The sequence below is a fragment of the Thamnophis sirtalis genome, unplaced genomic scaffold (genome assembly GCF_051295495.1).
Source record: "Thamnophis sirtalis isolate CommonGarterSnake01/CBP01778 unplaced genomic scaffold, rThaSir2_p1.2 scaffold_11, whole genome shotgun sequence".
NCBI classification, from domain to species: domain Eukaryota; kingdom Metazoa; phylum Chordata; class Lepidosauria; order Squamata; family Natricidae; genus Thamnophis; species Thamnophis sirtalis.
This window is the reverse complement of record NW_028261391.1, coordinates 22495975-22617870: the sequence shown is the minus strand read 5'-3', so window position 1 is coordinate 22617870 and position 121896 is coordinate 22495975. Positions and strand designations below refer to the sequence as shown.

At 38.4% G+C, this 121896-nt stretch overlaps 4 protein-coding genes across 8 annotated transcripts in view; 2 read left to right on the top strand and 2 right to left on the bottom strand.

Annotated features, from left to right (window-relative positions):
* Positions 1-1120: 1120 nt before the first annotated feature.
* Positions 1121-43683, top strand: GFM1 (G elongation factor mitochondrial 1). The gene is made up of 18 exons (XM_014062488.2): positions 1121-1239; positions 5146-5298; positions 7027-7159; positions 7695-7899; positions 9031-9147; positions 9856-10006; positions 17240-17394; positions 19347-19431; positions 19612-19749; positions 21346-21447; positions 24255-24311; positions 25356-25490; positions 26056-26138; positions 37974-38136; positions 38905-39049; positions 40485-40645; positions 42240-42293; positions 43312-43683. The coding sequence occupies exons 1-18, from the start codon at positions 1192-1194 to the stop codon at positions 43441-43443; spliced, it is 2217 nt and encodes a 738-aa protein (XP_013917963.2). The 5' UTR covers positions 1121-1191; the 3' UTR covers positions 43444-43683.
* Positions 26176-36038, bottom strand: LOC106545827 (latexin). The gene is made up of 6 exons (XM_014062489.2): positions 35553-36038; positions 34107-34169; positions 32754-32931; positions 30898-31034; positions 29775-29837; positions 26176-26394 (listed from the first exon to the last, which is right to left on the bottom strand). The coding sequence occupies exons 1-6, from the start codon at positions 35832-35834 to the stop codon at positions 26311-26313; spliced, it is 807 nt and encodes a 268-aa protein (XP_013917964.2). The 5' UTR covers positions 35835-36038; the 3' UTR covers positions 26176-26310.
* Positions 43684-47037: 3354 nt separating the features above from the next.
* LOC106545831 (ovocalyxin-32) lies at positions 47038-64124 on the bottom strand. Its single transcript, XM_014062500.2, has 6 exons — positions 63846-64124; positions 55302-55364; positions 51912-52050; positions 49359-49480; positions 47956-48015; positions 47038-47599 (listed from the first exon to the last, which is right to left on the bottom strand). The coding sequence occupies exons 1-6, from the start codon at positions 64062-64064 to the stop codon at positions 47447-47449; spliced, it is 756 nt and encodes a 251-aa protein (XP_013917975.2). The 5' UTR covers positions 64065-64124; the 3' UTR covers positions 47038-47446.
* Positions 64125-98537: 34413 nt separating this feature from the next.
* MFSD1 (major facilitator superfamily domain containing 1) overlaps positions 98538-121896 on the top strand; it is a 26364-nt gene continuing 3005 nt past the window's right edge. Inside the window, exons 1-17 of one of the 5 annotated variants that reach the window (XM_087725316.1) lie at positions 98538-98736; positions 99685-99737; positions 100562-100674; positions 101889-101931; positions 102094-102161; positions 102391-102499; positions 103746-103848; positions 104601-104699; positions 105646-105757; positions 106621-106677; positions 107019-107175; positions 109591-109688; positions 111594-111706; positions 112638-112685; positions 113649-113709; positions 118916-119027; positions 120718-121896. The exon at positions 120718-121896 is cut by the window's right edge and continues 3005 nt beyond it. In XM_087725316.1, coding sequence (XP_087581442.1) covers positions 98577-98736; positions 99685-99737; positions 100562-100674; positions 101889-101931; positions 102094-102161; positions 102391-102499; positions 103746-103848; positions 104601-104699; positions 105646-105757; positions 106621-106677; positions 107019-107175; positions 109591-109688; positions 111594-111706; positions 112638-112685; positions 113649-113709; positions 118916-119027; positions 120718-120777 — 1566 coding nt within the window. In that variant the 5' untranslated portion in view covers positions 98538-98576 and the 3' untranslated portion in view covers positions 120778-121896. Of the gene's footprint in view, positions 98737-99684; positions 99738-100561; positions 100675-101888; positions 101932-102093; positions 102162-102390; positions 102500-103745; positions 103849-104600; positions 104700-105645; positions 105758-106620; positions 106678-107018; positions 107176-109590; positions 109689-111593; positions 111707-112637; positions 112686-113648; positions 113741-118015; positions 118762-118915; positions 119028-120717 lie in introns of those variants that run through there. The other 4 variants (XR_015697996.1, XM_087725319.1, XM_087725317.1 and 1 more) reach the window with 4 other exon arrangements.

Here is a 121896-nt window from a genome sequence, read left to right as displayed (position 1 = left end):
AATAGAATAGAATAGAATTCCTTATTGGCCAAGTGTGATTGGACACACAAGGAGTTTGTCTTTGGTGCATATGCTCTCAGTGTACATAAAAAGACAAGATACATTCATCAAGAATCATAAGGTACAACATTTAATGATAGTCATAGGGTACAAATAAGCAATCAGGAAACCACCAATATCAGTATAAATCGTAAGAATACAAGCAATAGCAATAGCAATAGCAATAGCAGTAGACTTATATACTGCTTCATAGGCCTTTCAGGCCTCTCTAAGCGGTTTACAGAGAGTCAGCATATTGCCCCCAACAATCTGGGTCCTCATTTTACCCACCTCGGAAGGATGGAAGGCTGAGTCAACCCTGAGCCGGTGAGATTTGAACCGCTGACCTGCTGATCTAGCAGTAGCCTGCAGTGCTGCATTTAACCACTGTGCCACCTTGGCGCAACAAAGTTACAATCCTGCAGTCATAAGTGGAATGAGATGAGTGATAGGAACGATGAGAAGACTAATAATAATAGTAATGCAGCCTTAGTGAATAGTTTAACAGTGGTGAGAGAATTATTTGTTTAGCAGAGTGATGGCGTTCGGGAAAAACTGTTCTTGTGTCTAGTTGTCTTAGTGTACAGTACCCTATAGCATCGTTTTGAGGGTAGGAGTTGAAACAATTTATGTCCAGGATGTGAGGGGTGTGTAAATATTTTCACAGCCCTCTTTTTGACTTGTGTAGTGTACAGGTCCTCAATGGAAGGCAGGTTGGTAGTAACTGTTTTTTTCTGCAGTTCTGATTATCCTCTGAAGTCTCTGTCTGTCTTGTTGGGTTGCAGAACCAAATCAGAGAGTTATAGAGGTGCAGATGATAATTCCTCTGTAAAAGTGTATTAGCAGCTCCTTGGGCAGTTTAAGCTCAAACCTGTCTGAAATGGCATAGTTTCTCCTGCTTGAGCAGGGGGCTAGACTAGAAGATCTCTAAGGTCCCTTCCAGCTCGGCTCTGATCCTGATCAGCTCTTCGAAACGTTTTTTTCCTCTCAGGTGTTTGGGGGCGCTCTAGAAGCTGGCTCCCGGGACTGGGAGGTGACTCTATGATCCGCACCATATGCTCCGGAAGCATTTACCCGGCTCAGACCGGAAATGGAGTTGTAAGAGTAGTGCCCGGCGTGACTTCTAGAAGCAGAGGTAGCGGCGCTTTCACGATGTTGAGGTGTCGGCGACTCTTAGGTTTGGCGTTGCCTCGGCAACAGGTAGGAGTGGGGGGGGGGTGTCAGTCAGAGCAGCCTGAGCAGCTGCAGGTTGAGTGGGAAAAAGTGCCTACATTTGTGCGCCTGGTTTGGCGGCGGTGGGGTGGGGGTGGGGGGGGAGAATGTTTAAAAGGCTCCGCGGGGAAACTTGATTTGTCATTAAATGCAGAATCTCTTTGCTACGAGAAAGCTATTCCATAGATTAAAAACCCGGCAGCTGAATACTCAGTAATGCTCAGCCTGCTGTAGGCCTCTTAGAATCAGAATCAGAATCGAATCAGAATCAGAATCGAGCTGGAAGGGACCTTGGAGGTCTTCTAGTCCAGCCCCCTGGTCAAGCAGGATAAACTAAACCACTTGAGATGGGTTATTGGAGACAAAGTGAATCAGATTGGATTGATATTGAATCTTTTTCACCTGGGGGGAGGATTAAAATGTGTAACTGATCTGCTTTCAAAGCGTTATGCGAGTTGAGTTGAAAGATCTTAGCTTCTAACCTTAAAGAAGGCTAAGCTAATTTGTTTCTTTCTGAAAAGAGAGTTATAGATTCTGAATGGTAATGGTAATGTTATGTTTAATTTCAAATCCTAAAGTCCAGCCAACAGTTGTGCAAATTCAGAATGCTGAAAACTCATGATGAACTTTGGAAAGATAACTGAGCAAATTGTAGCTAAACTCTTATCATTTTAGGAATCTTCAAGAAAAAAATATTATGAAGGCAAACAAAGAGTAAGCACAAATATTCAGAAACATATTCTTGCATAGATTTTGTAACTCTTCTGGCATTTAATCTGGCATTTATTTGTGGCAAATGAAGTAAATAGCATGAGAATATTTATGAAACATGCCATTAATTCCTACAAGACTAAATATACTACAGTACAGAAAATATAATTGATTGCTGAAGCCTAAAATTGCAGGTAATGTTGGTGATCATTTCTTACAGTTGTCATTCAAAATTATATATTTACTACATTTGATAAGTTATTCCAATCAAGGAGTCACAGCTGATAGAGCAGTTAAAATACAATAAAATCCTGTTCCTACAAAAACAGATCATAGTATTAAAAGTCTTCCATCTCATCCCTAAATGTTTCTTGGAAGAGCCATGTTTTAACAGTTCTTTGAAAGCATAACTAAGGAAGAGGCAGTTTGAGTATCTGAAGGTAAGCTATTCCAGATATATTATTTAAAAGTATTCAAACATGTCAGGTACATTGTTATATAATAGATAATACATACTGCCTAATTGAGTGATTAAAACAAGAAAAAACAGGAATGGAACAATGTATAACTCTAGAAGGCCTAGCTACACAATATTAAAAGGTCATGGTTCCCCCCAGTTCTGGAGCAAGAATTGTTCCAAACTAACCAATAAGTTTGCAACTTAGTTTGAATAAATACTTTTAACCATTTCCATTTCACCTTCTAAAATTGATCTTATCTGAAGTCTTAAATTATGCTATTCACCTTTTTTCAGTGCAACTTTGAACTTGCAACTTCAATTTTACTTTACAGTTATTTGCTAACCTTTGTTGGCTTTTGTTTATTGTTGCAACATACAGTTCTTGCCACACAGTGTTTGATTTGTAAGGAATGGTTGTTACAGTATTGCCTGAAATGGTTGAAATGACACATTCAGATTTTTAAAATCAATTTAAATCTCACATGTGCCTGAAAATACTTTTTGCTATCCAAAATTAACTTGGAAGCATATTCGTAATGAAGAGTTTTAAATTTTGAATTTCTCTTTTACCACTAGCAATGTTTCTTAACAAATGTTGCTCAGCAGGATATATTTTTTGTTCTATATGGTGGCTATTAATCTTTTTTTACTCAGTGTACATAATCCATTATTGGATGAATCTGATAAGTAGGTCACAATTCCATGAAAGCTTTCATTATGGCAAACCTTTTAATGTTATTTGTTTTCTAATCTTTTATTATTTGTTAAATATATATACAAATATGAATTCTTTATCTTCCCCCATTAAAAGTGAACTGAACGTACTTCAGTGCAGATGGGACTGGCATATTTTAACCCCTACATAAGAATGCAAGAACATCTTCATTGCTTAATGCTTTTTTGTTGTTAACACAGATGATATTTTGCTATCATTCTCACACTTTTAATGTCTCCCTGTTTGGACAGCTGATGCAAGGTATAGCTTATAGAGAGGATTTGAGCTTTGTATTGTCAAAATCTAGGAAATTTTCTTCTCTAAAAAAAACCCCTTTTAAATCCATCTTGGATTTGAATATGTATATATTTGCCTATTACATCTCCTTTTGATCAGAGGAAGGAGACTGTTTTCTTCCAATGATATTCCCTGCATATAATTTGAAAGGAGGTTAGAAATGTTCCCTTCTTAGGCTTATGTTAACTATTATCCCAGTATACAGTATATTATACAGTAAAGAATCAGGTTATATGCAATATCATGTAAGATTCTCTCTTCTTTTTATGGTACAGCTTTGAAGCAGGGCTCAGATAAAAAAAGGTAGCAAGCTACTGTACAGCTTCTTAAATATTTAATTATAAAATGGATATGGCTGCATAGTTCCTAATGTTCCCTGTTTCCCTGAAAATAGGACCACCCCGGATAATAAGCCCAATTGGGCTTTTGAGCGCATGCGCTAAAATAAACCCTCCCCTGAAAATAAGCCCTCCTTGAAAATATTGCAACAGAGCAGCAGCCATGAGGTGACCACGCTCGTAGCTTCCTGAACCTCAAAAATAATATCTCCCCCAAAAATAAGACCAAACACTTATTTTTGGGGTCAAAAGAAAATAAGATCCTGTCTTATTTTCAGGGAAAGATGGTAATATCTGTAATAAGTCATGATTAATTTGTCCCATTGATTTCAGTGGGTCCAAGTTCTAATTCAGTATGTTAGTTGAATAAGCCTGTCAACTTGAGGTCAAACACTAACAATCATTTTTTCATGATTCATTTTCAAGACCTTCAGACCTTTCAGTGGTGTATCCATTGCTACTGTAGCTGAGACCAACCAGTAAATTACCAAATGCTTTTTAAAATAACTTTTACACTTAAGCTAAATTCTCAAGTTGTAGATTACAGGCCCTCCAGGATGTTGTGAACAAATTTGAAGGTAGTCATAAATCTTTTGGGACTTGGACGTGCAAAGCGGGGATCATTGCCAGAAATTATTCCTGCTTTGCTTGTGTTCAGATAGGACTCTTTCGTTACATGAATAATCTAATAGATTGTGTAGACAAAATTTAGTTGCTATCAAAACATGCTCCTTTTAGGCTGAACAAGCCAACAGGATTTTCCACAGTTGTCACTACAAAGAGCAAATATTGATCCAGAAGAGTTGTGCGGAAAATATGAGAGTAACAGCCTTCAAAAATATAAATTTTAGTAATAACACAAAATTCAGCAATTTCATCCTTCCCACTAAAATGCAGATTTTAAATTTATTTTCTTTTTCAGTGAAAAAATCTTATAAAATGTTTATGAAATTTATAAAATTTACTTGATGATTACCGGTATAAGTATTAAAAATAAATCCTGGCTGTATTGCTAACAGGCCAAGTATCTTGCTCCTATGTATGTTTAATCTGGATGTTTTTAACATTTTAAAATATTTTTAGTATTTTTAATTATAATGAATTTTTTGAATTGTAAGCCATTCAGAGTCATTGACTATAATGGACAGCTATAGAAATTGATTGATTGAATGAATGAATGAATGAATGAATGATAGTATATTAATTTCTTGCCCAACCCTAACTCCAATTAAACTATTAGTTTTATTCATTGTAACAGTGGGAGCTGTCATACCAGAACCACTGAATAGGTTATTACATTAAAAATGTATGTGAATCCTATTTTGCATTTAATATATATTACATTATTGCTCAAGCTCATGCTTTTTCCCCAGCTCATGCTATACAGCTGCAGATGGTGTTCTTCAGGAATTTTTCCCAATGAAAGAATTCGGAACATAGGCATTTCTGCGCATATTGATTCGGGAAAGACTACATTAACGGAACGTATTCTATTTTACACAGGAAAGATAGCAGAAATGCATGAGGTATTTATGAATACATTGGTACCAATGGGGAGGATTGGCATTCTGTAATTTCATTTTTTCTGTTTAATTGTCAACTTCCAGGAACACTGTGTAAAATGTAAGATGACATGCATGCAGGGGGCATGAAACAAACAGAACATATAGGTGGCAATAGTTGATCCTATATTATTAAAAATATAACAAAGGTGGATAATAAATAATATCTGAAACTCTGGGACTCTATTAATCGAGTCAGGGCTATAGACTTAAATGGAGAAGATTATGAACAAGAATGAATCTTTCCAAGCATGGTTGCCTATCGGAATCATTATAGGGATATCATATGAGGCTATCCAAGAAGTCAGAACCCCACAGCAATATCCACGGGTCTCTGTCCCCTTGGCTATAACCAGTATTTATGGCTCCATCTTCTGAAATTCCTGGGTGAAAATAACACCTATGTGTGCAAATCATTGTTTATGAAGTTTGATGCTTATTATGTGGATCTCTAGAGTGCTGGAGAAAATTTTCTTTGTACAAATGAATCAGAAGTAGAATTTGAGAGAAGAGAAGCTGCATGGGATATTTTTAAATCTGGTAGAAACCAAACATTGCATTCATGATCTCTTTCAAGTGTCAAATATGAAGACAGAGTTAATATGATATTGGGCTGCTTTGCTGCTTCAGTGGGTAACTATCATCCCATTTGGGTACCAGTTAAAACTGAAGTGTAGATGATAACATTTATAGGAAAATGGATGAAAAAAGTACAAATTCTATTTTGTTTTTCAAAAGGCCCAGATCATAATTGCATAGATGTGTAGCAGCACTTCAACACATTTTGTATTTTATGTTAGAAAATTTTCAGTTGCTATTGAATTGAAGCAGTGCAACATGGGGAACATACAATATTGGGATAGGCTGCTCACTGAATGTAGAAGATGATTTGCAGATTACATTTTGGAGGCTGCTTATGAAATAAATGAAACAGGCATCAAATTTTGATCCTGTTATTCACATAGATTCATTCCATATGTCTGTGGAACCCACATAAAGCTTTGAATTCAGTGACAGGCAAAAATTCTAAAAATCCAAAGAATTTTACACTATAATAGAAAATTGTTACTATCTGAAAATACGAGAATGGGGTGCATTTAATTGTCTCTGGGTATTCTTTTTTCATTTAAATTGAAGTTTATACCCAACTTCAAGAATGAGCTGAAAAGATTGACTTTGCAGGGGAAAAAATGTTTTGAGGGCATCTGAACTTCAGGCAAGACTATCCAGGCTGTCTAGAAATAGTAACACTAATGACCTGTTTACTTGCAAGACCAATTCAGTGTATGTGGCTTGAATTATACATTATCCATTTCCTATTAATAATCTGGCCATTATGAATAAATGTATGAAAGTTTCAAGCTTAATTGGCTTAGTCCCCATTTAGACATATAGGTATTTTGGGGATGTATATCAAAGCTGATATTATCATTGTACCACAGTTTTTTGTTAGCTTAAAATCAGACGTGAATTCTTCATTAATTTGTGTCATTTTAAATAATCATTTAAAAACAATTCTCTTTTATTATTTTTTTAAAAACCTCCCTCTCTCCCTTTCTCTTGTGTTTAGTATTAGATTTTGATCTGAAAAATCAAAGTAGGGCTAAAGTAAGTGACTTTCAACAGCTTTATTCTAAATAAAAGGATAGCTGTGCATATGCAGATATATTGATTTGCTTTCTTTCCTATTAGGTAAAGGGGAAAGATGGGATCGGTGCGGTGATGGATTCCATGGAATTGGAACGACAGAGAGGGATCACTATTCAGTCTGCTGCTACATACACATTGTGGAAAGACATAAATATTAACATAATTGATACCCCAGGTAGCGTTGTCATTTCATACCATATTTACCCACGTTTCATTTCTATTTGCTGTAAAAAAAAAGCCTATTGGATAACGTGCAAATCTAGTTTGTGATTTTTTTTACAACTGATTCGCAAATAGGATTGGCAGTATGAAACTTCACACTATACTTGCTTTTTAAGCAGAATACTTCTAAATATATAAAGTGGAAATTGGATTAGCCATGTTCATATTCATTTCAGTTTTGTATTGCCTGGCTCATCAGTCACAGAAAGCCTGATTGTGATAGACTTGCATGGTCATCATGTCATTCAGCAACCTCTCCCACTCTGATGTCCTCTAAACTGCCGGCTGAGAATGTAAGAGTTGTGGTCTAGACCAGTGGTCTCCAACCTTGGCAACTTTAAGACTTGTGGACTTCAACTCCCAGAGTTCCTCAGCCAGCAAAGCTTAGCATTTCTGAAAACCATTAAAAAAAACGTGGCGTGAATTCAGTAACAGCAGTGAATCTTAAGGTGGTTTGAATTTTGTATATACAATTATTTCACTTATAGGGCATGTTGATTTCACAATTGAAGTGGAAAGATCACTCAGAGTTCTTGATGGGGCCATTCTCGTGCTGTGTGCTGTTGGAGGAGTTCAGTGCCAGACAATGACGGTCAACAAACAAATGAAGCGATACAATGTTCCGTTCTTGACCTTTATCAATAAATTGGATCGCATGGGTGCCAATCCAAACAGAGCCATACAACAATTAAGGTAGGAACTTCTCAATTTAAATGCATCCCACCTATCTGTCACCTAACTTGTGAGCTGCCTTCTCAAAATGTTAGTAGATAAAATAGAAATCCCTGCCAATTCGTATCAAGGCTATTGTAAGTTGATACAGAAATGATTTCCTCATTATTGTATATAAATAATTTCACTATAAAATATGAAAAAGACCCTTAAAGCCAGCTGCTTAATTTCACTCTAAATCTTGTAATTAGATAATCATTCTGAATTAATGATCACCAAATGCAGTCATTTGTTCCTTTTATGAAGTCAGCTGGACAAAATTGTGTCTCTGAGACTAGAACTTCCCTATGAATATAAATATACAGTTTCTCTAGTTCTGCCAAGACTGTGTGAAATAAGATTGCTGATGATCGCCTGATATAAATACCATAAAATCATAAGGAAAACATTCTAAATTTATCAGCCATGATTTGACCTGTGATGGTTGCATTGTTTGAAACTTGTTGAGAATTGGGCAGTGTACAAATTTAATAGTAATAGTAGTATTTGCTCATCTGACTCTTACAATTCCACTAACAGGCGATTATGTTTTTCTGAATAATATAGGGAAACATTTAGAATGTTTTATCTGTCAAGAATTTTGCAGATATTTACACTGAAGTATGTAAATTGAAGAATGTAAATATATCTTGTTTCAGTTTTAAAATAAAAGTCTTATCATTTGTGCATGTCTCTTCCTAGATTTGTGCATGTCTCTTCCTCAACACTGGAAGTCTTTAAGATGTTGGATAGCCATTTGTCTGAAACAGTATAGGGTTTCCTGCCTAGGCAGGGGGTTGGACTAGAAGACTTCCAAGGTCCCTTCCAACTCTGCTATTACATTGTATTGTATATATCTCAGATTCTTAATTCATGTCAAATAAACAGAATTGTACCAAAGAGATTGCTCAGCTGCAGTCAAAACCTAGAGAACAAGTCATGATGGAGAGCTCAGATATTATCTCTAGTGCTTTCATTTTCAACTTTATTATTTTTACAGAAATCCACAATCATTCTTCCAGGCTAAATGGGCTCATAAGGGGAGAAATAGACTTTGTGACTATTTATCATTGTGGTCTGTATAGAAATTGTATATATTTTTAATTTTTACAGAACCAAGCTGAAGCAGAATGCTGCTTTTATTCAGATTCCCATGGGACTGGAAGGGCAACTCAGAGGAGTTATTGATTTAATTGAAGAAAAGGCCATATACTTCGATGGTGACTTTGGGTAAAGTGCTAAAATTTCCTAATGTAAGGGACATGTTTCATGTCCTTCAGGTAGAGTTTTACTTCTAGAAGTAAACTTCAGTAATTAAAGATCTCAACAATGCAGTAAACCTTGTTTAGCAAAAACAAATAATTCCAGATTCTTCATTCTTAAAAGACGGATATGGACCTAGTCATGGCTCATTATATAGCTTGATGCCTTTTAATCTAAGCCTTAATCCATTTATCTTTGGAAAAGTGAGAAATTGGACGAGAAAGTAGATTATCCCATGTTCTAGATGTTTTAATAATAGATTGGTGCATTGCGTCCACATTGGCTTCACGGTCTGTGATGTCTTACTGATAAAATACTGGATTTGGGTACTCAATAATGATTTCTTTTTACTGGCTAACAAAAAAGCTGCAGGGAATCAGAAGAGCAGAGCAGCTGGAGCATGCAGAAATTAGTTTGTAGATCTAAAGCTTCCTGTTCATTTCCTTTAGATAAAATCACCAAAGGTTGTATAGCTGTAGATTTGAATAGTTGGAAATTTATAAAATCATATTCATAGGGCTGGGGTTTCTTAAACTGGAAAAATTAAATGAAAGTGAAAATTAAAACTTATCGGTATGTGTGCTGCTATCTTTTCAAGCCAGCTGTCCAAAATACCAGATTGTATAGTTGAAGCTGAATATTGATGACCTTTTTTATTTTTTTCTGTTTCTGCAGCCAGATTGTTAAATACGATGATATCCCTCCTGAGTTCAGAGCAGAGTCCTCAGATCGCCGGCAGGAACTGATTGAATGTGTCGCAAACAGTGATGAAAAACTTGGAGAGCTTTTTCTTGAAGAGAAAATCCCAACAGTGTCTGATTTGAAAGTAAGAGAATTTAATCGTTCTTTTCTTTTTCAAAAACTTAGTAAAGGCCTTTGGAGTAAGTATTTCTACTATTAGCGTAGAGCAGCCTTATGCATAGACAGAAGGAAAACAAAATAGATACTTTCATAGGAATCATCGAAGAAGAAGGGTAAAAATTATTTCATACTCTACAATTTACTTAAATTTAATGCTTTCCAAAACACTGATAACATAGAGCGATTTGAGTATTTGTAGTATTTGTTATTTTCTTAGCCTCAATAATATTTGAATCAACACATAGGCACTCAAATAAAGTAGTGACATAAAGTTTTGGGGAAATGATAGATACTCTGACAGTGAACTTTTCCTGGGTCTCTGCTGCTGGATATTTCAGCCATTTAGAAAAAGGTTCCTTTTTTAAAACAAAGGTAAACAAAAAACTTAAACAGTGGCAGTTTTCTTAACCTTGAAACAGAAGACTAGAGGTAGTAGTAATCCATATAACAATACCTAACCATTTAAAAAATCATTGAGTTTCTAAGCACTCTTCACCAGGCAGAAGCAAATTGTTATGAAGCAAAATTGACAGGAGGAGGAGAAGGAAGGAAAATGTGGGTATGTTTGAGTTATGTCTGGACTAAGTTATATTTTTACATAGAGTGGAGAGCCAGAATACTTACTATCTACAGGGACGGTGTTGAATTACACCTGGGACTTTGAAATTGGATGCATTCAGGGCCAGGCATAACATCCTTCAATTCCCTGCTATTATTTGGCAAGTATAACTCGGCACTCTTGCTCTTAGGATTACAGAGAGATCAATCAAAATTTAACATGTCCTCCTTTATTGTAACTTTGAGAATTATCTTCAAAGGACATCAAAATCTTTTATTAAGTATCGGAGAGAAAGGACTATTATACACCCATCTTTTACTGTCTGACTTAAACCACCTACACAATAACCAAAGCAGTTAAAATAAGGGAACAACTAATACTTAATATAGTGGGACAATCTTTCTTTGAATTGTTGGATTTTATTTGGTTTTGTGTATTGCTGATCTCTGATTGTAAATAAAGAATCAGATTGGATTGGATTGGATGGAGATCATGGATTACCTGCAGCCAGGCCCAGATTCAATCCAAGTATCTTCAAAATGTCAAGGCTGACAAGGACTTCAGCTTTGCTCCTCGGATTTCTTATGACAGTACTAGACCACCTACACCAAATGCATATTTTGAATAGAGAACTATAAGATTTGTATACCAATGCTCAGGCTTGAGAAATTCATTTGCTTTGGAGTAGAGCCTAGAGTGTTCACAAAAACATAAGCGTTTTAAAAATATTCTTTTAAATTTCTAAAAGTCAGTGGTGGGTTGTTGTTGTTGTTGTTGTTTTGTGGCAGCCTGTCCTAAAAATATGTGAAATTGTATAGTACTCAGAGCAACAGCTGCCGGTATTATTGTGGTGGAATCCAGGCATGTCTTTTGATTACCAATTAAAATTTCAGTCAGATACCCCTCTTTCCAGTTGTATAAGGTAAAGGTTCCCCTCGCACATATATGCTAGTCATTCCCAACTCTAGGGGGTGGTGCTCATCTCCATTTCAAATCGGAAGAGCCAGCGCTACCCGAAGGCGTCTCATGGCTGGCATGACTAAATGCCAAAGGCGCACAGAACGCTGTTACCTTTCCACCAAAGGTGGTCCCTATTTTTCTACTTGAAAAGCACTTACATGCTTTTGAACTGTTAGGTTGACAGAAGCTGGGACAAGTAACTGGAGCTCATTCTGTTACGCGGTACTAGGGATTCGAACCACCGAACTGCTGGCCTTTCTGATTGACAAGCTCAGCGTCCTAGCCACTGAGTCACCTTTCCAGTTCCCACCATTCTAAATTTCCACTCATAGACAAAAATATTAATGCAATATGATGCTAATAAGTTGTTGCATAAATGTTGGTCATGCCCAGTGATATTCCATATAGATGCTGCAGTTTATTTCTGTGCTCTGTTGGCATGCTGTACCTGCCACTCGCAGTTTAATCTGCTTCATTTATTTATATTGAGTAAATAATTATCTGACTTAGTTTCAGCTATAAATTAAGGTTGCTGAGTTAGAACGTGAATTGCTCAAGCAGCAAGAGGAAACATGACTGGATTGATGTTTGAAAGTTAAATTTTCCAAGTTTAACACTTTTCTTGCAGGTTAATTGTAAGGGGATATATATATATGAGAAGTTTTAAAATTCTGGAAAATTTTAGCAGAAAGTTATGACTACTGACTTTTAATACTGCAATAAATAACAGAACAGAATAACAGAGTTGGAAGGGACCTTGGAGGTTTTCTAGTCCAATCCTCTGTTCAGGCAGGAAGCCCTGTACCTTTTCAGGCAAATGGTTATCCAATCTCTTCTTAAAAACTTTCAGTTGCATTTGCAGCTTCTGGAGGCAAATTTTTCCACTGATTGTTTTGACTGTCAGAAAATTTCTTCTTAGTTCTAAGTTCTAAGTTTCCATCCATTGCTTCTTATCCTGCTCCCAGGTGCTTTGGAGAATAGCTTGACTCCCTCTTCTTTGTCGCAATCCCTGAGATATTGGAACACTGCTATCATGTCACCCCTAGTCCTTCTTTTCATTAAACTAGACATACCCAGTTCCTACAACCGTTCTTCATATGTTTTAGCCTCCAGTCCCCTAATCCTCTGTGTTGCTCTTCTCTGCACTCTTTCTAGAGTCCCAACATTTTTTTACATTGTAGTGACCAAAACTGGATGCAGTATTCCAAGAGTAGTTTTATCAAAGCATTATAAAATGGTATTAACACTTCACAAGATACTGTAGGAGGTTGGTGCAGCTAGCATTCATTTTTTACTACTTCGAATGTAGAAGTATTGTATTTTATTACTTTTAAGAGCTGAACTAAATTGCAACATTAGAAAGTATATGTGTCTGCAATATCTTTCTCATGACCCTTTCCTGCTATCCACGGAAGCATTAATCTTTTGCAACCAGTCATTAATAGCTGCCAATGACTGGAGGGTAAGAAAGCTGCCTAAAGGAAACCAGCTGTTTAGTGTGATAGACAAGGTTGTGACAGAACTTAGAGGTCATCATTTCCAGTCTTGCTTTCCTGTCTAATGAGTAGAGATGTGATATTGGGAGTTAACTATTGATAGTTGTTTCCCAGAAAATGCATACTGTTCTGCTGAAAGACTATTTTATTGCAGGTTTTAATTGCTTCCTCTAATGTATAAATTGAGTAGTGTAAATGGAAACTGTGTCACCACAGCTGAACTCACTCAGTTTAGCACTGATTTGGCTTGAAGACTTGATGAGCCTGGAAAATACAGGCTCTGGTATTTGGAAGTCATCTCCTGTTATCCTTCTTAGAATTTGATGACTTATAGTCTGGGAAACTGTTGCATGCTATTGGTTATTCAGTTTGCTGCTAGATCCTGTGTCTTATGTGACAATTAAAAGGTTAAGATCCATGTTAAGTGTTCTTACATAATCATTTGGTCCCAAGGTTGTATTATACTCCAGGATTTCGGTTGGAGAATTAATTTGGAATCTCCACCTCAGTTGAGATTTACTAAACTTTGAGTACTTCTATATTTGAATACTTTGAAAATCCAGCCGAAATATGTACAGGTTGTTCTTAAATATTTTATTGTTAAAGTAACTACCTAAATTCAGTAACATCTTCAATGGACTGAAGTCTTTCATCTTAATTTGGAAACTGTCCACATGTTCACCCCACTCACTAAATTACTTATGCCTTTTCATCTATGCAAAACTAAAACTAGGATGAATGATCTTTAGCCTATTTCAATTTTAAACATATTTTGGTTTTTCACATAATGCACAACTAGCTTATAGAATTTGTAATCACAAAGACAGAAATTGATGTTTTGCTTAGATTACATTAAAAAGAGTTTAAATGATTTTATGGAGGCTAGATGCCTGTGGATTTAGAAGGAAAATGGGTTCACTCAAATATCAGTTTTGCTACAAACTCAGGCCATTTTGTAAATTCACAGGATTATATAAATTTGTGAATTACATCATTTCAGTTCTAAGCATGGGATCAGTAAATGCCTGTCAATTTTCACATTGCAAAGAACATTGAACTGCCAGTTAAGAATGAAATAATTAAATAGGAAAACACCAAGGAGCTGCAAGACTGGGGGAAAAATTGAAATTGTCTAGTATTGGTATAAAATAAGTGGTTCTACTATTCTTCAGCATGTAGGCATTTTTCAGAAGGAAAGTAAGTAAAAAGGATACCATTTTCTGCTTCCTACTTTCCAGCATTGCCATTGCAGATTTTGTGGTGGTAACCCTAAACTTGAAACTTGACATTATGTAATTAAAACTTCTTATCTAGTCTTATTTTCAGCTCTGACTAGTAATTGCTCTCCTTTATTTAAATGCAGCCTTTTCATCACCTGATCCTTGCTACTTTTAGCACAGCTATGGCCTGAATAGTACCATATGTCTCATCTTCCTTTCCAGATGAAACCTTTAGCAGGATTGTTCCTCTTGGCAGCTAGAGATAACAAACATTTTGCTATGGCTTCATGCTGTTTGTGTCTACTCGTGTTACCTGGGTGCTGTAATAAGACTTCCACATTCACACGTCTTACAATGCTTGCAATAAAATCAAAGCAAAATTGTTTGTGCTGTATTTATAAATAGCATCATAGAATGGTAGGCTATGGGAAGGTAACTTAAGATTGTTTTTCAGAACAGGAGCATTTCTTATTTTATGCAGATATTTCTTTCAGGTCAGTTTATTAAAATAAAAGTGTACATTATTATAGCCTGAGTTTTGAAGTATTATAGTCATCTATGTTTTCCTGCTTAGTGGATGATAAATACTTGGGTCTTCCCCAACACAGCATATACCACATCTAGCTGATTTTACATTGTTTAATAGATTTGAGAAAGACCAAAGATTGGGCTTCTTTGAGCTAATTTGTTCACAGTGATTAATATTTACACTGTGGCAGCCAGCTAGGTGATCTAGATTACTTTTTGGGTGAAACTTGCTGGAAGTTTATTTTTAGCAAGCCCCACAGGAGGTGGCAGCACTAAAACAATTTTGGCTGATCTAAAAAAGCTGAGCAGGAATTTTCAGGGCTATAGACCAAATTTGGAAAATAATAAGATATGAGATCATATGAAGAAGTAGTAGAAACAATTCTGCATTACTGCGTGGAAAGTAACATGGCCACTTAGTCATCAAGACTCAAGCTCTCCTTGTTTATTAAATGTCAAATGATTAAATTGCTGGCTTTGTGTTCATATTATATAATTTGTTCCTGTAATGAAACTCTGGCTATTGTGCCACACCCTGAGAAGGAAGGTAACAAAAATAATTTGTCCAAGTATAAGGGTAAGGATGGGAAGTTGAAACTGATGGAACAGATTTTTCTAGTTTGGAGAACTGTCTCTGTCGTAGATATTCTACGCAAGGGGCAAAAAGAGGTTTGAAATTTAAGAATTTATCCTGGACAGTTAGGTCTCCTGGTAAGAGGAAAACAACTGATATCTGATATATCTGTTATCCGAACAAGAGACAAGTGAAAAATCAAGACTCCTATTTGAAAGAGAGGCCTACAATGTTTATGCAGCAGAGAGATGCAAGAATCTTAACATTGATTTCACCATAAATCGGTCTTCAATTTGATATACTGGAGTCGTTGGAAATTTTTTGTAGTAACTTCTTAGCCTTTCAACAAAATGAAATATCTACCAAAAACTCTTAATTTCTTGTGTTCCTGTTTAATTGGTTCCCACCAAGCTGTCAGGAGAAGCTTGACAAGGCTTTATATTTTGAGGCCTTTAAAATGCTCACTTTCAGAATCTTCCTTCTCCAACTCCAGATATGAATCATTGGCTCCCATGATTGATAAACAGTATCAAATCATAGGACTGAACAAGCCTAGATTCAGTGGGTACGATTTTGAGTTTCTGATTTGACTCTTGCTTCATTTCAGCCTCCTTTATATCATAGGCCATTAAGAAAGGATATCTTGCTCTAAACCCCACATCCCCTCAGTTGCTACGTTCATGGCTCCAGCAATGTTCTGAGCTGAAGCTGAGCTCATTCTTCAACTTTTATTATTCTCTCAGTCCTCTGTTCAACTTATTGAAGCCTAGAACTCCTGTACAGAACTTCTTTTTGTTTACTATGTTTTTTTAATCCTTCACCCCATCTTTAATCAGATTTTCCTATTACAGGTAGTCCTCGATTTATGACCGCAATTGAGCCCAAAATTTATGTTGTTAAGTGAACCATTTCTTCAAGGGAGTTTTGCCCCACATTTTATGACCTTTCTTGTCACAGTTGTTAAGCGAATCACCACAGCCGATAAGTTAGTAAAACGGTTAAAGTGAATCAGGCATCCCCATTGACTTTGCTTGTCAAAATATTGCAAAAAGGGATCACGTGATCTTGGGACACAGCAACGGTCATAAGTATAAATCAAGTGCCAAACATTTAAATTTTGATCACAGGATCAGGGGGATGCTACAAAGGTCATAAGTGTGAAAAACGGTCAAAAGTCATTTTTTTCCAGTGCCGTTGTAACTTTGAACGGTCACTAAATGAACTGTTTTAAGTCGAGGACTACCTGTACTATCCAAAGGCAATTCCATCAAGAAGAAGAAAAGGATAGTAAGTGTATTCTGAATAGACCAGTGGTGGGTTGCAGGCGGTACTCCCCGGTTCGGGTGTACCGGAGCCAGTCCGGAGCACCGGGTACCATTCTGGTACAGTGCTCCGGAGGGCCCACCCGCCTGCCCGTGCTCCTTAACGGTGTTTAAAGGCTTTTGCGCTTCCGCGCAGGCACATGGCGCGTACAGCACCTGCGCGACGCTCCACGGAGCAGCTGGAGAGTTGTGGAGCATTGCAGAGGTGCTAAGACACATGTGCGTGGTGCGTGCGTCCATGAGGACGCTGCCGGCCCTGTTCCAACCATACCAGTTGGAATGGGATTTGCAACCCACCACTGGAATAGATGTAGCTACATCTTGAGAAATGGGGGGGTGGGGCGAGGGGAAACACCTCAGGAAAGTTTTTTTTTTTTAATGAACATATGCCCAATTTAAAAGATAAATAACTTATTGCCAACCATAGCAACATCTGTGCTATATTTTTCATATGCCAAGATTCAGATTTTTGATTTGGTAGGACAAGTGGATGCAAACAATTGTTAATAACGAAGTATAAATGTTGTGATACTTCCTAGCTTGCAGTAAGAAGAGCAACACTCAGTAAGACCTTCACACCTGTGCTGCTTGGAAGTGCTCTGAAGAATAAAGGGGTACAACCACTATTGGATGCTGTTCTGGCCTATCTTCCAAATCCATCAGAAGTGCAGAATTATGCATTATTGAACCAGGAGTAAGTACTAAGAATGAATGGATATATATTACTTGATATGGTTCCCCTTCAGATGGGATTGCATGGTTGGGAATCTGGGAATTTGTAATTCTAGGTCATCTGGGAGAGCACCAGATTATGGAAAGCTTATCTAATTTTTACAGACCTTTTCCTAAACAAAAAAAACATCATCGGCAATGGCTATATACCACTGCACTTCGGAGATGATAGTTAGAAACTACATAACACAGTTTGCTTTCATCCAGGATTAGGCTATTAATATTGCTTAAACTAAAATATATCACGCCGTTATCATTGATATTCATACATATAAAACTATTTTCCTACTCAAATTTTGGGAAAAGCTGCACTAAATTTCAAGTCGGTGTTACGACATTTGATGAATAAGGAAATTAACCATTTTCCTGATAATGAAGAAATGCACAGATGTTTGGAGCTAGTAATGTTTTATAAAACACTGTCTATTTTCTTAGGTTCTGAGAAATCCATGGCATAGAATCGTTTATTCCAATTCTTTATTTCACAAAATCATTTTCCTTGGCATAGAGACATGGTCATTTTTTTGATATCCCAGGCATCTTTATAGAACATCCTACCCTGAGAAATGCCTACAAATTGAAAGGAGGGCATGATCTTGACTCCACCAGCTGCTCAAAGACTAAGAAAAAAGGTTAAGAGTCTGAAGTTCCACTCAGTACTGTAGTATCTATAGTTCTCCCTCTTTCTATTGAACATAAAACACGAGAGATATCCTTAGATCTGTAGTTTGCAAAATTTCTTGCCTATAGATACAGGATATGACTTGGATTGTTTAACAGGTAATAAGGAGAGGCTAAATTTGTCACCATGTTTTTTTTTGTTTTTTTTTAAATGAGATCCACTACTATTGTGGCAGATCCAGATTTAAAGCATGATGTTGAGTGAAACTTCAAAGTGGCCCCAGAATGTGTGGGAAGATAAATGCAACACCACTCTGACTCATTAAAGCAACACATTGTGACTTCTACTGAAGCCATACCAATGGTGGATTACGACTGGTACACCCCAGTACAGGCATACCGGTGCCTGCTGGGAGCACCAGGAACCTTTCTGGTACGGTGCTCTGGAGGGCCAACTCGCCCGCCATGCTCCTTACCAGTATTTGAAGTTTTCGGGGCTTCCACGCAGGCACATGGTGCTTGTGCGACGCTCTGCGGAGCAGCTGTAGCGTTGCGGAGGTGTTGCAGGTGGTAAAGTACGCATGTGCGCGCTTGCTACACACATGTACATGCTTGCTGCACACGTTCATGTGGTGGGCGCCCGGCCCCGTTGCACTGTACTGGTTGCAAAGGGATCCGGAACCCATCACTGAGCCATACCCTCCTGGAAACAGATGCCACTACTTTAAGGAGTGACAGGCAGGTGCTGTATTTCCTGTATGATTTGAAGCAGCCCTTCTGAATCAAATCAAAAGCATTGCACAACCTAGTCATATCATCTGCTGTTGTAATGTTAGCTAGTATAGATGAAGCATTTTATAATCGTTCATCATTGGCCAAGAGAGTAGATTACATTAAACCTCCTGCGTTGCTTTTCTTTCTATGAATTACTACATAAAGCGCTTGTAGATGTGCATAAAATGAAGACATTGTTTTGAGAAGAACACTGGCTTTATAGTTTTTCACAGTTCTTTCAAATGCAGAATCTGTCAGACACCAGAATAATTGGGGTCTGTTGACAGTGCTTTTTCCATACCATCTCCAGTTCTCTTAATCTACTATTGTCCAACTCCACAGAACCTGATAGTCCAAGCTACATACTGCTCAAATGCTAATTCTTTATCTTACACAGGTCTTCATAGCTTGTGATAATGTGCATTAAGTTGCTATGTATGTTAAAACTTCGCAACAATAACAGATTGATAAATACTTTTAAAATATTGGCATTTAAACCGAATTTTATTTTGCTTGAAGGGATAATCCAGAAAAATCCAAGGTTTTGCTAGGTTATTCCAGAGATGATTCCCTGCCATTTTTGGGCCTGGCATTTAAACTTGAGGTAAGTTTATATTTTAATTTAATAAAATAAAATATGCAATTATCAGAAAGGTATCTCCTCTATGAAAATCAGTGTGGCTGTTACACTTAGTAGATGTTGAAGGATACATTACATTGTTTTGAACGAAAGTCTTACAATTTTTTTCTGCCTTCTGAGCTTTTTGGTTTTTGCTACTTCCAGGCTGGGCGTTTTGGGCAGCTGACATATGTTCGCGTTTATCAAGGGATGCTAAAGAAAGGTAGTTATATCTATAACACCAGGACTCAGAAGAAAACACGGGTACAAAGATTTGCCCGCATGCATGCAGACAAGCTGGAGGTGAGTGAGGTGCCATTTCCAATTTATGCAGCCCTTTTTTTCAGCAAGTGAACTCTCCTCTTTAATAAGCAGAAGTAACTCAGGATGCTGTTGCATTGAGTCTGTATCAAAGCAAGGATATTGAAGAGATGAGTCCCTTACCTGCACAGTGGTGTCTCAACTTACATTTAATATGTGGAATATTCTGTTCTCAGTTTCTCCTCTGGTCACTTCTGTCATAGAGTAATGAACAGCAAGTGCCCTGAAGGATGAGAACAACTTGGCTTTCCCTTGGTTGTCTCCTCCACCTTTGTTTTGGTTCTGATCAAAAGGAAGAACACCTCTTTCTAAGCTGTTTCCCAGTGTAAATAATATTTTACATATATAGTGTAGGCAAAAGAGATTCCAAAATGTGAAAACACAAAGGAAGCTGTATATTATGTACATTGTGTGGGGTGTAAAATTCTTTTGCTCTAATTTGCATAGTTGCCTTTTTATGCCTCAGATGTTCTCCATGGAGAGGAATGATTCAGATACACTTTCTCAGCTGAATAGAGGAGGAGGAAGAGGAAATGATTCCTCAGAGAGTTGGCAAGAGTTTATTTATTTAACATAGCTTCCTACTGCTCTAGAAAATCAGTTGATGCTTCATCGGTGATTGTCCTCTTTTTTTCAAGGGGAGTTCCTCACTCTCCAAGAGAGTCTGTTCCACTGTCCAGTCTCCAAAATATGGAGAAGTTGCCTATCTAAGAGTGTGATCCCTTGAAGAATTATCATCTGGCTTGTTCTGTTGTGTCCTATGCTTTCCCCAACCCTGATCTGTGCCAATGCACTCGCCCCATTCTCTTCTTTGTGACTCCCATTCTCTTTGCACATCAAATAAACGGAACATTTTTCAAGAAATAGCATACATCTGTTAGAATGCAAGACCATTTTCATATAAATTGTTGGGCATTTACAAGGAAAAAAAAGAAAAGAGAAATAAGATGTATGTGGATAAAGGAGTGTCAACGTAAATTTAAAAAGAATCTTATACTTTTAGAAGTACAAATATAACCCCTAATATGTTACAGAGTTGGAGTCTCTCTTAACTTAGTTTATCTTGAAGACTTTGTATCATGAATTCGGGATGGTAATTAACCTTTCCTTGAAATTGTTTTCCTTGTGTAAACAATTATTTTTTCACTTTGTTGGGAACTGCTTGCCATTTTTTTCAATCTTCTCAGATTTTCTGCTGATAAACAGATCATTTATGATTGGCTGAAGATACATGGCAGCCAGTTTGTGATCAGGCCACCATCTCCCCATGTCAAATGCTTTCTAAGATGGCCCATAACAGGATTTCAAAATGCATAATGTACCCACTAGCCAAAATCATGCAGATTCTCCGATATAGCAGTACACTGTTTCATTGTTCTTGAGAAACAATACACTTACCTATGTAAATGAATTTGAAATTCTGAAATTTTATTTCATTTTGAATTATGTAAGTGTATATATATTCACTAAAATTAGTGCATATATATAATCTGTTTATTAATGTTATACTTTGCCAGCACCATTTCATGCCACATGCCGACTATTATAGGTATCTAAAACATTGTTTTATTTTACTAGGATGTGGACGAGGTTTATGCAGGGGATATCTGTGCAGTTTTTGGCATTGATTGTGCTAGTGGAGATACATTCACAGAGAAAGAAAATATTGACTTTTCTATGGTAAGTTGTTAGCCGGAGTATTGCAGAATTTGTTTGTTTTAAGTCTTAAAAATATGATCCCAATTTTCCTCTATCTATAAATGTAAATTTTTCAAGAGAGATTTTGAACATTTCAAATTGTGTGTGTGGTGGATGTGTGTCTTTCCTTCCTTAGTCCAAAACATACACACATTTGTGTATGTGCATTTATCTATCAATATATTAGCCTGCTATATACAAGTTTTTAAAAACACAAGGCATAAATATATTAAGCTTATAGAAAAAGTAGTTCTGCATTCTGGTCAAGTAGGAATAAGAAGAAACAAATCATGCAGTGACTCTTTCTTGTGCCTTTGTCTTAAAACAGTCATAATAGTGTATAGATATTAAAGTATTTAATTAGGACTAAAGAGACCTACATTCAAATTCACTTTCACTCAAGGAAACTCACTGGATGTCTAACCACTCATAGAGTTGTTGTTAGAGAAGGAGGAAGTTCCTTATTGCAGGAGTCTCCAACCCCCAGTTTGTGGACCGGCACTGGGCCATGGCATGCCAGAAACCAGGCCGCAAAAACAAGCAAAGCTCTGCCCACAGGATGCAGGCAGCACCCGAAACAATGCCCCTTCCGGTCCACGGAAAAAACCTCTTACCATGGAATCAGTCCCTGGTGCCCACAAGGTTGAGGACTACTGCCTTAGTGAGTTCCAGGAGAAAAAGTAGGATATAACTCAATAAGGTAAATATATAGATAAATGTAAACCTTGCTTATATATAGGGTAATATGACTTTCTCTAAAAGGAAAGTGTTTGGATAGGCTGCTTCAGAAAACACTCCCAAGATTTGGAAAGAGGCTTGAGAGTTTTCTCTGAGCTCCTTGTGACAGTGGGAGTGAGTAATTATTCTGCTTATTCTATTATTCTTAGCCTTGTTTTTAGCTTTCGCTATGCAATGAAGGAAGTTGGGAAGTAAAATCCTGGAGTATGCTCCCAGTGTCTCATTTCTCCCTCTTCCCAAGCCTTAACTTAATTCCAGTAAATAAACATCACTGACACAGGTTAATCCATATCTGATAACAATTGAATGCTCTTAAACTTTCCCCTGTTACCAGCATGTTGAGTTAATCCCAACTGTCGCAATAGTGTAAAAATGAACATTTCCAATGAGTTGAGTTTAATTCCCAGTGATTTTGTGACTACATTATGTCCCTGTAACTTTCATAGCAACAAGAGTGGTTTGCTATTATCTTCTTCCGCTAATTTTGTTTAACGTTCAGGTATCCACTGTAGCCTTGGGATTTTTTTTATTAACAATCTGATGTCCAAATATGGCCATGTCCTATCTTGCTCAGCTTCTCTTGACATACTGTGACAGCCAAATTGGCCAGATGATGCCATCCCACTGAGCCTAAGAAACAAAATTATATACACTATATTGCCAAAAGTATTCGCTCACAACTGATTCTGATTATTTGGATGGGTGAGCAAATACTTTTGGCAATATAGTGTAAATGTTTCTCTCAGGTCTAATATTTCTATCATATGTCTCAAAATGTGGTGCATGAAGTTCTTATATTTCAGCTTTCATTTGAAGAGGTTGTCTTGCCTATTAAACATTGTGTTCAATTAATTGCAATAGAATAATATGAAAGGTGTGGCATGCTGCAGATATACTTTTATACGGTGAAAAAATTGAAGTCTTGTCAACTTTTAGATATGTGATTTATTTTATACATTTTAATTAAGGCAGGCTTGTATGAAAAATATTCAGTGACAAACAGCTTTTTCATTGACAAACTAACCAATAAGTTGCACAGCTGTAATTACAACAAAGGTGGAGGCAAAAGGATGAATATCGTTTTCTAGCTGCAAGCATTGTTCTATATTTAGTTCTTGAATATATATATATATATATATAACAGTAATTTCATCATTAACTCATATATGCTACAGATTTGCAACAAAACGGATAGTTAGTCACGAATGTCCCAGATTCTGCAAATTTCCATGCCCTATTTATTTCTCCAACGACTGCCACAGACTTGTTTTAAGATACAACTTTTGTCCTTGTTAATGAACAGTCCTGAAATAAATTGTTGGCTACTTTTAAATTTAGTTGGTTGTTGGTGAATACAAGTTCCAAGCAAGCCTCAAATGTTAGTAGCAGCCAGTGGATAGGCATATTGAAGACAGAGAGAAGACAGTAGGTGTGTTCAGACACATTCATGGCCAACTGTAAACTGGTAGCCTAAAATCATCCAGTCTATTCATGCATGTCATAATTGACAGCTTTCGGTGTCTATTACATTAGATTTTCCCATTTTCCCCTCCCCGAAGTCTTCAGATTTAATCCTGTAATGCAAGTGGGGTAGAACCTCAAAGCACATCACCAAAATAGTTGAATTTCAGCAGCATGATTTCATGTTTTAAGGAGTTATATAATATTTGGAGCTGGAGCAGTTTGTATCTTAGAAACCTTGCACCTTAACTTTCCCAAAGCATGGATAAAAATAATTAGCCCTATTGTTTCTGATAACTATATAGAATCATCAAGCCCAACTCTTCAAACATTACATAATCCTGTAATAATAAGGATCTTAACACTGGGCGTTTTGAATTATAGGAAATGCAGGAAGACAATACAGTGATATTCTAAAGCTGTAGCCTACTAGTATAATATAATGGGTATGAAATATATTCAAGAAAATGCATGTTTATCTTATAAAGGCTTTTAATTTGTTTTTAATATTTGGAAAGACTTGTCTAATAGCAGTGATGACTTCTAGAAAATTTATATTAAGAAATTGTTTCTATGGATTCTCTTTATAGGAACCTATTCATGTACCTGATCCTGTTGTTTCTGTAACAATGAAACCAGTCAACAAGGTAGGGATCGGAAGTAAAAAACAAAACAAAATTAGTGGAATAAATTATGTGTGATCTGATTGGGGCTTTTTGATAGTAGTAAGCAAGAGTATGGTGGCACTTATGTATTAAAATGTACCGTATTTTTCAGAGTATGAGACACACCTTAGTTTTGGGGAGGAAAATGGGGGGCGGGAGGGAATTCTGCCTACCAGGTATTCATCATCCTTAGTCTGGTCAGCTTCAGCACATAAATTCGCTGATTTTGAGCGCGCGCACACTTTTTATTGCCTGGTTGGGGATAAAAAAAACAGCTTCTAAAGCACAGCTGAACGTCGGAGGGAGCAGCAATGAGAAAAGCAAGCAAAGCACACTTCACTCGTTACAGCTTCATTAGGGCTGAAAAACAACTTCAAAAATGTTACATTCACGCACTCAAATTTTCAGCCTCTTTTGTTGGTGGGGTGGGCTACATCTTATACTCATCTTATACTCTGAAAAATACAGTAATTGAAACATCAGCCCGGAAGCTCTTTTTCTGCTATAGATTGTCCTTGCTTAACAATGGTAACTGCAAGTGAAATTTCTATCACCAAGCAGTGAAGTCATAAAGCACAACATTATGTGATCACATTGCTTAGCAACATCAATCTGGGCAGTCCCTATTGCTGTCATTATGGGAGGAACAGAGTTCCTTAAGTGAGGACCTCACGTGACTAGGAGAAACAATGGGGAAGCCAGCAGGAAGCTGCAAATCCTGGTCACAAGTCCCAGAGGTACTTTTCTCAGGAGGCAACTGGACCTAAATTTGGAACAGCATTCCCTGCAAGGTTTGTTTGGCCCTCACCCTGATGACTTTCAGAAAAGCATGATCGGTTTTAATATTTTCTCAGCAGGGCAATTTGTGAAACACCTGTGTGTTTCCTGCTTGACTTTTGTTGCACTACTGTTAGTGAATTTGGTTGTGGGACTTTTTAAACTATGTTTTTAAACTACTATATAGCACTTTGAGTCGCTTTGATAAGGTAACCATATACATTGAATAAATATTCTCTCTCCTTTTAGAACGATGACAGGTTTGCAAAAGGCATTAATCGTTTTGTAAGAGAAGATCCCACTTTCCGAGTCTATTTTGACACGGAGAGCAAAGAGACAATTGTTTCAGGAATGGGAGAACTACACCTGGAAATCTATGCTCAGGTGAGTATTAAGTTTACACTGGGAATGGTGCTATTGTCACTTGACAAAAACATTTAATTTGGCCCGTTGGAACCTAGTACAGTTACAGGTTCTATATCACCATACCAACTAAATCATTCAGCTAGCAGTTTCTTCTATTACAATATCTGGCCTGCTCAAGGTTGACTCAGCCTTCCATACTTTCGAGGTCGGTAAAATGAGGACCCAGATTGCTGGGTGCTATATGCTGACTCTGTAAACCACTTAGGGAGGGCTGCAAAGTGCTGTGAAATGGTATATAAGTCTAAATGCTATTGCTTTTCATTTTTGAAGCATTTGGAGCGATGCATTTTTATTAAAGAAAAAACGTACACATTAGGAGGCAATGCTGCATCTGTTACATATGATATTCTATTTAGAGAGAAATCGTATCTTTTGCCTCCCCAATTTTGGCTTGCATTTGTTTCAATGATAGCATTGTTGGGATTCTAATGCTTTAATGGCATTAAATTAGGCTGTTTAGTCAAGATGTATGTATTTGGTAGTACGTTTAAATCAACAAAAACTTTGTGTCCTTTGTGCTTAGAGAATGGAAAGAGAATACGGTTGTCCTTGTGTGACTGGAAAGCCTAAAGTAGCATTCAGAGAGAGCATTGAGGCCACTGTACCGTAAGTATTCAGTTCTAATAAGTAAGAGCTGCCAAACCAGAGTCAAGGATATTTATTTAAGTTCTTGGAGGATATTCAGAATTGGAAGGGTATCTAAAACCTCCAAGCAGTATTTTTATCAGCTGTTATGTAGTTGCTTTCACCTCATCAATTGAACAAGATTTAATTAATATCACTTTGACTGGCGACTATTCTGTGTTACTTTCACTCCATGCTGTGGATGCCATAGAACTTGCATGTGCCAAGGAATAGTTTCCTGCAAATAAAAAAGACAAAATGTTTGAAATATTCAAGTTTTAGGGAAATCTGGGAAGTATATTTTATTTCTGAGTATTGCATCAAGACAAGGTTTTGCCCCTTTTTTGGTACTTTATGCCACATTCATTTCTTTCTTCTTTTCCTATCTCTTTTTCCTATTAATAAAGGTAATTGAGCTATTGACCAGGCAATTCAGAATGTGGATCACAGAAAAAAAAACCTCCTAAAACATTGTCTGATGTACTTTGATTTGAAAGCTAGATTTTCAGATCTGTAATGCAAATGTGCCTTAGGCTTTTGAATTGTGAAACAAAAAGTTTGCAAGGCTGTTGTAGTTGCTTCCAGGGTGGAAATAGAGAGGAACCTCACAGCCCTAGTAAGTTGAATTTCGCAGATCATGAAATTGGAATGAGAATGTGCACCTGTGTTTGTGTGTGTATCTCCAACCTTGCCCTTTGTACTTCGGCTACTTCAGTTCTCCCACTGCCTTTTCTGAATGATATGCGGTACCACCGCTGAGTCTCCCCATAGCTCAGGTTTGCATGAAAGTGGATTCCCTGGCTAGCACTTTCTTGTAGTGCTGTGGTGTTTTTAGAAAAAGCGTAGAAGGTAGACTTTGCTGTACCCTTGCAATTAACTTACATCTTACAAAAGGACTCCGCCTGCATATGGCAGTAAAACGGAGTGAGCGGCTAAAGCTTTCGAGAGCAAAGCCACATTTCAAAATTTCCTTGACAGACTTGAACATTGAGCTAAATCCAGCAGGATGATTGATTATTCTGGCTTATGTGCCAGTCCAATGTGTTCAACAGCAGTACTCATTCTATGGTTCAGTTTTTCAGAAAAATGCTAGGGCCAAATGGCAATACTCAGATCAAATTTATAAGCATATCCAGCTGGCGGGATTGTAACTAACACAACCCAGCCACAACCTGTTGCTACATCTTGAGCAGTCAGTCAAGTACATGTAGTCCTCAACTTACAACAGTTTGTTTAGTGACCGACCAAAGTTACAACAGCAGTGAAAAAATTGACTTATTACCATTCTTCACACTTACAACTGTTGTAGCATCCCCATGGTCATGTGATCAAAATTCAGATACTTGGCAATTGACTCATATTTATGACTGTTGCAGTGTCCCAAAGTCAGGGGGTGAACTCACTTTAAAATATTTCACTTAGCAACAGAAATGTTGGGCTCAATTGTGGTGGTTAAGTCAACCACATCTTAAAGGCCCTTCAAAATAATCAGGTATTGTAATCTACTAGAATTCTAATAGGGCAGAGACCATACGTTTCCGTTCATTGTACCAGGGAGATGGCCTGACACTGGGAATATTCAACAGTGAATTTCTGTTTCTAGATAGGGGAGGGAAACCCTCAAATGGGCAGATATATAGAATTTCTGGTTTCTGAGATTCAATTCAAGAAAATAAACAATATTCATCTTTGGTTAAATTTTGGTCCTCAACCCAGTTGTAATCCTCTTTGGTCCTCAGGTCAGTCCTAAATCTTAGGATAGTATTGTGTGACCCCCCTTTTCTTAAAAATATGTATATGTAGCCCTTGATTTACAACAGATCATATAATGACCATTTGAAGTTACAACGAACTTTGTTTTGCAATGCACTGAAAAAAAAGTGACTTATGACCATTTTTTAAAATGTATGACTATTGCAGCATCCCCATGGTCATGTCACCAAGATTTGGATGCTTGGCAACTGGTTCACATTTATGACAGTTGCAGTGTCCCCAGATCATGCAAATACCCTTTGCAATTTTCTGAGAAGCAAAATCAATGGGGAAGCCAGGCGCACTTAACCGGATTATTAACTTAATGTTGATTTACTTAACAACTGTGGCAAGAAAAGTCGTAAAATGGACCAAAACTCGCTTAACAAATGTTTCACTTAGCATGATAAAATTTTGGCTTAATTATGGTCATAATACTACTTGTATTGGATATCCAAAGTTGCTAACTAGATTTTTTAAAAAGGAGCATCTAGATCAAAGGAAATGATAATTCCCTTTCCGCTGCCTTTACTAAGAACTACTGTATGCTTAGAAATCGGCAATGGCCACCTGTAAAGTCTTCTTCATTTCTTTCAATACTAAATGCTGTTGTAAAAGAACAACCGTAAATGATAGTTTGAACAATGATACCCTTACAGGCATTTAAGATTCCCTATCAAGAAGTCTTTGATCAGCGTAACATGAATTTTGAAACTGATGTTAATATTTTCAGTTTGTCTGTTCTCTAGGCTTGGGCATCTTATTCAATCCCTGCTGTTCTTCCCAATAATTACTGTGAGTTCTCTTTCAAATTTAGATTTGCTACCATAGAACTCACGGTTCTGGTCTTTTAGGGTTTCATTTTGATAAGACAGATGGTTTAGAAGCCAAAATATTCCATGCTTTTTTTGCCATCCCATTGAATTATAAGCATTAAACCTTATTCCCATTCTGGAAACAAAAGTTGGGATCTGCTCACGACTAAATAAGAGTGTTATCTTGTTCTTCGGGCTATCTTGTTCTTATGTTTTGCTGGACGTGAATCAGATCAGGCTGCACTTATAGAGTGCAGGCTACAGGTAGTTCTTGACTTACGTCCATTCAGAATTACAACAGCACTGAAAACATGACTAATGAGCGATCCTCACACTTACTACCATTGCAGCATTCTCCACAATCACATGATCAAAATTTGGGTGCTTGGCAACTGGTGTGTGTTTTTAATGTTGCAGTATCCCAGGGTCCTATGGTCACTATTTGGGACCTTCCCAATCGACTTCCAACAAGCAAAGTCAATGGGGGAAGCTGGATTTGCTTAACAACTGGGTGAGTCTCTTAATAACAGCAGTGATTCACTCAGCAACCACGGCAACCAGGTCTTAAAACTGGCATGACTTACTTAACAACCACCTTGCTTAACAGCAGAAATTCTGCTTCCAGTTGTAGTTGTAGGAATCGTGGTAGTGCAGTGGTTAAATCCAGTATTGCAGACTAATTCACGCTTCGCTGCCAGGAGTTTGAGTTCGATTCTGACCTGCTCAAGGTTTCCATCCTTTCCATCCTTTCAAGGTCGGTAAAATGAGGACCCAGATTGCTGGGTGCTATATGCTGACTCTGTAAACCACTTAGGGAGGGCTGCAAAGTGCTGTGAAATGGTATATAAGTCTAAATGCTATTGCTATTGTAAGTTGAGGAGTATCTGTACAACACTGCTCCCTATTTTGGAACAATTTCTTATATATCCAGTTTAGTGTCTTTGACCATTGTCTGGACGTCCAATATTGTTGTTATATGAAAATAAGATGCATAACTTTTGTTGTGCCCTTTTATAAAAAAAAGCAAACACGTTTTCAAAATGTTACTTACCTGGGAGACAATATCATGGAATAAAACCTCATAGGAAAATTCAAGATAGTCATCATTTCTTTTCTGAAACCATAAAAGGAAAAACCAGTTCAGCAGTTACAGTCCTTGGTTAAATACAGATCATTAATTTTATATAATATACAGAATGTATATTTGACAACAGAATAAAAATAAGAGATTTAGTTTTCCTGTCTTAATCATATAAGCTTAGGTGCAAAGCCGCCAAATTTTTTAAAAATATTCTACTGGCTCAAGCAACTATAGTTTGAAACTTTTCTCTTTTAAAAAACCCAGAGGGTTATATTCTCTCTTAAGGAGAAACATACTTGTCTTATCCCAGCAAATTGTTTGCTCATTTTTTGCTTATTATTTTATGACACTTTGCTTATTTTATCATAATATTAAACCATTAGGGAGTGACTCCTTGGCTTATTGCATTTTCATGACCTCATATTCCTTATAATTTCAGGGTAAAACAGAATAGAAAGGTTTTTTTTAAAAAGGCAGCATACTGCAGGAATTAATCTATACTGTGCTATAAATCTCATGTTTGTTTTTGGTATCCCCAACCTCGAATAACGTGTTACCAAATTGTAAGGAAAAAATAGTACAACCATCAGTCCAGAAAAATTGTTCAGCCGTATTATAAAAGAACAAAACAAAATTAAAAATAAAATGCAGCAGAGTACTCAGAAGTGTTTCTTTTTAAGTTGGGGGTGGGAAATGTCTGGCCTATGGCCTGAATCAAGATTTCACGTAACTAACCTGTAAAATGACCTGTCTCTTCCCCCTTTTAACCTTTCCATCTCTGGCCTTTGTGTTAGTCTTTCCTGAGCTGGAGGGTCTTGTAATTTGTGAATCCCAGATTTCTCAAGAGGGGAATGCCAAATAGCATGACTTCTGTTATCCTTTGGCTCTGTAGTTCTTTAATGTTTATTTTATTAAGTTTATTATGCTGCCCACCCCACTGTCAAGTGGCTGGACTGCTGCATTATTTTTGCTCTGGGGAAATGAGTTAGCGATTTTTGAGTCATAAATAGTGAAGTTGATGTTCTTAAAACAGTCATAACATAGAAGTGGGAAGCAGTCTTTTGGAGGGGGGTCGGAAAGAAACTCGACTTACCACTTGTTTGACATTTTTAATTTGAATCATATTGTACAAGGTGTTTTCTGTTGAATTCTGCCATACTATATATCCAGAGGCAACCTTGGCTAAGTTGAAAATAGGCTTCATTTCTTCTGGCATATTTCCAACATTATCTGGAAATATAAGTAAAAGTTGTACTGAAATAAATTTTGAGAGAGAGAAAATGCAGGGCTAAACGCAGCATTGTGAATATGCATGCTTTAGCAAAATTTATCTGGATATGCAACATGCATGCATTCTTGTGTATCTGGAACTTGGATTTTGATCTAGTAGCCGTGTAGTTGAAACAACTATTGAAAAAAAAAAGAAAAAACCAAGTCTGGATGGACAACACTATGTGGGCAACATTGGGCATGTATTACTCTTAAGATCCATATTGGAGGTAATTATAATTCTAATAGCTACAGACATCCTATAGCCAAATATGATTGTTGTTTTGCACCATTGTTGGGACCGTAAATAACTTCTGTTTATTTGTTTTGAAATTTTATATGGTTACCCGTCTTCAATATATGACTCTGGGTATTGAGCACCTTACTAAAAATCAAATTTAAGGTTTTTTAAAAAAAAAATCCAGTGGAGAGAAAAATATATCCAAAGACTTCATAATAGCAATTTCACAAACAAAGATATATTATGGGCACACACCACACATCCTGACCCAATGCATGAGGAAAAAACCAGGCCTTCTCAGCCTTCTGAAAGACTGAGAGGGTCAGGGCTCTGCAGATCTCAAGGGTAAGGTTGTTCTATTGGGCAGCAATCATGACAAAGAAGTCTCTGTAAGGTGATAATGTTCTATAGAAGGGATTTCGATCATTCTCATTCTGTTGGCTCTGGAGCAGCCAGAAACCTTAAGAGACCAGGTAGTCCAGCAAGTAACCTGGTCCCATGTCAGGTGTGACTTCAAGGGCAGCACAACAGAGAGCACAGTGCAGTAATTCTATTGGGAAATGATTAAGGCAGGAAGGACAGTGGGCAGAACCCACCCCACTCTGGTCCAGGAAGTGAATTTAACTTGCACACAAGACAAATTCTTGCAAAGGGCCCCCTGGTCAGGGTTGCCATTTTCTTTTTGAGAAATGGGCCCCCAACTTAGTCTTAGGAAGTGCTACCCCCCCCCCCTTAAAAATGAAACATCTGACAAATTCAGGCAATATAGTGTGTACCCATGTTAATATTCTGGTATTTTAAAACAATCTGGTATTTTATACTAAAGCAATAGATTTACCCTGAGATAAGTACGCATAGACCAGGATTCACTTTTTAAGACTCCTGGTTTGTTATCATTACGCGTTCCCAAGAAAAAAAATAAAAACACTGTAAACAGAAATGCAAGTAATACATTTATATATCGCTGCTTATTTATGGATTTTAAGAAAAGGATGAGATAGGATGTCACCGTGAAAACCTTACTTTTTTCTGTATTTCCAATCACGATGACTCTGACTGGTTCAAATGAAAGTCAGATCTCCTTATTTAGATGGTGAATAACAGAAATGAAATTAGAATATTTTTTTAAAGGAAAAATCCATGCAAAGATCTCGTAAAAATATTTAAAATAGGTATGTGCCTGCAAGAAATGGCCACACATTTTAATGAATAGGAATATGGTCAGGCCTCTAGACCTTTATATGTTGGAATAGAAAAATGCAAAACCTGCCATTGAGAAGGGAAGATTCTCTGGAGCTTCCTATCAGTTTTTAGGTAGGAAGATATACTGTAATAGTTTATGTTTAGGGTCTCCTGTCACCGGTTATTTGAAAACACAAATAAATAGATGTTATTTAATTTTAGAATGCAACACTTTAAATGGCAGCATTGCGTATTACCTGGTATATTTCGGGTCTCTAATGGCTCAGTCAGGTGCTGAATTCTGCTGTAGAATAGGTTGTCTGCTTCTGTCGAATGTGTCTTAAACGCCCTTTCCATAGTATAATGTATTTCAGGAGCAACAGGTGTGTCACCAAGATGATAAAGTATCTCGGCTGTGCAATCCTGGTATGTGCCCTGTTGCAGAAATAATTGGACCAGTTTAAAACTTCTGTAGGTATTGCTAGCATCATTTGGCTTCATTTTAATTCACAGTAAACCTGATGCCATCCGAATGAGATAGATCAAGTCTTGCTTTGCAGCAACATTGCTCAGCTTCAGCACCTTTAAGGTTTGTAGGTAAATAACGATGGCTGAATAGTTTACAACTCCCTTCGATGATGGATTCTGTTCTGCTATTTCTTTCTGCTCTTATCGTGTCACCAGGACCATTTATGTTTGTTTGAATGTTTATTAACATTTATAGGCTGCCCTTTTCCCTGAGGGAACTCAGGGCGGCTTACATAAAAAATTTATGTAGAAAAGATAAGATGTCATTTCATATTTATCCTTCACATTGTATGGTGGGATAATTCAGTAGCAAGAACTTGATGGTATGTAAGGTCCCCATTAAAAAAAATGAGATTATATCACAAAAAGTCCTTGTTTTTTAAAGGGGTTTTATATTTTGTTTAAAACTTTTTTGAGTCAGTGTACGCTTTATCCTCTTCTTAGGTAACCCATATATGTGTGTGTGTGTGTACACACATACACACACCAAATGTGTGTTAGATGGGAATAGAGATTTGGGGCGGGTGGAGTGGCTTTAAGTCTTTACTTCTAGTTCTTCTGAAGAACAATGAGCTTTGTTTTTGTTTTAATTGCCATTATATAATAAACCACAGTTGCTGGGATCATAGTGAGCTTAAGCCATAAAACATGACTAATAATTTACAATAGCTTTGAATTTGCTCTCTGTCTCTCACAAACAATTTTTCATCACCATTATTGCTATCGGCAACCATGAGAGGGTGGATGATCTGAGGATTCCTGCTCTAGACAGGTAGTTGGATTAAAAGACACCTCTAACCTATGATTATGAGGAAGTTTGGCTTAGAAAAGAGGAAAGGTTTTAACCTCAGTCCCTACAGACATGCATCCATAAACACACATCCCAGCAGCCTTCCCTTTGCCTTTCTCAAAACAGCTTCCCTCATTCCTAATAGTAGCCTCAAAATAGTGATTTGGGGCAGATCTGCCCACATTACGTATGTTTATTTGGGGTGGGGATGCAGATTAGGGCCTCCAGCATCTATGTCAGTCCCTAAACGTCATTCAGCTTATAGTAAAGAAAATAAAAGACCCAAACTTACATTCTCAATGCTTTCTTTCACTTCAAACTTAAGACGGTATTTATGCCCAGAACCTGGAATATTCTAAAATAAAAAGAGAATTATTACATTGCTTACCTTGAATATTTTGGTAGAGGTTGCTATTCTTTATCTGTATGGGTTTATTGGTGAAAACAGGAAGGGAAAGGCATAAAGCCTTAATTTAAGCTCTTTGCTGAAAAACAAAGTGAACTGTCATAAAGTAATTCTTTAAAATTCTGATGTGTTTATGAAATTCATAGCATGTCAACCTTGCAGAGGTAAACTCATGGTACATTTATTCCATCTTTTCCAGCTTGTGTTCAGGTGTTTTGAGGACTACAAGTCCCATATCCCCAGTATATATGATCATGGCTGTGAGGGTATAGTCCCAACATTTTCAGTGACTTTCAGTTGCTATTTTGACCAGATCAGATCAGTATTGTTATTTAGGGAATGCAAAACACTGTAACAATCTTTTTTTTAAAAAAAAATGGTTTCCAATTGATATTTTCACTTTTAAGTGCCCTGGTGGAGCAATGGTTAGAATGTGATATTGCAGACTAACTGTGGTTGCCAGCAGATGGGCAGTTTGAGTCTCACAGGCTCAAGGTTGACTCAGCCTTCCATCCTTCCAAGGTTGGTAAAATGAGGCTCAAGATTGTTGGGGGCAAAAGGCTGACTCTGTAAATCTCTTAGAGAGGGCTGTAAAGCTGCCTATAAATGCTATATAAATATAAGTACTATTGCTATTGAAAGGGATCAGTGGTTAAGACGCTGAGCTTGTCAATCAGAAAGGTTCGGCAGTTTGGCATTTCAAATCTTTAGCGCCGCGTAACGGAGTGCCGTTACTTGTCCTAGCTTCTACCAACCTAGCAGTTCGAAAGCATGTAAGAATGCAAGTAGAAAAATAGGGACCATCTTTGGTGGGAAGGCATACACCGTTGTGTGCGCCTTTAGCGTTTAGTCATGCCGGCCACATGACCACGGAGATGTCTTCGGACAGCCCTGGCTCATCGTCTTTGTAACAGAGATGAGCACTGCCCCCTAAAGTTGGGAAAGACTAGCACATATGTGCGAGGAGGAGGAGGGGGGGGGAAACCTTTACCTATTGGTATTGCCCCTGTCTGGGAAATGCAATGATGGATAGCTCGGGAAAGCCCATGAAGGGATGACAATCCTGAGTTGAAGGCGCTTAATAGTTGCAGGTGCGATTCCTACCGTGGGCGAGGAGACAAGTTTGGACAGGGGAAGTTGAGTTTTGTTTTTAAGCAGGGAGGGAGGCGCCTCGGGATCAAAATTCAATACCCCCCCTTGCTCCCCCCAGGACTCTCTCCCCCATCTGTTCTTGCCAGGTCTGTAAGCTCTGCCAAACACAACTGCTGGCTTCGGTGCTGGCGGTAGGTAGCTGGGCGGGAGGCGCCTTTCCTTCCTTCCCTCCGGGCTCACCTCCAGGCTGGCTTGCTTCACTCGCCCCATTTCGAACAGCCTGTGCGGGCTCCCGCGCTGATAGGTGAGGTAGTGGAACACCACGCCGGCGGCTCTGCTGGCCGCGTAATGGGACGCCGAGATCTCCATCGGGGCTCCGACAGGAAGCTCCCCGAGGAGCAGCTGGGCGGAGTCGGTCGAGGCGCGCGGAGGCCTCTCCGGGTCCGCCAGCACCAAGGAAGCCGGAAGCAGCAGCAGCTGGAGGAGCCGAGCGGGGGCTCCTGGGCCGCCGAGGGTCCGCATCTCCGCGGGGCTGCAAGGAAGGGGCCTGATCCGAGCGCTGCTTCGATTGCAGGAGCCGGAATCCGGCTTCAGCTTAGGAAAGCGGCTCAGAAACTATTGGAAACCGCCCTTGAAGTCAGGTGTTCTTTAAATCAGTGTTTCCCAACCTTGGTGACTTTAAGTCCTGTGGACTTCAACTCCCAGAATTCCCCAGCCAGCAAGGTTGGGAAACACTGCTTTAAATTATTGGGCGCGACGGCTCTAGCAAGGAAAAAACCAGGCGAACCGTTCCGGCTTTGGGGATTAATTGGCCACGAAAGAGCCTGCAAGGGGAGTGCAGTCAGAGGGCAAAGGAGAACGTTCCATCCCGAAGAATGTTTGCTTTTAGAGAGCAGAGTTCGCTGGCAATTCAGAGAAAGGGTTGGGCAGTGCTTCCTCCTCCCTCCCTCCTTCTCTTTTCCTCTTCTCCCCCCCCCCCCCAAACCTGGGGCTAAGTTCAGTTATTTACCGAGTGGAGCAAGCCAACCTTATGCCACCAGACTTAAAATTTTGGGCTTAGACAATGGGACCTAATACATAAAATTATCTGCTACAATGTCCTTATGATACAGAAGCTCACAATAGATGCAAACTTAATGTAAACCGCTCCAAACTCGATTGCAGAAAATACGACTTCAGCAACAGAATTGTCAATGCCTGGAATGCTCTACCTGACACTGTGGTCTCTTCCCCCAAACCCCCCACAACTTTAACCTTAGACCGTCTACTGTCAACCTCACCCCCTTTCTAAGAGGCCTTTAAGAGATGTGCATAAGCGCAGCAGCGTGCCTACTGTCCCTGTCCTAATATTCCCTTGTATTTGTATTCATTTCATGTATTCATAATCATGTTTATACTTCCATCTGTTATATAATTCATGCTTGACGAAATAAAATTGAAAAAACCTTATCCAGGGCTTCGGGACGGGCTCCCTCTTAGCCTCACCCACATCACAGAGCTGTCATGGGAAGTCAGGAGCGAAGGAGGAGGACTGTGTGCTCTGCCTTGAAAAAAGCAAATAGATTAGATTAGATTAACAGAGTTAGAAGGGACTTTGTAGGTCATCTAGTCCAACCCCCCCAGCCCAAGCAGGAGACCCTCCACCATTTCTGACAAATGGCAGTCCAATCTCTTCTTGAAAGCCTCCTGTGATGAAGCTCCCACAATTTCCGAAAGTAAGCTATCCCATTGGTTGATTCCTCTCACTGTCAGAAAATTTCTCCTTATTTCTAGGTTGAATCTCTCCTTGATCAGTTTCCATCCATTATTCTTTATCTGGCCTTCAGGTGCTTTGGAAAATAGCTTGACCCCCCTCCTCTCTGTGGGAGCCCCTCAAATATTGGAGAACTGCTATCATGTCTTCTCTGGTCCTTCTCTTCACTAGACTAGCCATGCCCAGTTCCTGTAACTGTTCTTCATAAATTTTAATCTCTAGTCCCCCAATCATCCTGGTTGCTGTTCTCTGCACTTTTCTAGAGTCTCAACATCTTTTTTATAGTGTTATGACCAAAATTGGATGAAGTACTCTAGGTGTGGTCTTACTAAGGGTTTATAGAGTGGTATTCGTACCTCGCTTGACCTTGATTGTATCCCTCTCTTAGTGCAATTTAAGATTGGGTTGATTTGCCTTGTTCCTTGAAGCATCTGGACATAGGCTTCACTGAAGCTTCCCCAGAAAATCATTGCAGATTGCAGTCACAGTTTCAACGTGTTCCTTTAATTATCCTTCCGTTCAATTCTATTTTGTGTGCAAAGAGAGAAATTCTGCTCAATTCCCTATTACCCTTAATTCTGTCACACAAGCCAAAGGCATTGTAAAGCTATTTTGTAGTTATTTAAAGGTTATAATAACCTATAAATAAAAATATCTTCCTGTTGGCCCCCATAAAACAATGTTTTTAAAATGAAATGTCTTGATAATAAAAATACACAAATACTAGTTTGTATTTGAAATTAGCCTGCAGGTTTGAAAATCAGTGTTGATCACACAGACTGATCACAAAGCCGCTTGTCATCATAACCATAACACATAATGTGTATTACTTTACATTACATTATATTGCATTAAACAACAGGAACAGATGTGATTTGCCTCTAACATAATATTTTCATTTTTTGCAGGTTTGATTATACTCACAAAAAGCAGTCTGGTGGGTCAGGCCAGTATGGAAAAGTAATAGGGTATCTGGAGCCTCTAGAACCAGAGAATTATACCAAAGTGGAATTTCTTGACAAAACAGTTGGGACAAATGTTCCAAAACAGTTTATTCCGGCTATTGAAAAGGTAATATATATTTATTTTAGTTTTATTACATTAAATATAAGCCAGACATGATTGCAGACAGGCCCCTGTACTGTTATAATTTTACTTTTAGAGCATAATTACTTTGAGTTACAATTCTAGTAGATAGTGAGATTTCTTTTCAGAGTAGTGAATTAGAACCCAAATTTTAAGCAAACACCAGCAGTTTTTGGAAGTTGTAGATATATGGGGAGATCACTACAGGGCTTGAGTTCATCCCCCATTTCTTAGGATTTTAAAACCATGAAAGGTTATCTCCAAATATCTCATTTCTTTTTTGCAATAACCTAATTTTACAATATTTATGTGATCTCTAAGAGTCAGCAACAACATTTAATTTATAGTATGTCACACTCTCTTAAGGTTTCATTTTATTTTCAATGCTGAACATGCCTAATTATGTCCTGATTGCAAATCATTGCTTTGAATCATATTTTCTGTATGTATATTTTCAGTAACTTTCTGACTGTTAAAGTCTACAGTAGTGGTAGTCAACCTGGTCCCTAGTGGGCATTCCAGCTTTCATGGTGGGTAGTAGGGATTTGCTGTAACTCTGCTTTATAAATTTTATAAAATAAAGTTACTTCCCTACTTTATAAATTACCATTTCTGTGGAACCGGTGGGTGGTTAGAAAATCTTACTTCTAACAGAGATACAAAAGTGGGCAGTAGGTATAAAAAGGTTGACTACCCCTGGTCTACAGTATCATTTGGGTCCGAAATCACTAATGGCCAAGTCATGTTTTATAGGGATTCCGTGATGCATGTGAGAAAGGCCCATTGATAGGTCACAAGATTTCAGGAATCCGGTTTGTCTTGGAGGATGGAGCTTCTCACATGGTGGATTCTAATGAAATCTCTTTCATCCGAGCTGCTGAAGGTGCCATGAGGCAAGGTACAGAGAAGTTTTTTTTTCAAATGCTTTCTCTCTTGCTTTCTCATTTATCCATAATACTAATATAGGTAGTCTTCAACTTATGATCATTCATGAAATGATTGTTTGAAGTTACAAGGGTGCTGAAAAAAAAACATCTGGTCCTTGCACTTATGACCACCACATCTCCATCATCATGTTATCAAAATCTGGGGGCTTGGCAATTGGCATGTATTTACAATGGTTGTAGCATCTTAGGGTTGCATTATGGCCATTTGCAACTTCCCAGGTGATTTCCAACAAGCAAAGCCAATGGAGGAAGCAGGATTTGCTTAATGACTGTATGATTCATTTAATGATCATGGTGTTTTGCTTAGTGAATGTGAAAAAGGTCATACAATTAGATGTGACTTATTTAACAACCCCATTGCAACAACAGTTCCAGTCCCAATTTATATCTTTCTATCAATATTTAAAAACACGGATAGTTCTTTATATCCAACTAACCAACCCACACATCAAGTGTCTAGTTCTTTCATTCTTATTGCTAGCCATCACTTAGGACTTTAGACTTGTCTTTATGTTCTGAAGAATTGCATTTCTTTCCTATTTATATCTGCTTATCATGATTTGGTTAGCCCGGTTGGACTAATTGGTTGGTCTGGCTAGGTGGCTCAGTGGCTAAGACTTCTGTCAATCAGAAGGGTCGGCAGTTTGAATCCCTAGTATAGGTCTTCTGCGTTAGCAGGGGGTTGGACTGGCTGACCTCCAAGGTCCCTTCCAATGCTGTTACTATTAAGTTAAGATTTCCCCCATCTTGTTTTTTGCAAACATATTTGGGCTTTATATTAATAAGTGGATGTAACATTCATAAAATAATTGAATGTATGAATGACTGAATGTGTTAGAAACGTTTGTAGATCATCTAGTGCAGCTCTCTAGAGAAACAGGAATCCACTAAGCCAAAGATGTCAAAACCATCGCGTCAAGTGATGTTTCGCAACATTTTCCCCATTTGTGGAGCTGGACTGGGTGTGGCCTGGGCATGACACATCCAGCCCGTGGGCTGCCATTTGACACTCCTGCACTAAGCAGTGTTTAACAAGCTGTTACTTGATGCTCATTTCAAAATTTTCAGTAAGGAAAATCCCTCTTGATTCTAGATGGATGGTTTACTGTTTCCTCCAACTGGCATGGCCATAAAACTGCCTGTCTTGGGGTATATCATGCAACTTGTTTTTTACAAATGATGTTTTTTTATTATTACTCAACTTGATGTGAAAACAAGTCTTTACACACTGCACATCTATATAGATATTCATTCATTCATTTATATTAAATTTATTTGCCACCCACCTTACTACAAGTTGACTCTCTATGATGATGTGTGTTAAATCGTAAATATAAAAGGGCATTTGACTGTATAGGTATTGTATCATCTCTTCCTTTAACTCAGCTCTGAAAGAAGCAAGAACATGTATTCTTGAGCCCATTATGGATGTGGAAATCCTAGCACCAGTTGAATTCCAAGGACCAGTCATGGCTGGAATTAATCGCCGTCATGGTGTTATCACTGGGCAAGAGGCAGCTGAAGACTATTTTATTCTTACTGCTGAGGTATGTATGTACTACTGTCATCTAATATTGTTGTCAGTTGCGAGTTGTGTCCGATGCTTCGCAACCCCATGGACAACGTTCCCCCAAGCCTTCCTGTCCTCTACCTATACCATCTAAAGTTACTGTTCAAATAATGATTTTATTCATATCTATTTACCAAAACACTAATAATAATAATTAATATCTCAGAATGGTTACAGATTTCAATTAATTTTTTTTAGAAGATGATGAAAAAAAAATCAAACTTTTATTTGACATAGACATTAAAGAGTTTGAAGCTATGGAAGACAACAAAATTGAGGTTACCAAAATGTGAATTCAAAAGACAAATATAAAAAAATCTGGGTTGATGCCTCTTTACTTATTTTTCCAAATAAGCTCGTAAAAGCTGTGAAAATTCCACTTGAATACTAAAGATTGATGAAAGATCAAATCTTGTAATGCCAGAGTAATGATTTAAAAATTAAGATGTGTGAAGAACAAAAGAAAGGAATATAAAGTTGCATTATTTAAGAGATAAATTATTTGTTTTATGTTTCTGGTAATTCCTAGTGGTTTTTTTTGTTTTTTGCTGAATCAAGACTAAAAAGATGATTTTGGGTTTCATATAGGTAAAAATTAGGGTTATTTTTTATTTGTAACTTTACAAGAGGGTGAAAAAGTGTATAATGAAGGTTGAAAGTCATATATTTATTATTGGGGGGCTTGCCTTTTTCTTTCCTATTTTTTTTCTTTGACTTTTTTCTGCACCTTGTAAATTTTTATTTTTCCTTCTTGTTAGTTTATATTCGTTTTTACTATGCTTATTAAAAACTTTATTAAAACGGGTGTGGTGGCTCTGTGGTTGGAGCTGAGGCTTGACGGTCAGCAGGCCTGAATTTAAGACCTGGGTACTAAGTAGCGGGGTGACCTCCAACCACCTTGTCTAGCTCTTGTCCACCTAGCAGTTTGTAAGCATGAAAAATGTGAGTAGATAAATAGTTACCATTTTGGTGGGAACCTGGGCAGAGAGGACAGAGGGGAGCACCCATTGGACATCCCTTGAGCAATGGTGATTCACTGGCTAATTCGTCTCAACCAGGAAGTAACTTGGCTTTCTTTACATTGCCATATGCTAAATAAGTAAACTTCAATAAAATTAGACATTAACTGTTCATTTTGGCACTTTTATTATTTAAAGTTTATTTGCTAATGCTTTCAGATGAATGATGTGTGGAAGAGAGCATCAGGGTTGTATTTTTATGACACAGAAAATCCAGATTTCCAGGATTGGTTCACACACCTCTCTGTCTGAATCCTCGGAAGAGGAAACCATGAAATTGCATCTGTATCTTATAGTTCATACAGCAGGACTTATAAATAATTCGATGTTTCAGGTGTCACGAGATATTCTTTGTTATTAATTAAGTTACAAAAAGGGAATGAAGGAACTGCATATCATTCCATGAATTCATCCTAGGAAGCTTAAATTTTACTATGCAGTTAGCGGTAGATGTGTCAGTCATTTGTAAACCCCGGTTTGTAATTTTGTGGATGCATCTTAAATTAAGAGAAACAATTATTACCAATTCTCTCTTTATCACTTTTTCCTTAGGTGGCGTTGAACAGTATGTTTGGATATGCTACAGAACTAAGGTCATGTACAGAGGTAAATGAGCAGATACTTTCTGAATTTGTTAAAGCAATGTTACAGTTTTCCAGCATTCATCATTATCTCATTCAGGCCATTTTTAGTACAGGACATGTCATTTTTTCAGTGTTGATACAGATGCAGCTTCTGAAAATGAATAATTAATCTTGTTTAAAGTAACAAAGTAGAAAGAGAACCTGAAGGGAGGAGAGAGGGGAGGAGAGATCCAGAAAGTAACCTAGCAAAAAAAGAAGGAATAGCTAGGAAATGAGACTGAATAATTCATAGAAGATGATGATGAGTCTTTAGCCTAAGCCTGAGATTTTCATCTGGTCTGTTAAGCAAACCCATATGACTAACAGTGCTTCACATTGCTGCCACTGTTAGCCACTCCAAGCATATTTTTCCTTTGGCTCTTGCTTCCCTTTCAAGGGCGGAATATGGATTTGTGCAAAAATAGCATAAACAGATTTTGTATTCATGCAGAAGCTCTTTCTTTGGCTACACTTATTTTTGCCTTTTGTGTTGACTCCCGGTGAAGAACAATATGAGTTGGGCAGTTCTGGTTGGTTCATTTAAAACACAGCTATCTGTGTCAGATGATGCACCAGGGCAGATAAATGTTTATAAGCCACCCAAGGTGGCCTCTAGACAAGATGGGGCAGCACATAAATACATAAATATATAAATAATTCGATTCTGCCATTGGTTTAAATCTTTTATTTATCGCCCTTAGTTGAATGAGAAGAGAACGTGAAGGAAAAGGAGTGCAGAGACAAATATGTGACTAGAGAAAGGTTGGAAGCTGATTTGAAAATCTAGGTTTTTTATCTCTAGGAGTGTATGTATTTCAAAGAATTGCAGTGCCTTTTCAAATTGTAAACTCAGTTGCTAGTCCAGTTATCAGCTACTTACTGTGTCAACCTAAGCTTATATATTCTCTTCCACTATGCAATGCATGAAACTAGCACTTGACCATTTGATAAATTGATAAATTGTTTAAATTTTTCATAATATGAGAATATTTTCTCTTCAGGGAAAAGGAGAATACACAATGGAATACACTAAATATCAAGCCTGTTCATTCAATACACAGGAAGAATTAATTAACCAATACCTTGAAGCAACAGGACAACTTCCTGTGAAAAAGGGCAAGGTCAAAGGTTAAGACACCTTCAGATCAGTCCTATACAAGAAACTGCCCCACAAGCTGTATTTGTTGCAAGACTCACAATTAAACGAATGAAGAAAATTCAGAGCAATTTCATCCTGGATCAAAGTTTTGACTTTATTAAAAGTCATGAAAAGACTGTTGTTTGTACAGAAATTCCATGAATGAATCACCATCTTAATTTATATTAAAATGTTTTGTTTTAGAGGCTTGATATTAAATAAAGCTGAAAAGGTTCTTTTCATCTTTTTGTCTCCTTCGACCTCATCATAATGCTCTCTGTATAACCTCTTTCCAATTTTTGAAGCCTCAGAGAATCCAATGCAGGAGAATTATCAGATCTCTACCTGTTTTTTTTTTTTTTATAATTGCTACAGAGTCTGAACTAGAAGACTAAATAACCTTTCCCTGAACATGAGTACACAAGGCAGACCTGTAATGTAACATGAACATTTGAAGGATAATGTAATAAGTTTAATTTTCTAATAATAAAGTGAAGATACATTTTGAGACAGAATGATTTTTTCCCTTTCCCTTCTTTTAGACATCATGCATCATGCAAAGAATATATTTTAATGTTACTGACTGTTTTTCCAGACCTTGGAATTCACTTGCAATAAGAATCCCATTTATTTTGATGCCTGAGCAAAATTTGAGAAATTATTCTAGAGCCAGGCACATAAGCTACTGTCTGAAATGAGCTCAACTTTCAGTTGCCATATATTGGATATTGCTAAAATGTCAGTTGCCTACGAAGAAACATGTCGGATTTCTCAGAGGAACACGCCTCCCAAAAATACAGCCTATTTGTACAAAGGGAATTTTGTCCTTCCCCAATACCTCCCATATGAAGAGAACCGTGCAATTTCTACATCTACTTACGTATTCAATTAGGAATGGTGGACTGTACAGGCCTGCAGGGCTATCTGAATAAAACTAAGTGCACAGAATGAATAATTTTGGCATCATATGTGTCCCGGGGGCCATAAGGAGATGTCTATATCATTTCCTGGTAATAGAGAAGTGACTTGCCAGCGCTATCTTCTAGGATCTGATTTCAGTTTTACCATGGTACCTCACAAGGTGGTGGTTGTAGGGAAAATAGGACGAAGGTCTATTGGATATGTTTGCTGTTTTGAGTTATTTGTGAAAAAAGAGTCTGCAGACAGCCCTGGTTGATGGAAAACCAATCTCCCAAATGCTACAAGAGCCAAGTACAGTCCTGCGTTTTGGTTTTTGCCACCATAGCAATAGATTTTGAGCTGATTGTCCTTCCTTGTCGAATTTTTTTTTTTTTGAATTTTCCCTATTCTCTCAGCTGTTTAAAAGTAAAGCAAAACTCCCCCCCCCCAAAAAAAAATCAATAGGATTGTCTTGGACAATAGTGGCTAGCTTTTTTGTCATCCATAATGTAATGTGTGTGCCCTGTGCTACCCATGCATGCACGTGCAACGTGTGTGCCCTGTCCCCGTGCATGCACACGACCCCCCCATGCATGCATGTGGGGGGCTGCTCTCCCTATGCCCCCATGCACGCGTGCCACATGCACTTCCCATGCATGCATCCATGACCCCCACACATGCACAACAGAGCCCCAAAAATCATCTGGCCAGCGGGAGGCGCACACACACGTGCGGTAGAGCTGAACTGGGGCAACAGCTTGCATGCCCGCAGAGAGGGCTCTGTGTGGCACCTGTGGCACACGTGCTATAGGCTCACCATCGTGGGTCTAGGATATGAACTTGGGACACCTTTGGTTTAGATCCAGGCTCCTTCTATCTCCTTTGTGTAATCCTGTGAGCTGTGAGTGTCTGCATTAAGAAAATGGTCAAAAAAAATACCGCTTGCCTGTCTGGAAGAAATTGGTATGCACCCTTTCTTAAGAAGCCTTCTCTGAAACCAACTGTTTTTGACCATTTTCCCAGTCTATTTCTGGGGAATATTGTTGAAAAGATTCTAAGAGTGGTGTGGTGGCCTAGAGGTGAAGATCTTGCCTCACAATCAGAAGGCTGTGAGTTCAATCCTAGATAGAGGCAGATATTCCTCTGGGCACACTGAGAATATATCTGCTGAACAAAACTCTACATTGGCGTCAGGAAGGGCATCTGGCCAGTAAACACTCTGCTAGCTCCATTCAGTTGCCCAGATTCCACCCTGCAAGGGATTATGGGGTCGTTAAACTATGGTATCCAAGTATAAGAATGATATCAAAAATGGATGGTCTGTATCCCTAACGGATTCATATCCCCGTATCCCTTGTTTGGAACTGTTAATGGGATGCAAATAGAACTGATCGCTTTGGTGGTTTACTGCCTGTATCCAGATTTGATTCCATTGAATATGATAAATTGCAAAGACTAGAAGTTGGGTACGGTTCTACTTCTACCTGAGAGTGTGGTTCCATAGATAATCAAGGGAAAACAGTGGTCAAGTATTATTCCAGGGTAAGTTTAATGGAAATTAAAGTATTAAAATCAGCTGTTTGTTCTGATCTAAGAAACGAATTGTATACAAATCCCCATTGCAATTAAGAGGATGAGTTAGGTTGCTTTCAGTCTGAATAGGAATACAGTTTGTGCAACTAACAAACGTGTAGTTTTTAAAAAATTAACCAGCCTCAGACCTAAGGATTCAGATTGTAATGTTTGTGTTTCAATGATCTCTACACCTTTTGTTCCAATAGAACTAAGGCTGTGCAAAACTGCAGTTTGCATTTGAAGCAAGAGCCACTTTCAATCGGACGCCTCACTTCTAAATGCATGTAGATGCAGAAGATTAGAGCTGGGCTGTGGGACTGTGTTAAAACTCTTTATTGCTTAAACAAAGATTCAAATGTAATTTGTCTTTCAAAAAACAATATATTATGTACCGTATCTTTTGGAGTATAAGATGTACCTTTCCCCCTCAAAACAGAGTGAAAATCTGGGTGCGTCTTATACACTGAATACAGCATTTTTGGCCTCCTGAAACCCCGCCTCCTTTGAAAAATGGTCATGCATAGCCTTTAGGAGGCTTGTAGAGTGCTCCTGGGAGCTGAGGAGGGCAAAAATGAGCAAAAAACGGTTTTTGCTCATTTTTGCCCTCCCCAGCCCCCAGGAGCACTCTATAAGCCTCATAAAGGCTGTGCATGCCCTTTTAATGACAAAAACGGGCCCATTTTTGTGAAAAACAAGCCGTTTTGGGGAGGTCAGCAAACACTTTTTTTTTTAATTTGCCTCTTCAAAATCTTGGTGCGACATATACTCCCATGCGTCTTATACTCTGAAAAATATGGTCGTTGACAACGACATTTTATTTATTAGCTTCCCCTCCCCATCATCTAGCCAAGGCACTCAGCTCTGCAAAATTTACTCATAAATTCTTTTTCCTCTATGTTTCAAAATAATAATTAGATGAATTTATGATAAATTTTAGTTCAATTAGGTGAAGAATGTATAGTCAATTTTAGTTTAACCTCCCTAAAATTACATACTTAGAAGGTTCAGGCTCCATTTTCTACCCTGTTTAAACATCATTATATAAAGCATTGAAAACAAATTTTGAAATATTGTAGCTCAGGTGATATAACATGAAATGACACCGACAAATATATATTCTTGTCCTTTTATTGAAGATAAGTTAAATCTAAGCATCAAATATTTTCCAAAATTTAAAAATATTTTATCAAATATTTAAAATGGCAGTTTTAAAATTTTCAAAGGCCTTTGTTCATATATATTTAAAAATACCTTATAATGAGTTACTTCTAAGGTCAGAAACTTAGTGACACATCAGCAGTTTTCCCATATAATAGAAATATCTGTAAAAATGAATATTTCTATGAAAGTAACCAACCGATATTTACGATAGATCAGAAGTGACAAGTGCAAAGCTTCCAGGCAGATTGCATTGATTTAGATAGAAGATTCTCAATACTGAATTTGGAATGTTAACAAAAGATGTGCTACACCTTTGCAAAAATGTTTACAACTGCATCAAACGGAAGGATTTTCCTCCCTACTTAAAAATTAGTTTCAACGAAATATTCATAGGAACCTGACTCTTCCCCAGAGCTATCTGCGGATTCTGCAGAACTGTCTTCTGAAAAACACTCATATTTCACTTTTATTGGCATCTCCAGGTTCCAGGTAATATGCATATGACAGGAAAGATCCTGTAAAAATAATAATAGACAAGAGTAAGTCTACTTGGAGGAAATCCATTAATTTTAGTAATATTTCAGAGTGTGTATGTATTGGCTGCAATCCTAAACTTAATTTCTTGGGCATGAACCTTACTGCATTTAGCAGGATTTACTTTGGAATAAGCATGTATAGAATTGCCTAATAAACTATTTTTATACTTTTCTTCCCTGATCGTAATGTCCCTGAATGTCCTTACAAAATAGATTGGAATGATTATTATATAGTCACTGGACTTAATTCATCTAATAAAACAATACTGCTAAAATAAAATAAAAGGCTCAGTATTTTATAAAAACAAAACTGTTGAGTACTGAAGCTTCCATACCTCTGAGACATCACTACCCATCAAAACGGTGTAGTCAAATTCAAGTGTGTCACCACGTTCCTGGGCAGAAAGGAATAAAAAAAGGTTGGAATAAAGAAGGCTGGACAAGATAATTATATTTTAAAGAGCATCTTTTTAGCATTCAGGCACTAGGTGCATGCTGAGATAAGTGGTTTTTTTGAGTGTGCAGAATGGCTTATGCCCATGATGGTGAATCTAGGGCACGCAAATCTTCTCCCCAATTCAGCTCCACTGTGCATGCACATGCGCTTCCCACTGGCCAGCTGATCTTCGGGTCTCTGCCACACATGGGTGGAGGGGCACATGCGGCAGAGGGGTTCACGCACATGCACGTAGGAGGGATGGGTGCGTGGGGGTGGGTGCACGCATTGCATTTTGGGGGGGGTGCATGCGCTTACGCCTTGGGCACTCAGTCCAGAAAAGGTTAGCCATCACTAGCTTATGCTCGTTGGATGTTTCCTGACATTTTAGTAAAACCATCTTTTCTTTACAATGTCCCATACTGCAGAAGTTGTACTACAGAACTTCTGTCAAATCATCCTGAATGGGCTACGGGTTTGGCAGTACTTGAACCCTGGATCATTTTGGTTTTTCCAGGTTTGGGCCAGAACAAAATCCAGAGTGTCTAAAGGAGCAAGCAGAGCTGGTACCGTCCCTCTTTTTCCACAGATTCTGAGCTTGCACCATCATTCTCTTCAGGTCTTTCTAGCTTTGTCTCTCTCTTAATGTTGTGCTTCAAGCTAAAAACATTGGCAGCTAAGGAAGGCTGCCTTAGAGAGCTTGAGGGACAAGGGGAACAGTTGCTGAGTATGATATGCTATGCATGAAGCCAAGGACATTAACAGTAGCTATCTAACTGGCCTATCACAACTGATAAACCTTCCCAGCATCTTCTTTTCCTTACCTTACCCCTCCTCTTCACTGTCAGTATCTTTCACTTTTTCAAAATATGTGTTTCAAAGAACATAGGATCATAGGGCTGGAAGGGCAATTGAAGGCCTTCTGGTCCAACCCCCTGGTCAAGGTAGGAGACCTTATACCATCCTGGTCAATCAGTTGTCCAATCTAGTCTTGAAAACCTTGGCATTAAATCTGAACCAAACCAGAGATTAAAATTATGAAGCCTTTGTACTTAATAGGCCACCAGTGTCTTAGAAAATGAATTTCTAATCTCTGACTAGTTCTTAGTCATACAAATTATTATTCTACATTTTTCATTTTGGTGTTTATTTAACAGGAGTTTTCCCCGAAACCCATTGAACCATAACCTTAACACACAGGTTCAGCTTAAACATGGTAGGCTAAAATGTGATTGTTGTTCAGTGTTAACTACTGATTAACTTAGCCCGTGGTTCTTAAGTATAGTTTTTCTTGTCACTTACGGTTTTCTTTACATCTTTGATTTCCTTCATGATGTAACCCACATTTTCACTCGATTTCTGCCACCCAATGTAACCGCTGCCAATGTTGGCGAAATATTTTAATTCATCTGATGATGATGTGGCTGCAGGGGAGGGGGAGGAAACAAAAGAGGGAGAGAAATTAATAAAGGAAGTAATATTTTTATAAGCCAACCTTATTAGGAGTTGAGCTAGATTTGAGTGGGTTGTGTAGTGGTTTTATGCAGGCTTAAGGTTTTCTCATGCAGAGTCAAAAGATAATTTTTATCAGCAAACATTAATACATTTTATTAAGAGGCAGATATGCTATATCTGATTTGCAAACACACACTCAATCCTTTGATGAAGTTAGAGATACATCTTGATTAGCATTTACCGTATTTTTCAGAGTATAAGACGCACCCTTTTCCCTCAAAAAAGAGGCTGAAAATCTGGGTGCATCTTATACATCAAATACAGCATTTTTTTGCCTCCCGAATCCCCATAGCCTTATGGAGGCTTTCGGAGAGCTCCTGTGGGCTGGGGAGGGCAGAAATGAGCAAAAAATGACTCATTTTTCCTCAATTTCCCCCCTGCCAGCCCAGGAGCATTCTATAAGCTTCCATAAGGCTATGCACAGAATTTTCTTGATAGAAAACAGGCCCATTTTTGTGAAAAAATTGCCCGTTTTTTGTTTGTTTTTGCCCCCCACCCCCAGGAGCAATCTGCAATCTCCCCAAAGGCCATTCATGCCTTTCTTTTTGAAAAAAAAATCGGGCCCATTTTCACGAAAAACAGGCCGTTTTTGGGAGGTTTGCAGAGTGCAAAAACTTATTTTTTTTCCTTTTGGAAAGCACTTTAGTTAGAGTGATTGATGAGAATTAGACTGATCAAGTGCTGTGCCAGCCGAAACAAAGTTTTAGGTGCTGCAGATTGTCATCGATTTCCTTCTCCAGCACATGGATAAATACACCTGGAAATATCTACCTACTTACCTAACCTCTCTATCTACCTACCTACTGTATTTTTCCCTTTCTCTATTTCTCTCTCTCTCTCTATCCCTCTACCTACCTACCTACCTACCTACCTACCTACCTACCTACCTACCTACCTACCTAATTACTTTCTCTCTTCCTATCTACCTATTGTATTTCTCTCTCTCTCTCTCTCTCTCTCTCTCTCCCTCTATCTACCTACTTTTTAAAAAATTTGCCTCTTCAAAACCTTGGTGCATCTTATACTCCAATGTGCCTTATACTCCGAAAAATATGGTATATCATCTCCAACTTTGCAAAACTCTAACTGAAAAATCAGAACTGTTCATTCTTTGCGTACAGAGTCAAAGTACTACACACATAGATGTGGTTGCATCCCTATATGTGTGTTGTTTTTAAAAGGCTAGACTGCTAATCAAATTCATAGTAAAGGACAGGAAGTCATCGGCTTAAAACCAGTCACTTAGCAACTGTTCAATCTTAACAGACCCTCTCCAAAGCAATTTACAACATGTAACCAAAACAAAATTTCTTCTAGAAATCCAAGGTCATCCTTTGTCTCTGCACCTGACCGGAATTGGATGGGTGGAACTGCCAGCATGGCAGTGGGAGATTGACCATGTGATGGATTTGTGGGTGTGGGGCAAGGTGTTGAACTTTCAACTAGGTGGGGAAAACCTGGAAGCTTTCAGATTCAGGTTTTTCAAGATGTGCCAACATGGGTCTCTTAATAAATTGGAACTTTGAGCAATACTTTGCCTTGGATTCTGATTTAATTTTGGATGCTATTTTGAACCCTGACAAAGAGTTTCGCCAGCATTATTTTTCACTCCGAAAAAAAAGTATCATTTGTGGGATTGTGCCACATGGCCCAGGAACAGACTGGCCTGTCCTCCTTCTCCAGCCCAATCTTCTCCACTCTGGAGATCTTCGAAAGATAGCTGAACAATTGGTGACAGAGGATGGAGAGGAGGACCAAATGGTTGTAGGGACCCTGAGGGATGGGAAATGGAGCATGGGTTATATCAAAAGATAGGGAAAGACCTTGTAGGTTGGCTTGTGCAAGCACTAGTCTTCTCAGGATCCTCCCCACCCAAGGCATGCCAGGCCCTACTTAATACACTCATATTTATTTAACAAATACATTGGGGAAAACGAGGATTGGGGTCATTAAGTGAGACTGTTTACTTAATGGCCCTCCTGATTTCTGACCATAATGGGCAGGTTCCATTACAGTCATCGCTCAAACGCTACCTGTATTCAGCTTTTGGATATTTACATTTGCCAAACCAACACTGAAAGGAAAGGAGCATCGTAAATCCAGAACCTGTTGCCTGGTTTTACACAACACAAGTAAGTTAAAGATACAACATGCTAAATTTGGTTAGTTTTAATGTTGCCTCAATTCCCACCCACCCCCCGAGCTTTGTACCTTCTGCAAAACCAGATCATTGGGTAAATTCATTGCTCAATGTATTGTGCGAATCTAAAAATTGGTTAATTAGGGGAGAGGCATGTAGTCCTGGGCGATTATGAAAAAGATTCCCTCTCCAGGATATACCTTTAAGTTTTGTAAATAGGTTGTAGTCGTCCTTCTTGATTTGGGGTGGATCTCTGTTGTCTGTGCAACTGATTTCAATCATCGGCTTACACGTTTTCTTCTTGTAGAGTACAATTGCACTGCATTTTCCTAGGTTTTGCTTTAAAACAAAAGAAAATAACATATGGGGTTGTTTTCTTCCAAACTTCCTTGCTACATTATCCTTACTCGATCTAGCAGCAGACTATGAAAAAGAAAAAACTGTTTACGGAATGGGCAATGCCACTTCTAAGGTGGAAAACCACTTGAGGGGCAATGGAAGCGAATGTTGTAAATGTTGCAGAGAGAAAAAAGAATCAGTATTTATATTATCACTGCTCTGACTCCAAAATCCTTTTCACTGCTATTTTCTAAAACACACCTGGGATAAATATTTCTCTGCTGTAGGCATAGAAGCTATTGCCAGGGGCAACCAGGAGGTCTATTTACACTTTATCTCTTCCAAAAAGATCCCAAAGATAAGGGAAATTCAAGCATAATGCAGTGCGAAAAATGTAAGTTGATCAGAGATAGAAACAATGAAAGAAAGGTAAGCTTTCATAGAATTAAATCCTACAACTTCTCCACTTGCAATCCCATATTTCAGGGAAGGAAATATTGCTCTAACAGTACCCCCAAAGCCATTGAATGGAGGCATCTAACTAGGTGTAAATCACTGCTGCTTGGTACTGCACTCCTCCGACCAGTAGTGACACAGAATGTGGGTAGACATGTCTTCTGCCCTTGGATTGGGAATAGGGGGCAATGCAAAGTGATTCCAGTCTTTATTTAGCTCACAACTCCTAGTTTGCTGGGTGTCTCAGGACCCAATGGAGTGCTAATGATACCCAGCGTCACGTCTCTTGGCTTGACCAAATGATTCATTGGAGGTCATCCTTAGTGTTTAGAGGCTATGGGAATCTGGATGGGGAGGGGCAGGTTCTGCTCACTCCTAGCAAGACTGTGGCTCTGCATATTAAGGTCCCATGTTGTCAAGGATTTGCCATCTCTTTTCTGGATGAGGTTCCACTGCCTGAAAGAGAACTGATTGCATATTCTGAGAATCCTCCTAAACTGTCAGCTCCTGTTTAATGAAAAGCTGCCAGCCATGGCCAGGAAGGTTCTTGCAAACTTCATTTTATTTATTCTTTCTTATCCCCAGAGTTTCTGCTCAAATGGATGGCTTCAATGCACTCCATGTAGCGCTGCTGCAGTTGGTGCAGATGTTGTGATATAGACAGCTATGCCCATGTATGAACCTGTTAAAGCTCTGCTCCATGAGCTACATTGCTTGCCAATGTGCTTCTAGTTACATATGTGCTGGTTGTCATGTACAGAACCTTCCAAGGTGCAGAGTTAGGTTATTTGTGGGACCACTTCTCCCCCACTTGTGTCTTCTCACCCTATTCGATCCAATAGAAGAGGCATTCTGCAGGTCCCGTCATTGAAAAATGTTATCTTTGGAGAGTCTGTCAAGTGGAAAACCATTCCGCCCAAGATTAGATTTTTCTCAACCTTGTCAGGTTTTCATGTGGCCCTTAAGACATGGTTGTATTCCCAAGCATGGGATTGGAGTGGGACAGTGGTGGGATTCAATTTTTTTACTGTGGGTGTGGCTTGGTGGGCATGGCAGGGGAAGGATACTGTAAAATCTCCATTCCCTCCCCCCTCTAGGGGAAGGTTACTGCAAAATCCCCATTTCCTCCCGATCAGCTGGGACTCGGGAGGCAGAGAATAGACGTGACCCATCAAAACCGCGCTTGACTAAGCCGCGCCCGATTAAACCGCGTCGTTGACGTCATCAACAGGGCGACAACAGCCAGCGCGGAGAAAGAAGGGTGCTTTAAATAGCGCTTTGAAAGCAAGCCGATTCAACTTAAGGTAAGGGTTAGGTTTAGGTTTAGCTTTAGGGTTAAGTTAAGGGTTAGGGTTAGGTTTAGGGTTAGATTAAGGGTTAGGGTTAGGTTTAGGGTTAGGTTAAGGGTTAGGATTAGGTTTAGGGTTAGGTTAAGGGTTAGGATTAGGTTTAGGGTTAGGTTAAGGGTTAGGTTTAGGGTTAGGTTTAGGATTAGGTTTAGGGGGGTTAGGTTTAGGGGTTAATTTTAGGTTTAGGGTTTACAGCGTGTTTCTGTCTCCGCGCTATTGTCGCCCTGTTGATGACGTCAGCGACGTGGTTTAGTCGGGCGCAGTTTTGTGGTGGAACCGAGAATAGAAGGGGGTGGGGCCAGTCAGAGGTGGTATTTACCGGTTCTCTGAACTACTCAAATTTTCCACTACCAGTTCTCCAGAACTGGTCAGAACCTGCTGAATACCACCTGTGAAGTGGGGGTGAAAACCTGGGTTGCACTACACGGTTTACATTGATTTAGTTTCTCAGCTGCTGCTTGTGTTGTTGTGCTTTATTTATTTATCAAGCTTGTATGTCACTCATCATCCCAGAGGCAGAGGTGAAATTCAAATTGGCTTGGTGGGTGTGGCAGGAGAAAGATACTGCAATATCCCCATTCCCTGCCCACTCTTGGGGGAAGGATATTGCAAAATCTCCATTCCCACCAAACTCTGCGGCCAGTCAGAGGTGGCATTTGCCGGTTCTCCAAACTACTCAAAATTTCCGCTACCGGTTCTCCAGAACCTGTCAGAACCTGTTGAATTTCACCACTGCCCAAAGGCAACTCTAGGAGGCTTACAGACATTAGATAAAATGGAGAATAAAACAATAAATAAAGATCTTAAATTTAAAAAATTGAATGAAAATAAAACTAAGCAGGATGGAGAGCTAGGGCAGAGATAGGAGAAAGGGGTGTTTTCTACTCCATTAGCCTCCTCCAAAATGTCACATTCCCATTAGGGCCACAGGCCAGCTGGTAGATCCAGGTTTATCAGGCTCATTTGGAAGGCCAAAAGGGCAGGAGCATATCTGACCCAGGAGGGAAGAAGCCACAGCAGAAAAGGCTCTTCTTCTGCATCCTGCCAGCTGAAATGCCTCAGCTGATGGCATCCACTGGCTGCTCCTTCTGCTGGCACGAATGGGGTAGGCTAACCCCATTGGGGTGAATTGATTTCTCAGATAGCCTGAACCCATGACATGAAGGGATTTTTTTTTTTTAATATCACGTTTTGCATTGGTTTTACATACTGTGAGTTGTCCAGAGTTGCTATATGAGATGTGTGGCTATATAAATCGAATGAATGGATGGATGGATTCTGCTCAACTATACAATGAGGAACTCACTGTATCCAAACACTCTATGGAATTTGTTAGATAGGATGCTGAAGAAAGCAGATATCATGGCTCATTTCCAGTGCATTGATGCCAGGAACAAAAATTATATTACAGAAATTGTTCTACAGAAAGTAGAACAATCCACTTACCCCAGTTTGAATGTGTTTTGTATAAAACCGCAGGGAATACTCATGTCCAACTCCTGGGATATTCTGCAAGACATATAAGCTAAGGTTACACTTTAATAATATGTATGGCACACACCACACAAACATCTTTTAAAGTGGCAGATCATTAAAACACTATATAGCTTTTATGCAGTAGTCCTGCTTCTGTTGTTTCAGGAATGTTAGCAAAACCGAATGTGGTTGGGATGTAATGAAACTTTTTTGCTTTGTGCCTATCATCCTAAAAAAAAGAAGATATTTCAGGATTCTCAAACAAGTCACGCATTAATTTTATAATGAAGCTCAAATGATGAATATTTAACATAAGCACTTATGTACTTCTATGTAATGAATAGCCATCATGTATTTTTTTCCCTACTAGCTTTTCCTTCTGAAAAATTCCTGGAACTTTGTACTCAAAGAAGTGATCTTATTTTTACAAACTTATATACTGTAATATTTAGGGTTGCTTAAGCATTAGAGTACAAATAGTCTTTGATTTATAACTGCAATTGGACCTGATTTCTGGCCAGAAGTCATTATGGACATACAGTAAGTCATACACCCATGTAGCCAGATCTGATTTTATGTCATTTTTATAGCAGTTGTTAAGTGAATGATTGCGGTCATATATGCAAACCCATTTGCATGAGTGGAGATTTTTTTGCCAGAAGCCAGGAAAAACATAGCAAATTGGAGTCACATGGTTGTGAGATGCTGCAACCGAGTGTAAAAATGACCCAGTTGCCAAGTACCCAAATACAATCATGCATATTTGAGTACTTGGGGGACCATTTGTGTGGCATGACAGGATGGCCAGAAGTGCTCCATAAAGCTCCCATTCCAGGCGTGTTGTAATTTTGAGCAGTTGTTTATATTTACCAACCAGTTGTAAGTAGATGACTACCTATATTGCCAAATGCAGCCAAGAGCTGTTAATTTTTTGCAAGAGTTAGTAACAGGGATTAGCAGCTAACTCTGCCCATAGCCTGGAGTTCGAGCCTGATGGGTTCAAGGTTGACCCATCCTTCCATCCTTCCCAGGTCAGTAAAATGAGGACCCAGATTATTGGGGGCAATATGCTGACATTGTAAACTGCCCAGAGAGTGCTGTAAAGCACTATAGGGTGATATATAAGTGCTATTGCTATCTTGGAAACATACAACTGGAAGAAAGTAGTCAAGTGACTGAATCTAGCTGCTTTGCTCAATGCAGGAAAGCCAGAGTGATGACGGTCCAGCATGCTTGAGGATATCTGTAGAAAGGAAGTCTATGATGATCTCAATCCCACTGTCAAATTGCTCTGTCAGAAAGCTTTTGCTAAGATTGCATCAGACTGTGCTTTTCTATAACTCAAAATCACTGCACAATTCCAGATGTGCTCTAAAACTGAAGAAAAGGTCTTGGCCATCTAAGGATCAGCCTTTCAAGTATTTGAGTATAATCCTCCCTCCTTTTATGCTGAATTGCAACAAGTGTCTTATCTCGGAACAGGCTTCTTCAGTGGGAGCCGCAATTTTGGAAAGTATTCCCAGTACTGTCCTTACTATGTTTTCTGGAGCCAGTTGTGTTTATTCTCCTCGGCCTTTTAACAACGTTCATCTGACTGTGATCTTAAAACATTTTATTGCTGCTTTTATTTTCTGTTTTTGTTCAATATGCTGATTTTATTTGGGATGGTGCATTTGATTTTTTTTTGAACATTTTAATATAAGCTAATTGTTTTAACCTATTGTTTTAAACCATAAATGTAATTTTTATTTAAATAGTTTATTTAAACTTTCTTTAAACAGAAAGTGTATATAAATATTTTAAATAAACAGTCCTCCCTCAATTATCTTTTCTCCAGGCTAAACCATTTCTTCAATCTCTGTTCAGGGAGGCTTATATTTTTGTCGCCTAATAATCTTCAGTACTCTTTTCCTAATCTGATCCAAATTTCCCTGAATTCTTCCTAAAGTGCAGTACTAGATCTGGGCACAATATTTCTCATATCATGATGACCAAAGCAGAATGGTTACTTTTCATTATTAAACTTTAGTTGATGGTTGAAATAGAAAATACCGAGGAGTGGACTCAGAATTGATCATTGCAACAATTGATTGTTTGAAATGAAAATGGTGTTTTGTCAAATATTCAGTCCTGCCTTTTCATATAACTAATAAAAACTTTAGGCTTCTCACCCTTGCTTTATGTGACAGTCCTGTTGTGTGTATTCTAAACAGTACACACAACTGCAAGTGTTGCTTTTGAAAATTAAAAATGTAAATGTCAGGCCTGGGAGCTATCTTGGGCATTGGATCTTCCCACATTTAGTGCTGTGGGAAACTGGGAGGGCGAGATTGTATGGAGCTGGGGAGATATATAGTCATAATAACATTCCTGTCTGCAAGAGTCAAGGACAATCCACCCTGCACCTGGAGGGGTGTGACTGGGTGGCATCTCCAGTTGGGACAGTGCTTTGATTGGACCACGTGATAGGCATGTGGCTTGTACTTTCTTTTGGGTGGGGAAAACCTGGACGCTTTCAGATTCTGGTTTTCCCAGATTTGGCAATATGACATCTCTAATAAAATGGAATTTTGAGAAACTTCAAGCCTCGGAGTCTTCTTTTGTTATGAGTGTTACTTGGAACCCTGACAGTCAAGACACTCTCAAGTCAAGCTTGTGTCCTGGTGACCTGATCACGAAAGTTTTCTTTCATTTTTTTTTCAACTTGTCAATCTCATCTAAACCCTGGAACCTCTATATGGTTTCCTATCTATGTATACCCACATACCGTATGTCTCTGCTTAACTTCCAGAGAAAAGTGAAGGAAACTGTTAGTGGCAGTTCAGTGGGTTCGGCTTCCGCAATCGGATTTCCTCACAGTGGAAACAATTGAGGGAAACCCTGCCCAGATTAGATAAAAGCAGCCTGTTGCAACAAAATCAGCCCAAGGCCCTGAGTCAACTTAATAGCAATAGCACTTAGACTTATATACCGCTTTACAGTGCTTTACAGGCCTCTCTAAGCGGTTTACAGAGTCAGCATATTGCCCCCAACAATCTGGGTCCTCATTTTACACACCTCAGTAGGATGGAAGGCTGAGTCAACCTTCAGCCTGGTGAGATTCGAACTGCCAAATTGCAGTCAGCGGTCTAACCACTGGACCAGCATGGCTCTTAAACATTAATACAGAGCTATCCAATTTTTTGGCTTGCCTGGGTTGCACTGAATGAAGAGGACTTGTCTTGGGCAGCGTATAAAATAGATAATTAATGTATATAAATATTGCTAGAACTCACATAATGATGCTGAAGGTTTATGGTCTCGTGGAGGCTGCATTACTAGCTGTTTAGTGCCACAGGTTGGAAATGCCTATGTCAGTGATGGTGAATTTTTTTCATACCTGCGTGCCACTCTGCCTGCTGGAAATTGCACGCAAAACCATCCTGCAAGGAACGTGCAGCCTCGCTGGCCTTTGTGTGTGCTGGAGCGCTGAAATCCAGAAGAGTGTTCCATCGCACATGCATGTGCTGGAGCCCAAATTTCTAGTTTCGGGCACGGGCCTGACAAACAGCATGCACGCAACAGAAACTTGGAAGTTTGGGTGCCGGTGTACACATGCTTGCCGGAATGCTGCTCTTCCAGATTTTGGCACTCCCACCTGCACGAAGGCCAGCTAGCCAGTGTGCATGTGTGCACAGGAACACGAAGAGGAGCCAGCGAGGCTGCGTGGGATGGCGCTGCATGCCATAGGTTCACCACCACGGGCCTATGTTAACACTTTTATTATTATGGCATGAGGTTTTTGATGTTGCTTACATCACACTCATGTTGGAAGCATGGAGCCAGGTTGAAAGGATAAGCCCCGGACATCATCATTGCCTGGGCGATATCGAGTTGAGGGCTCCTTTCATGTACTCTGCAGAAGCTGGAACAAAGGATAGGAGCTCACTCTGCCCCATGACAGGATTTGGGTCTCGAACAAAGACTCGCTACTTGTCAACCCAGTGTCCTAACCACAGAGCCACTGGGCTCCTTGTTTTAAGTCAGTAAATGCACCAAAATAAATCCCAGTAAGTAGTAACCAACAATAACTTTTTTAAACACATGAAATGAGCTGAATAGTATTGTGAATAATTGTTTGGACAAATCCTTTTCTGGTCAGCCAAGAAACATAAATTAAAGCAAGGCTCAGCAAACAGACATCCACCAAGTTTTTCTATGCCAAGCGTATATAAAAGATACCGAACTTTTATAGTTCCCAACAATTTATGCAGAACATGCATCAAAGAAGCAGCCAAAACTCAACAAGTATTTTGGACCCATAAACTGTAGTGCATTTACTTTTTGTTTTAAATCCAGGAATAGCATTTTCCTCAGAAGAATAACTTCACTGCATATTGCATTCAAAAGCACACATTTTATATAAAGGAAATTTTAACTAAGATTCTCTTTTAGTTTTGGCCAGCCAGTTGGTTTGCTTTATAAAACATTTCAGAGATTGCTTACTTTTATCTTTTGTTCTTCTGTAAACATAAAAGGTAAAAAGAAAATACCTCAAGATCTTTGCTGCCTGCTTCAAAAATGTTTCTACAGAGAGTTTGTATAATATTATGTAGGTTATTGCAAAATAAGAAAAGATACACAGGCAGAGATTACAACCTGAAAGTGATTTTAAATGCAGCATTTCTTTCTTAATCACCTGCATAAGGTTGGCACTCAGACTTCGATACTTCCATGAAGCTTGGTATGAAGGATGAGGAGATATGACTAAAATTCACCACTATTTTTCTGGCTATGGTCATACTGCATTAACCCAAAACGAAGTCTGCTTGGTTTGGGGTTGGTATATTTTTGAATCCAAGCAGGAGCGGTTTAAACCATGATTAAACAAACCACAGCTTAACACAATGTGTGAAGCTATCTTTCCACCCTCTGACTTTCAAATGACAACATTTTGGGAAAAAACACTAGGGACAATCTGCTCTCTGTTATGTCACAATTTTGCTTTACTATAGTTTGTTGAATAAACACAATGTCTTAATCTATACAGTTTCATATGTGGTACAGACTTTCTGTCTCTTATTATTAGGGATATATGTTTATGGAATCCTAAGAAAATAGGGTGGTGATTTATTCTGCTTTTAGGAAAACCTTTTTTTTTCCTGGGCAGAATGGAGACAGAATAAGTCCCTGCATTAATTACATTCCCACAAACCAAGTTTAGTGCTTAAAGTTCAATTTTTTTCACATGTTCCAAATATTGTCTAATCACCAATTAATCAGCAAAGAAAAAAAAATGTGACTAAACTGGCTGAAAGGCTAGTCACTATTCAGTCTTCTAACTAGTCACTTTCTCAACCTCAGCAATTTTAAGATGTGTGGACTTTAACTCTCAAAAATTCCCTAGCCAGCATTTCTGTTAGAATGTGTTAGGCCAACTGTATTAATTAGATTACAACTCCCTTTGGCCAGGGTAGCTGGGAATTCTGAAGTTATAATGGATGGGAAGAGTTCAAATAGTATGGCCAACCAGGAATGAACTCAGATTTTAAAAACATGGTGATCTAGCTTTTAATAAGCTGTGGGAACTGGTCATAAAGTGGTTTGTGTAAAGCTTGTGGTCACTCACCTAAAAACCTATGCTAAAGCCCACCCATTTATGATTAAAATAATAGAACCAGAAAGGTCTTTTATATAGGTGAGTAGTATTACCAATGCTTACAAAGAGTAGAGTTCTTAGAGATGAAGCTCAGAATGAGGGAAATGCCATCAGATTATGCTTATTGCTTTGAGACCAAAAAGAGTAAACCTCTGAACTCATGAAGGCTTATCCATTGAGCAGCAGTAAAGGATGCAGCTGCTTTTGAGAAGTCTTAAGATTTTATCTGAGTCACCAGATTGTTTGGTGGAAAGTCAGCAAGAAACAATCACCCTATCTGCCTTCTTATCTCTAATCTGTTGAAAGCAAAATAGGACTAAGATTTGAAGATTAAATACCTTCAAGAAAAAACCCTTCCTTTTCCAGTTAAATGAGGGATAGTTATTTGTAAGATTATCAATGTAATTATTTTATTTAAATTTATTGGTCACCTAACTCCAGTAGATTGTGGGCAGGTTACAAAACTAGGAAAAACATTTTAAAAAACAATGTCATTTTTAATATCACTGCACATGTTGATGGTAATTTGTGCAGTATTTTTTGCAAACTGCTGTTAGCACATTCATTCTATTTTGATGTTGTTTTCTTAGCAATATTAGCCACTTAAAAGCCAAACACGGGGCTCAGATTTAAGCATGATTTTCATCAAGTCTCTAAGCCTCAGGAAGTACTCTTTTCTGCCTTAGCCACATTCATTTCCAAGGATGTTGTTTGCAAAAGAGAGTTTAATGAAAGGACATCACAATGTTCTTTATGTAAGAACTCAATTATTTGAATAAGCAATGTGCTACTCTCTCCCCATCACCCATGCTTACTCTCTACTTACAGAACACTTAACACTTACAACACTTACAGTGTTGTTTATAAGACTTGCAAATGAAAAGTCAAACAAAGGCATTTAAGCCCCCCACTGATGAGTGGATAAAATTCTTATCAAGGGCACTCGGAATGTTCTCAATGGTGGATTCAGCAAGGCAATCATCAACCCCATGGTTATCTTACATACTAAGATAAACTAGATGGTAGAAGATAAACATAGTTTTAAAACTGAAGAAAAAAACAACCTGTGAGATGTTGAAAAGACTGTCTGGATAGCTGCAAAGGATCTCAAGCTCTAGTAATAAAAGTCAAGGAGCACAGTAAATATGTGGGACTAAAATGAATGTTAAAGAATTCAAAGTTAATGGCAACAGATAGAACAACCAGCTTTAGAACTGAACTGGAGATACCAAAGTGGTTGATAACTTCTGCTTTTTAGGATCAACCATCAACAGAAAACAGAATCTGAAGAACATCAACAGAGCTGAAGAAGCTTCTTGGATGAGAAGTGAAACTTCTTCAAAGAAAAACCAGAAAATCCAGTTGCCTCTTGAAAAAGCATCTTTGGGACAACTATGACCTGGATGACTGAGAATCTCCATAGACATCAAAAGAAAAGAACAAGAAACATTGTCAAGAATTATGCCATAGATATGCCATTTTGTAGACCAGCCATGAAGCCTTGGGAAAGGTATTTAAGATGTTCCAACATTTTACCTACAAAAATCAGAATCATGCAAGTGATGGCATTTTCTGTGACACTCACAGATGCAAATAGAAGTCAGTGTGGAAGCAAAAATTGGACTTTGAAGAAGCCGGAGAGGATGAGTATTGGCCATTTTGAACTATGGTGTTGGAGAAAATTCTTGAGAATACTTGGACACCTAATAAAACAGATGGATTCTCAGCCCAGAGTTATCAGTAGAGGCATCAATGACCAGGCTCAAATTATGCTACTTCAGACACACTATGTGAAGATCTCGTTCTCTAGGAAAGGATTTAATGTTTTGAAGAGTGAAAGGAAAGACTATTACATCCAGCAACAATACTACTGAAAAACCTGAAAGACCAAGTTAGGGTCAGATCATCACGGAGAAAATCCATCTACAAGGTAACTAAGAGTCAACACCAATTTGACCTCACACAATCGCAATCTCTAACTGGAAAACTCTTATTTAACAACAAGCTCCCTCAAGGAGCCAAGAATGAAGTCATTCTTCCTTTGTATTGGGATGGGGTTGGTGGGATTGGCTAGTTCAGCCTCAGCCATACCCCCCCCCCAAAGTGATCTGCCCCCTCCCAATCCTGTGTGGGACTCTCATAGTTCCTCAGGGCATCAGGTTGTCAGATTTGCCTTCCCCAAAGAGTCACTGAGGCTAGGCTAGTTAGATGCGGCTTGTCTTTTTCATGCAGGCAAAGTTTACAAAGAAACTTTTACCAAGGAATGAAATTATAAGTTTGAATGAGGAAGGGGAGAGGTGTAAAGAGACAAATTTCCCTAAGGATGACAATCTAACTCAGTGGTCAACAACCAGTGGTGAGAAAATTTTGGAGGTCCGTGGAAAAATTATTTGCCTTTTTTATATTGCACTAAATACTATTTATCTTTTTTTTTTTAAAAAATCATATTAGTGGTCCCTGGGATTTAATTTAATTATGAATTTAGTGTCCCCTGGGTCCAAAATGTTGGTGACCCCTGGTCTAACTAGTTTGTACGCTGCCTCATATGCAGTAAGATGTTAAAGCAGCTTTGTTTTCCTTGCAAATTCCTCGAAGCAACAACAAGAGTTGGAAGGGACCTCAGAGGTCTTCTAGTCTAACCCCCTGCCGAAGCAGGAGAACTGATACCGTTCCCGACAAAACCCAGTCTTAGTAAGTAAGTAATCTCTTAGTAAGGCCCCTTTCGCAGCCCCCTCTTGCAATTGTGGTCGGGGGAAGGGGCTGTGCGTAAAGAAGCTGGATAGGGCCAGTGGGAAACACCGTGCCGGGAGGATTTCCTTCCCCGCAGCCATTAGATCCAAGGCGGGAACTTGGACTCTTTTTTCCCCCTTACCTACCCTGACCGAGGTCTTCGCGAGGTGCACGACTTTCCGGAGAAAGCTGGGCGAGCCTTGATGGTAGTTGAGATACTGGACGGCCGTCTGGGCGACCCGCAAGAATTGCAACTCAGAGGCATCGATCTTGCCCTGGGAAAGAGGCAGCAGACCGGCGCTCGGTCGAGCCGAGCAGAGGGCGGGCAACAGCAGCAGGAGAACGACCGGCGCCATCCGAGGCATCCTAGCGACGAGACAGGGAGACGGGCTGACGCAGAGCTGGAGAGGGCGCGGACGCCACCCGGATTCAAGTAGCGCCCCAGAGGGTCGGCCCCTCCCTGGCCAGCCTCCAGCCCCGGCGAGGAGGCGCCCTTCTGGGTAGCGCCCACTCCTTCCTCTGGCCCTTTCGCTGCTGCCCCTACCCCGAGCCAAACCGAGGTCGGCTCTCCACCCACGGACGAGCATCCCCATCCCCCCCTTACACACTTACACACACACACACACACACACACACACACACACACACACACACACACAAACCAGGAATGGAGAAGATCAGCTGAGGCAGTGAGCTTTAATTTGCTCAGCTGACTTTCCCCACCAGGTGTTGTCCAGATGTGTGAGATTTGTACGGCAGGGGTGCATCACATGGTAACTATCAACTACCATAATCATGCATTGATATTAGCTAATTGGTAATGAACTGTCTGTAAGAAAACCACCAAGCTCACAGTATAGAATGGCCCTTATTGTCATTGTACAAAATAAATGTAATGAAATTGGTTAATTGAGTATACCAAGGACCACACAATTCAATCCTGAACTACAAAGAATCTGCTCCATAAATGCATAAATGAAACCTGTAAAAATATAGTATAAAATTGGAGCCTAATTATGGGTCACACATAATTGCATAACTATCTGGTTCTAGTGTCCATTTTTTTATCCCCCCCCCCCCCAGAAAACTTTACAACTTCAAATAGGCCTTCCTTGTCTCTCATTTTTTTCTCTTTTCCCTCCAGGTTTATTACAGGTAGTCTTCAAGTTATGAGCACAATTGAGCCCAAAGTTTAGGTTGCTCAAACATTTGGTTAAGTGAGTACGCCCCAGTTGTTAAGCGAATCGTTGCATTTGTTAAGTTAGTAAGACGGTTGTTAAGTGAATCTGGCTTCTTCATTGACTTTTGCTTGTCGGAAGGTCGCAAAAGCTGATCGCATGATCCCAGGACACTGTAACAGTCATAAATATGAACCGGTTGCCAAGCATCTGAATTTTGGTCACATGATCAGGGGATGTTATAAAGGTCATAAGTGTGAAAAATGGTCATAAGTCACTTTTTTCAGACCCATTGTGACTTTGAACGGTCACTAAATGAACTGTTGTAAATCGAGGACTACCTGTATTAGGATTTGTGTCGCACAGGCAGCCACATGTTCACACTAGATTTGGCATTTTTATCCACCTATTCAGTCCTTCCCAAGGATGATGACAATGATGATGACTTAAAATCCAGTTTCAAATAAAACCCAGCTGAGGTTCTCTAGTGTATCTAATGTACTATAGATTTATGCAAGATTACTGGTTGTGCAGTTGATTTTCAGTTGCTTTCCTAATGACCCTTTCCAACTGATTGTATATAATTGGACCAATAGCAATAGCAATAGCAGTTAGACTTATATACCGCTTCATAGGGCTTTCAGCTCTCTCTAAGCGGTTTGCAGAGTCAGCCTATTGCCCCCAACAATCTGGGTCCTCATTTTACCCACCTCGGAAGGATGGAAGGCTGAGCCGGTGAGATTTGAACAGCCGAACTGCAGCTAACAGTCAGCTGAAGTAGCCTGCAGTGCTGCACTCTAACCACTGCGCCACCTCGGCTCTCTGTTGTACCAAAAGCTGTTTTCTGTTTGGCAAAAAATTGTAACCATTTTATCCTCAAAGTGCCTCACGGTCTCATCACAGCTGGTCTTTGAAGACTTCAACAATTACTATTCTGGGGCAGTTTGACTATAAGTTTCCTTCATTCTCAGAAAAATACTTAACAATATTATGACAAGCAGCTTATCCCATGATGGCTAGCACATGTTTTTCTTATTCTGCAGAAATTATTTGAATATAATCCAACATTTTCATACTTTCTTCGTCCTGTCGTAACAGGATTCTGCGGAATAATGTTTTTTCAATGTCTTCTTCCTTGCTTTTACAGTCATTCATAACTTCTTTTCAAGATGCCTGTTTTTCTTTCTACTGATTACCAACAGAATCAAAATTTTCTTCTAATTTGCTAAAGAACAGACACTAACCCATCTTTGAAGGATAGCTTACATATTTTTAAACATAAAATATGTTATAACTAAAGAGACCTTTCATTTTCAAAATGACTGCACTTTTGAATAGCAAATGCTGGAAATAAAGAACAGAGCAATGGTGTTACACAGATAGTGTGTTTGTGGACATTCCAACTATATTTGCATTGTTACATTTAAAAAGAAAGACTTCGAGAAGAATGGAATGGAATAGAATAAAACGTAGAATTTACTTACTCATGCTGTTCTTCAAATGTTCCTCAAATGATCATGTAAACAGCCAGTTTTTATGAGACAACTTGTACAAATTCCAGTCCAAGAACAACAATATTTCTGAATAGTGTCATTTTAATGATGCAACACTTCAACTGCTTAGGTGGACTATAAGAACATCCATTCTAAGACTGAAAAATATATTTTTACATGCAAAAGAATTCATAAAACAGGCAGAAGGATCTTGGGGACAAGGAGAGTCCCAGCATTGATCAGATAGCACATATAAAAAAAAGATTACTCAGAGTTCCAGGAAGATCTCTTTAAACTGGATGAATCAGCTTTCAAATAGCATTTACCATCCTAAGTAATATGCATCACATGAGAACTCTGGACTGATTTATTCAATGATCCATTGGTTTGTTTTCCACAGTATTTTTAGGAATGTTCTCCAACATCAAAATTCAAAGGTATCAATGCTCTTCCTATACTCTTTTTTTCTAAATTCACATTTTGCTTCCATAGTGAGTAACAGAGAATATTTTGAAAACATTTTTAACAGGGAGCTTTCATTTAGCTGACTATGGGCAACATCCCTTTGCAAACTGCACTTACTTATCTAAAATTAGACACATTCCATATACATCATTGGAGCAGGCACATATTGAAGATTGTATAATGTTGAGCCATAGGAGTTTAAAGAACATCTGATAGCCCCACCCCACTTTTTAATATTATTGCATAATTTAATATTTTTTTTAAAAAAAAGAAAAGAAAACCAAGTTCTCACTTCAGGATGCCTCATTAAGATTTTGAAATCACTAAAAAAAAGGTACCAGTAGAAAGAAGATAAGGGGAAATAAAGGGAAAGGGGAAGGACCAGGGGATCTTTTAACACACATGGTTTAAGATCAGTGAGAGACAGGAACTCACAAAGATTATCCTCTTTACTATAGAGATCAAATAAACTAGACTTTCAGAACTACAAAAAATTCTGTTGTGTCAAGATTCTTTCAAATTCAGCACCGGAAGAATCAGGAAAGGTTAGTTGTGTCAGTGTACATACATCTGTGCAACACAATTAACTGATAAGTTATCCTTATCGGAGAGCACTTGGTGATTTGCAGGTCAGTGTTGACTCTTGAAGCTTGGCAATTGTCTTGACAAGTCTCTGCAGTTTTCGTGACAAGATTATGAAAGTGGTTTTCCATATTGTAAGGCTAAAGAGAGAGTGACTGTTCCAAGCTCACCCATAAACCCAGCTGGGTTTATGCCTAAGATGGAACTAGAATTCACAGTCTTCTGTTCTAGGTTGATACCTTAACCACAACACCAAACTGGGTGTCTCTGTTCCCCTTTTGTAAACAATAGAGAAGGATGGAACTACTGCAACAGACAATAAAGCTCACTTTGCCCCCTCCTTTGCTTGAGGTTTGTCTTGCCTGAATTTCAGTAGCAAAGGAACTTCCCCTGTGATGTTTTTTCTCAAGCTGGTATGAAGACTTTCCTTTTAACTGCCTTGTTTGGCAAATATGAACTTTTTTTGGTGAACATCCCACTTGGTATGGGGCAATCTAGCCCCCAAACACCTACCTGCTTTTTCTCCAACCGAGCCTTTCATCTCATTCTCAACTCATAATGAGATTGGCTTATGTTCCTAATAGGTTTTAAATAAGATAAAAGGTAAAGGTTCCCCTTTGAGAGATGAGACACAATAGTGGAACAATGGAAGTCTCCTTCTCAGCCTCAGCCTGCTGAATAAAAAAAAAAAAAGAATTGTTAGACTGTTGTGATTGTGTTCTTTTTGATGTTAGGAAAAGGTAAAGGTTCCCCTTGCACCTATGTGCTAGTCATTCCTGACTCTAGGGGGCAGTGCTCATCTCTGTTTCAAAGCCGGAGAGCCAGCGCTGTCCAAAGACGCCTCTGTGGTCATGTGGCCAGCATGACTAAACACCAAAGATGCATGGAACGCTGTTACCTTCCCAACAAAGGTGGTTCCTATTTTTCTACTTGCATTTTTACATGCTTTCAAACTGCTAGGTTGGCAAAATCTGGGACAAGCAACGGGAGCTCACTCTGTTACGTAGCGCTAGGGATTTGAACCACCAAACTGCCAAAATTTCTGATTGACAGGTTCAGTGTCTTAGCACTGAGCCACCACAATCCCTACATTTTAAATAGTTTACACTAAATGTTGCATTTCCTGCTTAATTTTGACTCAGATGACCATTTGGATGGTCAGAGATGTTATTGATGTATTCTTTCCTTCTCCTCAATAATAATCGCCCTTCAATATAGTCATTCCTCTGTCAGCTCTTGTCCTCTCCATCAAGCCGTTTGTTTCATGAGTTTTTTTACCCATCACATATTTTTATTCTTTTAGAGACCAAGGAAGAGGAGAAAACAGCAGAGCTCCACTCTTTTATTTGAGAAAGAAAAGAGATGCACTCGTGCTTATTTGCTAATTTCCTTGTATTCCTCATTTTCAATCAAGTTCTGTTCCTTAAGTAAGAGTGGTGGTTGATAGCTTAGCAGATGGTCAGTTTCAGTTCTCCCTTTGTACAACTTCTCTGGTTGCACAATCAAGGCGGATCTGTGTCTTCTTTCTCCAGCTATTTTTGCCCAGATGTCTCTCCACACACTTCCTTATTTCACAGAGTTTGAACTTGGGAGGTCAGTCAAAAAAACTCGGTGAACATCTAGAAACAAGTAAAATTATAACTAGTAGCCAGCATGAGTTTGTTAAAAACAGATCATGCCAAACCAATCTTATTTCATTCTTTGACAAAGTGACTAAATAGGTAGATCAGCGAAATGCTGTGCCCATAGTATATTTAGACTTCATCAAAATAGACAAAGTAGACATTTGACAAAGTAGTCCACAACCTATTTTGGGGTAAGCTAGAAAAATATAGGATAGACAGCATCACCACCAGATGGATTTGTAATTGGCTGACAAACCATACTCAATGAGATGGCACTACATCTACATGTAGGGAAGTAAGCAGTGGGCAACCACAAGGTTCTGCATTAGGGTTCCACCACAAATGCGCGCACAACAAAAGTGCGCCTGACTAAACTGCGGTGTCTAAAGCGCGGTGACAAAACCGTGTGACGAATGAGCGACTAATTAGCCCTAAAGCGCGCCGACAAAAGTAATGTAACCCTAAACCTAACCCTAAACCTAACCCTAAACCTAACCCTAACCCTAACCCTAACCCTAACCCTAACCCTAACCCTAACCCTAACCCTAAACCTAAACCTAACCCTAAACCTAACCCTAAACCTAAACCTAACTGTAAATCTTACCTTAAATTAAATCATGCTTCTGTCGGCCCGCTGTTGTCGGCGCGCTTTTGACATCGCGGTTTTAGCGCCGTGGTGGTGTCGGCGTACTTATGACGTTCGCGCTTTTGTCGGGTCACGCTGCATTAGGCCCAGTACACTTAAATATCTTCATAAATGACTTAAATGATGGAATAGAAGGGGAATTCATCAAATTTGCAGATGACACCAAACTGGCAGGAATAGCCAACACCCCAGAAGACAAACTCAGGATCCAAAAAGTTCTAGACAATTTAAGCAATGGGTCCTATCCAACAACATGAAATTTAATACGGAGAAAATCAACTTTTTTTTAACCTAGGTAGGGAAAACCAAGGTACAAGTACAGAGTAGGTGAAACATGGCTCAAAAATAGTAACTTTGAGAGGGACCTTGGAATCTTAGTGCACGATCACTTAAACATGAATCAGCAATGTGCAGCCACCACCAAAAAAGCTAATACAATCCTTGGTTGTATAAACAGAGGCACAGAATCAAAATCATGTGAAGTATTAGTACCACTTTATAAAGTAAGACCACACCTGGAATACGGCATCCAGTTTTGGTCACCATTTTACGAAAAAGATGTTGAGACTTTGGGAAAAAATGCAGAGAAGAGCAGCTAGAATGATTAAAGGTCTGAAGACTAAAACATATGAAGAACAGCTGCAGGATTTGAGTATGACCACTCTAGAGAAAAGAAAGACTAGTGGAGACATGATAGCAGTATTCCAGTATTTGAGGGGTTGCCACAATTTGTTTTCCAAAGTACCAGAGGGCAGGACAAGAAACAATGGATGGAAACAAATCAAGGAAAGAAGCAACCTGGAATTAAGGAGAAACTTCCTAACAATGAGAACAATTAACCAGTGTAAAAGTTTCCCTTCAGAGGTTGTGTGCGGGTGTGGGAGTAAGACAAATAAAATGGCTTAGAGAAGGCCATTTCAGATTCTGCAACAGATTCATCCCATTTGTCCTGCAGTGCCCTGATTGATGAATGTTTTCCCTGCTGATAGTGACAGAATGAAAGGGGATAGCAGAGGAGAAAGCCAACAATCTACTTGTTATATTTGACACAGTACACAAATCAAGAGAACACCATTTACTCTCTGACTTGCAACAGATGCTATAGAGGCCATGTTAGGGATTTGCAATGGAGATAGTAAATTTTATGCCAGCATTATTTTGTACTGACTCAAGGACAACACATGATATTTTAACTCTATAGTTAACAGTCATTATCTTAGAATTGTTTGGATAAGAAAGGTCAGGGTATAAAAGAAAACAGAATTTAGTGAGTACTGAATGGGGAATTTGGGGAGTTGATATCCATACATTTTTAAGTGAACAATTTGAGAAACATAGGCCTACATGGTGTTTAAGATTTATATGTCTTCTCTCTGAAATTATTGAAGACATTTACAAGAGCAGCCCAAAGGCGCTTTTGAAAAGGCATCAGGAGTTCCTTAGGTTTTCTTTTCTTGAAAAAGTTTCACTTCTATTTTGAAGAAGCTTCTCGGATGAGAAATGAAACAAATTCAAGAACAAAACAAAGGAAGTCCAGTTGCCTTTTGAAAAAGGACAACATGACTTGGATGATTTCTTTTGTAACTTGGCTCGAGGTTCATAAGTTAATTAGGGTATCTTTCCGAAACATGAGAATCTCCATAGACATTTACAAGAATAACAGAATTTTCCTCAGGAAACATGTTTTTTAATAGAAATAACATGTACAATCCAGTAATGGATTTTTTATTTGTTTTATTTATTTATTGAATTTTTCGTGCTGCTATCTCCCCTGTAGGGGTGTCAGGACAATTTAAGACAAAGGTTAAGAGGCATGAAGTCCGTCTGTGGGTAAAGAAGTTTACATATAAAACTTATTTACAGATGCAGATATGACTGACTATTATATACTGTATATTAATTTTGTATTTGGGAAGTAGTGTATTTTACAGGAGGGGTTACATTTATATTTGAATGTGCAAAATCCAAACTTAGCCATAAATCTAAAGCTGTGGTATTTTTGGAGTAATAAAATGCCTCTTTAACTCACAGGGTTATAATAAGACAAAAAAAAAACCCACCCTACCTACAGTCACAGTTTAGATATATAGTGGAACACAAGTGTAATTTTTTTAAAAATGTGTTCTTTATCTTATTTCAAATCAGTTGTCTTTGCTGTACGAAGGTTCTTGGAATTCAGCATAATTGAGGGGGGTTAAAAGTTATACAGCTTATTGCACTAAAATATTGATTTAATGGACAATTCTACAGAACAGTTTTTGGATGCCATAGATAACATTTGAAGGTAGGTATCCTCTGCAAATAGAAGACAAGGTTTGTATAATCAGGTTTTTTTCTGGAAAAGGCTGAGAAGATTGGGGAGTCATCAGATCAACAAAAAGATTGTCAGAAAGAACCTAGGAGTATCACCCTTGGCATGCTGGTGGCAATATTGGGGTGAAAAGGATCCCCTTAGAGAGTGGGGCTTGGAGAGAGACTCTGCATATTTTTACAAATGTGCAAAATGGAAAACTTTTTTTAATGCAAGTTCAAAAGATTCTTTCCGATTTAATGTCATCCTGATTTAAATAGATGACTCTTCTTCCCCTCTCTTCTTCTCCTCCCAATATCTGTTTCATCAAGATCTTAGTGTACTTTATCATCCTTTCTTTCCTTTTTATTATAGTTTTTGGTTACTCAGTTTTGGTTACATTGGTATAAGCTATCACAATTCCATTCTCAATAGTTGCTTATTTCACACAATTGCAAAGTCATGCAGTAATGAGCTGTGAGCTTCCTTGTCTATTCTCAATCCAGAATTGTTTAATTCAATAATTAAGTTGCTGACTTTCTTCTTTATCTATCACTGTAGATAGATGATAGAGAGATAGATAGATATAGATGATAAATAGATAGATAGATAGATAGATAGATAGATAGATAGATAGATAGAACATACCGTGTTTCCCTGAAAATAAGACAGGATCTTATTTTCTTTTGGCCCCTGAAATATGCACTTGGCCTTGTTTTTGGGGAGGTCTTATTATGTTTGAGGTGCAGGAGGCCCTTTAACCTTGGCCAGCGGTCCGGGAATCAGCTGATTCAGAGAGGGCTGGATTTTCTATCTCTGTTTCTGGCACACTTTTGCCTGCCCTAGAGTCGCTGTGCCTGCTGCTAGGGTTTGTGGAAGTGGCCTCCCTGAGGCCATTCTGCGCAGATGGCAAGTGTGGGGGGAATGTTCCCCCCTTCCCCCCTCCCCAGGAAATGGCAGGGACTGGTTGCCCTTGTGGTTAAATATTTTAGAGGAGGGCTTATTTTAGCGGATGCACTCAAAAGCCCTATTGGGCTTATTATCTGGGGAGGTCTTATTTTCAGGGAAACAGGATAGATAGATAGATAGATAGATAGATAGATAGATAGATAGATAGATAGATAGATAGATAGATAGATATAGCAACAATGCTTTGACCTATATACCTTTTCGCTGTGCTTTATAGCATGCTCTAAACAGTTTACAGAGCCAGCATATTTTCCCCAACATCCTTGGTTCTCATTTTACCAACCTTGGAAAGATGGAAGGCTGAATCAATCTTGAGTTGGTGAGGATTAAACCCCAAGCAGTGAGCTGAATTAGCCTGCAACACTGCAATCATTGAGCTCCATGGCTGAGATAGAGAGATAGAGAATTTCCGTTATCTTATTGGATCAAATTATGTCCACTATCTCTTATTATTATTTCTAGAATACTGGGATGATCTTGAGACAGACATAGACAATCAGCCTAACCTACCTGGCAGAATTAGGCACAATTAAAAGAACTAAGCTGGATATGTGCTACTTAGAGGAAGGATAAGAGTCTACAGCTACTTTTTCCAACTTGATGTCCTTTAGATGTGTTAGACTTTAAACTCATGATCCCCAACCAGCAGGGGCAAAGCCGAAGCCTTTGGTGCATGGGGAAACTGGACTCATCTGAGAGATGAGACACAGTAGTGGAATAATGGAAGTTTCCTTCTTAGCCTCTGGTTATAGCGAAGATGCTGAATAAAAAAATAAGAATTGTTAGACTGCTGTGATTATGTTTTTTTTGATATTAAGTAACGGTAAATGTTTCCCTCGCACATACGTGGTAGTCGTTCCCGACTCTAGTGAGTGGTGCTCATATCAGTTTAAAAGCTAAAGAGCCAGCGCTGTCCATGGTCATGTGGTCGGCAAGACTAAATGCCGAAGTCGCACAGAACACTGTTACCTTCCAAGTTCCCACCAAAGTGATCCTATATTTCTACTTAAATTTTTATCTACTTTCGAACTGCTAGGTTGGCAGAAGCTAGGACAAGTAATGGGAGCTCACTCCATTATGCGGCACTAGGGATTCAAACTGCCGAACTGCCAACCTTTCTGATCTGTAGTTTTGATATGACAGATACTTTTAAAAAAAGCTCTGCACGATTAAAGCTTATTTCCACCAACACAGAAAAGAAGCAGGAAGGGGATTATTATGAAATGTTGTTACACATCTTCCAAGAGAGCTGCAGCATTGCAAAAAATGAGAAAAGCATCATGCCCACAACCAAAATACAAATGTTCATTGTGCAACATATTCACATTTGCCTGGGAAGTATGAATCTGCCACTTCCCAACATCTAATCTGCGGTTCACCGACAAAAGGGCGAACAACAAAAGCGCACCTGACTAAACCGCGGTGACAAAACCGTGAGTTCTAAAGCGCGCCGACGAATGAGTGCTGAAGCGCGCCGACAACAGCGCACCGACAGAAGCATGCTGTAACCCTAACCCTAACCCTAACCTAACCCTAAACCTAACCCTAACCCTAAATCTAAACCTAAACCTAAACCTAACCCTTACCTTAACTTAAATCGTGCTTCTGTCGGCACGCTGTTGTCGGTGCGTTGATGACATCGCAGTTTTAGCACCGCAGTTTTGTCACCGCGGTTTTGTCATGCGCGCATTTGTCGGGTCACGCTAATCTGCATCTATGTCCTCTTAACTGGCATTAACTGTTTTTTTTTTCCCCTTTAAAAACTCTGGATGGTAGCAAATGTGAGCCTTTGACATTTCAATTTATTTACAGACATGGCAGCAACAATCTGTCAGGAGCCATTGTGGTCAGTTCTGAAAAGCATTTGTCTATTGAATGGGTTGTGTGGTGCTGTTGATAAGACAAATGAAATTTGGGAAGGGACCGAATGCCAAGTAGAAGAGAAAAGGTTCTGCAAAGTGAAAGAAGAACCTGGTGGCAACACGTTCACACAGTCTGTGAGGCACAGTGTGGCTTGCCAAAAGAATAGGGGAAGCAACCGTCAGCAAGTTTTGTAGTGATGTGTCCATTGAGACAGCAATAGGGGAAAAGGAAAGGAACTTCGTGACTGACTTTGAAATTTGGCATAAACAAGATCTCTCCCTTAGCAACAGGTTGAGAAGGGCCAGAGAAGATGTTTCATTTTAATATATTGGTTCTCAGACATTTTATAAAATACCGCTTTTCTGTCTCAGAGATGCGGGTCTTCAAATGCATTTTTGCTCCCTCCCCACTCTCAAATTATGTATACCAATACAAAGATATTTACCACTTCTTTATTGATTTTATTTTTCTCCCATCTGTATTTCTTTATATGTAACTCAAGATGGTGAACACATACTCTATGAATTCTCCTCCTATTTTCCCCCACAACAATAACTTTGTATGGTGGATTGGGCCAAGAGGTTGTGACAGAGGGAAGAAGGGAGGGAGAGAGAGAGAGAGAGAGAGAGAGAGAGAGAGAGACCGACAGACAGACAGACAGACAGACAGACAAGCTGAAAGTCATCTTGCTGGCTTTTATGTTCAAGCTGGGACAAGAACTCACGGTCTCCTGCTTTCCAGGCCAGCATCTTAACCACTACACCAGCCTGGCTAATTTCATATTTGGAGAATCCATTTGCATGGATTAGTAAGCAGTTTTCTTAGCATGAGGATGTCAAGAGAGGAGACAGCACTTACTGATGTATTATTTTGCTCTTACTACATACACAGATATGTATGTGTGTTTAATTTTAAAAACAGACTATCCCTTCTTCCAGTGATGCTAGTTGAAAAAAGAATAATAGCGAAATAACAACATCCAGATGAATAACATAAATTGATAAACAAATAAACAAGGTCTCCTTTCAGCTGAGTTTGAAAATTCTGCTATTTTGTGGACTCGTCTAAATAATTTTCTCGGCAACAACACAGAAAGGTTTTGCCATTTGCCTTCTTGAAAGACACTTTCTTGGATTGAGGTAGCTCTCAATTTACAATCACAATTGGGCCCAAAATTTCTGTCACTAAACAAAGTGGTTAAGTGACTCCTGCCTGCTTTTATGACCTTTTCTGCCACAGTTGCTAAGAGAATCAGTGCAATTGTAAACCCATAGTTGTTAAGCAAATCCAGCACCCCCCATTGACTTTGCTTGTCAGAAGCTGGCTGACAGGGTTGCAAATGGTGATGATGACATAACCCAGGATATTCCAATCGACATACAGTAAGTACAAGCCAGTTGCCAAGCATCTGAATTTTGATTACATAATTATGAGATAGTTGTAATGTGAAAACTGGCTGTAAGTCCCTTTTTATAGTCCTGTTGTGACTTTGAACTGTCAGTAAACAAATGTTTGTAAATCAAGGATTAGTTGGGTTATGACAAAAGTGGATAAGGGCAGATTTCTTTCTCTTTGCATCTTATGTCTAGAAGGTTTGGGCGAGGTGAAATCTGGGAGTACAAAATTGGTTGGAAAATTGCCACAGATTTTCCATTCACACACACTGTTGCCCCTCTCGCTCATTACAACAGAAATTCCCAAATTGTGTCCTCCAAAGTTACAGGATACACCAAACATACTGTATGTGAAGAATGGTACCAACTCGGGCAGGCTATTCTAAGAAAGGATTATTCTACTGATTTTTTTCCCTAAAATAAATTTGTGAAATCTCTTTTCATTAATGCAAAGCCCAAGATTATTAAATTTCCAGTAAAACTGAAGCAGCAGCGTAGGCTCCTTTTGAATGACCAGAGCTCAATTTTTGCTTATTTGTATTTTCTACTTCGTTTTCTAATGACATTTCCTGAAAACAGTGACTAATTCTAATGATATTGTGAAACCTTCTTACTCACCATTCCTTTGAGACCACTCAATCTGGCCACAATTTTCTTAAGAAACAAGCAAACCTTGTGAAATAATAACAATTTTGAATTAAAATATTTAGAGGCAAAGACATTTAGAACTGAATGTATTTAGAGGCAAAGATAGAACTGCAACACCCAAAAGTCACATACAGTGCAAGGTAAAAATAAAATTTAGAACTCCAGTTTACCTTCAGAGATGTTAAAGGAGATGTTAAAACTGAGATATTTTAAGAACATAAATGTTTTTTTCCCTGTTCTATTTTTATTTGCTTGTTTTGCATTGTGACTGTGATTGTTTTAACTGTGAACTGCAATGCTTTAATTTCCAGTATATTATAAAAAGTTGACCACAATCTTAAACATTTTCATTTGATATTGAAGATGTTCCATTCATCCTAACAGGGGTTAAAATATGAAAATGTATGAAAGAAGATGAATGAGCAGTGAATGACGGATGTACATGTCACATCTATAGTTTTTTTTAAAATAACTATGTATAATTTTTATGATGTCACTGATTCTAGTGCTCAAATGTATCTATGAACATCCACAAGAGCATAACTCTATCTCAATAAGGTAAAGGAAAAGGTTCCCTCGCACATATGTGCTAGTTGTTCCTGACTCTGGGGCATGGTGCTCATCTCCGTTTTAAAGCTGAAGAGCCAGCACTGTCAGAAGACATCTCTGTGGTCATGTGGCTGGCACGACTAAATGCCGAAGGTGCACAGAACAGTGTTACCTTCCCTCCAAAGGTGGTCCCTATTTTTCCACTTACATTTTACATGCTTTTGAACTGCTAGGTTGACAGAATCTGGGACAAACTCACTTCGTTATGCAGCGCTAGGGTTTCGAACCACCAAACTGCCTACCTTTCTGAGCGACAAGCTGGGCATTTTAGCCACTGAGCCACTGCATCCCTCTATCTCAATAAGGAGTCCTCTAATATGGCAATTCTAATCCCAATTAGATGGAGTCTGCTGAGAGAGCTGCTGCCAGTCCCAATATATGCTCACATGCATTTAAAAAAAAATCCTACAAGAACCAAATGTTTGTCAGATAGAGAATGTTTATGGAGATTCTCATCATCCAGGTCATGGTTGTCCCAAGAGAGCTTTATTTTCCCAAAAGGCAACTAGACTGTCTTTGTTTTTCCTTGAAGATATTTCACTTTTCATCCAGGAAGCTTCTTCAGAACTGAAGAAGCTTCTTGGATGAGAAGCAAATTGTTTTCAAGGAAAAACAAAGAAAGTCCAGTTGCCTGTGGAAAAAGCACCTTTGGGTCAGATGGGAAAGAGATTCCCTGTCGCATTGAAGATCTAATGGAGAACTGAGGACCTTCAGGATCTTGCTATCATTTGTATTTGTATTTATTAGCATGTCAAACATGTACAAGATAGCAGGTATAAATATAAACATGGATATGAATGAAAGAAATGAATACAAATAAATGGGGACAGTAGGAGAGGGACGATAGGCACTCTGGTGCGATTATGCATAAAAGAAATAAAGGGAAACATAGTACAGATCCATTACAAGTTATTTAGCTCTTGTCAGCTAGCTATATCCTTATGGGATTTGAACCCGGGCTAACTTACATATTAGGTAGATGTCTTAACCTCTAAGCCACAGGCTCGCCTCATCATGGAAACAGATGGTCGCTAGGCTTTCATATTAGAGGTGCAGAGGGTTGCATGTGGCCTCTGAGTAGCATACTACATTTCAAAGAACTATTTGCAGCTGAAACAACATTCTTTATTGGGTAAGGAGAATTTTTTTGCTCCTGCCAAGGAAACCCCCACCTTTCCTCTTAGATTGAGACAAAGGCATGGGCAGCCAAAACTTCGTCTGCTTTTCTAAGTTTTTGTATCAGCTTTTTGGCAACTATATTAGTCCACGGTCAAAACATCCATCACATCAGCCTCTTTTCAGGCCTGTTAGGAAGTTACTAAACTGGGCAAAATAAGGGTGAAAAATATTTATTTTCAATGGTTAATGGTTTTGACTGTTTTTTCACTTTTTAAATATGCCACTTCTTTTAAATCTGTCATCTCTGCCTTTGACTTCACTGAGGAATCTGGCACTAAGGAAGCAGTGTTGATGTTTGTGAGCTACTAGCTAATACTCTGGGTTGTAATGTGCTAGCTATGTGTTTAGTTAAGATGTGGGAGACAGTCATTCAGGATTAGTGTAAACACTCCACAGTCAGATATTCTAAGAGGCACATGAAAGGAATGGGCCTCAGAGCTTCATCTCTGAATTTATCAATCTACTTGGAATACACTATTTTCAACAATTGGGGATTGGGATTTTCATTCCTTAGCCACAATTGGCCCTAGAATTCTAAAATATTATTTTATTTGATAAAAGCATACTTGTACTTTATCTGCCCAGTGAGAAATATATTGTAAGGTAGATTTTTCAGAGCTGTGATAAATGTTGAATCTGAAAAGGTGTTTACTGCAATGTAGAAAACAGCAGTTGTCCAAATACACAAATTGTTATATTCTGTCAAATAACTTCAAATTTAAATTTCATAAATAATAATCATATAATAAAAAGTGTTCAATTTGTTGCTAAGCTTGTTAGATTGAGGCAAAACAACTCTTCAGACAATAAAGCTGGTATTGAAGAAACTAGAGATTGATGGTTGCATTTTATGACTATTTCATCTTTCCCTATGACATCTCCCACTACATTTTTCCACAATTCTTCATACATTACTTAGGAAGTGTATGAAAACCATTCATGTGAACATAGGGACAATATACTGTAGCTAAAAGGGATTTTAGACCGTGTCATTCAATCTCAATGAAATAGGAAATCTACCACTATAACAACCCCCCAACAGATGACTGTCCAACTTTTTCCAACAAAGGATTCTCATTATTCATATAGTTAGGTATCTTTGTTTTTCTTCAAATCATTTCCACTTGATTAGTTGCCCTCCTATAGAGTACCATCTTCACAGTAGCTCCTCAAATCCAAGATTGACAAGGTAGGAATAAGGTTGGAAGGAGAAGGAGAACACAAAGAGGTATTGTGGACTCTGGAGGGATTGGGGAAGTCAACTCACCTTGATATTTGAAATATTTTGTATGAATAATCTTAGCTCAGAGGACATTCCCTCTAACTAACTGAAAAAATATGGAATTTTAACAAATAAATCTGGAAGTGACAGTGTGAAAGCCACAGGATTTATTTGGTTAGTGATGTTGCCAATATTGAAAAATAAGCCCTTCGATTTATAAGGATAACCACAAAGGGAACGTTCCACACAGAATGGTAAAAAGCAAGAATAAAGAAAAAATTGAATTAGTCAAAGCATAAATGAATAAAATTGGAATTTTAAGAATAAGTCAATATGGATATACCCATGGGGTGTCTTAAGGAGCTTCCTACTTGAAATTAAATAATGAAGCAGCACTGTGTTGTCAAGACACAAGTGCTATCTCTTTTGTATGTGCTAGCTATTGCAACACATCTACAAAAGGGAATCAGCTTGCATCACAATTTACCGCAGCAGTGTTTCATCATTTTGGCCTCTTCCTTGCTTCCCCTATCACTGAGTGCTCTGAAATGGCCCTCTAGTTTAAGAGAGAACACGACACACTATTCATTACATGAGCACATATAAAGGAATGGAGTATTATTATGTTTGTAATATATACATACATATATAACATACATACTCGTATCTATCTATCTATCTATCTATCTATCTATCTATCTATCTATCTATCTATCCATCCATCCATCCATCCATCCATCCATCCATTCATCCTAAGTTTTAATTCAATAAACAATAGGATCACATCTACAGAATGGATGTAAGGATGGATGGATGAGTATCCAGTAAACATCAAAGCTATCAGTGTATGGATCTACGGTAGATTCAAAGAAGGAAAACAAGATTTGATAGCAAAGTGCAAAAAAAGCTAAATGCAATATCAAAAGAGAGAGTCCTATTGGTGGGATACAAAAGTTCGGGAACTGGAGGAATCTGGAATCACAGGGAGATTCCACAGGGAAATTTGAATTGGGTAACTGCAATGAAAGATTGAAGTTAAATAATTGTTTGTTTATTGCCAAAGCCTATTTTAAGCATAAAAAGACAGACCTCACATCTAGACATCACCAGATGGACAGCACTGGAATTGATGAGTCAGAAAGTATTAGTTTATTCAGTGGGAAATAGAAAATTGGAGTACTATAATATAGTCAGCCAGGACACTTCTCTGTGCAGCTTTGTGAATAAATTGTGAATTATTTGTGTAAACTTAAAAAACTAAAGTCAAAATATAAGATCCAAGTAAGGAATGGGTTTAATACAGGGGTGGGCTTCAAAACCTTCTCTGCCTGGTTGCTGGGTGGGTATGGCCATGGTGGGTGTGGCATAGTTGGCATTGTGCACCACAGCGGGGGTGGGGGCGTTTTCACCCTCCCTGAGCTCCGGAGGCTTTCCTCAAGCCTCCGGGAGGACGAATCTGGCCTTCTGGAACTTCTGGAAAGCCTATTTTTCACATTCCCCGAGCCTCTGTGTGGTCCCTGTAGTTACCTGGCATTCCAAACAGGCCACGTGGGAACTCCTGGGAGGAGCTGGATGGGCTGGGAGGGCTGGGGCAGGGTGGGCGTGGCCATCCAGGGGTGGGATTTGCACGTTATCTGAACTGGGCAGATTCTTAACTAGAGGTTCTACTGAGCCCATGCAAACCAGCAGCAGACCACCTCTGGTTTAATATACTTAATGTATGCAAAAATGAATCTCAGTTGCTATGAGAAGGTAAGAAACATTGTGAAAATCAAGGCAGGAAAAAAGGATATTCCCAAGATTTTAAAGTAGAAAAGACCTGAAAGGCTTTCTGAACAAGCTGTCAAGATAGCTATGGAAAGGCGAAGGCTGAAAGCCTAGGCAATAGGAAAGACGTATAGTGTATACAAACTTTCAGCATCAAGCAAGAAACAGCAAGAATGTCAATAAATGTTGGGAGGATAATAAGAGGAAAATAAGAGTTCTTTTAAAGAAGTAAAATAAAAGGAAAATGTACAGCTCAGCTAGGAATAGTCAAAAATAATTATGAAAGAGATCTAACAAGGCAAATGCAATTAAAGGAAATGAAAAAGAATATATTGAAACCCTTTACTAATGTGATTATAAAATCATAGAAACATTGGAAGAGAGACAATACATTCATGTTTATATTCATCTTGGAGTGATGATAATAAAACAGAAACTCCCATACTGGGAATGTAATATGAACAGATGATGGATTAGAAAAAATGTCTGCTTGGCAACGTTGAAGAAACTAGAAAAATGAGAAGAACTGGAGAAGGTTGAAAAATAGAAATCAAAAGGCTGCAAGAAATGGGTTATAATTTATCTATGTAATCAGCAGGAATTCAACCTGACTTGGCGATGACTAACTAACTTATGAACACGACATAGTCATCCACATTCACGTCAATTCTGCTGCATAAGTCTGATTAATTAAGGATGATCTGGGTGAAGCATTATTCTGACTAGCAATAAAACCATTAGTCCATGGATAGTTGTTTTGTTCTGTGATACATTATCTACCAAATTAAATTTTGCTATATGACACTATGAAAAACCAATCATTATGGATTCCCAGAAAGACTGGTATTAAAAATCTTCCAAAGCTGAAAATAGCTGAGGAAATATATATATATATATATACAGAAGAACAGAACATTATCTTTTTTTTAATCTTCCACCACATCTATTTAAAATAGCGATCTCTGCGTAAGTAAAACAAAATATCAGAACTTCAGTCCTTGACTTTCTTGTGGGTAGGATAAGTTGCATTTTTCCCTTCTAAAAAAAGTTCTGAGAAAATGCAGAATGATTTCATCAAAAATAAAAAATTTGGACAGGTTGAGGAAGAACATGGGTGAGTCCTGGAGTCTGGGGAAGGCTCTGTTGAGGGCTCTGTGTCAGAGGCAGAGAGGGGGCCAGAGCCGTATGTCAGTCATCAGTTGCCTTCAGAGTCAGACATCAGTCAGGCAGATGAATAGCTGGAGCCTGTTCCCAGTGTGCGCATGTGCAGAGTGGCCAGATGAAGGGAACAGCTAAAGAGCAGAGTCGACTTGGGAGTAGGCCACAGGTGGATGATGAGTGGCTCCTCTCAGAGGAAATAAAAGAGGGGCAAAGGGGAGTGGAGTTTGCAGGAGACAATTAGTCGGCCTGGCAGCTCTCTATGCCAGATAAGGTCTGTGACTGTAAATCCTCCCTTGAAAGACTTTGTTGGATGTGAATGAGCAGAATTCACAGTAAATTAATAAAAAGGTTTTTTGTCAGGACCAGGAGTTTGCTTCATGCTCTTGGGAAGCCTATGTCAGAACAGTAACATCATTTTTGTCATTGTTGCTTAGTTAACTCTGAAAACAAGAATTCCTAGAAGACATGTCTACAATGTTTGTCATTGCTGAGAAGTGACTAATGCTGACAACGAACTTCCAGAATAAAAGTATAATAAAATTCTCAAGTAAAGCTATCTTGACACTGCAGAACCCTTGAGCCTATAATAAAATCTCAATTATGACAGGGATTGCATACAGCGGATAAAATCTAACAATCTAACTATCTAATAAAATGAAATTCAATGGTGAAAAGAGTAAGGCTCTACATTTAAGCAAGAAAAATGAAATGCACAGGTACAGTATAGGTGGTACCTTGCTCAATAGTAGTAACTGTGAGAGGGATCTTGGAGTCCTAGTGGACAACCATTTAAATATGAGCCAGCAGTGTGCAGCAGCTGCCAAAACATAGTTCTAGGCTGCATAAACAGAGGGACAGAATCAAGATCACATGAAGTGTTAATACCACTTTATAATGCCTTGGTAAGGTCACACTTGGAATACTGCATTCAGTTTTGGTCACCACGATGTAGAAAAGATGTGGAGACTCTAGAAAAAGTGCAGAGAAGAGCAACAAAGATGATTAAGGAACTGGAGACTAAAACATATGAAGAACGGTTGCAGGAACTGGGTATGTCTAGTTTAATGAAAAGAAGGACTAGGGGACACATGATAGCAGTGTTCCAATATCTCAGGGGTTCCCACAAAGAAGAGGGAATCAAACTATTTTCCAAGGCACCTGAGGGTAGAACAAGAAGCAATGGGTGGAAACTAATCAAGGAGAGAAGCAACTTAGAACTGAGGAGAAATTTCATGGCAGTTAGAACAATTAATCAATGGAACAGCTTCCCTCCAGAAGTTGTGAATGCCCCAACACTGGAACTTTTTAACAAGATGTTGGATAAACATTTGCCTGAAGTGGTGTAGGATTTCCTGCCTAGGCAGGGGGTTGGACTAGAAGACCTCCAAGGTCCCTTCTAACTCTTCTCTTCTATTCTAAATTTTACTGGGGTTTGCACTACTGGTTCCTTGTCATCACTAAGGTAGCCTAGTAAACATACTGCCTCAACAGCAAGTTTGAAATATCTTAGACAGGACCCCTTGCAGGCTATCCAATGTCAGATGAATTTCTAACTCACCTTTTCCTTGTTTTTGTTGGAGAGGTCCTGCTATTTTCCTGTGTGGGCTTTTCATTTTATAACCTAGTTGCAGTAGTTCTTGTCCTCAGCTAGAGGTCTTGCTCTTCAAATACCTAACTGATGAAGAAGAGATGGAAGGAAACAGCTGTTAAGTCTTTCAGAATTCTGTTCTTTCCGCATACTTCAAACAAATGAAGAAAGAAAATCCTAACGGAGCGACTCAAGGAAATTCCCCAAACCACATTTCAAAGGCAACAACTAATATCAAAGAATCAAGTTCAAAACAGTTCAGCAATAGGAATTCAAGCTCCTCATTCCAAAACATACAATAGCAGATGAAATAGATCTGTTTTGCACAGTTCCCAAAAATTAATATGCCTTCAAAATTCCCCCTGGATAGACATTCCGGACCTCTGAGACAGCCTTGGAAAAGATGCTTTTTTGCCCAACTGGTGCATTTCCTTCCATCTACTGATTAGATTTTTTAGAGGAGGTCCAACCAAGAAACATTTTCCAAGAGACTTGAGGAACTGCCCTTCTATTGAGCTCCAGCTGAGAGGCCTTCCATCTTTCAGTTTTCTTAAAATAGTTTCTAATTAGACGCCCTTTAGTTATGTGCAATGTTTTCTTTTTCTTTTTATGACCGTATAATTAGGGGTGAAATGCTCTGAAGTCTGCTACTGGTTCGTTTTGCGCTGCATGCGTGCCAAACATGCTTTGCCTTACAGGCACACCACAGGTGCTAAGAAGCTTTTTCTGAGTCTGCAAAGGTAAGTAGGAGAGCGAGAGGTGTGGGAGCGGGGACAGTTGTGCCGCACAATTTAGATTTGCTAGAAAGCAGGATCGCCCAAACTGGCAGTAAAAGAAAATGCTAAAAAAAAGTTTTAAAAAGTTCCAACGATCAGCTGTGCAACAATCAGCTGTGCTGCACAATTTGTAGTGAATATAAATTGTGTGGCACGGCTGATTGTTGCACAGCTGACTACCGGTTCACCTGAACTGGTAGCATTTTTTAATTACCAGTTCGGGCGAACCAGTAGCATTTTTTTTTTACCACTGGTTCACCCCTGCTGTAATCCCTTCATTTGGGATAGAGTTGGGGAGAGTGGCTGCAGCTGAGCGTGTACCAGACGGATGCCTTTTCCTATGCCTATGTGGAGTTTGCAGAGCAGATATTTTTTCTTTGCACTTGAGGCAGAAACATCTGCCGCTACCTAGGATTAATAGCAATAGCAGTTCGGCTTATATACCGCTTCATAGGGCTTTCAGCCCTCGCTAAGCGGTTTACAGAGTCAGCATATTGCCCCCAACAACAATCCGGGTCCTCATTTTACCCACCTTGGAAGGATGGAAGGCTGAGTCAATCCTGAGCCGGTGAGATTTGAACAGCCGAACTGTAGAACTGCAGTCAGGTGAAGTAGCCTGCAGTGCTGCATTTAACCACTACGCCACCTCGGCTCTCTTGAACTTTCAACCTTCCGAATGGCAGGCTAGCATCTTCACCACTAGGCTATCATGCTGCACAAGTTATGCACTGACAATAACTTGACAATAACTCTTAAAATTCAGAGGATTGTAATTCAAAATATCTGGAAGGCCCCAAATAATCATAATTTACTAAGCAATCGCTTATCATCACTCACTCCCCCACATTGATGACGGCCACTTTGCCTTGTAGAAGAAGAAAGATAACATCTTCTAGTGAAATTTGAATTTAGGTGACTTAAGAGACAAATCAAGGATTTTACAAATAGTCCTAGCTTAACACCTGTTTAGTGACCACTGAAACTATACTACTTACATCCTTTTTTTCAAAGTTGAATGGCTGCACACACACCTGTCCAGCCATCGCGATGTGATCGCAATTTGGGCACATGGCAACCAGCTCACATTTGCAGCATCCTGTAGTTTGCATGACAATAATTTTTAGAGGTTTTTTTTTTTTTTTGCTGGTTTCTGGCATTTACTTTAAGTTTCAGGCATAAAATGCCAATTGGGAAAATGGATTCACTTAACAGCTGCTGTGTTTGCTTAATGACCACCGTAGTTGCTTAAGTAGGGACCCCTTAACAATCACCATGATGTTTGACTATAATTCTGCATTAAGATGAAGACCATCTGTATTGCAGGGATGACTCCCCCAGACACTTCCCCAGGTGCCTCACTGGATGTCCGTTTGGAGGAGGATTTGGAGCTCCTGTCCCAGGCGGGGAGTTGGTCAATGGCTAGGGCTGTGAGTCCAATGACTTCCCCAGTGAGGGGAAGTGGTTGATGGGAGAGAAATTGGATGAGCAGCCGGCTGAGAGTGATTTGACTGAAGCACAACTGCAGCAAGACAACCCTGAGGCTTCAGGTGGGGAAAGCATGCGGCTGCAGGCAGTGATTGATAAGGAAAAAGAACTGCCTTCTGTATATGATCCAGGGGTGGGTTTCAACCGGTTCGCGGCGGTCCCCGCGAACCGGTTGGTCGGCGAACCCGGAAGTAAGTAACTTCCGGGAACGGCGAAGGGCCCGCCCGCCCGCCTGCGCTCCTTACCCGGTTTTGACGAGTTCTGCGCTTCCACGCATGCGCAGGACGCATACAGCGCCTGCACAATCCTCCAGGAGCAGCTGGAGCATCGCACAGACGCTAGTACGCATGCATGCACTGCGCGCGTGCACAAGGACGCCGCTGGCCCCGTTCCAACCGAACCGGTTGGAACGGGGCGAGAATGATATGATCCCAGAACATGTAGAGCAGAGAGAAAAGGCAGGAGCAGCGAAGGTCATCCCGACTACTTGTGAGGAGGCAGCCTCATCCCTCTTGATGGGCTGCACCTGAAGCTGCCTAGTTAGCATAGCAGATGGATGGAGAGAAGATGAAGCTGGGAACAATGTGTTCATTTCTTAGCTGTGTGTTTCTTGGTTGTTGTGGTTTCTGCCTTGTTTTGGATTGTGCCTTTTAAACCTTGGACTTTTCTTGCCTGGTGAACCTTCTTGTGTTGTGGATTTAATTTTGCCTTGGGGATTTATCTTGGGAAACCTTTAAGTGCCTCGAGGACACATTGGCCATTACTCTGCGGACTGGAATTGGTCTACATTTGGCTGAACTTAATTGGGACAGTGCTGGGGTTTTGGTGAAGGGAATTGCTGAGAAATATTAATAAATCCACTAAACCACTGTTATGTGTGCACAATTGGGACAGCATAATTGCATGTTGTAATTATATTAGTGTTTTTTTTTCCTGAAAACCACCCAGAGAGCATAATCTTTTTGTCAGCAGTAGGGAAATAGTTTACCATTACCTTATTGTGGGGTTTGTTTCCAGTTTCCTAATCCCTCCTGTACACCATCCAAGTACCAATGAGATTAATCCCATTTAACCTTTTGAGCAGTGGTGGGATCCTGCCAGCAACCGGTTAACAAGCGGTTCGTTGACTGTGTGTTTCGTGTGCACAGTTTTACCAAAAGTTACTTCCTTGGGAGTAAGGGCAAGGGTGGGCGAGCCAACCTGATAGTCAGAGCAAACCGGTTCGCTCGCAGCTGATCATCAGAGCTACCGGTTCACCGGAACCGATCCGAACCTGCTGAATCCCACCCCTGCTTTTGAGATCAACTGAGATGGGTTATGGCGGCCATCTGGCTGGCCTTATATAGAAAAGAATAGTCGTACAAACTTCCCAGACTTCTACACCTGAAGTTTGAAGCAAATTAAATGATTTTGATAGCATGAGACTTGCCTTCATTCGTTCTTTTATATAATCTCCATTGATCTGGCCCTTTATACAGATAGTCCTTGTTTAGCCATTGTCTCATTTAGTGACTGTTTCCAGTTACAATGGTGATGAAAATGTAACTTTGCAATCTATCTATAAAGCAAAGGAAAGCTGAAACGAGGTTGTAAGCATAATCAAAATTTCAATTATCAACTGATTTACATAATGACGGTTACCAATCTTAACCGAAGTTGCTAAACAAGGACTACCTGCATTTGGCCAGTTGCTTCCGCTGTGCATCCTTTATCCTAATATCCCCCAATTATTTCACCTTCAGTTTTTAAAATCTCCAGATACTATGATACTATCCATGCTTTGATTAAAAGAGCCGAAACTTCATAAACTTGAAATATCCCATTGCAAAGAAGTTTGTCCTAGTAAACAATCTACGCAAATGTATGGAAAATGGCAAGTCTATGATGGCCGCAGGCTTGCCACTTTTATATATCTGTTCCTATTTTTATGTAGAGCTTTCTGGCCGGAGGATGATGTTACAATGCGGCATACATTTTCAGTTTAAGCAATGAGTAGATACGTAGTTGCACAATTAAAAACACATACTGAAAGAAGCCAAATATATTAGGCTATTTGATCATGTTCCCTTTTAAAATATTTTCATGTAGGGACATCAAGAAAAATATATCCTAGAATATTGCCCAGAAAACATCGCTTTCTGGTTTCATATTTATTGGCCTGCCATAAGATAATGCAATTAAACCTAACATCCATCATCTAATAAGAAACACTGTGTGCTGATTAGTTTATTTGATCCAATTGATTTTATTAATTGTCCTTTAGTATAAAGAATTGCTACATAAATGTGTTCCTTCTAATCATGAACAATATTTATGTTATTTGGAGATTCTAAAGAATGCACAATGAATTCCGAGATAGACTATTGTAGAGCAATATAATGTGTATGAAGTGAAAATTTAAAATCAGTCCCCGAACTAGATACCCAAAGAATAATAAAATATTTTGTGATTGTGTTGCTCTGTTAGCATATTTTTCATTTTCTTCCTGTGCAGAAAATAAATATGAAAATCTGTTCTGTTGCAAAGGAGATTGCAGGTTTGTGGATTGGTTAGAAATTACATATCATGAATCGCACCTTCCTTTCATGAATGCTTAGTTGAACTACCGTGGGTTGCTTAATTTTATAAGTAATATCTACTGCCTGGGTTTTTTTTTAAAAAAATTCTTTTTACAGGAAGCTAAGAAAAATGATATGTTACCTCCCCACCACCACCCAAATAGTGATACCCAATCTTTCTTAAAAAATTAAATGTTACTAATACAGGAAACATGCTTACATTCATATTTTATTGAACTGAGTTTACGGTACTTACCCCTTTATTGCTTGAAGTTTAAAGCTGGAATAATAAATCAAAAATAACGCTACCTAAAGTATAGTAAGTGTTGTGACTCAGCAGATGTCTGCTGTGAGTCTTTTCGGGATACAAGATTCATTATGCAGCTGGGGCTTGTTAGGGGCAGGTTTGGAGATAAAAGGACGGATGCTGCCACGCCCTAGTCGCAGGAGTCAACGTTCCTTCGTGCGTACAACATTGCTTGATACACTTGGATAAATGCTTTGTGTTTCCTGTAACCCTGATTCAAGGCTACACTTGGAGAAGTGCATTGCTTGTAAGAGTTGTTTTGTTTTCATTCCGTTATTTGGTCAGAGACTGTATTTATGTTATTTTTGGGCTCGAAGCCAGTCTGAGCCGAGAACTGATAAAGAAAGTTCCTTTTAAGTTTATTCGTCTTGCCGTTTGTTAAGAGCCGTGAAGAGGGGACAGAACAAGTAAGTATAGTTAAAAGTTGCTTTGCATTTTGTAGGAGTAAAACAGAGACTGTGTTTCTGATTATCCTGGCTTTTTGGTTCCTTTAACTATGGTCATCCCTAGAAGTATGTCAAATGCATTATGGACTCTAGAGCAGGTATGTCAAACTCAAGGCCGGTGGGCCAGATTCGGCCCCTTGGGTACTTAGACCTGGCCACTAGGGCTGCCCTGGAAACAGTGAAGGATTAGATCATATTGATGATGTTTCAAAATTAATCCGTGTATATTTTGCTTATTAAAATTTAATTAAAAAAACAAAAATCAATCAAAAATTGATAGAAGAACAGAATTTGGATCTATTTTCAAGTAATTGTCATGGCCCAGGACTGATGAAGCTGCTGCAGCTGAACCTGTGTCTTGTCAACCTCAAGAGGTATCAAGCATGGAATCACCTGCTCAAACACAGGCAATATCAGAACAGCTGGAATGGTCAGATATCAGGAACATCCCCCCCCCAAGTAGAGTGACAGCAGTGAACTTGGTGAGTAGAGTGGACAGCAGAAGAAAGATGCTGAGTGAGGCTCCATGGCAAGCAATTAGCTAACCTAATTAAAGCTGGCTGCAGCCTGATTTAAGAGGCAACTGTGACCCATGTTCCTCTATTGGAAACAACCATGTGACATCCTGCTCTGGTGTGTTGTTCCTCTGAATTCTGCTTGAGAACGTGAAACTCTGATCTTTGGATAAACCTCACTTAATCTTCAAAAACAGATCCATATAAACTGCATCATAGTAATCCAGGCAAAAGATGACAAGAGCAGGAGTGAAGATCTTCCATGCCCTCTGTTTCAGATAAAGTTGAGTGAGTGCACCAGCTACAGCTGGGGGAAGGTCAGGGGTGGGTTCTTGACAGCTCTGACCTCTTCTATAGAAGAGGTTCCACAAAGCTACAGTGCCGTTTAGAACAGGTTCCAGTTCCCTCCCCCCGCCTGTCCACACATCATCAAGATGAAGAGCGAGAGGAGGAATTCTGGGAGTTGAAGTCCACAAGTCTTAAAGCTGTCAAGTTTGAACTTTCCTGGGATTTTTTTTCTAAAGGGTTAGAGATACAAGGGTCTTGTAACTTGACAGCTTTAAGACTTGCATGCTTCACATGCCAGAGTTTCTGAGCCAACATTTTGGTTGCTAAGCAAGAGCGTTGTTAAGTGAGTTTCACCCCATTTTATAAGCTGGTCACGCCCACCTGGTCACATGACCATCAAGCCACTCCCACAAAGCAGGCCACACCTGGCCATGGCTTCCATCAAGCAAGAACCATCAATCCAGAAAAAGTCATTGTGACAAAGTGGACAATGTAACTCAGAGCATGCAGATGCACGCAAGCAGCAGCTGTCAGGAATAGCTTAAAGAACTATGCCTTCCCTGGACTTATGAGATGCTCCATGCATGATACTATTAAAAACATGTCCTTGTATTCATGTGCATACTATAAACTGCATCCTGCTCTTTAAATCCTGATCTTTGCTCAGCTCTACTAGCTTAATACAGCCTTGCTTCCTTTATTTAAAGCGAGTTGGAGGAAGGATCAGCAAGATTGTATGAATGCTGCCATCTGCTGTAACGAGGCACATCTATCTAATCTAAATCTAAATCTAAACAAACATAAAAATAATAAATATAAATATTATAAATATAAATATAAATGCCGGTCTTGTTGTATTTGGTTCTTTTCCAATGTAAGATTGAGATTGTCTTGGCAACGTTTCACGAGATCTCACTCGCCATCTTCAGGCTGGGTTTTGGGCTTAAAGCATGGTCGGAGCTGTCATCTTGGTGGAATAATCATTCCACTTACTGAAACAAAGTCAGCACTCCACACAACCCCACCAAGATTTATAGAAAGACGGCAACTCTGACCACGCTTTAAGCCAAAAACTCCAGCCTGAAGATGGTGAGTGAGACCTTGCTGAAACGTTGCCAAGACAATCTCAATCTTACATGGGAAAAGACCCGAATACAACAAGGCCACCATATCTACACCCGTGAAAATCTATGAAAATAAATATAAATATAAATATATATGGCTCTGTGTGTGTGTGTGCATACCTCTGGAACGCCTCAAGAAATTTCAACCAAACTTGGTACACAGATGACTTACTCTCTGGAAACAAATACCGTGGGGGTAAGACACCCCTAACTCCCCTCAGTATGTGTGTTTTGTTAATATACAGCCTGTTGTGCCTTAAAATGGCTTTTACTGTACTACTGTAAAATGGCTTCTACTGCACAGCACACTGTGCAGCTTCACAGTACTCCACAAAGGGGCTCCCTTTGGTAAGGGGGCAAAATCCATCATTAGAAATTACGTTTGGTCCAGACATTTCCCCCCTATAAATAAATACCCAAGCAATGCCAGATTATCGGCTAGGTAAAAATAAATCAGGATTTTTTAAAAAGCCCATGTAGTTTAATATGTAGCAATCATAGGTATCTTATAGATTTCTGGTTTCTTTCACTTTTTACAACTGGCAGAATGTGTAGGGTATCTATATATGAATGAATACATGGCAGTACTGACAAGCCTCGCATATTTGTATCCACACTATTTTAATTCAGAGAACCTCTAGACTTTCAAACATATCTTTTCTTCCTTGATCTTGTTTTCATGAAGGAGTAATTTATTTTATTTGCAATATAAATATTTGTATTTAACCAATTAATGTGATATGTTTTCACTCCAAGTCTGAGTAAAGTAAGAACACTGTAATTTGAATAGGACTACCAAATTCATTATTTGAGCCACCTAGTCACCAGCTTAAAAAAAAACCCCACCCCTAAGATACACACAATGTCCACCTGCAGACTATTATTACAGCTGTTAAAATAGAAAATCTCACGTATTTACAGTGAGAAGTTGGAAAACTCAGTATAATGTTCTGTCAATTAGAATCTCAAAAGATTCAGATCCCAAACATTTTTCCTCAATCTTATCCAGTGGGGTGACTACTGACTAGGAATTGAAGTCTTCACATCTGGGGAACACCCAAGTCTGAGAAGACTGTTTGAAGTCGAAATGTTCAACACATAACCAGAACACTTGCAAATCAGGTCTGGAGAGATAAGAATGAATGAGATGAAAGGGATATTTTACCCTTTATCCAATGTTCAGATTTGGCAGACACATGTAAGACAGATAATTCTGCCTTTGCAGAGTTGCAGATCATCTGGAAATAGAGCATAGGGAGAGAGCGTGATTTATGCAGTAAAATTAGGCAGTTTTACTGCTTACCGGTAATGGGGAAATGGGAGAGAAGGAGTTTTATGCAATAAAATTAGCCAATTTTTCATTTCTGTCTTTCATTCTATGCTAGTTGCTTCCTCCAAAATAATACTTGTAGTTCATCGGATATAGACAAAGTGTCACCATAGCTTGCCCTTCAAGAAATGGCTCATACAATACAACAGAGTTGTGTAGCTCCCATCCTAGCAGTACACAAATGACCCTTTAATACTTGGTCCTTGACCTTAAACCTTTTTGACCTTGAGTAGTGTTTTAGGTTTTTGTGAATGGCATTCCCCCCCCCCCTACTTTCATGTTTTGGATGATATTTTTTTTTTCTTTTTACTGCTATTTTGTAAGCTACTTAGAAGCATAACAGATTGGGGCAACATATAAATCCAGTTAAAAAAATAAGTGAACACTTGTACAAGTTTACTCAAAAGCAAAACAGCTCAATGGAACTAATTGCTAGTGCGAAGAAGTACAGATGTTTAAGCACAGTCTAATAGTTACCATTCTGTCAGAGGAAAATGCATTGAAGTTGAATAAACCCACAGAAAATGGTATTCAACAATTTTGAAAAGGCTACTGCTGCTACATTACTAGCTTGTTATATTTTGCAACACCTTTACCTAACCATAATATTTTTTTAAAAAAGAAATAACTCCAAGAGTGGTTTCACTTGAATATTTATTATCTGGAATGCTGAGTGATCTTTGCTAGTTCAGGGTGATTACAAGCCTGCAGATTTTATAGCCCCTATAAAGTACTGTACACAATTTTTGTTCAATTTTATGCTGTTAAACTGAACATTTGGTATCATATGGCACTTTGAGTGCTTTGATTTATGTGAAGACAGAATGTGTTCCAGTAATAAACATTCTAGCCCTAACTCTAGTCTATTGTATTTATTTGTGTTATAAACACTTATTGGTAAAGCATTTGAGAATCATCTTAGATTTAACTCATATAGTACTTTAAAGGCATTAGCTTCAGACACAAGGTCATCTCCAAGGCAAAGGCAGCTGTGATGGAAACTAAGGCAAAGGCATAGTTGTAACTATGTTGAATTCAATTGATAACAGCAACATTATTTTAGTTTTTCTGGGATTTTTCTTAAATTACTATAGCATTGAATTGAAAAGTGATACTAAGCTTTTAATATAAAGAGAATGTATGTTTGCACTTATATCAACCAAGAATGCATACTTTTAAATTGGTCATAATGGCAACAACGTATTTTATTTCAATAGTCTGCAACATTTCAGTTTTAAAAATGCATCTGTACCAGTGGTGGGCATGGCAGGGGAAGGATATTGCAAAATTCCCATTCCCATCCCTCTCTGGGGCTAGCCAGAGGTGGTATTTGCCGGTTCTCCAAACTACTCAAAATTTCCGGTACAGGTTCTTCAGAACCTGTTAGAACCTGCTGAATTTCACCCCTGGCTAGAGAGATATTTGGAAAAACAATATTTATTAATTGGTTTAAATAATAAAACAGTTGTTAACTATTTTGCTATTCCTGTAATATAGATAAGAGGCTAACAATTTGTAAGCAAATTTAATATTTAGTAGTTTAAAATTATTTTGGCCTGTTTTGCAAGAGGTGGGAAGTTAACATTGTCCTATTAATCAGCACTCAAGTAGAGAGGATACTATGTGTATATGTACTAGTCTTTTCTGGATTAGTCTTTTTCCCTAAGGCGTGTTTCCTTTTTAATATCTTGTTTGTTGTTTCTTCTTCTTCTTTTTAAAAATATTTTGGTGTTTTGTATTTTAACCTTCTTTGAATAAAATAAATATTATATACAAAAAATCAATGGTCATATTTATACAACTTCACAAACCATTGTGTAAACTAGAATCTTTATGTTTGAAATTGATGTGATATACTTTTTTCATTCTTTCCAACTCAATGGAATGGGGGTGGTGGTGGATGGAATTCTGTGAAAGGCATCACAGAATGTATCAGCTCTAGAGATGGAACAGAAAACGACCAAATCTGGTGTGGGAGAGAAATCAGCAAAACAAAGATTTAGTTTGAACATGAATCAGATCAGGCCAAGGAGCTGCAAAGAAAATATTTAAGAATAAAAATTCCCAGTGCATCTGTCAGGATTCCAAGTAATACCCCCAACGAAAGAAGACTCCAAGGCTAGAAGTTCCTCAAAGTTCTATTTTATTAGATATGTCATATTGGCACATCTGGGAAAACCCGAATCTGAAAGCTTCTGGGTTTTCCCCATCCAAGAGAAAATCAAAGCCATGTTCATCACACAGTCCAATCACTCCACCATCCCAACTGGAGATGCTTTCTAGTCACACCACTCTGGGTGCAGGCTGAATCGTCCTTAACTCCTAGAGAAAAGAATGTTGTTGTGGCTATATATGTCTTCTAGTCCATGAAAACTCCCCTCCTGGTTTCCCACAGCATTAAGTGTGGCATTCCTGAAGAGCCAAAGAAAAAGATGGGCTCCAGGACTGAGAGCATCTTTATAAGAAAAGAAGTAACTTCATTCTTAACCAGGGGTTTCAAACTGGTGGCCCATGGGTGGGATGTGTCATGTGCAGGCCACACCCACCCCAGCTCCACAAATGGGAAAATGTTGTGAAACATCATTTGATGGTAATGTGACACCACAAGTTTGACACCTGTCTTCTAAACCCTCTTTCAGTTACATTGGCTAAAATGATGAGGGGGAAAAAAATCCAGAAACCATGATCTCCGTTTTCTCTGTTGTATCATAAAAATAACTCCTTGTATAATACATTCTTGATAAAGGATGACAGTATGAGCACATTCTAAACCCTATTATCAGCACTTAAAAGCAATGTGGGCCACTGTCAGTTAAGAAGATTATTTGGTGAAGTTATTGGCCAATGTTAGCTTCCTTGAAATTGATCTACTGCTCTGCCTTTTGTTTTTTGGGCATGTGGGCAAATAAGGTGACTTTATTGGATGGAATGGGTGATGAAATGTATGTCGCATTGTCAGGATACAAAGTCTGCCCTTTCATATTTGAAAGGGACCAAGTGCATTGCAGCAATGTTGTGAGGCACACACCCTCTCTCTTGTTTCCCTTTCTAAAATCCATGTGTTTGGATGCAGCTGCCCACATTTACAGTAGATAAGAATGGCTTTATAATTTTTATGGGGTCCTGAAGCTTTCTCATTTAAAAAATGTATGTTTGATGCTGTTACTTTACAGCATTTCTACTCCCCCCCCCATTTTTTTTTGTTTAGTTAAAGGTTTCTAAAAATCAGTTTGATTAGGGATACTGGCAAGCACCAAAGTAGAATTTAATAGGTATACTGGCACCTAAAGATACCATACCGGTTGCACCAAGCCATTTATGGAATATAATATAATATACAAATCAAGGTTGCATTAATTATAGCTATAATTCCCAAACTAATAGACAGGAAAGACTATTTATCCAGCAAGAAGTTGCTAGTTGAGTATTCTAAATTCGAGTGACTAGATTGGATTATTCAGAAGAGATTTAATACTTTTAATATTGTAATATTTCATTTATGTATAAACATGCAACAGATCTTCCAGCTTTCCTCTAAGCAGTTCACCAGTGGATAGCTCAAGAGTGCCACCATGTGCTAAAATCCTTTAACCAAATGAGCTGCAGTATCTTGGAAAAAAATGTGGTAATTGGAAAAAATGCTGGTTTTTTTTTACCTCCCTCTATTAAAATGTTTGTTATTGTTTCTCACAAATAGATGATACAAAGCATAATCTACTAACACAAAGTCTGAAAATTCCCCTGACCAAAAAAAGAAAATAAGGCAAAAACAAAAACTATTCTTCCCATCCAAATGGTAGATTATATATTGTCTCTCGTGCCTACATAAAGATCACACTAAAATTGTTGTTAGCCAATCTGTTGTTTCTCTAACCTTTTCTAATATGCATGTTGAACAAAGGAATTTTAATTAATGTTAATTAATGTTAATTAATTAAACATTAATTAATGTTCCTAGATAGCAATAGCACTTAGACTTATATACTGCTTCAGTGCTTTACAGCCCTCTCTAAGTGGTTTACAGAGTCAGTATATTGTCCCCAATAATCTGGATCCTCATTTTACCAATCGTGGAAGAGTGAAAGGCTGAGTCAACCTTGAGCAGGTCAGAATCGAACTCCTGGCAGCAAGCTGAATTAGCCTGCAATTCTACATTCTAATCACTGCACCACCAGGGCTCTATGTGGCTTATATTATAATAAGACAATAGCACAAAGAAAAGAAACATGTACATGGGGGCAAAATAAACCCAACACACCAGAAAAACAGCAATCACAGAGCCTTGACACCCACCCTAATCCAAATAAGAATCAGTTTGGTCTAGTACAGGGATCTCCAAACTTGGCAACTTTAAAGCTTGTGCCTGAAGTCCACAAGTCTTAAAGTTGTCAAGTGTGGAGCTCCCTGGTCTAGTAGTTAAAGCACCAGGCAAGAAACTAGAAGACTGCCTTAGCCATGAAAGCCACCTGCCCCCCCCCTCTCTGTCCACATCAGGCTCAAGCAACTATCCCAGGGGTGTCCAAACTTGGGAACTTTAAGACTTGTGGACTTCAACTCCCAGAATTCCCCAGCTGGCAGTTGGTCAATTTCTGCAACCAATGGATCAACTTTTAGTTGATCCAGAAAAAAAGCAATCCTGCACTTTCAGGAAAAGTGTTATGAAAATATGTATGTATGTATGTATGTATGTATGTATGTATGTATGTATGTATGTATGTATGTATGAATGATGTATGTATTAAATAAATAAATAAATTTAACTCTATAATAGGTTTATAGAATGCCCGTGACTTAGAAAAGACATTAAGATAAGGGTCAGATAGGAACCTTATTTCCACCAATAAGAGTAAATTCCATAAATATTTGCAAAGACAGCATCCCCCCCCCCCCCCCGCTTTCTGCAAATATTTTAATTTTGGTCTTGCACTTTAAATAAGCAACATATCACAAGTCGAGGGAGCCCAGTGTTGACCGCCAAAAGAGGAATTCTGGGAGTTGAAGTCCACAAGTCTTAAAGTGGCCAAAGTTGGAGACTCCTCATCTACAACAAGAGTCTCCTGTAAGACTAGCGGACTTCGATTCCCAGAATCCATGCTGGCTGAGGAATTCTGGGAATTGAAGTCCGCAAAGTCTTACAAGCGGCAAGTGCGGAGGTCCCTCATCGCCGAGAAATGGGGCACCTCCTTTGCGATCATAGGCTCGGGCCACAACGCTTGAAACTTTAAGCCACTCCCACCGCCGGACCTTCCCTTTCTGCGTACCGTGCTGAGACGCACGTGACCAGCCGGGCGTGGTGACGTCATGTGACGGGCCTCACGTGATCCTTCTTGTTTTGCTGGCGGCGGCTGGCGACCGGGAGGTTGTCCAAGATGGCGTTGCTGGAGGAAGAGGAACGGGCGTTGCTGGATGAGGATTCGCTGCCCAAGGACCATGGCGACCCTGCGCGCAAACCCTTGTCGGCGTTGTGCGACCCGCAGCGGCTGGCCCACAGGCTGCTGGTGCTGGCGCTCATGTGCTTCCTGGGCTTCGGTCAGTGGTCCCTATCTTCCTGGTTGAATAGGGGCTGTGCCCGGGGAGCGGAATAAAGTTTCGCCTTAAGGGTAGTCCTTGTGTGGGGATGTAAAGAAAGTGTGTCACGGATGGACATTAGACAGTATCGATTTTGCCGCTCCCCTTTTCCTTCTAAATTCTTGCAAGGCAGCGCTAGACATGGGGCGACTCAAACGAGTTTGAGCTGTGCTTTGCCTGCTTTGCTTTCCCTTCCTTCTGAAGCGGATCAATGAAAACAGAAAGCGAAAGGAGAATAATGGCAGAAAGCAAACTTTAGTCATAGATAGCAATCGCTTCAATGAGTTTTGGCTAGGAAAAGAGGGAATTCATGGTTATTTTTTTTATCAATTGGCATGATTGGAAAGTTGCTATTTGCTGCTCATCCTGGGATAACCAATCACCCATCTCCTCCCACTTATGTTTGCATGACTGTAACTTGTTGCTTGTATCCTTACGATTTATATTTTTCTCATTGCTTATTTGTACCCTATGACTATCATTAAGTGTTGTACCTTATGATTCTTAACGGATGTATCTTGTCTTTTTATGTACACTGAGAGCATATGCATCAAAGACAAATTTCCTGTGTGTCCAATCATACTTGCCCAATAAAGAATTCTAATTCTAATTGGAGGTATTGGTACCACTTGGAAATTAACCAGGTCTTCTTTAACTTTGATTCCCTTTTTCCACCCTGGAAAGTGGAAAGTGAAGAGGGTGGAGGGATTGTTCACTGCCCTGAGTCCTCCCGGAGAAGGGCGGCATACAAATAATAAAATACGAATATACATTTAATAAATAAATAATTTTTCTCCTCTTCATAGTGAATTTTTTATTGAATTCCAAACTATCCGCATAGGTTATTGCGCAAGCATTTTCAGAATGGTTTTTTTAACAAATAAGTTGTTTGCTCTGTTTTTTCCCTAGGCAGCTATTTTTGCTATGACACCCCAGCAGCTCTGCAGACTCAAGTTCAAAGGGTGAGTGAAGAACAAAATATGCTGAATTTCACTACTTTTTTTACTTAAATCTTTGATGTGTTGTTTTTTTCCATTATAGCAAGGAATTTCATTAAATGTTCTAACAACCAGAAATTATTCCAAATGAGCATCAGACAATGAAAATTTAGTTAAAATATAATGAAATATAATTGTTTTTCTGAAGAATCAGGATATTGATTGTGCTAAATGACAGGTAGATTAGAGGTTGTCTCTTAAAGCAGTTTAGTATCAATTATCAGTGATCAGAATGGTTTAAGAATACCTATTTTTCCCTCCAGGAGGACCCCCCTCCCAATTCAGGCATTTTTTTTTATCTTAAAAGTATAAGAGAAAGAATACCCCATCTGTCATATAACCACTAGCTTTTCTAATGTGAAGAAAAGAAATGGGAAAATTAGAACTCAGCTGCAAGGTTGCTTATTGTAGTTATTTTAATGATAAATGCATTATCCTCTGAAGCAAAATGAGAGATAAATACAAAATCCAAAGCGTGCAAGGTTTCAAAAAATATGGATTGTTTTGTACAAGAACATTGAATAGAACAATCATTTCTTTCAGATCCTGAAAGATCCATATGTAGAACATCTTAGTTTTTATCTGATTACTAGGTTTTTTTAAAGCTTTAGATTTTTATTTATGCAAACAATATTTGCATGTTTTATTTCTGATACCAGTGTTAGCAAGACAGCAATTTTTAGACGAATGACTTGATATTGCAATGCCATATTTCGTTGGATGGATTATTCTGTAAGAAAGTTTTAAAATTAAAGCAGTGCTTAAAGATTGTGTTCTCTTCCATTTAGAATATGAAAGTAAACACAGCTGAATTCATGGCGTTGTATGCTTGGTATTCCTGGCCTAATGTGTTTCTATGTTTTTTTGGAGGCTTTTTGATAGACAGAGTATTTGGAATAAGGTAATTATGATCATTTTTTCTTTAAGATATCCATTTTATTTTATTTTATTCAAATGGCTGTATGAATATGAGCTGTACTTCATGTTTCTTTTCAATATGCTTAATAGACAATGAGGTATCCACTTATTAAAATTAATATGACACTTTTGGAACATATTTTTTTCTGGCTGAAGCCTGAAAAACAGATGAGATTCCTTTAATTAATAGAGAGAATGCAAAACTCATGGTTTTAGAAAGGAAACAGTTGAGAAATGTTGGATCTTTCTTTTTCCCCCTAGCTCATGCCATATCTTTTCAGGGTCCGGGTGATCTTTTCTGAAACACATGATCCAAACTGTAAATGGATTGAGTTATGTTAGGAAAATCTGAAAGAGGCTTGCCTTCTTGAAAACACAATATCCAGAAGCTCTTAACCCATTTCTGGTTTGGATGGTTACTTCCAGAGATTTGGAAATTGTGCTCAGAACTGGTTGCTCCAAAGGGGAATTTGAATCTTCCAGGCACTTCTGAAACATTCTGTTCTTGAATTTATGCATTTTGTATATTTTGAATTCTGTGATTGCGTGGAAGTCCAAGCTCTTTTTCTTAATAATTTTGCAAGAACTTACAACTAAATGTTTACTGTTTGAAAGTCGATTTTTACTATCATTCTATTTTATTTCTTTCCCCAAATTAGTTGGCTGGCCATGCAGTCTCAGAATTGTAACATGATGATATACAAATACATTCATATTTAATAGTAGGATCTTGGTTTTCTTGTTTGAATATTATGGATTATGAATTTACTTTTTTCTTTGAGGATATCTAGAAACAGCTTACCGTGTTGCTTATTACAGTTAGCTCCTACAATTGTGCTCAATTTGAACCAAGAGAGATCCAAGCAATTAAATAATTCTGTAATTTCCCATTTGTTTTCTCCCCAAAAGTCAACCCTATTGGATTTTCATATGGCTCTCCTTTCTGGGAGGATTATTTCCCTCCTGAAATCAATGTGACATAGTGGCTGCATGGAAGAAAAGTAGAATATATATTTTATCTACTTTTTTGATTATTGATGGTACTCTTTTGGGTAACAGAAGATAGAAAAGGTTCTTCAATCTAGTTCATTCATGTCTAAAGGAGAATTTTACCTCATTTGTGTAAATAGTATCATTTTGTATGGTGGTAATTCCCAATTACAATGCTGACTTTAAATTATTCAAACTCCTTTACAGGTGGGGTACAATAATATTCAGCTGTTTCGTCTGTGTGGGACAAGTAAGTGAAACAGATGGCAGTTTTATGCAGAAAAATAAATTCATAATTTCTCCAAAGCTGTGAAATCTTATTAATCTCGTTTATTGAAATACAGAGTTAAAATAAATGCCTGTGATATAATTTCTGTAATTAACTGAAAAGAGATGCATCTTCCTCTTACAGGTAATTTTTGCTCTGGGAGCAATATGTAATGCATTTTGGCTGATGGAATTTGGCAGATTTGTATTTGGGTAAGTTTGGATATTGTGTCTAAATATTTGCTGTATTTCAATAGAGAATCCAGTGAAGGCTCATGTATTTAAAATCAGACAAGGTTTGCAGAAAGCATTACATTATTTCAGTTTTATTTTAAAGTTTTTTGGGGAAAATCAGCATGAATTTGTAAATGGTATAGTATGGTGTGTATTTTTTCATGTGTTTGGCTTCAAATATGCATATTAATGAATGTCTTTCATTTAGGATTGGTGGTGAGTCCTTAGCAGTGGCACAGAATACCTATGCTGTGAGTTGGTTTAAAGGAAAAGAATTAAATCTTGTTTTTGGTCTGCAACTCAGCATGGCTAGAATTGTAAGTCTAAGCACCCAGGTTTTTAAAAATATAATATATTTAATATAGTAATTGCTACACATGTATTGGCTATTCTATGTTGCCATGTCTGTGCATGAGGTGAAGCTATCAATGATTCAGGCATTTTTAAAAAGGCATTTGATTAGTTAAGAATATTGTTTCATTAAGACTTCTAAAAAGTCAAACCTGATAAATCAGTTAAGCTGAGGAACAGCAGTAAAATGTGACTTTAATACGGTCATCTTTTCCCCTTTCCCCTTACTTGGAGGGAAAGTTTGTGGACATTTGGAGAAATCAAATGGTAACTGAAAAGTTAGCCTAATTTTTGCAAGGACTTTGTTATAATAAAAAAGGTACATGTGCACAATCATTGTGTGCACTTAAAGTAATTCCAAATCCTATGAAGAACATAAACAGTGGTGAATTTAAATGGATCCCAGTTGCTAGCGGATTGTCTTAAATAACTTGATGTTGACTGAGGTTTATGAATGACATAATCCAAATTACTTGGGGAGGGGGAGCAGGTTGTCTGTTAATAACCTACAGCAGGAGTGTCAAACTTGTGGCCTGTGTCCCGGATGCGTCACGTGCTGACCACGCCCAATCTTGCTTTAGTGAAGGGGAAAAAAGTTGCGATACATCATGTGATGACACCTGGCCTAGTAGAATATATGTTATTGCTGAACATCTGATCAAAATGATATCTCTAAATGGGTGCAATTTTAGCTGTTCCTGTTGAGGACTGTCAGTTTTAAGAAGTGTTTTTTTCAAAGGTTCCCTAAAAATGTATACAGTGCACACTATACTAAGTTACATTTGGAATTTAGATAAGAAAAGAATGAATAAAGATAGGAACCCTGAAGAATGATATTAAAATATTGGACTAATAATGGAATGCCAGGTTCAAGTCTGTTCACAGCTTTGATAATCTTGAACCAGCCATACTTTCTCAGCTCAAATTATTCCACATCATTATTGTAAGAAAAAAAATGTATATAACCTTAAGTTCTTGGAACAAGTGTAGGACATTAATTAGATATGTACCTTGTAGAGCTTCAAGTGAAATATGTAGAATATAGAACATTTCCTGTTGATCGGAAGGAAAAAAAGATACTCTTTTCTGATATCAATATAGAAGATTTAAATTAAATGCTATTAAGGAAGATTCTTGTGGCCTGCTGTCTTTTGACACAATGAGGGAAAATAAATTAATGTGGCTTAATTAATTATGATTATCTCTTCAAAGGGGAGCACTGTGAATATGAATATTATGGGATGGGTGTACTGGAAAGTTCAAGATGTGTTTGGTTCTACAGGCCACACAACTCTGGGCATAGCACTCTTGATAGGTTAGTAAATATTTTTACCGTTTACAAAAATAATGGATTTTTTTAATTTCAGGAATTGAAAATGTGTTGTTAAATTATCAATTTTCAGTTTTATCAAGTTTGTCTTTTATGCAGATTGCACTGGTTTCTTAACCTTGGCTGTTTTAAAGATGTATAGACTTCAACTCCCAGAATGCCCCTTTCATCACTTAAGGATTTCTACTTCGAAGCCTTAGCAGTTGCATGAAGGCTTCAAAAACCTTCATTCTAGCTGTGACATCCCCTCCAGATATTGCCCCACTATATTGTAATGCTTCATGTGATAAAAGCAGAACATTATTTTAAAAATGGAGATTGAATGCTTTGCACATTTAATTTAAATGGAATCACATTCTGATTTGATACTGATTCAACCCAATTCCTTTCCCCCATTGTTCTTTGTACTGTTGCCCCCAATAAGCCACTTAAGACTTAGTGGGATTTCTGACATGAAAAATTATCTGCCATGCAATTTATACCTGGCTTTCTATTTTCAGTGGCTTATTTGAAATATCGTTACCAATTGCTAAAAACATTAGCATTATATCTTTGCTATATAATGCTAATGTTTTTAGCAATTGGTTTGATAAAGCCATCTGCAGATACTTTCCCACATTCCTTTATACTGTGTATATATTTTATACACTTTATATTATAATGTGTAGAATTGTAAAGCAATTTTATGTTCATTGATGGCATAAATCTTAATTTGCTTTCTGTTCTATTAATTGCAGGTGGTATCACGTGTATCTTTTCCCTAGTTTGTGCTCTTATTCTTGCTTACCTGGACAAAAGAGCAGAGAAAATTCTTTGCAAAGAACAAGGGAAAACTGGTATGTTGGTCTCCTTCGTGTCCCTCCCTCCTCTAAGTATGTGTAAACTGAGAATAAGAGCCAGGTTTTTGAACTAATGGTTGACTTTGGTCTTCCTGACCATAAAGTGTTTGAGTAATAGAGTTTTCTCTGGTTGGGAAATTACCGTATTTTTCAGAGTATAAGACGGATCTTTTTCCCTCAAAAAAGAGGATGAAAATCTGGGTGCGTTTTATACACTGAATACAGCATTTTTGGCCTCCCAAAACCCCACCCTCTTTGCAAAAATGGTCGTGCATAGCCTTTAGGAGGTTTCCAGATTGCTCCTGGGAGTTGGGGAGGACAAAAATGAGCAAAACTGTTTTTTCCTCATTTTGCCCCCCCCCCACTCCAGCACTCTATAAGCCTATTAAAGGCTATACATGTCCTTTTTTTGACAAAAAGGGTCCATTTTCACGAAAAACAGGCCTTTTTTGCTCATTACCCCTCCCTCCCGGAGCACTCTATATGCCTTTTAAAGGCTATGCATGCCATTTTTTTGACAAAAAACAGGCCTGTTTTTGTGAGGTCTGCAGAGTTCAAAAACTTTTTAAAAAAATTTGGCTCTTCAAAATCTTGGTGCGTCTTATACTCCGCAAAATACAGTAAGCAATTATTCTTCCCTTGCTGTGGAGCTTGCTGCTGATAACATGAAGAATCTCTGACCTATTTTCTCCAATGAAATATATGTACATGAATCTTTCTTATTCTGCAACTATCATAATTACCTAGTGTGCTCATAATTCTTTGAATTTGAGTTTTTACATACATGTCAAGGATGTATCATATTCTTAATGGTGCAGACTAGCTCAGTTCTGTTAGTTGAAACAAGTGGAGAGTTAAAAAATTTATTTGGAGTCATTTCTTATTAGACAGTTTATTGTCTTATTGCACAGCTAACAGTGGCATTTCTTTTTTTCCCCTCAAGGCGAAGTGATAAAAATAACTGATGTGAAAGACTTCTCATTATCGTTATGGCTCATATTTTTAATCTGTGTTTGTTATTATGTGGCTGTCTTCCCTTTCATTGGACTTGGAAAGTAAGTGCACGATTATCAAGAAATCAGATTTATTTGGCTTATATTTTATTATATTTCTATCAGACTTTTAAATATTTCTCTATGTGTGTGTATTTAAATGCGGTTTTTGCTTTTTAATATGTGTTTGCATTTTATTAAACAGAACAGAAAAAAAAACAATGTAAGAGACAAACTTGGAAATACTTTTGACTTTGAATCTAAATCATGGCGCTGCTTATGCTTGTAGAGGATTATGGGAATTGAAGTCAAACTCCTGGAGATTATGATCCCATATAGATATGCTTGCTTTTTATCTTTTTTACATTGAATGTAACAAATGGGCCTCATGATAGTAGAGAGGTAGGAGATGATGCCTTTACCTATGTGGATAGCAGTTCAAATAGTCCTTTTTTATGACTGGTTGAAGTTATGATCTTCCAGAGAAAGGGTACTTATAATTAGATCTGAAATTCCAGCACCTTTTTAAGATCAAAAGCACAGTTGTGGTTTCACCTAGCAACTGCTTCACTTAATGACTGAGTTTCCAGGTGCAATTGTGCTCACTAGACAAGGACTATCGGTAATGTGACTGCTTTTCCAATAGTATTGCTTACAGTTGTTTTTATACATTCTATCTAGAGTAGAGTGACTACGATTCCCTGAATTCCCACTCAATACTCAACACGTATACATGCTACACATATTGCTCCCTTCTAGAAGATGGATGCTTATATACAATGCAGAATAATTTATTAAAGTCAAGAATGTTTTTATGATTTGTCACTAGTCCACAATAATGTTAATCTGTTGCTAGATAATGCAGTTTACTTACAGCCTAAGATGATACAGAAACTACAGAAGTATCATTGATTGTTGTTTTACAGAGTTTTCTTCATTGAAAAATTCAAATTTACTTCTCAAACAGCAAGTGCGATTAACAGGTCAGTGTTATTAATTTTAAGTTGTTTTGTTGTTGCATTAACCATTACTTTCCTGAGAGCAGTCTACTTCAAGCTCGTGCTTCCAAAAAATCTTTAATTGAAATCTTCCTTGAAATAAGATCATGACAGGAAGGCTCTAAGTTAGTTTTAGCCGTAAAAAAAGTTTTGTGAATTTATTGATAGGAATCATTGTATATCTCAATATATCAAGTCACGAATAGTCCAAATGCTTCTTGGGAAGGGCGGGGGGAAGGGGGAAGAAGGATGGTGAAGGAAGGAAGAATTATTGTGTAATGGGAAAATTGATCTCATTGCATTGACTTTTCTGTTTTCCATTTCAGCATTGTGTATGTTATATCAGCCCCAATGTCCCCTATCTTTGGACTTCTAGTAGATAAAGTTGGAAGGAACATCACATGGGTTATATGTGCAGTGGTGGGAACTTTGACCTCTCACATCATGTTGGCCTTTACTTTCTGGAATCCTTGGATAGCAATGGTAGGTATTTCATTCAGCTTTATTTTTCTGAAATAAAGCCAAAATATGTAAATTACTTTGTCCTTAAATGGATCCCTATGCATTTGGACTCCCATAATCTCCAAACATAAGAACCGTGGTTGTGCAGTGGTTAGAATGCTGGATTGCAGGACCACTGCCAGGAGTTCAATTCTGACCTGCTCAAGGTTGACACAGCCTTCCAACCTCCCAAGGTTGATAAAATGAGGAGCCAGATTTTTGGGGACTATATGCTGACTCTGTAAACTGCTTAGGGAGGCTGTAAAGCATTATGAAGTGGTATATAAGTCTAAGTGCTAAAAGGCTATGCTATCTGGATGAGTTGGCTTCCAGCAAACTTGTGGGAGCACAGTTAATAAAACTCTTCAAAAATTCTGACACCTTCCTCCAAAATCTACAATCCAGATGCTAAGCTTTCTATAGCATTAGCAAAACATGGTCTTCCAAATGTTGCTGAACTGTCCGTCAAACCTAGACAACACGACCAGGGTGTGATAATGAGAGTTCCAGTCCATAAGATCTGGAAGGTTTCAATTCCCCTATACATGTGATATTGCCAATCTAGATAACTGTTCTTAGTGATAATGGTGTATCTAATGATTTTGGATACTTTTGGCTGTTGCATTATTCAGTTTGCCAGCGGCACATAGTTTCTATTTAACTGCAGAATACAGGTGAAACTCAAAAAATTAGAATATCGTGCAAAAGTTCATTTATTTCAGTAATACAACTTAAAGGTGAAACTAATATATGAGATAGACTCATTATATGCAAAGCAAGATAGTTTAAGCCGTGATTTGTCATAATGATTATGATTATGATTGTGATGATTGTGGCTTACAACTCATGAAAACCCCAAATCCACAATCTCAGAAAATTAGAATATGGTGAAAAGGTGCAATATTCTAGGCTCAAAGTGTCCCACTCTAATCAGCTAATTAAGCTATAACACCTGCAAAGGGTTCCTGGGCCTTTAAATGGTCTCTCAGTCTGGTTCAGTAGGAATCACAATCATGGGAAAAACTGCTGACCTGACAGTTGTGCAGAAAACCATCATTGACACCCTCCATAAGGAGGGAAAGCCTCAAAAGGTAATTGCAAAAGAAGTTGTATGTTCCCAAAGTGCTATATCAAAGCACATTAATAAAAAGTTATGTGGCAGGGAAAAGTGTGAAAGAAAAAGGTGCACAAGCAGCAGGGATGACTTGTCTGGAGAGGATTGTCAGGAGAAGGCCATTCAAAAATGTTGGGGACTTTCACAAGGAGTGGATTGAGGCTGGAGTCAGTGCATCAAGAGCCACCATACACAGATGGATCCTGGACATGGGCTTCAAATGTCGTATTCCTCTTGCCAAGCCACTCCTGAACAACAAACAATGTCAGAAGCATCTTACCTGGGCTAAAGAAAAACAGACCTGGTCTATTGCTCAGTGGTCCAAAGTCCTCTTTTCTGATGAGAGCAACTTTTGCATCTCATTTGGAAACCAAGGACCCAGAGTATGGAGGAAGAATGGAGAGGCACACACTGCAAGATGCTTGAAGTCCAGTGTGAAGTTTCCACAGTCTGTGTTGATTTGTGGAGCCATGTCATCTGGTATTGGTCCACTGTGCTTCATTAAGTCTAGGGTCAACGCAGCCGTCTACCAGGAGATTTTGGAGCACTTCATGCTTCCTTCCGCAGATGAGCTTTGTGGGGATGCTTACTTCATTTTCCAGCAGGACTTGGCACCTGCCCACACTGCCAAAAGATTACTGTGCTTGATTGGCCAGCAAACTCGCCTGACCTGAACCCCACAGAGAATCTATTGGGCACTGCCAAGAGAAAGATGAGAGGTATGAGACCGAACAATGCAGAAGAGCTGAAGGCTGCTATTGAAGCATCCTGTTCTTCCATAACACCTCAGCAGTGCGACAGGCTAATAGCTTTCATGCTACGCCGCATTGAAGCAGTAATTGCTGCAAAAGGGGCCCAAACCAAATATTGAGTACATATGCATGCTTATATTTTTCAAAGGTCCGATATTGTTCTATGTACAATCCTTGTTTTATTGATTGCATGTAATATTCTAATTTTCTGAAATTGTGGATTTGGTGTTTTCATGAGCTGTAAGCCATAATCATCACAATTATGACAAATCACGGCTGGAACTATCTTGCTTTGCATGTAATGAGTCTTATCTCATATATTAGTTTCACCTTTTAAGTTGCATTACTGAAATAAATGAACTTTTGCACGATATTCTAATTTTTCGAGTTTCACCTGTAAACAAATGAAGCAACTTTATAACTGGGAACAGAATAGAAGAATGACATTAATCCCATACAATTTTGACCCTCAGGAACTTTGGCTAGCTCACTCTTAATGCCTAGTATAAATGCTTTATTTTCCCCTTACAGTGTTTGCTTGGAGTTGCTTATTCTTTGCTTGCCTGTGCCTTATGGCCTATGGTTGCTTTTGTTGTACCAGAACACCAGCTGGGAACTGCTTATGGATTGTAAGTAACAAATCTTGGGATCTTTTTGCACGTCATCTTTAAACTTCTGATCATAACTGTTATAATCCCCTGCCAATTCAGTATTTGACTATTCTACATGTTTAGTAGATTACCATTTGATTAACCTATGGTGGTTTTTTTATAATGCAAATGTTCCAAAGTAATGTTGCTTCTGTATTTGGATACAGCTCTGAGTGCTGGAAATTCTCTTTGATTAAGATATTCTAGGTCTGATTTAGGGACGCGGTGGCTCAGTGGCTAAGACACTGAGCTTGTCAATCAGAAAGCTCCCATATTTTGTCCCAGTTTCTGCCAACCTAGTAGTTCAAAAGAATGCAAATAGTAAAATAGAAACCACCTTCGGTGGGAAGGTAACAGTGTTCCATGCGCCTTCGGCATTTAATCATCCTGGCCACATGACCATGAAGACGTCTTCAGACAGCGCTGGCTCTTCGGCTTGAAACTGAGATGAGCACTGCCCCCTAGAGTCAGGAACGACTAGCACATTTGTGCAAAGGGAACCTTTACCTTTAGGTCCGATTTAAAATCTGTGTTTAGGCTTTTTTTGCTGACTTCCATAATTGATTGAAAGTGTGTTGCTCTCAACATGACCAGATTGAAGTATAACAAGCTAAAAAAATAAATGGATTGCACGCAGGCACATCTGACCAGTGTGTATACATGTCAGATGTTACTCCAAATCCACTCTTTCTCTCCAGGTGTCTTCTCAGAATGGTGCTCATTTCTTCAACATTAAATGCCTGACAGACACATGAGTGTTTACCGCCATGGACAGATATCTGAATCTTTTATGTACTACTTATCTCCACTTGTGGGTTGCATTGACCTTGCACAGCTATCAATACATTGTTGCCTGGGATTGTAAAAGTTTTGTTCATACAAGTTTCAAAAATGCTTCAGAAGAAGATCTCATAAGAGATCTAGGTCTCATAAGAACACAGCATTTCTCTTTCTTTGATTAAACAGCCTATTTTTAATATTAAAATGTTTTTATTTTCCATTTTTCATTTTCATACAGTCACATATATACTGTGCATAGCCGGGGCCATACAACATTAAACAATAATCATAGCAATTCCTCTTGTCAACAATACCCCCCAAAATAGAAACCCAATATACCTCTTCCACTCTCCATACACCTCTTTCTTCCGCCCCTCTCCAACTTTCTATCTTCCCTCCATCATTCCCCTCTACCCTACTTCCCCTTCCCCTCTACCACTCGATTAAACAGCCTATTTTTGTTGACATTCTTGTGAATCTGAAAAATGGGCTTGCTGTTTTAGGAAATTGACTAATGTGTGAGTTTGAAGCCTTTCTTCCAGGATCTGGAAGAAAACTGAAAAAAGGTGTGTCAGACAGGACCCTCCCTAGTTTTCATGAAAATAAAGGGAGTGAAGAGGAAGCACAGGCAGATTTGTAAGATTTATTACTATAACCTTATAGTAAAAATAGAATTCATAATTTTGGTTCACTAGTCACCTTTATAGAAGGGCCAACATCAATCTTGCAAGTTTCTGTATGCCCCCACCTTTATCTTTGTGAGAACTAGGGAGGGTCCTCCTTAATATATTTTCTTCCTCAAGCTTAGATTTCTTTTATCTGACCATTATCTTGGTTGCAGCTTTTCTCTCTGTTCTACAAAGTTATTATTCTTCTCATAACAGCAGGTGAGGCTGTCTTTTCCATAAAGATGTGGTTTCTTTCTACTTCAGTCTTCCTTTAAGTGGTGATTGTATATTTTGGATTTTAATACACAAGTACAATTTTTGTTGGCCAATAAGATGTTTATATTTTACAGAAAAAAAGAGACAGCTTTCTAAATTTGCTTCTTTGTGCTGGTTGAAAACTAAGTGGGGATTATGGAATGTCATTTCTGTTTTCCAGCATGCAGTCAATCCAGAATTTGGGTCTTGCGATCATTGCCATTGCTGCTGGGATGATACTGGATTCCCGAGGATATTTCTTCCTAGAAATTTTCTTCAGTTCTTGTCTGTGCTGTAAGTATAAAACCCTATGAAAGGATGTTGTATATAAAGGAATTATACAACATGGGTAGTTTGTGAAATAGTTTTAGAAATTGCTTGCAAGACAAATTCTGATTTAATGCATGTTTTTCTCATTCTCATTTTTAAAAATAAAAAGGAGGTTCCCTCTTTTCTTTAAAATAACTTTATTGCATTTTACAAATTGGAATAAAATATTCTGAGATAACTCTGTTATTACAAAACTCTGTCCTTTGTTTTGACAAAGATGTAGTTTTCATGTGATTTACCATATTTTTATGTCTATAAGACACCCCCATGTTTCATGTAGAGTAAGTAAGCTCACTGCAAGCCATCAGTGTGCAGAAGCCATCTTATTAGAGAGTGAGTAAAACAAGAACAGGAAATGCATCACAGGAACAATAAAGATGGTAATGTGATTCAAGAAACAAATACAATAGAGAGGAATGATAGACCTGTATATAAGGTAGAGATTCTTCTGGCAGAACTGGAGGACAGGGATGGGCCATACCTTCTCCTCTCGGCCTCCTGTGTATAAGATCCCTCTCCATTTTCAAGTACATATTCTAAATAAAAAGTGTCTTATACACGAAAAAATATGGTAGTTCATGTGGGATATTAGGCAGTGAACTTTGCTTGTTTGGGGCCACTGTTTTTCTTTTTCAAATATATTTGATTTGTACTCCCAGTCTGTGTCAGTCATCATTGAAATTTTGAGTACATCTTCAGGGTATTACATTGCCCTCAGTCTCACATCTGGGGGGGAAAACCCTTCCCTTGTAGAAGCCAGCTGTGGCATCAAATATTTACGCTTTGGTACTCTTTATGTGAAAATTATACACATGCTATTTTTGCTTTGCATATTAAGGCTAATTTTCATGATATGTTATTTTCATTTATGTAACTTCTCATTTTTGCCTTGCAGTGGCTCTTATTGCTGTAGTAGCGTTATACTTCGTGAATTTGTTCAGAGGTAAACATTTTGTTATCTTGTCTTGACACTTGTATCTTTGAATCAGCAATGTGCAAAAATGGTAACTCTACCTTGAAATAATAACACATTATTTTAGAATAAAATACACCAGCTATTCTTTGCTGATGGTTTAAATGTAAAAATGTAATGATTCTGAGTCTTGATTGTTCTGTACTTTCTTTTAAATTATACGAAATGTACAGAGGTTTTTCTTTAACATATTAAAATTGCAATTCTTTTAATTTTACTAAAAGTATAAATTTCACTTCAAAAGTTGTTTATACAACTTTTCTTGAAAGAAAGACTACAGTTGAGCCCAATTAATAAACTTCAAAGTAGAACTATCTTAGGTTGCAGTGGAAATAGACAAATATATTTCTGTTTGATCATCTTTTGATAAAGTGAAGGAAGTACGATTTCTATGAGTTTTGACCTCTTTTGGTAAATATAATATATTCATAGGGGAGAGGGTTTGACTGTAGCAGAGAATTCAATCCTGCATGGGAGCCAAGCCATAAGGGCCTTGATATGTTAAAACCAGCACTTTGAATTGCATCCCAAAATTTATTTGCAGCAATGGCTGGTATGCAATAAAACGAACAATGCATATGTTCATTATAGCAAGGAAGCCATAATATTTTGAACCAGTTGCTGTTCCTGGTGGTTTTGAAAGGTAGTCCTTTGTGGAATGCACTGTAATGCCATAAATTTGGTGGTATCTTCTTTTGGAGTCCAAACATAATTTCTCAAATCCTGCACATTTAACCAACTTTTATTCTATGAGCTTCACCTTCCTTAGGTTGGAGTTGTTTGTTTTGTAAAAAACATTTACTAAATTTTTATGCCGCTAAAGCTGGCCAACACAAACTTGTATTATAATACCTGTTTCTTGAGAATTAAAGATGGTTAAGATTTGTAAAAACAGTGTCTTACTAAATTATATGTATATCCTTTCTCTCATAGGAGGAGACCTTAACTGGTCTGCAAAGAAGAGAGAAAAAGTGCAGAAGCTAGCCATGGCTGAGTAAGTATGTAGCAGTGGTCCTACAATACAGGTGATATTAGAAAAATGCTTGGATTGCAAATTGGTATGCAAAAGATCTGAAGAAAACATTCATTTTCTTGTTAGATTAATTTGTACACCTGAGAAAAGGTATTTTAATTTTTGGTTGCAAATGTTGGAGCTTGGCAATTTGGTTGCAAATGTTTTGTCACTATTCAAGGAGATATTGTCAGTGCATTTTGAGTTGTGCTCCTCTGTCAGAACACAGAGCTTTAAATACCTTCTTATGAGATGCAAATTGGTCTGAATGTTGTTTGTTCCCATATTTCTGAGTCATGGTCTGCTTTCGGACTGTTTGATTGGCTGGCTGTTGTTGCTGGGCTATATAGTTAAGTATTGTCTGTGTGATGCAGATTAGGATTAGAGTTGTTTATCTGGGTGCTTGAGTCATGGTCTGGTTTTGGCTTGTTTGATAGTTTGAGTGGCTGCCTTTTGTTACTGAGAAGTGATCTGATGGGTTATAATTTTGTTGCTGCGGGGAGAGGTGCCTATTTGTTCATTTTAAATGCTACCTTTGGGATTATGGTTGATAGAGTTCTTTCATAGAACAAAACAAAATTATATAACAAAATTGTAATCCATCGTTTGCAACCAAATTGCCAAGCTAAGAGTTCAAACCAACAGCCTAACTACCAACCCAAGTTACTAATATTCAAACACATTTTAAAATGTATTTATTTGCATTTTTTACAAGGTGAAAAAAGCTTATCCTTAGCTATATGAGTATGTGGAAGTTAGAAGACTCTTGACTTTGGAATCGCACTAAATTATCTCAACAAAGATTCCTGGTAGTCTTACTATATCCATAAAAATATAATTAAAAAACTTGATGATCCTCTCTGCAACCTTGTAGATTGAATACTCTTTGGAACAGCTTGAACTATTTTCGAGAAGGTGATTAAGGAGGACACCAGCTAGATCTCAGGAGGAGGCACTGTTTCACAGGGATGGAACTTACACAAAAAATACTAATCTAGATCTTTCCCCGATTGTTACATACAAATAAGTTGTATAACTGTCCCAAAGCTGCTTTTTCAAGAGGCTACTGGACTTACTTTCTTTTTTCCTTGAAGATGTTTTACTTCTCATCTAAGAAACTTCTTTAGAACTTCACAGAAGGAAGTTCTTCAAGGGAAAACAAAATTCCTGTTGCCCCTTGAAAAAGCACCTTTGGGATAACCATGACCTTTGACTGAGAATCTCCATAGACATTAAGCTGTATAGTTATTTGTATTTATAGCAGGTGGCCTGAGGGCATTTCAGTGATTCTAGGAAGGGCTTTATAAGGACAGCACTTTGAATTGTGCTTGGAAGTCTATTGGCAATCCATACAGGTAGCTCTTGCTTCCCAGAAGGAAAGCAGCTATGTTTTGTACAAATTTCAACTTTCATTTAATACTTGAGGGAAGCAACCTTGTGCAAAGTACATTGCACTGGTCTGTTGTTATCTTTTTAGAGGAAATTGTGGGTCTTTCCTTCTTTAAATGGTCTTTAAGTCTTCCTTAATTAGTTGAACATTGGGCTTTTTTTTCAGAGCAGTATGAAAGATCAAGTGCCTTAAGCACTATAAAAAGTTCATTCCAAATGTGCCTTCTTCTAAAGTCAAAACATTTTCCTAGATTATGCAGATGTAACCTGAAGTACATTGGACATACCTTGAGAAGAAAATAGTGGATAATATAAGCTGCATCATAATCAATGAAAATACGTTCAAATAGGATTAAAACTATTCTCTATAATTCTAGAGAATAGTTTTATAGAATAAATCTATAAAGAGACTTCATATATTTTCTGACTTGGTATAATCATAGTCCTGGTTCTATGTACCATGTAACCATATAGTAGCTATATAGTTGAAATGTATTTCAACATGAAACAGCTTTTTTTAAAATAAATAGTAGAAGCGTGTTCTGGTGTGTGTGTGTGTGTATGTGTGTGTATGTGTGTATGTATACACACACACACACACACACATATATATAGAGAGAGTCACAACCCCTGGTAAGCCCCAATTATGGGAGGAAGCTAACTGCTTCCATCATCTGTCAATCGGCTCGTCACAAGAGACAGCACAGGTTCGAATCCCAGTAAGGGTATGGCTAGCTGATGAGAGCTAAATAGCTTGAAATAGATCTATACTAGTCTCCCTTTATTTATTTATCAGCACAAATACATACATACATACATACATACATACATACATACATACATACATATATGTGTGTGTGTGTGTGTGTGTGTGTGTGTGTGTGTGTGTGTATGTTATATTTGTGCTGATAAATATATATATATATATATATATATATATATATATTATATATATATATATATATATATATATATATATATATATATATATATATATATATATATATATATATATATATATATATATAAAATAAACATAGTTGTCCTTTTGCTGGAGTCAGTTTAAAGATCTGAAAAAGAGAAAAAAAAGGATTATAAATATAATCTAGCTCAAATGCTGGAATTCAGACCATTTTTTATATATTAAACTTTGGAAACAGCAAAAATTCAGAGTTACAATGAAATTTAGTCTTGTTCAAAGTCATTTCTTCAGTGGTTAACTTAAGTACTGGCCTGCTACATATACGTATAGAACTGCAGTTTTGTATCCTTGCATTTTAATCTTTCATCTGAATGCATGAGAATTTGTGCTGAATTGAGAGCATTGGATTTGCTTGCTTTGCTGCCCAAAATTTATTTATTGTTTGTTTGCTTATACCACCTGACTCCTAATTACAATACACAGCTAGAAGGTTTTTTTAAATTTATGTACAGTTTTATAACCGGTTCCCTAACTTGATGTTCTCCAGATGTTTCAAATTAAAACTCCCTATCTTATTCTTCCAGTATAGCTGATCTTCAAAGAAGGTGGGAATTGCATTTGAAAACCTCTAGAAGCACTTAATGTCAGATCAAGCCAAGACAAATTTCCCATTTTCTTTTTAGCATCTTAAAAATTGAGTTCTTCAGTTGTGAAGATTTGCCCATTTACTAAAAGGTTACCATAGTAGTATGAGTAGTCAGATGGAATATGAAACTTAAAGAGCATCCATTGGACAACTCTTCAGTCACCAATGGCAACCTCAGTCTTAAAAATAATAATAGTAAAATCCAAATAAGTCTAGCGTATGTGATGCAGACAACAGAAGGTACTGTGCTGTTCTGGAAGTTTTAAGTAAAACTCACCCATCACCCAAAGGACATTGTTACTAGGATTTACATCAGAAGTGTCCTCTTTTCTATAATTAAAGCAAGGGTGAGAAATGTTTAACATCTTTTTCTTTCTTTTTTGGGAAGGGGAAGGATAAGAGCTAATGAATAACTGATGGAAAATGGGCAAAACTGTATCACATACATGACTTGGGAAGTTGTTTTTATTTTGTTGTTAAGTTGTTAGGCTTATTTTGGAGATGTGTACAATAATTTTGGGTGGTTCCATTTTAATGTAGCAGGCATATGTTACTGATTTCCAGCAGTTGCGACTGGAGAAATTTGAGAACTGAACCTTCACTTCAGAGCAACCCTTTTCTTAATACATTCTGTATTTTTTGGAGTATAAGGCGCACCTCCCCCCCCCAAAAAAAGAGGGTGAAAATCTGGGTGCCTCTTATACACTGAATAGTGCATTTTTGCCCTACCGAAACCCCATCTCCTTTGCAAAAAGGGACATATAGAGGCTTTGGGAAGCTTGCAAAGGGCTCCTGGGGGCTGGGGAGGGTAAAAATGAGCAAAACAAGGGCTGTTTTTGCTCGTTTTTGCCCTCCCAGCCCTCAAGAGCACTCTACAAGCCTCCCAAAGCTCTGCATACCCTTTCCCCCCCCAAAAATGGCCTGTTTTTTGCTCCTTTTTTTGCCCCCCCCAGCTCTCAGTAGCACAAGCCTCCCAAAGCTCTGCGTGCCTTTTTTTTTTTTGCAAAAAATTGCCAGTTTTTGCAAAAAATGGGCTGTTTTCTGCTCATTTTTTGCTCCCCCAAGCCCAAGGAGCAGTCTACAAGCCTACCAAAGCTCTGCATGCCCCCCCTTTTTTGTTCAAAAAACGAGGCGTGCAGAGGGTTTTGGAGGCATACAGAGTACAAAAACTTTTTTAAAAAAATATATCTTCAAAATCATGGTGCATCTTACACTCCTGTGCGTCTTATAGTCCGAAAATACGGTAAATATTCAGTCCTGCACCATGGCATTTTTGAGGGACTTACAAGCCCATAGTTACAATAACATGTTTGCTACAATATGTTTTGCAGAAAAGAAATCTGAATAGGAAATTCCTTCCAGAACGGGGCAGCACTTGATCAACAACAATCCCGTTGAAGAGTATTCTAGTACATGTACATATTCAGGTGATAGACCTCAAGTTACACTTCAAAGTAGTTCACTCAGGAAAACACAGTTACATATGCTGAACATACAGCGTGTCAAACATCTCTCTTTATCAAGGCACCCGGACTGCAAGCAGAGCAAAATTTTTCTATATGTCTATACTCCACCTCGTTGAAGAGACTCCCATTTGAAGTGAAGTCGGCTCCTTCAGCTCACTGAATTTAATTGGCATGTGAACAGTGATATCTACCCTTCTGTTTTGCGTAAGGGTGGTTTTGTCTGCAAGCTAATGATGTCTTGGTACTCAGCAGCTTGTTTTTTGAAGGGATTATTTGTTACAAAATGTGATGATTCTCCTTGCAAATCGTGACTTTGTAATATTATGTGTCTTACAGGATCAAAAGAATGTAAATAAAATCCTAATGTTATGATTTTTTTAAAAAATATCATTGAACAACATCATCCTACTGATCAAAAGCCGTGTTTGTTTTAAATAAGGGCAGCTACTATTTCTCTAAAAGTTGCTGTTTTTATTTTGTATTACAATTGTTTCCTGGTAATTTTTTTTTTTTTTTGGTTACAGGCAGAGATTAAATGTTGGTTGACTGTTGAAACTTGCACTTTGCACTTACATTTTGACCTTTAATAATAAATATTGGACGAGAGAGTATTTGACTTTACTGTCTGTTAATATGTTTGACTTGTTCTCCCCTTCCTTTAGCTAACAGTACATCCATGCCTTGATGTAAGAATAACGTTCACTGAAGATCTAACACATTCATCTTTCTATGTGTCTATTAATAACATTCCCTTTGTTTTTGCAGAGCAAAAAGACGGGAAAAAATCAGACGTCAGAATGAAGATGATTTAGCCAAATTACAACCAAAGAGTGACTTTAGTTTGAGGAATAGGTATCTCTGCAGATTAGGTGCTCAGGTACTGATAACCAAAAATTTTATTTTAAAAATGTTGCAATAAGTGCTGCACCAGAAAGGACTTTTCTTGTCAAATTAGCACTAGACTTAATAATACCAAGCTCATCTGAAGACTGGTTTTTATTGTTTATAACTTGCATGCAAACTAGTCAATATGTCACCCCATCGTAAAGAACTTCCAACTTCCATGAAGTATCTTGGGGAAAATAATCCAGTTGGCCAAAACGATAGAGCTGTTCTGACCTAGGCTTCCCAAGAGCATGACGCAGACTCCTTGTCCCGATAAAACCTCTTTTATTTAGGTTAAAGGGAATTCCTCTCCAGCAAAGTTCCGGCAAATAGTCTTTCAATTACAGACCTTTATTGGAGAGTTGCCAGGCTGATATCTTTCAAACATCACGTTGTAGCAGCAATACTTGGCAAGAAGTCAGGAACAGATCTTCACTCTAATGAATTGAACTAATTGTTTCTTGCAAACTCTCCTCCACTTTCACTCCTCTTTATTCTCTCTGGGAGAGGCTATTCACTGTCCACCCGTGCCTTTACGGCCCTTGTTCCTTAACTGATCCCTTTTCCTGGCAGCTCTGCACATGCGCACATCAGGAACAGGCTCCAGCTGTTCTGCCCCACTGATATCCGACTCCAAAGGCAGCTGATAACTGTTGGACGGCCCTAGTCCCATCTCTGCCTCCAACGCAGACAACTCATCAGAGCCTTCCCCAGACTCCAGGACTGGCCCATGTGCCTCCTCAACCTCCTCACTTTCTGAGTCTGCTACCAGCTCTGCTGGCCGATGGTGGTCCACAGCAAGAGCTACTTCAACTGTATTTTGAAAATCAGGATTGAGTAGAGAGAGATTCTTACCTGTCTGTCTCTCCATTTTATCTATCTTGCCTAATCTATTTGTCTTACCTAATCTATTTGCCTGTCTACCTACCTATGAGTTTTGTTAAGTACACTCAACTCCATGAAGACTCGATGGCCAAACATGAGAAAAACCATAATTAAGAATCAGATGACTGTCTGAACTAAAACACTCCTCAATATGAAAGACTAGACAGGGGCTCCATATAAATACCCTGCTCTCATACCTGGAATTAACATTATCCTAGTGACTAACTTTGGCCCATCTTAAGTTGTTTTCTTAGCAACATGTACTGTATGTACAATATACTGTAATATTTTGTTACTATTTTATTCAAATATATTTTTGAACTTGGTCTGCACTCGTAATCATAGTGAAAATTTGACTATCCACCCAAAAATAGGCATGCAAAATTATATATTTTTAAATTTAAATAGTAGTCTATTATATTGGTAATATGACATCTGCAGAAGGATATGCTACTTTTATCTCCTACGAAATATAAGAATAATGTTAAGACAAAACCAAACAGAAAAAAGGCATTTTATTATTTATGTATACTGTAGAATACTGTAGTAGGCAAGACGTGCCTTCAGATTTGTTGAGCTATGGTGCCCAGGAGCCTTTTCAGAAACATCTGATATATAAGCAGATAATTAGAACATCAAATTTCAAGGAGGGAAAATGATGCTAAAGTACTTATGGGCCTGTTTGCACAAGCAAAGTCAGCTTCTTGCTGAAATTATGCATGTCTTAACCTTACCACTGCTGCTTAATTTGAAAACAATTGCTGATGAGATATCTTGCTCTTTCTTACTTTTTTCAGCTGCCAGCCAACTGTGTATGCCACTTATCTGCACTGGCACACAGAAGTGTGTTGAAGTAGCAGAATTGTGTCATGACATGGACAAACAAAATAAGAAATTGTATCAACACAAGACCTCACTCTTCTGTAACAGAGATCAACATATAGAGTAACTACAGAACACTATTTAGTAGTTTTCTGCAAACATTAATAATAGCTGATGTCTTGGAAGACTTTAAAGAGCCTACATTGAACTCTGCTATAGTGGATGAGTAGGGATTTTTTAAAATGGTGTTCGTGGATTTTCATCTGATTGTTGCTTGGCTTAGAATCCACATCTGTTTGTAACATTAAGCTTAAAGGACAGTTCCCATTTGGTGTACAATTATGCACTATAACTGCATATCAGATGTACACTGATTGTCTATGTCTCAGAATAACTACACTTTATTTGTGTTCTACATTTCTTTCACTCTAAGAAAGAGAAATAATAGATATTAATGAAATAGACTATTTCTATGAAATGCATAGCTTTTTAGTAAACTTACCACAATTTTTTTCACTACCATTAGCATGTTTAAACATAAACATCAAGCTGGTACTGCGTAAATATTTCAGGTGATGGAACTACCCTTAAAAGCTCTTATAAAAATACAAATTAATTAAAAGAGCATTAAGGTTAGGTATTTTTGGTTTTTTGCACGTAGATGCATTACAGAAAATTTCCTGTGGAAATAGCTAATTATTTGTCAGTATATTTTCTTAGCAAATTGTGGAGAATACGTAGAAGAGAGTTGCATAATTAAAATTAACAGTTCTCTGCAATAATAAAATTGACATGTTTTTGTAGCTGTAAGGGTTACCAATCAGCACATTCTCAGGGAAATAAAAGATGATAGTCAAGACTGAAGCTGTCACCCTGTTGGATGTTGCATACCCAGTGGGATTGGGTTGTTCCACTGTCGGACTGCCTTTTTAATTTTTTTTACCCCTATCCCTAGCAGATATCACTGGTTATAGCTCACTTGGAAATCAATCTTGGAGTTTTAGACTGCTACAATAGCAGCTCCTTTAGTATGAAATTTGTCTTGGTTACGTAGGACTAGAACTGGAATATCAGTTTTCTGATTCTTCTCATACGCCCTCATCGTGGTTGCCATTGATTTTAAGAAAATACGTTGTGTTTGACAGAAAAAAGAA

What these genes read in the sequence shown, in the direction of transcription:
- LOC106545827 (XM_014062489.2), bottom strand. Translation starts at nt 35,834, where the DNA reads ATGCGGACCCTCGGCGGCCCAGGAGCCCCCGCTCGGCTCCTCCAGCTG. An exon ending in TGAAGCAAGCCAGCCTGGAG is followed by an intron (nt 34,170 to 35,552) that starts GTGAGCCCGGAG and finishes TTTTTATTTTAG; the next exon opens with AATATTCCAGGTTCTGGGCA. An exon ending in TTAAAAATGTCAAACAAGTG is followed by an intron (nt 29,838 to 30,897) that starts GTAAGTCGAGTT and finishes TTATGGTTTCAG; the next exon opens with AAAAGAAATGATGACTATCT.
- GFM1 (XM_014062488.2), top strand. Translation starts at nt 1,192, where the DNA reads ATGTTGAGGTGTCGGCGACTCTTAGGTTTGGCGTTGCCTCGGCAACAG. An exon ending in TACTTCGATGGTGACTTTGG is followed by an intron (nt 9,148 to 9,855) that starts GTAAAGTGCTAA and finishes CTGTTTCTGCAG; the next exon opens with CCAGATTGTTAAATACGATG. An exon ending in TTATTCCGGCTATTGAAAAG is followed by an intron (nt 38,137 to 38,904) that starts GTAATATATATT and finishes CATGTTTTATAG; the next exon opens with GGATTCCGTGATGCATGTGA.
- LOC106545831 (XM_014062500.2), bottom strand. Translation starts at nt 64,064, where the DNA reads ATGCCTCGGATGGCGCCGGTCGTTCTCCTGCTGCTGTTGCCCGCCCTC. An exon ending in TCGCGAAGACCTCGGTCAGG is followed by an intron (nt 55,365 to 63,845) that starts GTAGGTAAGGGG and finishes TATGTCTTGCAG; the next exon opens with AATATCCCAGGAGTTGGACA. An exon ending in CAAAACACATTCAAACTGGG is followed by an intron (nt 52,051 to 55,301) that starts GTAAGTGGATTG and finishes TTTGTTTTAAAG; the next exon opens with CAAAACCTAGGAAAATGCAG.